At 45.3% G+C, this 144,179-nt stretch overlaps 4 protein-coding genes, 1 long non-coding RNA gene, 1 other non-coding gene and 1 pseudogene across 7 annotated transcripts; 5 read left to right on the top strand and 2 right to left on the bottom strand.

The window, feature by feature from the left end:
• The first annotated feature begins 11,212 nt into the window (after positions 1-11,212).
• On the top strand, positions 11,213-18,392 carry LOC120685114 (disease resistance protein RPP13-like). The gene is made up of 3 exons (XM_039966951.1): positions 11,213-12,298; positions 16,890-17,149; positions 18,242-18,392. The coding sequence occupies exons 1-3, from the start codon at positions 11,213-11,215 to the stop codon at positions 18,390-18,392; spliced, it is 1,497 nt and encodes a 498-aa protein (XP_039822885.1).
• A 6,852-nt stretch (positions 18,393-25,244) lies between these two features.
• LOC120685113 (disease resistance protein PIK6-NP-like) lies at positions 25,245-26,798 on the top strand. Its single transcript, XM_039966950.1, has one exon. The coding sequence runs from the start codon at positions 25,245-25,247 to the stop codon at positions 26,796-26,798; it is 1,554 nt and encodes a 517-aa protein (XP_039822884.1).
• Positions 26,799-76,748: 49,950 nt separating this feature from the next.
• Positions 76,749-78,006, bottom strand: LOC120686473. Its single transcript, XR_005680200.1, has 3 exons — positions 77,523-78,006; positions 77,382-77,447; positions 76,749-77,266 (listed from the first exon to the last, which is right to left on the bottom strand). It is a non-coding gene; the product is annotated as an uncharacterized LOC120686473 (long non-coding RNA).
• A 2,482-nt stretch (positions 78,007-80,488) lies between these two features.
• Positions 80,489-83,464, top strand: LOC120685112 (disease resistance protein Pik-2-like). Its single transcript, XM_039966949.1, has 4 exons — positions 80,489-80,581; positions 80,702-81,304; positions 81,712-81,782; positions 81,892-83,464. The coding sequence occupies exons 1-4, from the start codon at positions 80,489-80,491 to the stop codon at positions 83,462-83,464; spliced, it is 2,340 nt and encodes a 779-aa protein (XP_039822883.1).
• Positions 83,465-101,181: 17,717 nt separating this feature from the next.
• Positions 101,182-101,268, top strand: TRNAY-GUA. Its single transcript is given in 2 exon segments — positions 101,182-101,218; positions 101,233-101,268. It is a non-coding gene; the product is annotated as a tRNA-Tyr (tRNA).
• A 2,342-nt stretch (positions 101,269-103,610) lies between these two features.
• Positions 103,611-115,996, top strand: LOC120686471 (putative 14-3-3-like protein GF14-H). 2 transcript variants are annotated; one of them, XM_039968699.1, is made up of 7 exons: positions 103,611-103,776; positions 106,674-106,974; positions 108,106-108,193; positions 108,286-108,395; positions 108,864-109,006; positions 115,089-115,123; positions 115,568-115,996. In XM_039968699.1, the coding sequence occupies exons 1-7, from the start codon at positions 103,713-103,715 to the stop codon at positions 115,571-115,573; spliced, it is 747 nt and encodes a 248-aa protein (XP_039824633.1). In that variant the 5' UTR covers positions 103,611-103,712; the 3' UTR covers positions 115,574-115,996. The 2 variants fall into 2 exon arrangements, with proteins under 2 accessions (XP_039824633.1, XP_039824634.1); XM_039968700.1 differs by lacking the exon at positions 103,611-103,776 and adding an exon at positions 105,409-105,518.
• Positions 115,997-143,460: 27,464 nt separating this feature from the next.
• The window catches only part of LOC120685111, a 6,835-nt pseudogene continuing 6,116 nt past the window's right edge, over positions 143,461-144,179 (bottom strand).

Raw genomic sequence — 144,179 nt, 5'->3', positions numbered from 1 at the left:
AGAGTATTAAGGATTTTAATTTCTTTTGATTGCTTCTTAATGACTTTTTGGTGCTCTTGGACAAGTTCAAGAAGTTCATCAATTGAAGGAGAGTCGGAGTCATCATCACTTACATCGCTATCCATACCTTTGGCCATAAAGAAAGTGTTGGATGATGATCCCATGCGGGTGGTGAATTTCTTGTTTGATTCATCACTTGAACTTGCACTTGATTCTTCACCACTGCTTACCCATTCACCAAATACGGCATATGATTCATGGTTGGGCTTCTTCTCCTTCTTTTGCTTGTTCTTCTTGAACTTCTTCTCAACCTTCATAAGTTGATGGTGAGGCCCATCTTTGAGGAAGACCATATACCCCATTGATTTGATTTCCTTCAAGCATTTGTTCATCTTCTTTACTTGCTTGTAGAGGTTGGGGTTCATTGGCTTTTTTTCATCATTTGTAGCGCTTCTTGCATCCTCTTCTTCCTCATCATTTGAGCTACCTTTGATGGTCATCTTCTTCAATTTTTTAAGTTGCTTGCATGCAAGTGCGCTATGTGTGGGTGAAGAAGATGCCGCCTTTGTCTTGATGTCATTGCGTAGCTCATGGGCGATCACCTTGTTGAGGACTTGATTTGGTGTCATTGTGGTGAGATCTTTTTCATATAGAATTATTGTCACCAAATCATAGTCCGGCATTCGGAGTGAGTGAAGGATCTTGCGAATGAGTTCCAAATCTTCAATTTGCTTCACACCTAAGGAATTAATCTCATTCACAAGAGTGTTCAAATTGAGTACATAGATTCGGCATTCTCATCATCAAGTTGCTTAAAGCTATTAATCTTATCAATGAGAACATGATATCTTTCGTTGGCTACATCATCCGTGCCCTTATGGTTCTCAATGATACTCTTCCATAGCATTTTAGCATTTTCACAAGAATAAACCCGGTTGAACACATTATCACTAAGAGAAGACAAGATTATGCATTTAGCGGTGACATCATATTGCTTCTCTTGTTGACCATTATTTTTTACACCTTCACTCACAACTCTCCAAACGTTTAATCCCGTTGCTTGGAGATGGGCTTGCATCAAGACCTTCCAACGTTGGAAACCCGTGCCGTCGAACCGTGGAGCGGGTCTAAAAGGATCCATCCATTACCCCTAAGAGCTAACTCACTAGGCGGTAAAGCCTACCGATCTAATGAGCCGGTAAACACAAATTTGCCAATCGAATTGGCTTTCTTTGTGAGAGAAGTGAGTCCCGGCTCTAATACCAATTGAAAGTGATCGGGTGCTCTAGCCTAACAGGGGGAGGGGGTGAATTAGGCACTATTAAAACCTAAATCTATGGCTCCAACTAGTTTGCACAAAAACTTAAACTAATTCAAGCTATCTAGATGTGCAACTACGATTCTCCTTAGTGTGAAACCCTCATCCCAAAACAGTTTTGCAACCTATAGCCAATCCTAGCAAGATACTACACTAAGAAAGTAAAGGCATACAAGTTGCAATATGAAATGCGGAAGCTTAATGAGAGGGATGAGAGGAAGCAAACTCTCGACACGAGGATTTATCCGTGGTTCAGATTGCCACAAAGGCGCCCCTACGTCCACGTTGTTGAAGCACTAACTAAGAGTATCTCTTCCCGGCAATCAACTCTCTCCCGTGAACACAATCACGGTCACCTTGATCCTGATCTTCACTAAGGGAGATTACTCACGAAGGAGGGGTCTCCGTCCTCCGCACAAATTTGTCGACGCCGCTCCACACCAAGCCGGAGGGTCTTTGACGTGCCGGCGAGCCACCAAGGCTCCAAGGATGCCGGCGCACCCAGATACACTTTTGGTTCACTCTAGAACCAGCCACAAGGATCTAAACTTTGCTTGTACACTCACTCAAGAGCTAACCTTGCACTAACACTCACAAAGTTTGTGCTAAGGACTAAGGATTTGATCTTTATGCTCTTGGATGGCTTGGAGATGTTCTTGGGTGTGTGTGGGATGTTCAGCAACTCCAGCAGGCTTCAAATGGCCGGGGTGAGGCGTATATATAGGCCACCAAGTCTTGTAGCCGTTGCTCCAATAGTCAGCAGAAAACAGCATACCATCGGATGAACCGATGCCTCTGCCAAGGGTGGTGTCGGTTCATTCGGTCACTCTCAGACCCGAAGTAGCCGTTAAGCTTCTGACGCACTGTCTGCGACACCACCGGTTTAACCGATGACTATATGTCGGTTAAACCGGTCACTCACAGCAGTTAACTAGCCGTTGGACCTCTTTCTCTTCTGCTGACGTCATTACACCGGTGCTATGCTCCAAAGCACCACCGGTTCAACTGGTGCTGAAGGCTTGGCTCCTGCGTGCTTGACATCGTCTCTGAAACATAGTACATCCAATGCACCGATGCCTAGTTTGACGCCGTCGGTTCAACCGGTGACCTGACTATCTTGACTTAGTCTTCACTTGGTCTCCTTTTGTTGCTCAGACTTGCACCGATGCCAAGGCGTCGGAACTTCCGACAACCAACGGATGCACTGATGTTATGGGCATCGGTTCTTCCGGTGCTCATGTTTTCTGCAGAACTCATACAATTTAGCTTTTCTTTGAGTTCTTTTTTCGTGTATTGCTTTGCATGATCTTTTTACTTCATCTCTGGGATCTAGAAATATTCACTTAACAAAACTATTATTCCCATTAATTGCATTGTTATTCGATCACCAAAATCACCCGAAATGGCATGAATTGTGCCATGTTCGTTACAGGCCTGCAGCGCCTAGCAGGTTAACGCGACAAGCTTGCAGCTGCAAAGGGGCTCCTGCAGAGCAGTCCGCTTGTGCATGCGGGGCGTTGCAGCGCTCTGTAGGCAGCCTGGAGGCGCGCCCGCCTGCATCATAACTTCTGGCGGCCGGTCCTGAAGAAGCTCTTGGCGTCCGCCTTGAACCTGTTGCGGGAGATGCTCTCGCCGCCGGTGCCCGGCCTTTCATCGTCCTCCCTGCCGGCTGTGCCGGCGGATCGTCATCATCTGCCGCCGTCGTCTGGTCCTGGCCTGCACTGTCTGATTCTTGACAGCATAAAGAAGGCACTGGCGGCGACGGCGACGGCGCGATGGTGACGGCGTCGGTGCGCAGCTTTTGCAGCGATTGTTGTGCTCGAGGGGACGACCCACAACCACCATGACTTGGCTGTCTCTACTGTGCAGGTCTCTCTAATTTACTTAGCTGTCTCTGCTGAGTCTGATGACTGATCGATGACCTTTGTTCGTGGCAGGACGCCAGCATGAGCATGACTCCTCCCTCCACTATCTGCTTATTAATTAATTTCTTCGTAGTGAACCCAGGACACATTAGTCGTCGTCCTCGGAGCTAGCCAATGGCGCGTCGACGAACTTTTTTGTTGTGCATTGAAAAACGCCATAGTAATGAGACAATAATGAATTAATAACGACCTTGCTAACAAGTCCGGGATAGGCCCATGTGGTCATCACTAAAATACTATCCCCCACAGCGCACATTCTAACTCTTGCCTGCTGTCTCTCCTCATTTCTAATCTCCTAATTAACCCCTACGTCGTCAGTCTCTACATGTCCGAACCACCGCAAGAAATCCAAGCCAATGTCCAGGCCTCCGATCGACTCAGATCGACTAGCTAATTCTGATAGAGAATTGTTTTTGAGCAAAATGGTCTGATAGAGAGATGGACAAAGAAGCAGGTGCACAAGCACAAGGCGCTCTTTGATATATATATATATATATATATATATATATATATATATATATATATATATATATATATATATATATATATATATATATATATAGCACGTACCCAAAGATAGATATAGTCAGCAAGAACAATATAAACACCCTAAATCTTGTGCAACCAGCAATATGACCTCTCATCTGTGAATTTACATATTAATAATTAACACTCCTCGTATAGGGGTTGTAACGAACATGGCACCATTTATGTCATTTCGAGTGATTTTAGTGATCGTATGACAACGCAATCAATGGGACTAATGGTTTTGTTAAGTAAACATTTCAAGATCCCAGGGATGAAGTAAAAAGGCCATACAAAGTAAAACACGAAGAAAGAACTTAAAGAAACGCTGAATTGGACGAGTTCTACTGAAATCAGTAGCACAGGAAGAACCGATGCCTATAGCATCGGTGCATCCGATGGTTGTCGGAAGATCCGACGCCCTGGCATTTGTGCAGGACTGAGCGCCTCTGGAGATCAAGTGAAGAAAAAAGTGAAGCACTGGTTGAACCGACGACTTCAAGATAGGCATCGGTGCATTCAACGCACCATATTCTAGAGACGATGTCAAGCGAGCAGGAGCGAAGTCTTCAGCACCGGTTGAACCGCTGGTGCGTCAGAGCAAGGCGTCAGAGCAATGACGTCAGCAAGGGCAACGGCTACAAGATGATCAAGAGTCACCGGTTGAACCGACACCATAGCATCAGTTCAACCGATGGGTGCCAACTCAGCTGCAGAAGCGTCAGAGAAGCCAACTGCTAGTTTCAGCTTGTGAGTGACCGGAAGAACCGATGCAGAAGCACCGAAAGTTCCGATGCCCACGCAGAAAAGCTGCTAACGGCTACAAACGGCTAGTTCGACTTGAAGGCATATATATGAACTCCTCCGGCCATTTTGAGTTTGCTGGAGTCCTAAGACATCTCATACACACCCAAGAACAACTCCAAGCCTTACAAGAGCTCATTGATCATATCCTTAAGTTTTAGCACTAGCTTTGTAAAGTGTGAGTGCTAGAATAGCTCTTGAGTGAGTGAACAAGCAAGGTTGAGATCCTTGTGGCTGGTTCTAGAGTGAACCACACTTTGTATTACGGTGCGCCGGCCCCTTGGAGCAATTGGTGGCTCGCTGGCAAGTCAACGACCCTCCGGCTTGGTGTGGAGCGGCATCGACGACATTGTGCGGGGAACGGAGACCCCTCCTTCGTGGGCAATCTCCCTTATTGAAGATCGGAATCAAGGTGATTGTGATTGTGTTCACGGAAAAGACTTGATTGCCGGGAAGCGATACTCTTCGTGAGTGCTTCAACAACGTGGACGTAGGGGCGCCTTTGTGGCAATCCGAACCACGGGATAAATCCTCATGTCGAGAGTTCGCTTTCTCTCATCCCTCTTTTTAAGCTTCCGCATTTTATATTGTAACTTGTGTGCCTTTACATTCTTAGTGTAGTATTTCGCTAGGATTGGCTATAGGTTGTAATACTTTTTTGGGATGAGGGTTTCACACTAAGGTGAACTGTAGTTGCACATCTAGATAGATTGTTTTAGTTTAATTTTGTGCAAACTAGTTGGAGCCATTGGTTAAGGTTTTAATAGTGCCTAATTCACCCCCTCCCCCTCTTAGTCTAGAGCACCCGATCGCTTTCAATTGGTATCAGAGCCGGGACTTACTTCTCTCACAAAGAAAGCCAAGTCCATTGGCAAATTTGTGTTCACCGGCTCATTAGATCGATAGGCTTCACCACCTAGTGAGTTAGCTCTTAGGGGGAAAGGATGGATCCTTTTAGACCCGCTCCACGGTTCGACGGCACGGGCTTCCAACGTTGGAATGTTTTAATGCAAGCCCATCTCCAAGCGACGGGACTAAACGTTTGGCGCCAGGTTGTCTCTTGCCTGCTCATGGATTCAGCAGGCAGTTCAAAAGGTTGACCTATCTGGGAGAGTTGTGAGTGAAGGTGTAAAAAATAATAGTCAACAAGAGAAGCAAAATGATGTCACAGCAAAATATATAATTTTGTCTTCTCTTAGTGATAATGTGTTCAATCGTGTTTATTCTTCTGAAAATGCTAAAAAGCTATGGAAGACTATCATCGAGAACCATGAGATCACGGAGGATGTTGCCAACGAAAGTTATCATGTTCTCATTGATAAGCTTAATAGTTTTAAGCAATTTGATGATGAGAATGCTGAATCTATGTACTCACGATTGAATACTCTTGTGAATGAGGTTAATTCCTTAGGTGTGAAGCAAACTGAAGATTTGGAACTCATTCGCAAAATCCTTCACTCACTCCAAAGGCCGAACTATGATTTGATGATAATAATTCTATATGAGAAAGATCTCAACACAATGACACAAAATCAAGTCCTCAATAAGGTGATCGCCCTTGAGCTACAAAATGACATCAAGGCAAAAGCGCCATCTTCTTCACCAACACATAGTGCACTTGCATGCAAACACCTCGAGAAGTTGAAGAAGATGGCCATCAGAGGTAGCTCAAGTGATGAGGAAGAAGAGAATGCAAGAAGCTCCTCAAATGATGAAAAAGAACCAATGAACCCCAACCTCTACAAGCATGTGAAGAACATGAACAAATGCTTGAAGGAAATCAATTCAATGGGGTATATGGTCTTCCTCAAAGATGGGCCTCACCATCAACTCATGAAGGTTGAGAAGAAGTTCAAGAAGAACAAGCAAAAGAAGGAGAAGAAGCCCAAGCATGAATCATATGCCATATTTGGTGAATGGGTAAACGGTGGTGAAGAATCAAGTACAAGTTCAAGTTCAAGTGATGAATCAAATAAGAAATTCACCACTCGCATGGGATCATCATCCAACACTTGCTTCATGGTCAAAGGTATGGATAGTGATGTAAGTGATGATGATTTCGACTCTCCTTCAATTGATGAACTTCTTGATCTTGTTCATGAGTATCAAAAAGTCATTAAGAAGCAATCAAAAGAAATTAAAAATCTTAATGCTCTCAATGATCTAAATACTTCTCTTGCTACAAATTTTGAAGATTTGATGTGCAAATTCAATTTGCTTAGCAAGGAGCATGAGGAGCTCAAATTAAAATTTGAGAGCATTAATGATACTAATGACTCTTTGGAAATGAAGCAAACTATCCTTTGTGCAATTCCAATCTCTAAGATAGATGCTTCAACTTCTTGCATTGATTTAATTGATGAATCTTGCTCTAACCCTTGCAATTTCTTCATTGATTATTATTCCTATAGGATAATCCTTGACAACAAATATTTACAACATAATATAAATATGGCTAGATAATCAAGTTTATGGAGAATATGGAGATTAGGTTATGTCTCCAAATATGTCGTTGGATTGAAATTTCATGACCATGTTGACTGTGCTCAATAGATAGTTCCATGTAATGGGATCTCCTCATTATCATGTTATGTAGAACATCTTTATTGTGTTCCGTAGTAAACATCTTTGGAGCAACTGATGTCAATAGATCAAGTAGTTAAGTGAGCTTCAAACTTGTCCCCTAGAACTTATTTGCCAATGGATTTCAGATATAAATCAACCAAATATTTGGTATTGTTGCACTTTTAGGGATGTGATTATGACAATCACATTTTTGACAAAACTTGAAAGTTGTCATGTCGCATATTTTTCTAAAAGTGCCTTTGCCTTTGTTAGGACTCATGTTTTATGATGATCCTTAGTTTTCCCTTGAAATTCATTCAAAATTTCATGCCAGCAAAATTTTATTTTGGTACTCTGATCATTATAGTGATTTTCAACTTGGAGAATGTCAAGTATGAGATCAAAATATTTGGTGTAGTTGTAGCAACGGTATTGCTGTTGTAATAACCTATTTGAAAGGGAAAATATAGATAATGTCTTTTTATTATTATTTGTGCATCATCTATAGTGATCACAAAGCTGAAGCTTGCAACAAATTTTTGATACTGCATAATTGGATTCTACGATAGATTTGAACTTTATAAGGCAAAATAGTGACTACTCGTGCTATGCTTCTGGCAAAATGATTGCCCTATGTGTATTTTGAGTGCAACTCAAAATTTATGTGGGTCCTTTTACCAATATCTTGAGATATACATAAAGATGATGTCTCAAGAAATAATGTATTATATTTGGTTGTGTCTGAAATATGGGCTTGTGTATTAGGTTATTGATGTCATCAATAAAACCTTTTGTTGTTAGCATTATTTTGATATTTTTAGTCCAGAGCAGATAGTTGTGACCATCTGCTGTAATTCAGTGAAATCCTTATGGACTAGATTAGCCATTTTTCTATATGAAAGATCATGCATAGAATTAATTACTATGGTAAGTTTAAAATTTATTGTGTGTAAATTTATGCAAAATAATAAATCAAGATGATTCTTGAATCATAATTTAAGATATTTTATTTTAAATAGTGTAACTATTTATATAATATTCCTGCAGGAATAAATAACTTGATAGTCGAAATATACAAATTTAATTGTATAGAATATTTTGGATATATATACACATTATAGGTAATCATCATGAGATGTAGACCTTTAGTAACGGGCAAATAATTTGCTGCCTAAACGCATGGTCTCAGAGCAAATAAATTCTTAAAGAATTTATTGCAGCCAATGTCTAGGTCTCCATTACCTTGTGTTTTTCCAAAATTTCAGATTTATATACCTTAATTTAAATTTTGCATATTACTACATGATGTAGAATGTAAATCAAATGCTATATTTGTAATGATACAAATAAAATAAATTACACATGAAAAGATTGTTCTAAAATATTTGCATAACCAATGTGAGATTTACGGATCACATAATGTACAATTACTGTGGAAATCATAATTTTCACATTATATTGGTGCTTATTTCTTAAACTTGATAGATTAAGTATAACAATTATGCGAATTTAGAATAGTCTTATGAGTAAAATAGAACAATCTAGTGACTTAACTATAACCATATAGTACATAATATATTAGATTATGTAAATATATTAAATCAGGGAGCCTATTTGTGAAATTGCATAAAAAAAGGGTACTCGGCTTTGGTTGGTCTGTTGGCCCGTGGTTCGGCCAAGCTTTCTGGCATGGCCTGTGAGCGTTTGGCCTGGAACTGGAGGGGCGCTGGCCTGCAGGCCGATTGGCGGCCTGTCTCAGCCTGCCTGCGGCTGCCGGGCTGCCTGCCCTGATGCGGCTCGATTAAAATGACAGGGATAGGAGGGGCGCCCTAACTGTCTCCTCCACTCCCAGGAGCCGCCGCTCCCGCCACGTCTGTTTATCGCGCGTGCGAGTAGATGCGCTTGCGTCACAGAGGAGATCCTGTTCATCTTCAACCTCACACCAGCGGAGGGAGCGGCGGCGGCCAGGAAGCTTGGGGAGGGAGGAGGGGGAGGGGGTGGCCGGGGAGGGGTGGTAGGTCGGCGGAGCGGCCGCCGGCGAGGTCGCCGGCGGCTAGGGTCGTGAACGAGGCGGCGGAGCTTTAGGGTTCCGGGTTGCCGGGGCTTCCATGGTCGGCGGCTCTAGAGGAGGAGGCCGGGAGCAGCGGCGGCCCGGCGGAGGGCGAGGCGGCGCGGGAGCGCCACCGGCCGAGCAGGGCTGGACATCCGGTGGGCAGTGGCCAGCGGTGGGGGTGAGGAGAAGGCGGCGGCGGTGGACGGACGGCGCGCTGGCGAGCTTGGTTAGTGTCGGTGATGGTGGAGGGCGGCGGCGGAGGCGCCGGGGGCGGCACCGGAGCTGGGGAATGCGGGGGAGGTGGGGGCGCTCGCGCCTGCAATTGGATTGATTCCAATCGCACACGGCGAGGAATAGACGCCCCCGCCGCTACCAGCCCCCTTTGCGCAAGCCGCCGCCGCCCCTTGAACCGTCGCACCCTTTGGCCCCGGTTGCCGTGCCGCTCGGCGCTGTAGGCCAATGCGCCGGTGCGCCGCCGCCGGACACCGAGGGCCGCCGAGCGCTGCCGCTGCTTTGGTGCGCCGACGCGAAGTGGCACCGCTGCCCTCCTGTCCAATGCGCCACCGATTTGCGTCGCCGCTACCGTGCGCCGCCACCACCGGTCGTTGCCGGCGTGCGCCGCCGCGGACACCGCCTTGCGTCGGAGGGCGCCGTGCCGAGCGCCGCCGTGGGCGGTACTCAGCGCCGCCATGCGCGCCTTCGTTCACGCCTCCCCTTTTCCACGCCTGCACCCGCCCCCGTTCTCACCGGTGTTGCCGGTCGCCGGCCGCCGATGGAAGCGCCGTGGGTGCCATGGCCGGTGGAGGAGGAGGATCGGGCACCTTTGGTGAGGATTTCGTGCAGGAACCGCCGAGGGCGGGTGTTGGATGCCTGCCGCCGCCGAGGGCGGTCTGCACCTCTGGCGATTGAGGTGTGGGCGCCGCCGTCGATGGCGGCCTAGCGAACGTCGGCGAGGATTCGTCATCGTTGAAGAACGGTGGTGTGTTCTTGTCGAAGGTCTCATGGCCTGTGTCCTTGTCTTTGCAAGTGTTCTCGTCGAGTTCTCGGGGAGTCTTGCCTTGCGTGAACTCCGGCAAGTCTCCATGTCCATGTTGAGTTTAGCCTTCTTCTGTTCAGAACTCGACGACTTCTTCCACCGTTGCTTCTTGCGCTCAGTAGAGAGTCTAGAGTGTGTGATAACGTGTTGTGAGTGAAAGTGAAGAGAATGAAATAGAGTGAATGAGTGTCTTCCATTGATGGGGATTTCTGTTTATATACAAGCCAAGAGGCAAGGGTGTCCGAAGGGACATGCCCCTTCGGGTTGTTCCTTTCATGTAATGTAATGTAACTGCTAATGATGTCATTAACTTATTAAGTAATTAACTAATTATAGAATTGATCACTAATCTATTTGCTTCATAACAAAAATATTATACTTTAATCCTATAAGCTATTAGCTGACTTGGCACATTGGAGGAGGGTTACCGGCCAATTTACACCGATATTGTTGCCATTGTTGATTAGGGCGCATCTCGATGCAGGCTCTCGCAGGCACCAATTAACTAATAAGTAACACCAGTGTGCAAATTGCATTGCTACTAGTAGAGGACTAATTCCACCCCATGTGATAGCATGTGACTGGTCTACGCTTCGATCTGCCTCTCGTGTTAGCTGTTCCTCTCTTGGATCATCTGGGGGAGGTCTTAACTACTTTATCATCATATATCCGATCCGCGTCCAGTTGTAATCAGTTTTCTAGGACCTAGCATGTCGGAATCGGAACCCAGCTCCTATATATATTGGGTGAATCATCGTTTATTTATTTTGAACGGTACAGTAGGTACTCTACACATTGTCTTCTTTGTATATTATATTGTTGCAATACCCCGGGTCCCCGAATAACCTCTTTAATTATAAGCTCATCCTTGAATGCTCGGTAGCAGCCACAACTCAAAGCTTTTAGCTAGCAGCACCACTTGCGCTTCCACGGTTCCCCCACACAAGTAAACACACAGGAGAGAGTGGGAGAAACAGAGAGCAAGAATGGCGGACCTTGCCATTGGGATTTCCAGGACGGCTGTTCAGGCCCTGGTGGACAAGGTCAAGTCCGCACTCAAAGAGGAGGCGGAGCTGTGGCAGATCGTGCAGCGTGATATGGTGTTCATCCAGGACGAGTTCGAGATGATGGAGTCATTTCTCAGCACCGCGGATGGCAGGCGCATCAAGAATATTGTGGGGAAGACCTGGGTGAGGCAAGTCTGGGACCTGTCCCACCAAGTCGAGGACTGCGCTGAGTTTGTCCTCCACCTGGACACAAAGCGTTCATGGTGGGCGTTTTCGCTCCGGTTGCTGCCATCCTGCTGCAAATCGGGAATAGCGCAGCCCCTGGACGAGGTGGTCGCCGAGATAAAGCTGCTGAAGGCCCGGGTCGAGGAGGTGAGCCAGAGAAACCTGCGCTACAACCTCATCGGCGACTCTGGCTCTAAACCTGCTGTGCCAATGCAGCAGACGACCGCTGCTGGTACATTTGACATTCCCGACACCTCTAAGAATCATTATGCTAGGGGCTTCTTGGATCTCACCAAGTTGATTGCCACGGAAGGCGAGGACCTTCAAGTGATCTCAGTTTGCGGAACAGGAGGTGATTTTGGGAAATTATCCATCATCAGGAAGGCGTACGATGAATCAAGAACCAAGGGACAATTCAGAAACTATGCCTGGGTGAAGCTGACATATCCTTTCAGTCCCCATGATTTCATCAATGACATGGTTGCTCAGTTCTACACAAACGCCAATCAGAATGAACCAGAAGAATCTGTTGGTCGAGATCTCCTACATCGGACGAACGACTTCCATATATTTGACCTTGCCAGGGAGCTCCTTGATCGTGTTTGCAACTATAGGTACCTCATCGTCCTGGAAGATGTGTCCTCCATGCCAGTATGGGATCGCATAAGGGCGTACCTGCCGGACACCAAGCATGGAAGCCGAATCGTCGTGTCAACCCACCAGCTCGAGATTGCAAGCCTATGCACAGGAAATCCGTACCAAGTATCTGAGCTCGGGCAATTCTCAGAAGATCACTACGTCTTGGTCTTCTTCAAGGACCACAACGCACAACATTCAGAAGTAAGCACCACTTGTTTCCTACGTACCTCTACTATTTTTCTTTTGAAAATTTTACCTCTACTTTATGAACGTATTACTATATATATTACTAATAGAACCTCGCAAAAAAAATATTACTAATAGAAGACACCTTTTAAAGCATCAGCATGATATGTTTGAGACATAGTAAAATAATAAATCCTAAAAATTCTCATAATACATAAAAAATAGAATGTGATCATCATCTATTCAATATATTTTAACAATTATCAACAACTAGCGGTCAAGCCATATATTCGCATGGGCTAGTTTGTGGAATTTCCTATGAACTAGTATATGCTCTGCTACCATGATTGCCTATAACAATTCAGAGATTTGTATGGGACTCAGTCTCCAGGTGGTGAACCTATAGATATCTGAATTTTTAGACAACAATAAAAGTTACCCTTACTACCAAATTAAAACGTTGCATCTACATTGCATTCATTAATTTGACTCCATCTCCTGTCTCCAAACCCATCACCATTTTCTTCAACTGCTTGCTATTGTTCTTTTTTGTTTTGAATTTTATAAGGAATTAATGCATTACATATGTCAACTACCCATGCTGCCCTTATGACACACTATAGAAAAAGAACCTTCCATCCACCATAAAAAATACCGGTGGATGGAAGGCCCCGAAGGTCATTACTGATGGTTGTTAATACCAACTGTATTAGTACCGGTTGATAAAGGGTACTCCATGGGTGAATACAAAAGGAAACAATCTCTCTTCTATGTTAGACCTGTTGTGTAGGTGAGATGGTAAGAAAGCTATACGTGAGGTAAGAGGTCCTCTGTTCAAAGCCGCATATATATATTTTTGAAAAATCATGCACCGCACCATGGATTTTTCATGACGTCTCCTAGATGGCCAGATGGGCCCAACTAGTCTATAGGACTTCAGACTGTTCTAGGTTGGATTCTCATGTCTTAGGCTGCCTCCAAAAGTTACAGTTAACACTATCCCTTATGCCAATATGGCAATGCTCCACATCAATAACAAATGGTATATGAGACGACTCATACAATAGTCACAAAATATGGAGTGACCTGTGCATCATCATCACACAATCTGAGAGTATGTGCGTGAGACTATCTCTTGACCAGGAGATAGCTTTTCTATCTCCTCCTCCTCTCTTCTCCAACTAGATCAAAATATTGTTTTAAAAAAACTAGATCAAAATACGAGGTGGCATTTCTTTGAGGTGGCTGACGTAGAGAAGGCCTTATGCGTCACTTTGCACGGCCCCGACAAGATTATTAGCTGACGTGGAGCTGAGGAAAAAAGACCAATGAGTTGCACATGCTCTTTGGTTTCTACATCGGCTCACTCAGAGTTAGGAGGAGGAAAACTCTAGAGCACAGATTTTCATAGTTTCTCTCTCACCACCTCCTGGGAAGTTGATGATATCTAGCTCATAAAAGTAAGTACTAAGGCCAATCTCAGTGGGAGCGAGCATTAAATTTGTTGATGTGGCAGAAAAGAGACACTACCAGAAAATGGCTCATTCGTCCCCAGTAGTTAGTACCAGTCATTCTTTGGTCCGGTACTAAAGTGGACTCGACGCCACTTTAGTACCGGGTCCAAATTTGAAAGCTCCCAAAACCATTTTAGTACCGGGCCAAGCCACCGACCGGTACTAAATGTCGCATTTTAGTATCAGTCGGTGTTACCTGCCGGTACTAAAATGGCGTGTCCATTTAGTACCGGTCGGTAACACCGAACAGTACTAAAATGCAACATTTAGTACCGGCAGGTGGCTTAGCCCGGTAATAAATGTTCCTCTACGGGTTATTTCAAAAGGAATGCATCTCCCACCCAGTCATAAGTGATGCATAGATGGGATGGTAAGGAAGGGTCGCGCGAGGCCGGAGGTCGTGAGTTCGATTCCCACGAACCGCGCACGCGCATATTACACGCGAAATTCGCGTGACTTGTGACGATGCGCGTGTGCGGGAGCCTCCTAGCTACTCAACACTTTTTTCCTTTAATTTTTGGGCGCAAAACCATTTAGTACTAGTACCGGGCGTTTTGACTAGTACTAAATGATGTGCCATTTAGTACCGGCCAAGCGGTACCGGTCAGCCGCCCGGTACTAAAGGGGGGTTGCTGACCGGTACTAATGTTAGATTTTCTAGCAGTGAGAGAAGGGAGAGTGTCATGCAATGTGAGAGGAGTGTCATTACCATGACACTCCTCTAGCACGGTTACTTAGTTCACAGTCTAGGTAACCATGTGATGACACTTCCCACTTAGACTGGCCTAACCTTGAATCACGTTGTGGGAAGTTCAATCCATAAAATTTAATGAGCCTCCAAAATGGATTTTGATGAGAAATGGTCCCAAAATGGAGAAAGAGACTCTTTATGATCTTTTCATAAAAAATGCATGACAAATCCAAATAAAATGTGTAGGAATCAAAATGATTGCTAGTTACTAACCTTAACACAAGCTGGTTTAGTCATACATAAAAAATGGGGAGCCTCCGTGATGGATTTTGATTGGGAATGGTTCGAAACTAAAGAAAAAGGCTCTCCATGATCAGTTTATCACAAAATGCATGATTTATCAAATATAAGTTGGTATAATCCATATATCAAAATAGAGAGCCTCCACGAGAACTTTGGCAAAAACTTGATGTAACAATGGTGGAGAGGAGTGCGGCCGTCGGGGTGGAGAAGAAAGGTGATGGGGCGAAGAAGAAGGGTAGGGGTTTTCTAGCATTCACATGTCACCTCCGATGGTGAAAGTTCATATCACAGCTTGACTCGTGTTGCGAACTAGCAATGATGCCCGTCCACACAATCACCACCGCAGTGATATGGATTTATTGTAGCTTTGGTTACAATGGCCACTACGGTCACCTACGCTGAAACCCGCGGTGAAAGCCCATCACAGCCGGTTAGGTTGAAACCGGCGGTGATGGGGCATTTGAGAAGGCCTGCTATGTAGTAGTGTTATTTGGTTCCAACAGTCTTAATGTACAAAACTAACTCTAATATACATGCATGATGTGTGTTGCCAGACCACATATACATATATATATATATATATATAGGAAGTGATGGGCATATCAATTTTCATCTATACTATAAAAGTTGAAACAATTGAAAACATTTCTCACTAAGATTAGGCCCACCGTACCCCTCATGGAGGCCCCACTTGTCAGGCCAAAAGGCTTGACGAAAGGGAGGGGGAGATTGATTTCGTCAATGTTTTCCACCAAAATTCTATTACTTTTTACACCAACAATTTTCTATACCTACCTTTTGTACACATATATTACTTTCCTTTAGCATCCACATACTGTCCTTTGCACACACATTAACCCATAATTCACATCATTTTTTCTTTTGGAATGATAATAGTTGACATCATTGTTTATGGAAGGAAAAGAAAGACGTGTGTTAACTCATAATTGACATCATTGTTTATGGAAGGAAAAAAAGATGTATATTATTTTTAGAAGAAAAATAAATGCCATTGTTGTTTGATGGTTTTGGAAGGATATTAATTGACATCATTGTTTTAGGAAGGAAAAAAAAGATGTGTATTGTTTTTAGAAAGAAAATAAATAACGTCATTGCTTGATGGAAGAAAAATTAAATACGTGCCTGTGGCACGTACATCTTCCCTAGTGTCTAACAGTTGGCTGATGCTAAAGTTTCAACTTAAGACTTGTTAAAGTCACATAAAGATGCAATATATAGGGAAAATTGACGGTTGGGGATGGAGAAACTGATATTGTAATTTGTAGCTACAGTATATTACATGCAGATAAACATAAACAATACGCATTGAGTAATTTGTGTTAGAATATGAACAAGTAAGATAAATAAAAAATAATAGAAAAGCCCATTTTATTACCTCACCAATCTACTTAGTCCGCTCAACTCCTGAGCAAAATTTAGGATCAATTTACTCCCCTGAACAATTTTAATTTGTCCAATCTACCCCTTAATGAGATATCTCTTTTTTATTATTTCATCATGTACAAATTGATGTTTTTTCAGATTTTAATTTTTTTGTGTTGATATAGGACATGATGCCTTATATTAAAAAATTACATTATGATTTCTTATTGTCATGTTCATAAGGAAGATACGTAATTGATCTTAGGGATATAATTCTGCATGAAAAGTAATAATGAAAATTTATAATTTATTTTTCTAACGTAGGGCATCGTATTATCAGTCATCTTGTAGAATTTGAAATTAAAATTCCATTTGTATGCGGAGGAAAAACATCTCATTAGGGGGCAGATTGGACTAGCTGAAAAACATCTCTTAGGGGGTAGAAGTAAATTGAGCTAAATTTTATTCAGGAGGTTAAGCGAACAAAGTAGATTTGTGATGGCAGTAAAATGGACTTTTTCCACAACTAAAATTTTTTGGTTAGCTATGCCCCCACATTTATCCATGAGTTTTAACAAATATGTATATCTTTTAAACCTAATAAACTATTCTAGAGCACCGATTGACGGACTAGTTCCAAAATAAATTAGCACATATCTACTGCATGTCCTTCCCTCACTTTTCGTTCTCAATCACACTCTCGTCTTACTTGCAGGGCTTTCTACGTGATGAAGTAAAATACCAGAAGAGGTCATCATTTGTAAGAGAAGTGGCCAATGATTGGAAGAACAACTGTTTCCTTGTTGGGCGCGATAGGGAAGTGCATGAACTTGGTGAAATGATAAGAGACTGCTTTTACAGAAATGAAGCATATGTAGTATCCGTGTGTGGGACCGCTGGTGTTGGGAAATCAAGTATCGTCCAAGCTGTTTACAACCATTTTGTGGCTAATAGGAACCACGGGATGTTTGAAAGGTTCGGTTGGGTCAGTGGATCCCATCCATTGGATCCCATGGACTTCTCACAGCGCTTACTTTTGGATATGGAAGCGGGGGAATCAAGTTATGTAGAAGTCCCAACTAGATATGCCATCGAAGCGTGTACAGATGTTCTATGTAGATATCGGTGCCTTATCGTTATTGATGGATTACAGTTCAAGGAAGACTGGTACTCAATATATCATAATATTTTGAATCTAAGTAATATGTGTGGCATCTGTATTATTGTCATCACAACCGAAGATAGTTTCCTCGAGGGCGCACGGTCTGCAGACAGAGTGTTCCACATTAAACCTCTAGAAGATGATATTGCCTTTGACCTGTTCAGAAAGGTATGTTACTCGTTAAAGAAGTACTAGTAATTTCAGAATAATTAAATACTAGTTAGAAATTTTGCTAATCGAATTTACTTGTCCTTGCTCTCTCTCATTTGTTCATATTAGCCTACCAATAACCCGTGCGACTGCATGGGCAACTAATTTATAGTTATCCACTAGTTAACACACCATCTGTTTTACATATTTTAGTCTATTTAGTGAATTTAGTTTAATATTTTAGATATTTATGGATTTTTTTCTTCTATAAATTTGATCAAACATAGAGAAGTTTAAATTAAAACAAAACTAAAATAACTTATAGTTTGGAATGAAGGTTTTAGTCAATTAGAGTTTTTATTTATACACCATAATACACACAATTCAAATATATTTTAACTCTTTTGCGAGTAAATATACTTTAACTTATATACATCAAAATCATGACTAATGTGCTGGTAAGCCTAGCTCTATCTTAGTCTAGTCATCTTTTTTTGAACGGTATCGGGGGGAGGATCCCCACCTACAATTCATTGAAACTTGTTAGGTTTGTTACAAGCAGTACCTTGGAATTCCAAGGCTGAGAGAATACATGAGAGTACATGAGAGAGGAGCATGAAGGGAGACAGTTTACGAGATGCTACTCGCAAACCAGTCGCGCCAGGCCTGCACTTCCGGTTTCGTTTTCATGTAACGGCAGCTCCAAGCATCAAGATCCTTGAGAACTCTGCGAATAATGTCGGTTGAGGATGAAGGTTGGCAGTCAAATACAAGGCCATTTCGTGCCTTCCAAATGTGCCAGAGGACAAGAAGTATCATGTCGAGTTTGACAGTCACCGAGAGGACACTGGTAACCTGAATCTCCCAGGGTCGTCGGAACGTATCCCCAAGGATGGTGATGTGTAGTCGTTCCCAGGTCTCGATAGCAGCATTGCAGTCAGTGAAGATGTGTTTATCAGTTTCCAGGGTGCCATTGCAGTGGGCGCACCAGGACTCTTCTAGTGGCTTGATATTCCGATGGAAGAGATGAGCATGAGTGTTGAGGCGGCCATGAAAGAGTAGCCACGCGAAGAATTTGATCTTCGTGGGAAGCTTGATCGTCCAAATCTGAGCCATGTCGATTGCCGGGGTAGAATTGCATAGGGCAAAGTATGCACCGCTCGAGGTAAAAGGTTCTCTTTTGCCCGTGTCAAGGAGGCGGACATCCGGCCTGTCAAGGATAGCGACACTGGCAAGACAGTCAGTAAGCATAAGAAGCTCCTCACGCGCAGCACGTGTGAGTCGTGGTTGTAGGAGGGGCCGCAGCCCAGACTGAAGGACCGAGCAAACATCGTTTTCGTGGTGGATGCAATGGAAGAAGAGTGCAGGAATGGTTTCGGCCACAGTGGTGTTAAGCAGCCAGCGGTCGTGCCAAAAGGATGTGCTAGCACCATCACCGAGCAGAACAGTCGTCAGGGAGTGGTACCGCGGCAGTTCTTCCTGGACGAGCCGGGAGAGATAAAAGTCGGCCATTCCAGAGGAGTGCGGCCCAGCATAGGATAGAAACCACGTTTTCCACGGCAGCGAATTGGGCTCATGGAGCTTGTGGACGAATTTCATGAGGAGGCAGTGATTCAAAGTTTCCATGTTACGAACACCCAGTCCACCATCGTCCCGTTTCTGGCAAACACGATCCCAAGCAATGAGGCAACTCACTCCATTGCTTTTTTCCTCCCCGGTCCAGAGAAAAGCGCGTCGTTTAGCATCTAGGAGTTCTCGCACACCTTTCGGGAGAAGGATGGATGACATATAGTAGATAGGTAGACTCCCAAGCACCGCATTCACTAAGACGATGCGCCCTCCAGAACTCAGTAGGCGTGCCTTCCAGCCAGCTAAGTATTTGTCAAAGGAGGAGATGAGTGGCTGAAAATCAAATGGTCAAAGTTTGTGTGGAGACAGAGGGAGGCCGAGGTACGTCTGGGGGAAGGTCGAGAGTTCACAGCCCAAGACAGTGGCCATTGTAGAGGCAGTTGCAGCATCCACATTCATGGGCACAAATGTAGATTTGTGGTAGTTAATGGTAAGACCGGTTGCCATGGAGAAGTCATCAAGGATGTTCTTAAGAGCCTGTAGGGACGCAACGTCTCCTCTAGTGAGAATCAAGGTGTCATCCGCATACTAGAGCACAGGGCACGGGAGCGATGCCTCCAAGGGGTGGGAGAGCTCGCCATCCCTGTAGGCACACTGGAAAAGTTTTTGTAGGATGTCCGCGACAATAATGAACAGGTAAGGGGACAGGGGCTCCCCCTGGCGGAGTCCTCGGCGGCATTTGATCCAGTGGCCAGGCACGCCGTTTAGCAGCACGGCGGTTTTGCCAGTGGTGAGAATACATGAAATCCATCCTCTCTAGCGGCCATCAAAACCACGGGCATGGAGGATGGCGTCCAAGCTTGACCAGTCCACCGAATCGAAAGCTTTCTTGAAATCCAATTTGAGCACAGCAGTAGAAGCATGTCTTTTGTGGCAGCAGCTGAGTAAGTCTGCTGCATAGACAAAATTCTCGGCAATGCTCCTACCATGGATGAAGCCGGTCTGGTCAGCGCCCACAACCCGTTGAATGAAGGGCTTAAACCAATTCACCATCACTTTGGAGAAAAGTTTCATGGGGCAGTTTTGCAGAGAAATCGGACGGAAGCCGTCAGCAGTCCGGACGCCTTCCTTTTTTGGAATGAGAACGAGGAGGGCCCGGTTCAGTCCATCAAGGTCCAAGGTGCCATCAAAAAATTCAGCAAACAGGTGATGAACGTCCGGGCCAATAGATGGCCAAAACTTCCTGTAGGAGGGACCAAAACCATCAGGACCGGGACTGGCGCGGGTGTCCATTGCAAAGAGCGCTTCAGTGATTTCAGAGTTGGAGAAGGGCATGGAGAGGTTGCAGGAAGCAACATCCATATGTGGATAGAGTTCCAGCAGATCAAAACGTCATTCAGTACTATGATCCCTCCCAAGCAGTTCCATGAAGAAGTTGCAGAGAATGGTGCTTTTAGCGTCGTGTACCGTGGTAGGATGGCCATCAAGTTCCAAGCACGCAATGGTGTTAGCTCGCCGCCTGCCGGAAGCAGCAGCGTGGAAAAACGCGAGTTTTCATCCCATTCAAGCGCAACTCGCAAATTAAAACGTTGGCGCCAAAACTCTAGTTTTTTAGCGTGGATGCTCTGCAGTCCTTGAACAGCGAGTTGGCGAAGGGCCGCTTCATTTGCACAGAGTGGACGCGCTTATTCCAGAAGATCAAGGGCATTTATCAGGACCTTTGTATCAAATTCGCGCTGAGTCAGTGGCAATTGGCGACGCACCAGGACCTACACACCCCGCGGCAATGTTTCAGACGCTGCACAAAGGATTTGGCCGTGTGCCCAGAAACAGTTTTCGGCAAGTGCACTCTGAATAATAGAAGGGAACTGTCTGTTCAGCAGCCAAGAGTTCTCGAAGCGGAAACAATTACTCCTAGGGATGCGAGTGCAGGCTGAGACGCTGAGGGGGACGTGGTCAGAAGCAAATCTAGTGAGTGAAGAGAGCGCGGTATTTGGGAAGGAGGCATCCCAGTCCAAATTGATGAAACATCTATCTAGCCTAACAAGGGTTGGACAGTCACGCCGGTTGCTCCAAGTAAAAGCGCGGTCCACAAGAGGGATCTCAATAAGACCGAGAGAATTAATCAGCTCATTGAAACGATCAGCTTCGAGTGCGTAGTAGTTAGCATTGTTTTTGTCCTCAGGGCACCACATGAGATTGAAATCGCCGAGAAGCATCTAGGCGCCAGAAACCATCTCAGCGCCAGAGGCCAGTTCGCTGAGGAAAGCAGCCTTATCTTCACGTAGCGTAGGTGCATAAACGTTAGAGAGCGTGAAGGGCATGTTGTCAGCAAGCAAGGAGAAGCCAGTGGTGAGAGTGTAGGGAAGATCCACAGTGGAGGAGAGGCTGCAAACAGCGGCATCCCAAGCAGTGAGAATGCCACCAGATGCACCCGACGAGCCCCTGGCCACATAACTGGAGAGGCGAGCCGGAAGAAAAGTGTGCCGTTTCTGCGAGTTAAGTGCAGGCAGTTTGGTTTCCTGTAGAGCAGCAATCGAGGGGCGCGTGGAGATCAACTCAGAAAGGACGTCATCGCTGAGACTGGATTTCCCGAGGCCACGGACATTCCACGAGAAGAAAGAGACAGTTTTACTCATGGGGGGCACAGGGAGACACCAGATAACTGAACGAACATAACATTAAGCACGGGACGAACGTGAGGGCGTACAAGTTACACCGGCCGCCTCTAAACCGGGACCCCAACCACGAAACTGAACCGAGATCACAGCACAAACAAGAGGCATACAAGTTACACTGGCCGCCACCAAGCCGGGACCCCAACCATACAGAACGAATCACCGAGCGCTCATGACCTAGCGCCGGGAGGCCGAGCAAAGCATCAGGCCAAGGACTCACACGCTCGCACAACAAAGGAGGAGCAGCATGGTCATGAAGAACTGGATCTTGCCGGGTGGAGGGACAACCCCTAGTAGGGCGTACACAGCACGAGTTATAAGCATCGCAGAGCATCAGGCGACCTCGCCCACCTCCTCGTCGGGCAGGTCAGGGATGCCGCACACACGGGCCAGGCAGCGCAGCTTGCTTGAGGTGATCTTGGGCGGAGCAGGACGCTGTAGATTGCCGGAGCAGGCGAGAGCCTCCTTCATACGTGTAGACGCCCGTGTCAGGTCCAGCTGGGCTGCCTTGACGCGCGTCGCCTTGGAGGTGGCGTCGACGTAGAAGGGATCCTCCTTGGCGGCGAGACGAAGACTGTGCCGACGCGTCTTGGCAGCACTGTCCTGAGCGCGGTTGCGACGCGTGCGATGTCACCTGACACTGACCTCGTGCTCCTCCTCGAGCAGTATGTCCTCCAGGGAGGGGGCGCCCGAGGGGAAATGAAGAGCCTCCTCAATCTCCAGAAGGGGCAGAGACGGAGGAGGCGAAGGCGTGGCCAGGCGGACAGGTGGCGGAGGCGTGGCCGGCCGGACAGGTGTCGGAAGATCGCAGATCACCAGCTGTGGAACACCAGCAAAGAGAGAGTGCGGCCACGCACAGACATTGCACCGGCAACAAGAGTCCAGAGGGGAACGGACGGAAACAGCAGCGGGCCAAGCGCGCGGCACGTACCAGGATGCTGTGGGAAGGCCCCGCGGTGACCAGCGCGGGTGGGACCGGAACGCCCACGCTGAGCGAATGTTCGCCCCAGAGGGTCAAAACGCTCCGCAGTCGCGCGCCCAGGCGTAGCAGCGTCGCCGTCGTCGTCACCCTAGTCGGAGAAGTCGTGCTCGTTGGGGAGCGGGGCGCCATCAAGGTGCGCCCAGAACTTGACGACGCACACCCTGGCGATGCCCGCCAGGCCACCGTCCAAGTTCCGCACCACCAGGAATGGCTTGACAATGCGTTCATTGTCGAGGAGGACCAGCACACGGACAGCTGAGTAATCAGCAATGTCAGTGCTGTTGTCGCAGTCTGGTGGGTGGTCCCCCACCGTCTCCAGACACTCCTTGTCGACACAGCACACCTGACCGTAGACATGGAACGCGCGAGTGATGCGCTCCCGGGTCCAGTGCTCTGGCGGGAAGTTGGTTGCAGCTAGCACCGCAAGCCGACGGTACCGACACACGAACCTGAAGTCGGCCTCCTCATGGCAGACCAGGCGCAGGATACACCCACTCAGCTGGAGCGGGCCGCATCGCAGTGTCTCCTCACGGAAGAACGGGTGCCGGAACACCACCATCATGGACCCATAGGAGGAGGCAGCCAGCCGAACAGGAGGGTCGCCGCCGCGCTGCTCCAGGGCAGTGCGGATGAAGAGCTCTGGGTCAGCGCACTCAGGCTCGACAAAGGCGTAAGCGAGGCGCCGGCAGGGCTCCATGTCCACGGAGGGCATGTGGTCCTCAGCGAAGTCATGTCCGTCGGCGGCATCATCGCCAGCAGGTGGGGCAGGACGAACGGGGAAGAAAGGGGTGGCGGCACGCCGAGCACGGTGGGGGCGGTGGTGGTGAGTGGTGGAGGTGACAGGAGAAGGGGCGACATCTGCAAACCGAACGGAAGGAAAGCGGTGCTGTTCCCTGAGAGCAGAAGGGGAACGGGACTGGGAGAAGGTGGTGGGGGAAGGAGGGACAGCTCCCGGGCCTGAGGACCGACGGTCGACTGTCGGAGAGCGCCAGACTGCCGCGGCCCCAGGCAGGAACGCACCGGGGGGGGGGGCAGGCGCGCGTGGGCGAGGTGGCGACGGGGAGTCGTCGCTGGACGTGAACGCCGCACGCCGAGCGATCCTCGCCCAGAACGCGGATTGCCCCGCCATTGAGCACGCTCCGATGCGGTGGCCGTAGCGGAGGCACTGCCGGCACCGGACCGGGTCCCTGCACGCCTCGACGTGGTGATCAGTGGCAAGGCACCGAAAGCACTGGTTGTGAAAAGAGGGCAAGGAGCGGGCATGGTGAAGCTTGCTGCCATCTGCCGTCTTTATAGGCGCGGCGGCAGAGGAGAGCAAAGCACGGAGGTATGGCCGCGCCGTGCCTGGATGGGACGGGGCCGAGACGACGGCGAGCGGCGTGGGGCCGATAAGACTTCAAATTTTATTTATAAATACCATAAAGACATCTAGGTCAACACCATGGCATGCTGCTCATCACAAGAGCATCAAATTTTGTTTTTTGGAAAGAATGATAGTTTTATTTATAAATAGAGAGATGTGCACATATATATCTATTTTGCCCTAGACTCTCTGATTTAAATAAGGATAAGAGATTAAGAAGAATAGTTAGAGTAGATGTGACTGGTACTATTTTATAGACTTAATGTAAAGATCTAAATTAGGGTGGGTCTAATTTTTTCTATAATAGCGTATGTGGATAGTTATGATAGATGTGGGGGCTATTTTAGGCTAATTCTTCAAAATAGCATATATAGGTGGGTAATTTTTTAGAAACAAAGTAAATCCAACGGCTATTATTATCAATGATGATTACCATATGTTGATTGACGGCTAGATATTTTACTTTTCTTTAGAGAATTTCTAGAATAGTTTCTCTTTAGGGCATCTACTTAGGATCCTAGGTGGCTTCATGTGGAGGCTTCAAAACGACCTCCAATTAGTAATAGTAAGATTCTAATACAATATTTGTACAAGTATTTTATTTGGTGTCCACATAATTTTTTGTACCAATTACTCTATATGCTTTTCCACCCACTATCCACGATCATTTTTTTATTTGGCGATCACACATACACATTAGTTTGGCAATTCATTGCTTCCTACGTAAATGTACATGTACATGATGTTTGCATGGTGCTAGACATCTTGCACTTATACCTTTGAGTTAGGTTTTTTTATATTAAAAATGATAGAAGTAGGTAAATTAGAAGCATATATACAAATACAAATCAAACACACCAAACCAGTTCTCATTTGTTTCGGTCACATGCTAGTAGTCAAGTTACCGATAAGTGATACTTATTTTTGGTCAGCGAGAAAGTTTACTATACTAATTGTTAAGTTTTGAATTATAGGTACTTCCTTTTGAAACCGTTATGAATGAGAACGTTCTCGAGGAAGTAAAAAGTCTGTTGTCCAAGTGCGGAGGCCTTCCCAAACAGATAATCGCTTTAGCCAGCCACTTGGGTCCCTTGCTCCAGCGGCCTAGAGGCATACAAGAACGGGATCGGGCACGTCTGACTGCCAACTTTATGCATGAGTTGGCTATGGCAAAGAGAGATAGCATGCAGAGCATCTTCGCCTTGATGCGTTCCAGCTTCGAGGGTTGTCCTCAACTACTAAGGAGATGCATCTTCTACCTGCGAATTTTCCCAGAAAACAGCTACATTCGGCGAAGGCGTTTGGTACGGCGGTGGATGGCTGAGGGCTACTCCAAGAGCATTGGCAGCCATAGCTTGGAGGACGACGCAGAGAAGCTCTTCGACAAGATTGCTGCACTTGGAATGATCCAGCAGGCACAAAGAATGACTGCCATGGCTGATGTCATGAGAACAGCCCCGTGGCAAGTCAATTATTTGTTCCTGGAGTATATCATCTCGTGGCAAGAGGAAGAAAAAATTTTCCTCCCACTTGAAGTCTCTGTTCTGGAAGGGAGGTGCAGCCTAAGCACGGGACGCATTGGGCAGCACCTATCCATTGGTAACAGCTGGGAGAGAGACGAGTTTGTGTTTGACAGCTTGGATTCCTCACGGCTGCGTTCTCTGACAGTGTATGGAGGGTGGCGATCGTTCTTCATCTCCAACAAGATGAGGGTGCTGAGGGTTCTGGATTTGGAGGGCTCCTCAAATTTAAATGACGGAGACCTTGACCAGATTGGAGAGATGGTCCCTCACCTCAAGTTCTTGTCCCTAAGGAGATGCACGCCAATCTCTCAGCTTCCGGATTCCCTGGGTCTCCTGAAGCAGCTCCAGACTCTCGATATCAGATACAGCTCCATAGTCGTGCTGCCAAAGTGCATTGTGAATCTACGGAAGCTACAGCACCTCAGTGCCGGCACCGTGCGATGGGATTCTATTATTCCAGATGTGAGCCTACCGGCTGCAGGGCAGCTGTCAAGGCTGTCAAGAAGCAGGGCACGCCATTTGGTACCCTGGTTGTCCAAGTTATTCAGAAGCGAGTCTGTTAGCAGCCATAACGGTGGCGTTAAAGTGCCTGGAGGGATTGCAACTCTGAAGGCCTTGCACACGCTGAGTGTTGTCGATGCCAACGCCTCAGGTGGGGGCTCCTTGCTGGGAGATCTCAAGATGCTTTCCCAATTGCGCAAGCTCGGAGTGTCCGGCATCACCGAAGAAAACACCAGGATCTGGGATCTCAGGTTTCCTCCAAATACCATCAAGCTGAGTTTGGAAATGGCTATGGATTGGATACCAAGACATATCATACAGGCTGCCGGGAAGCTACAAAGTTTAGATACTCTTCGCATCAAGGGAATTGGCGGAGAGTTGGAATTTGAGGGCTCGGGAGGATTGGATGAAGGCAGTAGCTCTTTCGCTGGCCCTTTCGGCGAACTGAAGGTCTTGCAGATTGATTTCAGAGGCGACTCATCTCTACGTTTTGAACCAGGATCGATGAGAAAGCTTGAGCAGCTGAAGGTAATTCTCGGCAGAGGTGGGTCTCGATTGCGTGTTGATGGGATAGTGTGCCTGATTTCCCTCAAGCAAGTCTGGGTCAAGGGTCCCCTTGACGTCGAACACCGGGAACAACTGGTGCGCCAACTTGACCTTCACGGCGGCAGACCTGTTTTGAAGCTGGAAGAGTAACCTGGTATACATATACTTTATATATATCCAACTGCGGTGAGATCCCCAACCCCAAGTATGTTTTTCTTTTATTTTTGCTCATATCTTGGTCACTCCTTTTTTTTTGTCCTCGTATTCTACTATTGTGTTCACTGTCTAGTCTTCTAGGCTAACGTAATTATCTGGTTTGTTTCCCACAGGAACTCCCGCATACCGCGCGGTTCAGAACGAAAGCGACTTTGAGCGCCGGGAGGTTTCAAGCAGATTAGGAACATCCTGATGAGTATGCACTTACTGAAGGTTGGTCAAGATGCGTCGTCTGCTCTGCCCGCCGTCTCTTCCGTCTCGTCCCAGGCGTTTGCAAGGCAACACGAGATGCGCTCCAGCTCCATCCCCCGGTTAGCGTAGTGAAGTATGTGAGCTAGCTATATATGTCCAGTAAATGTCTGAACACCGAGCTTTGTTTGCCAAGTGAGCAACACACTGCGTCGTACTATCGTGTAGTTTGGCTATATGCAGTTATGCACAACAGCTGGATATTTCAACTTTTTTTCATTTGGACCCAAGTTTTTTATACAGAAAAGAAGCCTTTGGACCTGCAACATGTAATGTTTAGCTTCATTGGAAGAAACCAAAATCACATAACTGTCCTTTACTCTCCCCATGCTAAAAACAATGCAACTCTCTCTTTCCAAGGAGTCAATAATTTCAAATTTAACCAAATCTATACAAAATAGTATTAATATTTATGTTAGAAAATAAGTATTATTAGATTAATCTCATAATACTTTCATACTAAATTTATTTGGAGACATAAATATTAGTATTTTTATAAATTTGTTCAAACTTGAAGTTATTTAACTTCTCCGAAAATAAGAGTTGCATTCTTTACCGGACGGATGAAGTACTTCTCACAAGTATCGACTCTCAAAGTATATCCTAGCTTCACCGCATACTTTAATTTTCTCTCCCTCACCCTATTTAAGATTCCTATCCTGCTGGATGGATATACTTCACCGCATGCTTTAATTTTTTTTCTCTCCCTCACCGTATACACTGTTTAAGATTCCTATCCTGGAACCATCCTAAGCAATCAGGTTGATTAAAAGTTACTGCTTTTTGCTGCTCTCCCCGCATCTGCGCGAAAAAGCACCCTCCACTTTTTTTTGAAATCGCAACTCAGTGTAGTACGTCCAAAACAAACAAAAACTGTGTTGTTATATTTTCCATATAGGTCCTTGTATTATAATTTAATTCAACACGAAGGAGGGAAAATTCAATATTGCTGTTATTTTTTGCAGATAACACCCATGAGGCACTTTTACGAAAAAAGCCTGCAACTTTAATGAAAAAACCCCGCAACCTCAACTCTACCGGTTCTCTCTCCCTCAATCTCCTCCCCAACGGCCTCTGTTTCCTCCCTTCCCTATCACCGCCCTCTCCAAGCTCTCTGGCTCCCCGCCACCACCGCCACTCCCCTTCTTCCCTCTACGTCTGCCTCCGCCGCGCCGCCCATTCCTGTGGGATCCAAATCCAGCCCTGTTCCTCCAGTGGTGCAATGCGGCCGAGCATGGCGAGCTCCCCTCCACTGTTCGCCATGCTCCACCCAGCCGCCGTCGTGTCATCCTTCTCCTCCGGTGTGGCACCGCAGTCCGCCTCCATCGCCCATGCGGCAAGAAGGTTCCCCTCGTTGTGTCTGGCCCCGCCGGACCTCGCCAGGCCCTGCGCCGTGGCCAACACCGTGGTGGAGGGCTACGCGACTGCTATGTCCGAGGTGGCCACCGATAATGGCATCAAAGGATCATCGTGGCCCAAGAAGGAAGGGTCGAATTGAGACTTTTTCAAAATCTAGTTGGTCCTTAGCCTACTTCTAGTGTTGCCCAAACCTAGAATTTGAAACCTAGTAGCTAGAGCACACTAACAAGATAGAACTAGGTGGGAAATCACACTAACATGTCCATTTGCCTAGAGAAGATCACACTGACAAGTATAGAACTAGGCAAGGAAACACACTAGCAACATCAAGTCCTAGTTCATCAAAAAAGCAAGCAAAGAGCAATAAGGAGAACAACTTGAAGTAAATGCTTGAATTTAAAGAGAGTGGACACGAGACAACCGGATTTTTTCCCTAGTATCGAGGAGTTGACGCTTGAAATGAATTGGGTGCTCGTAGCCTAAGAGGGGGAGAGGGTAAATTAGGCAAACTAAAAACCTTAACCTATGGCTCCAACTAATTTGCACAAAACATGAATTAGATCATGCTATATAGATGAGCAACTATGGTTCAACTAGTGTGAAATCCTCATCCTAAAACAAATTTTGCAACCTATAGCCAATCCTAGTTTGATGCTACTCTAAGAAAGTAAAGACACACAAGTTGCAAAAATGAAATGCGGAAACATAAAGGGGATGAGAGGAAGCAAACTCTCGACACAAAGATTTATCGTGTGGTTCGGTTAGGCACAAAGCGACTCTTACTTCATGTTGTTGAAGCACTCTATCGAGAGTATTGCTTACTAAGTTTCTTCCGGGACTCTTCTCGACTCACCACCAAGGCTTGCCAAATCACCATGGTCATCTTGACCTCGGGTTCCACTAAGTAGCTTCTCCACGAAGGATGGGGGTCTCCACATCCCCAGCACAAAGATGTCGACGCCGCTCCACACTAAGCCGGAGAGTCGTTGACGTTGCCGGTGAGCCACCAAGATTCCAAGGATGACCGGCACACCGAGAACAAGTGTTGATTCACTTTAGAACCACAGCACAAGGCACAACATCGTGCTCACTCACTCACTCAAGAGCTAATCTAGCACTCACTACTACAAAAATTAATTAACAGTAACCTTTTGTTAGGAGCTATGAGACGGGCACAAAAAATAACCGCCTCTATTAATACCTAGCATTAACAGAGGCGGTCATTTCTTATTAACCGAGGCGGTTACAGAACGGCCTCGCAAAATCGATTAACAAAGGTGGTCACATTTAATGTGATCGTCTCTATTAATACCCCTATTTTTAGAGGCGGACACGACCATGAGTACATCACTTGCTGGCACCATGAGCGTAGAGACAACACCACTTGCTGGCACCTTGTCCAGCTGCTAGGTCAATGGCTTCTTCCGTGAGTACATCATGTCACGACCAGTGGAAGAGAAGCTTTTCTTCCCACTGGAAGTATCTGCACTGGAGAAAGGGCAGTGGAGCCTAACCACGGAACACATAGGGCAGCACCTGGCTGTCCGGAGCTGCTGGAGGAGGGACCAGATCGTGTTCGACAGCTTGGACTTGTCACGGGTACGGCCTCTGACAGTGGTCGGAGAAAGGCAAAGTTTCTTCGTCTCGGAGAAGATGAGGGTGCTCCGGGTGCTGAATCTCGAGAACGCGACGCATGTAGAGGAGGAAAACCTCGACCTCGAGAAGATTGTGAAGATTCTTCCTTGCCTCAAGTTTCTTTCCCTAAGAGGTCAGGAGTCAGTCACTCGCCTGCCAGACTAGATTGGTGGCTTGACTTGAGGCATCTCCAGACCCTGGATATCAAAGGCACCCGTGTCGTCGCCCTGCCACCAAGCTTCATCAAGCTACCCAAGCTGCAGCACATCCGTGCCAGTGGTGTCATTGTGCCTCGAGGCATGGGGAAGCTGACGGCCCTGCACACTGTTGGTGTCATCAGTATCAGTGGCAGAGGTGGGAAGGCCATTCTGGAAGAGATCAAGAACCTTACCCAGCTGCGCAAGCTCGGAGTGTGCGGCATCAGCCGAGAGAACATCCGGCACTTGTTTCTGGCCTCACATCTGGAATTTTTGTCACTCCGTATCAAGAACAAGAAGGGCAACCATGCTGTTGACATGGATGGCGTAGAGTTTCCGATGAGCTTGCAGAGCCTTAAGATTTACGGGCATGCAGAACGTCTCCCGCGGTCAATCAAGGATCTTCATCTCGTGAAGCTGAGTTTGGAGTTGGTTACATCAAAGCGAGAGGACATTGAGGTCATTGGAAAGCTTGAGAATTTGCATACTCTACGCCTTCGTGTCCGCAGGATTTAGGATGCTGAGCTCCAGTTTCGTGCTCGGCTTTATGATTCTGGTCAGTCTTCGTCCAGAGTCTTCCTCAACCTCAAGGTGCTCGAAATTGCCTGCGCCAATTGTTTACATGTGGTGTTTGCTGAAGGAGCAATGGGAAATCTTGAGCTGCTGATGGTTTCCTGCGATCAGCCGTCGTTGCAGCTTTCCGGGCTAGAGCACTTGGGTTCGCTCCTGGAAGTCTCCCTGAAGGGCTTCTACGACAGCACACTCAAGGAAGCACTGCAACAGCAGCTTGACAAGAATCCTATCAAACCGGCTTTGAAGCTGGAGCAACCAAGTTCGTCCTGATTGGTACCTTTGCTGAGCTCGACTTGTTGATTTTTTTTTGGAAAAAGGAAACTTTATTAATTTCAAGAGGATACATCAAGATGATTTATCGTCTTGAAATTTTCCCGATCTCTGCCTGAGTGACACACAGCCTAAAAGAGTTTAATAAAGATCTTGACACACTAATGACTGTCGATCCTAAGACTAGACTGCCACCCATGTGCACAGACAAAAAAAGTCCTTGGCCACCTGTGCCAAAAAATGAGACGCCGCTACAAGCATGTCCCGAGAAGTAGGCCGCTAAAGGATAGCCCAGGTACGGAGCCAATGCGTAGTCGAGTAGATAACCTGTTGTCGAAGGAGGTAACCCCGAACTATTATGCAGAGTTGCTGATGGCTGTCCAGATTCCTAGTGGCCACCCGCCTCATGGCTTTGTCCATTGCTAACTCATCTGCTGCGGTAACATTGATTGGTGTCATGCAATCAACCGAAGGTACTTTCTCCGAATTGCCAGACTCCACGTGAACTGCGGGCGTTTTGGGCAAATCAGACCCCTCCCTAGCTGACATCTGACGATTTTCAGAAAGTGCCGAGGGAGCTAAACTTGCAGCAAGTTGCTGCTGAAAGTGCACCCGAGGGCAGCTGGGCTCCCTTTCATCAGCGCGAGCTACGCCTGCAGAAGACTCCGGTCGGGGCCTGGTATGCAACATGCAGGAATCAGCTGCAATTGCCAAGGCGCCTACCTGGCCTGCTACTTTCTCTTGCCGCAACACATGTATTCACAGCCACCCCCACTGGTGTTTTAGGACTTGTTAATCTTCCAGGACAGTGGCGGAGCTAGCCGAAAATTTTAGCTGGGGCAGACTCGCACGATAAGCATAACATAAGTGCCTAGAAAAACATTGAGCCTTTTACCTACGTACCATTACAAAAGTTCTCACCATTTGCCGTCCTGACGTGTGGGCCCCTCCACTGCGCCGCCTCGGTTCGCCGCTGGCCGCCGCGCAGGGCTCGCGCTCCGCAGCCGCGCCTCCTCGATCCGGCACTGGCCACGCCGGCCGGTGCACCTGGCCGCCGCGCGCATGTCACCGCCGGCACGGGTCTCCGCGGCCCTGGCGGCACGAGCCCCTGCCGCCGCGTGCCCCCGCCGGCCTCCGCAGCTCCGCTGCCGGCGCTCGCGCCCACCCGCGCACGCTCCGCCGCGCCACGCGCGACCTTCGCCAGCCTCCGCGGCTCCGCTGCCGACGTCCGGCGACCGGAGGGCAGTGGTTAGGGTTTCGTCAGCCGCCGGTCTGCCGGCGCCGAACGGGACGGGGTCGGAGTCGGGGTGTCGGGGGGCGACGCGAGTCAGCGAGGATTGGGGAAACGGCGTGGCTGTGGTTGGTGTTTTGTTTTCGCGCAAGTCGGCCTGCTGGGCCTCGTGGGCCTATGTTTTTCACTTAAACACCACTGTCCACTCCACCAGCGACGGCCCAAGTCGGGCTTCTTCCTCCTCCGACCTCTTGTTCATCAGAACATCGCCGCCGCTTGCTTCTTCAAGCTCCTGCTCGCCTAAAAACTCCATGGGGATTCGGAATCTGCTCCGGCGGTAGCTGGGGCAGCTGCCCCACCCTGCTGTATGGGTGGCTCCGCCACTGTTCCAGGACTTGGAAAACCTGACCTAGGTATTGTCACAGCAATTGGAGGCCGCTTATCAGTACCTTTTGTGAACACTAACGGTTTTACCGGGGGGCAAGGGCGATTCTTCCCAAGAGGTGTCACCGCAATGTGATGTTGCATAGGTGTTGGTCCTGAACCAGCAATCCCTGACTGAGAAGCAACGGTTTTACCAGGGGGCAAGGGCGATTCTTCCCAAGAGGTGTCACCGCAATGTGATGTTGCATAGGTGTTGGTCCTGAACCAGCAATCCCTGACTGAGAAGCAGGCGCATCAGTTTGATTATTGCCGCCCTTCATCTTCTTGGATGCTGACCCCCTTTCAGTGCTCTCTGTACTGCCATTTCCTACCCCGAAATCATCTTGATCCATGGGGTCTATGTCCTCAATTGGAGCAGTAGCAGGCTCAAAAGAATCATCCTCTAGCGTATAAGTAATAAAATAACCTTCTGTACCAAAGACCAAATCTGTAGTGAGAGGTAGTTGACTCTTATCAAGTATCCCAACTTTCACTCTTATTATCCCTTTCTTCCTGTAGGTGAGCATATCCACATCCCTGTAGTTCCAACAACTGTACCAAGTGCCCAGAAAACCAGATAGTTCCTGTAAGCATGTGGCACCTTGGTGATATGCACCCAGACCTCCTCCAGTGCATACGTGGGAGTGATGTCTTGATTCTGTTGCCAAGCTGAGATAGTAAGAGTGACACCATGATTTTTCAACTGATATCCCATGTCCACCATACTCTGAAGTGCCTCATCATTCGGGAATGCAACTAAGAAAGAATCCTCACCGTGTGGTAAGGCCTGCCACTGCCAATCAGTCCTGGTGATTCTTGCAAGCTCACTCTGGACTATCTCAGTTGTAATTATTGCCCCAGTCACCGTGATCAAACCCGTGGGCGCCGGATCCGGGACTTCTAATTTGTAGTCTGCCTCTGTGATCTGAACAAAAGCTAACTCCTTCTTCCCAGACCCAAAAAAGGCTGAGCATGGTTTAGGCATTTTGAGAATCGGACACTTAGATGATAAGTGAGAATTCTTCTTGTTGCAGACAATGCAATCAAGGTCTGCCTTGCAATCTTCATTCACGTGTCCACTACATTTGCATCTGAAACAAAAGGACCTCTTCTTCTTTAAGGTACCTTGCTCTGTTTGCTGCTGAGAGTTGTGCTGAAGGTTTCGTTCAGCACCATGCTGACTTGACTCCGCACTGTCGCGACCTGTAGGAACCGGAACGAATTTCCGTTGTGGCTGCCATCCACGACCAGGAACTCGACCCCTGGTCATCAACACGACTAAAGTTTTCACCACGGCCGTGGTCATGAAAGTCCCCTCGCCCAGACCCGTCGCCACGCCCGTGGCCATGGGCGTTACCGCGCCCAGCCTGAGGTGCCCGGCCATGGCCATGATCTCCACGGCCCCGATCCTGTTGCGGCGCACGACCACGGCCACGGTCCACGACCCTAGGGTAGGGAGGCATCGAGGCCGCAGTTCGACGCACAACTTCGGCGAAAGACGGCCGCGGAGAGGAAGTTGTCGCTGGGTTAGGTTTTGGCGGCGCAAAGGGGGGTACGGTGTTTGGGTTTTCTGGGATCTCTCTTCCGTCCAAACACCAATAGGCTTGGCTCCAATCCTAGGCCCAGTAGGGAATAGATCCCACCACGAGCGCCCAAACAGCCGAGCCTTCTCGATTAGAACCGCGCGACTTGGGCGACTCGTGATCGTCGTGTCCCCTATGATGCGTTTCTCGGTTTCTTTTGGAAAAAAGGCTTGTAGGGTAACTGGTGATGGTCTACGTTTGGCTAATGGTCCTCTCCAGGGACGCATAGCAAATCCTCTTTTGGAGATTGGCTTGACAGGTGCATGAACTCTTTCACCATCTGCACAAGACTCTAGTACCGCGCTGTCAGAAGGAGCAGCCTTGAGGGGGCAATGGTTTTGAGCCGGCAACCTTCCCTCTGGTAGCTTCTCAAGCTCCCACCATCTCGTTCCTTTTGGAAATCCCACTTCAGTCCAGAAATTCTCGACCAACTGATCATACACGTAATTGCAGTCCACACTGGACGATGGGCAACTTTGCCGTGTAAGCTCAATGGCTCTGATGGCTTGGCCCGCTTCCTCTGACGTGTCACCGGCTCATCAGGCACGGAACGAGAACCAGCAGCAGGAGTCCTCTGAATCACATCTTGATTGGAGATGCACACATCTATGTGCCCAACAACTGAATCTGCCCTTGATGAGGAAACAGGAAGAACAGAAGGAAGACAAACCTCGTTGACAGCTGGGGCAAGGGTGAGGCGTCGCCGGTGATTTGAGTGACGCCGTGGTCCAACTGTCTCCCACAACCCCGGCGAGGTTACCTCCTCCAGAATGCTTGGCTGACTCGCATCCACCTCGACCACCGGTGAAAGGCTCGCCTTGTTCGTCGCCGGCGAAGTCGCTGCGGCCGCCGCCGAGGACCCCAACGCCGGCAGCGCGCATGACACCCCGGCCGGGCACTAATCGCGTCGTTGCCGGACGACTCCGTGTCGCCCGGCGCCGACCCAGAGAAGCACAGACGCCACAGCGCTACAGCGCCATGCCGGACGACGGCCGCACGGGCTCTGGCGCTTCCCAGCACGACGCGTCGCCACGCGCAGCCAGCGCAGGACGCGCAGCCAGCGAGGCGCCGGCCGCCCGTAGTCGGAATCGCAGCTTTCACCGGAGTCGCCGATCGCCACTGGATCGCCGCTCCGGGAAATCCGGAAATCAAAATTCAAAATAGGCAGTCGCCGCCTCTGATTTTTAGATGTCAAAGTGCAGATACTCGACTTGTTGATTGTTCCTCTGTTTTCTCTACTCTGTCTTTTTTGTTCCGGTGTCCTGTTTGGACTCTCTGAGTTCATGACTCCTCAACCTCAACCAAATGGTGACGATCAGAAAATTAAGAAGTAATAATACGGTGATCGAACTCTGAAATGTGTCTTGCTTTTGTTCCCTACAATAAAACAATTTGTTGTACTATATTGTGAATGCCCCAGAGCGTGTTGTATATATGTAGATTTGTCTCGATCCTATGATTGGAGGCAACAAATTCACGCTTTGCAAAGTGAACTCGTTCTGTTTCTTGAGGCTATTGGTCTCCTCTCCTCTATCCTTCCTGGTCGCAGCTTCAATTTAATAACCTGGCCTGGTGATAGCCGTTGACTCTTGAACCAAAGCAAAACAGCCCTGCGGATGCTAGGGCACCAGCAATGCTTAAAGCCCAACTGGTCCTTACGTGTGGGCCCGGCGTCTGTAGTCTTTAGGCCTTATTTCTTTGCCACAATGGTGAGCCATGCATAGACTATAAACGTGGGTCCCACTTGTAAAAAATCAACCGTTCCCATCTCCATGTTGGTGGCGGGAGGAGTGCAGCGATGGCAGGAGAATATTGATATTTTATTCATATGGCCGGTCTTCAGGTATATGGTACCTGAAAGCTATGAATCATTGTAAAGACTACTCCCACAATGATGAGCCAGCCAATATAGGCCTATAATGACCACTTCTGCTCTCCATTGTGGCCACCCTAATCCACACAACTCCCACATAAAAGTGAAAGTGATCCAATCCAATTGAAGGAAATCGCCTTCACGAAAAAAGGGCCTCCATTTCACTCACACCACTCGCATGTCGCAGGCCGCAACGCTAATGGGTCGAATGTGACTATGCGAGGGCGCTTTGAAATATGTATGGGCCGAGCCAAGCGACTAGGGGCGCGGCCCAACTTAGTAGGAGCTCCCCAGCGCATCAGGAGGAGGAGAGGGGGAGCGGCCCACATGAGCAGCAGGAGGGGCCGGAGAGGCTCACTACGACAAGAGAAAAGGAGGAGCGGCCTTACTACAAGAGAAAACCGGGAGCACCTTGTGGAGCGGGGGAGAGTGGGGAGTGGGGCTCAGCACAGCAAGAGGGAAGTGGGAATGGCTAGCGGATCAGGAGCAACGCGCGAGCAGGCCGCTGGGTGTGTGGAGGAAAGCGTGAATTTTCTAGGCTCGAATGATAAGATATTAGCTCTACTTTATGTTTTTATTGACTATGAACAACGAAATGATGGTTATATAATTAAAGAATCAGTTGCATGCATCTGCTACGAAGAATTTTATTCTATCTCCTCTTGCAATGCTCGAATGAACGGAAACAGTAGCAATTTTCTTTAAACAAAATAATGAAAGAAAACGGAAAATCTATCCGTCACTTGAGTGATTCTCTCCACTCTGTCACTCGATTTTTTGGCCGTCCGATTTTGTCCCCGTCGTCATCTCTTCCCTTCGTTTTGTGGTTGCGTCGGCCATGTGGGACCTAGTTGTCAGTCTATTATTTCTCGTCTCTTCTTTTGTTATTCATTTCGTCCCCGCTTTCCCTTTTGCTTCTGCTCTCGCTGCCGAGCGGCGACCCGCTAGGGTTCCGGTGAGTTCCCTGATGTTTTCCATTCCTTCTCTCTATATCTCGTCCTGTATGATGTTTCTATTTCGTGTTGTGTTGTCATTTCACCGGATTGCTTTGTATTTTCTCTGTGATTTTGCTCCCCGGTGATCCCAGTTGTTGGCGTTCCTGTTAGTTTGGTTCGTTCCGTGCGATTCTCCTTCTCTAGATCTCGATTCGGTTGCCCGTTCTCATCTGTTTGCAATTTTTCTCGATGAATTTGACCGTGATCCGTTGTGGCTGCTGCAGTGCCTCCGCTAGCGTTTGCACCTGCGCCGCCTCCGTGGTCCCCTTTCTAGGCAGCTTCCGCATCCTTGCTGTGGCGGATGCATTTTCGGCTGCCTCTCGAGGCTCTCTCTCTCTCTCGCATGGTGTGCCTGATTGGCTTGTCGGCTGCCACTCCGAGCACTCCATCTCTCTCTCTCTCTGTGTGTGTGTCCTGTCTCTCTCCTGTCACAGACTGAGCTTGCTGCTCTCAGTCATCACACAAACTGCTGGCAGGCTAGCTCTTGCTACGCCGGATCTATGCTTGTTCTAGCTTTGCTGAGAGGCTGCATGTGGGTCGGAGTAGATTAATCGGCAGTAGAATTGTTTGCTGATGTAGACTTCATTCCCAGATGGTGTTACGGTGCCGATTGTTTTTTTTATTTTCATCATTTATTTGGTGAGGAATTTTTCCTTGACATTCATTTACAAATACGAAGAAGTGTTAAAAGATGTAAGTTTGGGTTATCTTTTTTGTATCTGTATTACCATGATTGGATTTTATATTTCTTACTGCCGTTTCATCTGTACAGTTCAAGAAGATTGGAATTGAAATTGCACCCGTTTGTTAGCCAGGCCCATTAACACCATCTAATTGCACCCGTTTGGCCCAATTAGTGTTGGTTCAGGATGAAGTAATTAATACAGCTGGTTCCTGTGGTTGTTTTGTTAGCTTTCCCGGCACTTACTCTCACATTACTAAAAATGCTATCAAGGTTTAATTTGTTTCACTGATCTTTCTACTGTATAATTCCCATCTATTCCTATACTAAATATAAATCTGTTTCTTATTGACAGTATAAAAATTAGTAACTGACAGTGCTAGTGATCCTGTCAGTTGTTTTATGACCTGATGTAAATGAGATTATATGCCACTGTCAATGTATGCTCATCTGTAGTAGTATAAAAATTAGTTGATTTTTTAAAATAATTTTGCTGCCCAGTCTGCGATTTCCAGTTTCTATCTGCTTTGGTTGGAGTTGGACGCTTACGTTATGTCCCAGTTCGCATCTCGTCTTGCTTCAATGCTTGATCTGTTTGATGTCCCAATGTCTTTCCGAGCAACAATGAGCAGTTGTGGCTATTATGCTCTGCTATTGTGTTTGCTAATGTGATTATGTCCCAAGCTTTCCTCCAATTTATGGTTGGCTACTCAGCCCATGTTCTGCAGGCAAATATGTCAAGTCATGTTGCATGTCGTTTGTTGATTTCTCCATTTACCTATTCTCTCTGGATTCATTAGAATCCTAATGTTTGAACTATTCCCCAATGAACTGATTGTGTGCGCTTATTTATGGTTCCGGCATAGTTAGGCCCTTGAGGAGCGAAGCAGTGAGGAGGCATTATCATCTATTTTGCTAGGAAGTTCCAGCTTGCTTCTAGTTGAGCCATACATGGACTAGCATCCTGTCTGCTTTTTTCTCTTGAATTAAAAATAGTTGTTTGCTTCTAGGTAATATTATATCATATCATATTATTAGTCGTATCAATAAATATCTTATTTTGTTTATTATTGATAGCATAATATTGTTTCAATGACAGTGCCGGATGGACCGTCATTTGTACTATGTTATCATGTAAATGATAGTGCAATGCCACTTTCATACAATTTAGCTGCTGGTCATTGTTCTTTTCATTTGCATTTTGCATCTTCCGGGTTTAAGTACATCCCCAGCTAATTTGTAGTTTGACAAACCATAGTAAAAATTTGTTAATATGTCCATCTTTATATTTGCCAGGTATTTTCTGTTTCCTTTGCATCTTCCGGGTTTAAGTTCAGACCCAGCTAATTTGTAATTTGACGAACCATAGTAAATATTTGTGGCCTGAGATTTTTTTTGACTAAAATGTTGTTACAGTTGTGCATTTTATTGAAAAAATACTTGGGTTCTAATTTCATGTAATTATTATCATGTTAGTGTGCTTAGGTTGTTTATTTTTTTTAATTTGCTTTTGGCATTTGGGGGGTTACTCACTGCCCCCCTAAACATTTTGAAATTTTGTGATCCATAGAATTTTTTTTGTATATTTTTAATTTGCTTTTGGCATTAAGGGGGTTACTCACTGTCCATCTAAACATTTTAAAATTTTGTAATCCATAGAAGTATTTTGTTTTTTTAATTTGCTTTTGACATTTGGGTGGTTACTCACTATCCCCCTAAACATTTTGAAATTTTGTAATTCATAGAAATATTTTGTATTTGTTGTATATTTTTAATTTGCTTTTGGCATTTGGGGGGTTACTCACTATCCCCCAAAACATTTTGAAATTTTGTAATCCATAGAAATATTTTTTATTTGTTGTATTTGTGGTTTTTCTTGTTTTTGGATCTTGTTATGCTCTTCCACTTAAATTTTGGGCATGCTTGTAATCCATAGATATATTCTTTTGTAATTCATAGAAATATTTTGTATTTTTGTGCAGTTGTGGTTTTTTGTTTTATTTATTTTTCCATTTGTTTAACTCTTTATTTTTTTATTTGTTTGTGGTCGTTGATTTGTGATCTGATGGTTATGTATTTTAGGTGAGCAAGTCCTTTGTTTCACTCGATTTTTTGTTTGACTTCTTTTGGGTGAATAAAGGACTAAATCACCTGAGTGTAGGACTCCCTCAAATCGCTCGAGTAAGCCATAGACAGTCCCTTCCATAATCGTTGGTTGTTCATCTTCATAATGTGACTCAACATAACGAACCTTTGAAGGGGTATCTCGAAGTCGCAGGCACCAAATAAATACTCTATAATGCCAGTGTGCAAATCACTACTAGTAGAGTAGTAACCCTGTTGAACATGTGTCAAATATTTATGTTTGAATTGTATTTAGCAATATAAATGTAGGTTCTAGTCAAAATCTGTAATCCAGGTTTATTCATGAATATGAGAGGAGGGTTGGTATTGTAACTCACAAGCAAGCAACGTTACGAGGGCTACTCAAAGGCAAAATTACGAGATTTTGAAGGTTCATCTTGAACTTCGCCATCCCCGCGCTGACATGCTTCTCCTTTATGTCATCCAATATATATTCTATATATATCCATGGATAAAATTTAGCTTGCCTTTGACATGTTTCTTGTTTGTGTGGTTGTGGCCAGTAGTAACGTTTGGAGCTTCAATTACAAATTTTACATTTCCGGAGAGGTCGTACGGTATGTCCAAAAAAAATTGTGCAAGGAACGATAAGAAAAGAAATAAAACAGAATAGGAATATCTGGATGACCAGAATTGCACTGACCAGGTTGAAATGGGATCCCAAGACAATACTGGAATTGGGCTTTTTGTCTTGTGAATGAGAGTTTGACTCATTCTTGCATCCCGATATGTCATACACTTTCCAATTTCAAAGTCCAGTGCCGCATCATGATGCATGCAAAGATTAGGATTATCAGGCAAGTGGATATCCCTGAGACTTTAACTTTGCATTAATTGGTACCAGATTTTATAGTACGTGGAGGAGTGGTGCTGTTGCTACCAGGGGGGCTTAGGACATAGGTAACATGCACGTTCAAAACCCGTTACATGTAACAAGGCTACGACGTTACGTTCTTCGCCCATTATTACCTAAATTTTTGTGCACCTCACTGCATGATATCACATCAATGGTAATGGGTTGATTTCACATTATTATAGAGGATTATAGAGATTGAAGTACCTAGGTGCTGAACAACGTAACTAACGCGTGCGGGTAATTTGGCAATTCTATCGACCTCAGGCTGATACCTGTTGGAATTTTTGGAGTGGTCAAAAGGCAAGGATAAGTCAGAAACGGGAAGTCTTATCCTGATTCCTTTGCCACACTCCAAATCGCGCCGCGATCGGAGGTGCAACTGATTTTTGGTTGTGGCCACAGGTGGCAAGCGCCATATTAAAAGGGGGCCCGGCTCGGTTTAGGGTTACTCAGAAAAAGACCTACACAAAAGAGAGCCCCCTAACACACCCAATCCCGTGGTGGCGTTAGAGTCGCCTGAAGGCCACCGCCAACCCGCTGTCACCGTCGTCAGGCAGTGCCGGTGGCGACCCGAAGGAGGCCGGTACCCGCCATGGTCTTCTACGACTACGCTGGGTACATCTACGGGAACGACTACTGCTCCTACGTCGCTCTCGTCCCCATCCAAGATGGTCGGAACCTCTGCTGGAATCGCTCCCTATCTAGATCTAAAACTGTTGATGTATTTTGGGTTATGCTTACGTGATTAGGTGTTAGATTCTGTGAGTTTTATAAGATCTAAGGCATGTTTTTCCTACATTTCGTATCTTTCGCCTAAGCACCTACTCCGTGAGCCATAAGAACCATAGATCTATATCATGTTTTAGATCGTGATTGGTTTTATGTTTTAAGTTCTTGGTTTTATTCATGTTTTAGAGTAGATCTATAAGTTGTCAGTACAGTACTCGCATGAATAAAGTAAGATCGGAGAGAGAAAGAGAAATGAATGGAAACACTAATAAGATCCCACCCACCCAAAATCCCTCAAATAAGAAACCCTCGGCATTAGTACAAATACGAAAATGAGTAGCCCCATGGCAGCGCCCAGTTTCCGCTAAGTTGAAATGTACTAACAGGCGTCGCGTGGAGGCAAGCCATGAGTGGTCGCGCGGGGCACAAGGATCCCGCGGCCGCGGAAAACCAAAAAAAAAAAGAACAAAAGGCCGGTGGCATAAGTGGAGCGCCGTCGGCAAACCGTGGGGCGAGCCGCCTCCGTGGCACCACAAGGCGCCGGAGACAGCGCACGGCCGCGGCCCACCAAACAGCACGCAAAGAGGCATCAGTGCCCATGCACCAGCCGCGCCCGCGCCTCCACGTGTGCGGGACTCCGAGGCCCCACGGTGGCAGGGTTTGGGGCGGCAGCTGGCGGCGCTAAGGCCAGCGAAGGTGCACGGTGGCGGGCGGCGATGCACTGGCCGTCGCCCAAGAGGTTGTGTGTGGCATGGCGTGGGGCGGCTCAGGTCTTGCGCCAAAGGCCGGCGGCGGCACTGCTCCGGCCGATCGCGCAGCCAAAGCACACAGCGCTAAGGCCACGATGGCGACGCCATGAGAACACTGGCGGACGGCTGCTATGTGGAGGAAAAAAGTAACTTAGGGTTAGGGTTCAGCTGGAGCCTTGGGGGCTTTATACCCCCGATCTCGGCGGCCAGCCGTCGGATCTGAGCAACGGCTCAGATCGAGCTGGGGGGGTGTGGGAGGGGGGGAGGTAATGGCGGGTGCCTGGGCGGCCCACTCGTTGGCTGCAGGGCCAAGGGTCCGTGCAGGTGGCAGGCAGGGGAGACAGCGGTCGGACCTGTTTGGTGGCCCAGCTGTTGGTTGCCGGGCTGAGAGGCCAATAAAATTTAGACCCGCCCTAAACTTTAGCTTTATTTATTTCTGAGTTCTTTTTTCAATGTATTTTCAATTTGAATTTATACAAGCGTTAAGTAAAATATTTTGGAGGTTATTTATGCTAAAAAAATCATGAGAAAATTATGAGTTATTGCTCTGAGTAAATGAAACCAACGCGAATTTTATTCAGAATTGTTTAGTTTTATTTTGGGTATTTATTTAATTTTTGACCAATATTGTTATTATTTACTTGTTCATAATATGCTTTGTTTAAGTTATTTTGCTTCTGCCCAACGGTGATGCAAAATTTATTCATGAGTTAATAAGTTTATTTGTTTCTGCCCAATGGTGATGAAAATTTAAGTTATTCATGATTTTATTCTAGCCAACGCTGATTAAAATTCATATTATTCTGTTGTTATTACTAGTTAAAGTTTATTTATTTTATTTCATTTAGACACCACTCCCTCGACCATTGTAAGCTATGTTAATGGCATGGAGAAGCTCGGTGGTGACAACTTCGCTAAGTGGAGGGATGTAACCTTATTCTGGTCACGATGGATAAGGACCACTCCATAAGAGTGCCCGCTCCTGTAGCACCTGTTGCTGCACCAGTTGCCGAAGGGGAGGAAGATTCTACCATAGCTAAGCACACTGTTACCTACTTATGGGAAAAGGAGCGTTGGGAGCGCTCAGACAGAGTGGCCCTCACCATCATGGACATGACCATCAGCCCGTCCATCAGGGGAGCCCTTGAGAAGAAGCCCTTGAATTCTAAGGACTTCTTGGAGAAGATTGAGGCGTACTTCATGGGGTCTCCTAAGGCCAATGCCATGACTCTCATGTCTAAGTTAGTGTCCATGAAGTACAATGGGCAGTGCAGTGTAAGAGAGCACATTTTGGGGTATGATTGACCTCAGGGATAAGCTTAAAGACATGGATTGTCCCCTTAATGATGCCACTCTTCTTCTTGAGCCTTTTCAGATAAACTACAATGGAAGTGATAATAAATGAGACATTGCTATGCTCGTTGCTAAGTGCTCTCAGGAGGAGGAGAGGATACGCTCTCAGAACCCTAACTTTGCCAATGTTGTTAGACATAAGGGACATTAGGGCAAAAACAAGAGGGTCGTGCACTCCAAGAGGTCAAAGAAGGGCAACAAACCTTATGAGGCTCCTAAGAAGGATGTGTCATCTTCTTCCAATGGTCCTCTCTGCTACCACTATGGACTCCATGGCCATGAGAGGAAGGAATGCGAAAAGTTTAAGCAGTGGTGCACCAAGAAAGGAAATGTCGCTATAATTTCTATAGTCGATGAGTCCTTTTATGCGTCTTTTCCATTAAGTACTTGGTGGATTGATTCTGGTACGACCATTCATGTTACAAACTCCTCACAAGGATTGTCTGGCGTGCGGACTATAAGAAGGGGGACTCAAAGTCTTAGAGTCGCCAATGGAGTTGAAGCCGAAGTGGAGGCCATCGGGACTCTTCAGTTAGAAATTCATGGAGGCTTCATTCTACATTTATTAGATATCATTTATGTTCCGTCTATTCAGGGAAACTTGATTTCTGTTTCTATGTTAGATCATGATGGATATTCGTGCACGTTTGGGACCAATAGATGTGTAATAAGTTTTAATGGTGATATTGTTTGTTATGCACCTTTACATAATGAGCTTTATTTATTATCCCAAAGTAATATTTCTGTGATGAATGTAAGCGATGTCAATCATAAGCGCAAGAGAGGTAATGAGACTTCATCAAAATTGTGGCATTTTCGTTTAGGTCACATTTCGAAGGGGAGAATGGAGTGTCTCATTAGAGAAGAGATACTCCCTAAATTAGACTTCTCTGACTTAGAACAATGTGTTGATTGTACTAAGGGAAAATTTGCAAAATAAATTAAAAAGGATGGAGCTAAGCGTAGTTCAAGAATATTAGAATTAATTCGCACTAATATCTGCGGTCCATTTAATGTTAAGGCAGTGGATGGTTTTAGTTACTTTATTACATTTACTGATGACTACTCCCGGTATGGATACATTTACCCCATAAGAGAAAAATCCGAAGCACTTAATAAGTTTAAAATTTTCAAAGTGGAAGTAGAAAATCAGCAAGAGTTGAAGATTAAAGTGGTAACTGTAACACCCTAGGTGTCTGCACAGTAGTTGTGTATATTTTATATGCATCTTGTGCTTGAATTTCTTGAAAAAGGATCTTTTTGTAAATATAAAGGTTATATGTGTAATTATGATTTTATGCAAAGTCCTTTCTATAGTTATATTTGAATAGGTTGTGGAATTATAGCTTTTGTGGAGGGTGTTTTTGCAAAATTCAGTGCATTTATTACATGGCAGCAAAGTTTGATTTTAAGTTTAAGTTTAAAGTGAATTTGCATTGAAAAAGATAAAATTCCTTGGAATTCAAAATCCCTCCTATGTTTCCAAAAATAGCTCTTGAATCTTTGATAAATTTTTGCACAACACCAAAGTTGTAGATCTTGAAAAGTTGAACAACTTTCATGTTGGGCACTTTTTCATTTGAGCCCTATTTTAAAAGTTATCTCTGCTTTACAGTTTGTTTCCTGGAAATTTCAGAAATTTCATTTAAGCCCTTTTCCCCTTCCTCCAGCTCCTTTGCTCTGTTCTTGCCGCCGCTGTGTAGAGCGCCGCCCGCCGGCGCCGTGGAGAACCAGCCGGCCACCTCCTGCTTCGCGCTGCTCCTCCTCCCCTGCCTGTTGCCTCGCGCTGGAGCCTCCCCGGCCGTGTCACGCGCCCCGCCAAGCTCAGAACTGTCCCCGCGGCCGCCACCTCGCCGCCGCGGTGGCGAGCTCGCTGCAAAGGCCGCCGCCTTCTCCTCGCGCGCGCACGAGCAACAAAAGAACCCCAGAAACCCATTCCCCTCTTTCTTCCGCTCATTCCTCGCTCCCACGCCCCAGGACGCCGCCGCCGCTCCACCCTGAACGCCGGCAAACTTGACGCCGCCGTGGAGCCGCCTCACCGCAGCTCCACCGCCCGCACTGACCCCCTAGCAAGCTCCGCCGTGATCCCGCGCAGCTCCTCGACCACCTCCCCTAGCCCAACCCTCACCGGAGCGCCGCCTCCGCCTTTCTCCTCCGCCGTTCTATGTAGTTGCTTACATAGAAGGGTTAACCAACTAGAATCTTAAAAGCTAAAACTTGAAAGTAAGGACCTACTCTTTATTGCTTTTCAGCAAAAGGAAAACCAGAGCCTCACAAACCCTGCATAGTCTAGCTAAAGTGGGTTAAGTATACCCGTTGACGGTTAAGTCTTGCTGAGTATTAGAATACTCAACCTTACTGTTGAACCCCTTTTCAGGTATGAGTTTTGAGGAACAGATCGCTAGCTTGACCTATCCCTGCTCTTTACCTCCTGGCTGGTCCGTAGAGTGGGATACGTCTTCAACCGGCAATGACCCTGATGAGTGATACCATGCTTGGGTTAGCCTGGTATTCTTTTGCGATGTGTTGTAGCCGTCGTGTGTTATCTTCCGCTGTTTAAACTCTGAATCTTTACACTTATGGCTTGTATAACTGTTTTCTAAGTTTGGTTTTGTAATAATGGTTTGAACTGGTTTGTAATCACTACTCTGCTTGTCTTGTAAAATTGTGGTTGCAATATCTCTGGACCCGCCTTCGTGCGGGGTATGCTTGTTCGATCCGAGAACCGGTGGTTGTATCGGGACGTTACCCGACAGACCAAGAATTGTTCCGTTTGAAGTGCGTTTGATGCTGGTGTTGCCTTTATGGTGATAGCCTGCGCACTTGAGCCGGAATAATTCAGGTGGTTCTGCCACAGCTGGTATCAGAGCTGCAAGCGTACACCAGAGGTGTTGGAACCTTAAAAATCGATTTCCGTATAAAATAGGAACAACAAAGAATTTCGAAAAACTACGTTGGAATCGTTAAGGGGTGTGCATAGAACGTAAAGTCCTAGGGAATTTACGGGAATTACTAGGTGGTTATTTATGTATGGTTTATGTTATTTGACTTCCAGCACTTTACTTTTTGTCAAACCATACTCACAAGCAACTCTTAATTCTTGTAACGACGCACCTACGTTGAGGTAAGATGGTAAGGATCCTCAGTCAGCTGAGGGAGTCTGACCTTCCCGTCGGTGATGCGAGCCAAACGCTGCCCTCAAGCAGTGGCTTACTTAAGGTGCTCCCATTATACCAACGATTAGTTGACTATATTAGAAGTAAATTGTACTCAGTCAACTGAGGGAGTCTGACCTTCCCGTCGGCGATGCGAACCGAACGCTGCGCTCAAGCAGTGGCCTACTTGAGCTGCTGCCAATATATCGACCTCGGTGGACTATATTGGGAGTAAAGGAACTTGTGAATACGCCACCGAGTAGCGTATGTTAACGTTGGCCATACGGCGGAAATTGTATGGCTGCCGCTTCTATAGTGAGTGGTAATGTATGGGAACGCTTTCATGAGTGCTGGCATGAAAGGTTCAATGGATATATATATATATTCTGTCAATCTTTTGCAGGTACACTAACCGCGATTCGATAAGTTAAGAACGGTTAGAATGTATCGATTAGCTATATAGGGAGAGCCGTATCTATGTTATACCACCGTGCTAACCACGTAAGCCCAACCATAGTTGGCAATTGTTTATCTTGTGAGGATGGTCAGGACGTGCATATATATCCGGTTGATGTTTGATTGGTTCATAATATTTGAAGTTGTTACATGAGCTTTTTAAGGAATTTTTAGTATGAATCCTCATAGATAAGTATTAGTGTGCTTAAACCATAAGTGAGTTAAATTTTGAATTAAGGAGCATGCTTGTTACAATGCTTAGACTTTCTTGGATGAAAAAGATGGTTTTGAGTCATGCCTTCATCCTAAGCCCCATCTTGTTGTATTAAGGATCTTTTCATTCCTTAAAATCTCAAATGATGAACCAGTACCAATTGTGGTTTATTATTTTCTGAGTTTGGAACCATATCATCTTTTGAATTAGAATCACATTTACTTTACCGCAGTCTTCTTAAAGCTTTGTTTGAGAAGTCTTGAGATAATCATATTACTCACATTTGAATCCTTTTTGATTCAGATGGCGGCTTGTCCCCGTATCTTTTGGGATGAGAAGGGAAATGCTCATACCGACTGTCTGTACTGGGAGAGTTTTCCAAGGATTCTTTGGGATTCACTTCGTATCTTCCACTACCCAGATCCACCCCAGTACACGGGACGCCAGTTTTCTGAGGATGTAATTAAGAAGAACAGAGTTACAATGACCATTCCTCAGCACCCCACCTTGGAGTGGCCACCGATTGAGATTGAGGTGATTGGGTACCATCTTGTTGATGCTTTTGAGACAGTAGCTCTCAAAGCTATTACTACTTTTTGTGAGCACCATCCCGAGGAGGTAGCTGCGTATCCTATTGGTTTGTTTCCAGCAGTCAGTGCTGGCAATGCAGAGTGGCTGTTCAGGATCACACACTTCGGGCACTTAATTGGAGATGTAGCGGATGAGACTATTCATGCTGTGACTAGATATATGAATGCTCAGTCTCACTACCAGATACTTCAGCAGCGACACATGGACCAGGTGATAGACTTGGCCCAGAGTTTCCAGCGAGGTCTTCGTTTGAGGGATATTCAGATTCAGGGACTTCAGGATGCCGTTGCTGGGAGCGATCAGGCCATTGCACAGTTTGATCATCAGGCTTTGGAGCATGGTGCTGAGATAGTGCAGCGTGATACAGTGATTGGTTTTCTTCAGGGGCAGGTGAATGAGCTTCAAGCAGATTGGGCTGATGCTTTAGCCCATATTGGTATGCTCTAAGAGCAACTAGATATTCCAGCTGAGCCTGCAGCAGCAGATGAGGACCCCGAGGAGGTTGAGGGAGTTTCTTATTTAGATTCAGAGCACGCACTTGCTGAGCCTAACCCTCAGCCGGATGACTCTTCTTTCGGCAGTGCCTCTTCTGTGGGCAACCTCGACGACTTCTAGGCACCTTAGACTTGTCCTAGATAGTTTGTGTTTTCTCTTGTAGCATATGTACATAGGGAAGAGGTGTTGTAAAATAGCCCTAGGGAGGAGTACCACTTGTTGTATTATATGTGGTAAGGGTGTGTGATGCTAGGTTATAAGAAAAATGCTACTTTGGATGTAATTTAAGTAGCGACTACCAGTTGGGAAAATCATGATCTTCCTACTTACCAAATCTCTTCATTTGTGCATTTTCACGCCATTTGATGAATACTAAAGATGTTGCAAATTTTGTGGCATGTGTGCTCATCAAATTTTAGCTTATTGAATCTGTGAGACTAAATTTTTAGTCCTATCACTTCTATGATCTCTGTTGATTAGCAGCATAGCACATAGCGATGAAGAGTGAATTGCTAGATTATTTTCTTTACCCTTTTGCTCTCAGCATTGAGTATCAATACGATGGAGCATGAAGCTATCTAACAGCTGACCAGTTCTGAGTTTTGTGGGTTGCACAGTTATGTGTTGTGCATATTGTGCTACACCGCATCTAGTTAAATTTTGCTGATTTTGTTTTATCCAATGTATGATCATTGCACGTACCATTGATTTTGGGAGCAAGAAATATGTATCTAATGGATATCTTCCATAATTACAGATGGTTGGTCATACTCGTGGAACGCCTGATGGCTTCGGTATTGAAGCTGGCAGTGGATCTCAGCAGCCACCGCCACCCCCGTCGAATCTGGCCGAGTTAATGGCCACGCAAACAGAATTGCTTCGCCAGCTAGTCCAAGGGCAACAAAATCAGCCACGCCAACAGTATGGAGGACGGGAGGCACAACCAGCGGGTTACCAAGAATTCTTTGGTACCCAACCTCCACTTTTCAGCCGAGCTGATGACCCACTGGACGCCGATGCTTGGCTCCGTACTATCAATTCCTAGTTTGCTCTGCTAACGGTACCTTGTGCTGACACAAACAAGGCCCACTTTGCCGCTCAGCAACTTCGTGGTCCTGCACGTATATGGTGGGATCATTATTGTGCGATGCAGCCTGCTAAGCATATCATATCTTGGGAGGAATTCAGAACTGCCTTCAGATCACATCATATTCCTGAGGGACTAATTGAAAGAAAGTTGAATGAGTTCTTGGTTCTAGATCAAGGAACCCGCACTGTTCTACAATATGCACAGACCTTCAATCACTTGTGCCAGTATGCGGGCCATCATGCTGATACTGATGCCAAGAAACGTGATCGTTTCCGTCGTGGCCTCACTACCAAGCTCAAGGAACGCCTGAACTTGGTTCAGTCCAATACTTATAATGAGCTGGTTAATATGGCCATTACTCAAGAAGACTGTATTGCTGCCCATCGTGCTGAAAAGAAGCGGAAGGCACCAACGGGACCCTCGAGTGCTCAGCCACCGAGATATCGTCTGGTGCAGAATACTCCACCAAGGCCTCCACAGAGAAATGCTCCAATAGGCAGACTTGTTTTTAGGCCACCTCAGTAGCAAGGAGGATTCAGACCTCCAGTGCCTCAGCAACAGCAGCAGCAGCAGCAGTCTGGCCAAAGGCCCAATGCCCCACAATTCAATTGTGGGAATGGCAACAATCGGTGCTATAACTGCGGCAGTACTTCACACTTTACCAAGAATTGTCCGTAGCCCAGAAAGAATTATCCAGGGCAGAACTCTAACCAGAACAACAACAAGGGCAAAAGGCAAATGGTGCAAGTTCGGCAAAGGCGAGTTAACTTCACTACTCTTGCAGAGCTTCCCGAAGGAGCACCAGTCATGACGGGTACTTTCTCTTTTCACAATAAACCCACAGTCATATTATTTGATTCTGGTGCAACTCATAGTTTTATAAGTGCCAAATTTGGAGCAAGAATAGGATTGGACTTTTGTCATACTACGGGATCTTTTATGATAACAACCCCTGGTGGGAAGATAGCTTCCAATCAAATCACTAGATATGTGCCAATTAAGCTGGGTAGCAAATTGATAAACACATATTTGATCTTGTTGAACTTAGAAGGCATGGATGTTATTCTGGGCATAAATTGGATGACTACACATAAAGTACTGTTAGATATCTCTTCCCGAGCTATCGAGATAAATTCACCACATCAAGGAGCCACCATACTCTATCTACCACAACGAGAGTGCTTCAACTCTTGTGCCTATGCCGCAAAAGAAATTAAACTTGAAGATATCCCTATTGTGTGTGAGTATGCGGATGTATTTCCAGATGATTTGCCTGGAATGCCCCCTGATAGAGATATTGAGTTTGTTATTGAGCTTCAACCCGGTACCGCCCCTATTTCTAAGAGGTCGTACCGAATGACTCCAAATGAGTTAGCAGAATTGAAAGTCCAACTCCAAGACCTTCTTGACAAGGGTTTTATACGTCCAAGTTCTTCACCCTGGGGATGTCCAGCCCTGTTTGTGAAGAAGAAGGACAACAATTTGAGGCTATGTGTTGATTATCGACCACTCAATGCGGTCACTATTAAAAACAAGTATCTTCTTCCCCGCATTGATATCCTGTTTGATCAGTTAGCTGGAGCTAAGGTTTTCTCTAAGATTGATCTTTGTTCTGGCTACCATCAAATAAAGATCAAGCCTTGTGATATTCCAAAGACTGCTTTCTCGACCAGATATGGACTCTATGAATATCTGGTTATGTCTTTTGGTCTTACCAATACCTCGGCATATTTTATGTATCTGATGAATTCCGTCTTCATGCCGGAACTGGATAAATTCGTCGTGGTGTTCATTGATGACATTTTGATCTACTCCAAAAATGAAGAAGAGCACGAGCAACATTTGCGTATCGTTCTTCAACGATTACAAGATCATCATCTTTATGCCAAATTCTCCAAGTGTGAATTTTGGCTGGATAGTGTGAAATTCTTAGGCCATACTATCTCCATTGATGGTATATCAGTTGATTCAACTAAAGTACAAGAAGTGATGGATTGGGAATCTCCTACTTCAGTTCATCAAATTCGCAGTTTTCTTGGTTTAGCTGGATACTATCGTCGATTCATCCCTGATTTCTCCAGAATAGCCAAACATATGATGGAGTTATTAAAGAAGGGAGTGAAGTTTGTTTGGAATGATAAATGTGAAGAAGCTTTTCAAATTCTCAAAGCACGATTGACTACTGCTCCAGTATTAGCTACACCGGACAGTACCAAACCTTTTGATGTCTATTGTGATGCGTCTGGTACGGGACTTGGTTGTGTCCTTATGCAAGACAACCGGGTTATTGCTTATGCATCAAGAGCTCTCCGGAATCATGAGAAGAATTATCCAACACATGATCTGGAGTTAGCAACTGTCATTCACGCTCTTAAGCTTTGGAGACATCATCTTATGGGAACTCACTGTAATATTTACACTGACCATAAGAGCCTCAAATATATCTTCACTCAAGCTGATCTCAACATGAGACAGAGACGCTGGCTAGAGTTGATAAAGGATTATGATCTAGAAGTGCACTATCATCCAGGAAAGGCTAATGTGGTTGCGGATGCACTCAGCCGCAAGTCACAATGCCATTGTCTATCTGTGGAGCCATTCAATGAAACACTATGCTAGGAAATGATGAAATTAAACCTAGAAATGGTACCTCAAGGAAGTTTGAACCATATATCTATTGAGCCTACACTTCATGATAGCATCATCATGGCGCAATTACATGATGAGGGTATCAAGATCATCAAGGAAAAATTATCCCAAGGTGAAGCCAAGTACAAATGTTTCCGAGTGGATTATAAAGGAGTTTTATGGTTTGAATCTCGACTTATTGTACCCAAGGATCATCGGCTTAGAAAGCAAATCCTTGATGAAGCACATCTATCGAAGTTTTCGATTCATCCCGGTGGCACCAAGATGTACCAAGATCTTAAACAAAATTTCTGGTGGACTCGAATGAAAAGAGAGATCGCCAGATATGTTTCTAAATGTGATGTTTGTCAAAGAGTTAAGGCTAGTCACTTGAAAGTAGCTGGTACTCTCCAACCTTTACCCATTCCATCTTGGAAATGGGAGGATGTTAGTATGGATTTTATCGTTGGCCTACCCACTACTCCTCAGAAGCATGATTCTATTTGGGTAATCGTTGATAGACTCACCAAGACCGCTCATTTTATTCCAGTGCACACAACTTATTCTGCCAAGATGTATGCAGAGATTTATCTCGATCAGATTGTTCGTTTGCATGGAGTTCCAAAGACGATTATTTCTGATCGTGGGGCTCAGTTTATAGCACGTTTCTGGGAGCAATTGCAAGAATCCCTTGGAACAAAATTGATTCGTAGTTCAGCTTATCATCCACAAACAGATGGGCAAACTGAACGAATCAATCAAATCCTTGAAGACATGTTGAGGGCATGTACTATTCAATATGGCAAGAACTGGGGTAAGTGCCTAGCACTGGCAGAGTTTTCATATAATAATAGTTATCAATTCAGCTTGCAAATAGCACCATTTGAAGCATTATACGGTCGAAGGTGTCGAACTCCTTTGAGTTGGTCACAAGCTGGAGAACGCAAAATTTTTGGGCCAGATTTAGTGTCTGAGGCAGAGGAGAAAGTCGAAGTTATCCAGACTAATCTTAAAGTAGCCCAATCAAGACAGAAAAGTTATGCAGACAAAAGAAGAGATCCTTTACAGTTCGAGGTAGGGGATTTCGTATATTTGCGAGTATCTCCTACTAGAGGTGTTCAACGCTTCGGTATCAAAGGGAAATTAGCACCCCGATACATCGGACCATTTGAAATCATCGAAACTTGTGGACCCGTTGCCTACCGACTTCGTCTTCCTTCTCAGTTGGCCGCCATTCATGATGTCTTCCATGTATCACAACTCCGGAAGTGCACCAGGGTACCTACTGAGATCCTTGAACCACAGGATATCAAGATTGAATCCGATCTATCTTATACGGAGTATCCAATCAAGATTCTTGACACCAAAGAAAGAAGTACGAGAAGGGAGAAAGTTAAAATGTACAAGATCCAGTGGAAGCATCATACCGAAGAAGAAGCCACTTGGGAGACTGAAAATTTTCTCCAAAGAAACTTTCCCGACTTTCTTAGAACAAATCCAGGTACCAAGTCTTTGTCTCCTTTTCTTCCTGTAATCTCGGGACGAGATTCCTTTTAGGGGGGAAGGTTGTAACACCCTAGGTGTCTGCACAATAGTTGTGTATATTTTATATGCATCATGTGCTTGAATTTGTTGAAAAAGGATCTTTTTGTAAATAGAAAGGTTATATGTGTAATTATGATTTTATGCAAGGTCCTTTCTATAGTTATATTTAAATAGGTTGTGGAATTATAGCTTTTGTGGAGGGTGTTTTTGCAAAATTCAGTGCATTTATTACATGGCAGCAAAGTTTGCTTTTAAGTTTAAGTTTAAAGAGAATTTGCATTGAAAAAGACAAAATTCCTTGGAGTTCAAAATCCCTCCTATGTTTCCAAAAATAGCTCTTGAATCTTTGATCAAATAAATTTTTGCACAACACCAAAGTTGTAGATCTTGAAAAGTTGAACAACTTTCATGTTGGGCACTTTTTCATTTGAGCTCTATTTTAAAAGTTATCTCTGCTTTACAGTTTGGTCCCTGGAAATTTCAGAAATTTCGTTTAAGCCCTTTTCCCCTTCCTCCAGCTCCTTTGCTCTGTTCTTGCCGCCGCTGTGCAGAGCGCCGCCCGCCGGCGCCGTGGAGAACCAGCCGGCCACCTCCTGCTTCGCGCTGGCGCCCACGCGTCGCGCTGCTCCTCCTCCCCCGCCTGTTGCCTCGTGCTGGAGCTTCCCCGGCCGTGCCACGCGCCCCGCCGAGCCCAGAACCGTCCGCGCGGCCGCCACCTCGCCGCCGCGGTGGCGAGCTCGCTGCAGAGGCCGCCGCCTTCTCCTCGCGTGCGCACGAGCAATAAAAGAACCCCAGAAACCCATTCCCCTCTTTCTTCCGCTCATTCCTCGCTCCCACGCCCCAGAACGCCGCCGCCGCTCCACCCCGAACGCCGGCAAACTTGACGCCGCCGTGGAGCCGCCTCACCGCAGCTCCACCGCCCGCACTAACCCCCTAGCAAGCTCTGCCGTGATCCCGCGCAGCTCCTCGACCACCTCCCCTAGCCCAACCCTCACCGGAGCGCCGCCTCCGCCGTTCTCCTCCGCCGCCGACCCGCCCTGCTCCGTCGAGCCGCCGCCTCCGAGCCTCTCCCCGCACCCCAAGACCACCCTGTGGTGCGCCTTGAACCCGTGAAGCTCCCACACCCCTCCACCCTCGCCGCCGGTGAGCCCCTCGCCGGGATTCGGCCGGTCAAACCCCGTGCCCCCTCTCTGACCCGGCCGAGGACCTCGGGTTTGAAATTCTAGAAAGCCCAGGGGGTTATTTGAGTAGGCCGTGACTTAGTTGAATAGTACTCTAAGGACTTCTTTGTAATTTCTAGCAGTGAACTTTGAAATTCAGTAGAAATTCGTAGGAAATTTGTGAAATAGCAAATCTTGATGTTTTGGAATCCTTGTGTAAAGCTCTATGCAGTAGAATCATAATATGTTAGGCTTTTGTTGAAAGTTTTTGCTGTACAAGTTAATCTATGTCACTAGGTACATAAAGACTAGATGTTTTATCTTTATCTTAAATGATGATTGAAGCCATGTATTGTAATGAAATTTTTATGGTGATTTACTCATGTGACACTAGTATTGATATAAAAATTTCGTGATCAGTTCTCATGTGTAGCTTTTTCTTTGATTTAATCCTTGTTTAGTGGACTTTATTTATGATAAATAGTTTATGCTAATGATAAATCATGAAATATTTTTGAGTGATCTATTTGAATAGTTTAGCGTGTACGTGAAGTTTGAGACCCAGTTCATGGCTATAACAGGAGCTAAATATAAATCTTGTTAATCTGATGTTTGTTTTGTTTATTTTATCAGAATTAATTATCTGTAGATAAAATCTTGAAAAATTCACAGTAGCTAGTTCGTTTCTGTGTCAACCTCCTGTTAAATTTTGAGCTTCTGCTTTGCTCTAGTTTGACCTGTATAATTCAAGCTGTTCTGGGTGTTGTCTGAATGAATGATTTGTTGTGAATAAATGGCTACATGTTTTGGCATGATTTTTACAAGGTAGCTTAATCTGTTCATTTTCTGTTTAGGGTAATTTTTGCTAAATTTAGTTCTGTTTTTGCTTTGAGTTGTTTATTTATTAGCAAACCATGACTTATTTGTTATAGGAAATCACCCCCACTTGTTTATGAAGTTAGTAAACTTCATTTGTGCTGTTAATCATGATGCCTTGTGTAGTTAGATTTGTTGAGTTACTACTCTATAAACAATTGCCCATGTGTGTTTATAATACTGTTCTTGCATTACATATAAATACGACTGCTTTGTCGGACGGGACGTACGAGCTGATCCCGGATTCCGAAGGAGGTGATCTCGAAGCTCAAGTAAACACTGCTGAACTAACTGAAGCCCCCGGACCAAAGTTCGCAAGCCCCGGACATAACCTATATTTCAAATTATTGTCATTTACTATTATTACTTACTTGTACATTTACAGTTCTTAGGATTTGAATTGAAACCCTAGATGCATGATCCTAGGAACCTATGTACTGAACACTAGACCTGAGTTCGACTACTTGCAAAGCTTATAGGACCGGTAAAAGTCGAGTGATTGCCTGTCACTCGCGAGTTCTATAGGAATTATTTGTTTACCTTTCTGTTATCAATATAAGGACGACGGACGGGGTTGTGTTCGATATCATGACCTTATGTGAGACCCCGTCTGTGTTGATGAACTTGCTAAGGTCGCGGTGTGTGGTAGCGGTGGTTAAGTTTTTGAAAGTACTAGCCACATGCCGTAAATATGGTACACGGCAAGCCTAGTAGCCGATTGGACCGGGGAGTGGATATACCTCCCACTCTCTCATAGGGATAGGTTTTATTTTTATGTTGCGCAATACTACGACTTCAAGGGACAAGGTTTGGCCTTGGAGCCCTGTAGTCGGGGAGAGTGGCACTATCCACAAGCCGGAAAGAAAGGTCAACGGTTGTTTGGGAACGACCCGACGGTGTTCCAAACGTGTGTGTTAGGTTCGCCTGGCCAGGTTAAGAAATTCTATTCGAATCGTCTGCTTCTCACAGTTTGGGACTGCTTGATCCCTTTGCCACACAGAGTAATACGAGCAACAATATTATTTATCAATCTTGATGTTTGCTTAGAAGATCTACCATGTTCGGATAGTAGTTGCTTACATAGAAGGGTTAACCAACTAGAATCTTGAAAGCTAAAACTTGAAAGTAAGGACCTACTCTTTATTGCTTTTCAGCAAAAGGAAAACCAGAGCCTCACAAACCCTGCATAGTCTAGCTAAAGTGGGTTAAGTATACCCATTGACGGTTAAGTCTTGCTGAGTATTAGAATACTCAGCCTTGCTGTTGAACCCCTTTTCAAGTATGAGTTTTGAGGAACAGATCGCTAGCTTGACCTATCCCTGCTCTTTACCTCCTGGCTGGTCCATAGAATGGGATACGTCTTCGACCGGCAATAACCCTGATGAGTGATACCATGCTTGGGCTAGCCTGGTATTCTTTTGCGACGTGTTGTGGCCGTCGTGTGTTATCTTCCGCTGTTTAAACTCTGAAGCTTTACACTTATGGCTTGTATAACTGTTTTCTAAGTTTGGTTTTGTAATAATGGTTTGAACTGGTTTGTAATCACTACTCTGCCTGTGTTGTAAAATTGTGGTTGTAATATCTCTGGACTCGCCTTCGTGCGGGGTATGCTTGTTCGATCCGAGAACCGGTGGTTGTATCGGGACGTTACCCGACAGACTAAGAATTGTTCTGTTTGAAGTGCGTTTGATGCCGGTGTTGCCTTTATGGTGATAGCCTGCGCACTTGAGCCGGGATAATTCAGGTGGTTCTGCCACAGTAACATCAAATAGAGGTGATGAATATTATGGGAGACATGCTATATATGGACAAATCCCCGGCCCCTTTGCCAAATTTCTCCAAGAAAAAGGAATAGTAGCTCAGTACTCAACTCCTAGCGAACCTCAGCAAAATGGTGTAGCTGAGAGAAGAAATCGCAGACTAATGAGTATGGTGTGTAGTATGCTAAGTCATTCTATATTGCCAGTGAGTTTGTGGATGGAAGCGCTAAAGACTGCCACGCATACAACTAATCGCGTTTCTAGTAAGTCAGTCCCTAAGACCCCTTGAGAACTTTGGACAGGCAGGAAACCCAGCATTAATTATTTACATGTCTGGGGATGTGCAGCTGAGGCGAAATTGTTTAATCCATCCCTTGGAAAATTAGATCCTAAGACTGAGAGTTGCTACTTCATTGGATATCCAGATAAATCAAAGGGGTATCGATTTTATTGCCCTGAGAGTACTACTAAGTTTGTTGAGACGAGACATGCAGTATTCTTAGAGGAAAATGGATGCACTGAGGCTAGGCAAATCGATCTTAAGGAGATGCGGACTTATGATACAACACCGATAACTCAGGATCATTATGTGCCTATGTTTCGAACCACAGCACCGTCTCAGGTGGCTGCTGCTCCAAAAGAAATTGTGGAGCAAGCACCTGCCACAAGTGAGCATGAGAACGTGCCTATGACTAATGAGCATCAAAATGAAAGTGTGGAAGAACCTGTTGAGGAAGTACAGGGTTGGCATAGCAACCCTTGCCGACCTAATCTACGATCATCTAAGTGGGCATCACTAAAGACCTCTTCTTAACTAGTGAAAATAAATTTTCTCTCAGGTTGTGGAGGATTTCCTGGTATGATTCGACATTCCATGAGGTTGAAAACAAATTAGAAAAAGAGAAATCCCCAAGCAGCATTTCCTAATGAAAAAACACCCGACGCTTAAGTAACACTCAAAATTGTCTCAATTAAACTAAAAAATCCCGTCTATTTGAGGTAAATTTAAAGAAGCCTAACCCAGGGTCATATAGGCAAAAGGCACTTGGGAATCTTGGAGAGGTGACGCTTAGCAGGATCCACTTTCCGTTCGTTGGATTATGCATGTTTCCAGGTCGCTTACGTTGCTTTGGATCGACATTGCTGCTCTTATCCTATTCATCTGGAATACAAGATCTCAGCTAGTACGCTAGCTCATGGCATTCCAAAATGTTGCCTCCAAATGCAGTTTACGCGTTCAAATAATATATTAGTTTCACCAATCAAACTCAAGATCTCTTAGATGTCATCTTTAATAATAACCAGACGTATCTACGCGGAAGTTTACAGTGAATTCAAAATTTATGCTCCCTTCATCGCTTTCCCACCTCATCGAAAGGGAAAAGCTTTGGCCCCTTGTGGAGACGACCGTGGAGGAAGTTGTACGTTGCTGTAAGTCTTTGCAAAGTAATGGAACGGAGCATCCCGACTTTTGGGGTGCTGCAAGTTGCTAAGACCAAGCCCAATAGGATTTAAGGGACGGCAAATAATCACAATAGAAAAAGGGCAAAGAAGCCTAGCAGTGCACAAACTAGGCTACACAAAATATAGTACTACCTTCGTCCCGCAAAGATTAGGATTCTGGGTTTGGGCACGGGAATTAAGGAAGAATGGAAAAGTAGAGAGTGAACAGGAAGCGAGGACGACTGGAAGGGGAGAGAGATAGAGATAGAGGTGTATGGGAAAGCGAGAATGACACTCTTTATGGGACAAATTTCAAAACTCAATGGCAATCTTTGCGGGATGGAGGTAGTAGGTAACAAGCCTGCACAATCTTCCACGGCAAGTTGAAATGGACACGAGGTGTACTCCCTCCGATTCCAAATTAGTTATCGCTTTGAGGTTGTCCTAAGTCAAATGTTTCAAACTTTGACTGTAAAATATTTTTTATGTATTGAATTTGGATATGTGAAAATAGAATGATTAGATTTATTTCGAAATATGGTTTCATAAAAGTATACTTTAGCTATACTGCCAAACGAAGCCTACGTGTAGATTTGAAAGTTCGGATCGTGATTAGCCTAAGAGGAAGAGGGGGTGAATTAGGCAAACTTAAAACCTTAACCTAGGCTTAGTTTTAGTTAGCACAAAACATAAACTAAAATATGCTATCTATCAGTGCAACTAGGTTCCTCTAGTGTCAAACTCCTATCCCAAAATAAGGTTTCCAACTTATAGCCAATCCTAGCAAGAAACTACACAAAGGAAGTAAAGGCATACAAGTTACAAGTATGAAATGTGGTAGCTTTGTGGGACCGAAGCCGGCGACCAGAGGGGGGGTGAATGGGAGCCGATCAAAATTTCTTCCGAAATTTAAACCGTCGGCCTATATCCCGAAAATCACACAAACCCTCAAGCGTTCTGGCCAAAGTTTGGAATAGTTATTGAAAAGCTAAACCAACACAAAAGGCCTCGAACGAGCGAGTGAAAACCCAAAGCAATTTGGAAGCGATTCGGGAAAACAGCTGATCTGAACAGCCAGGACCGGTCTGACCGATGCACTGGACCGATCTGACCGGTTGGGGCTGTGCAAAAGAGAACAGACTGGTCTGACCGGTCTTGCCTACCGGTCTGACCGGTAGCACCTAGAAAACCCCCGAAAACTTAGATTCAAACGGTGAATCTCGATCAAAACGACCACGGAAATCGATGAAACTTGGGGAATTGCTTCGCCCCTACCCCGTGAACATATCCCCAAAAGATCTCGGCCTAAGGATCAACGAAACTTGAGAATTATGGGGGAGATCAAAAGGGATTGGGGTTTTCTCAAGAACTCAAGAAATCGAATTCGAACTAGCCAGTGATTCCAGAGGGTTTAAGACAGAGTTAGAAGCACGGGAATAATAGCAAAGAACTCATAACCTCCTCGCAATCAAGTGCACCAAAAACGAAATCGAAATTTCATCAAACAAGGCACAAAATGAGGAGATGGATTGATTCCAACCGCCCGGAGGGCACGAGGAGATTAGGGCCTCCTTTCCCAATCAAATCCACAAGAGTTCTCACACAAACAACATTCAAATCTACCCTAAAGAGATGAACGGGGAGAGAGAGACGCAGGGGAGGCGGCCTGGGGAACAGAACAATTCACGGACGCAATACAAAAGCCGCCCTTTACCTAACACAAGTGAAGGGGTATTTATACCCACGGGACCGGTCAGACCGGTACGCTGGACCGGTCAGACCGGTTGGTTAGACCGGTCAGACCGGTGCCAGAGACCGGTCAGACCGGTTGGCCTACAGCACCCCCTGTACACGATCTCATCCGACGGTCGAGGTTCTTTCTTCGAAACGAAGTATTCTCCGCGATGCCGCCGTCTTGATAAAGATCTAGTCCGCGGTTTTGGAGGGTCCGCGGTTTTGGAGGGTCCGCGAAACCCGGGTAGGTGGCCGGTTTTGAGAAAACCGCCAAAACCTCACGCGCGGGAAAATTCCCGCCTCCACGCCGTGGCACTAGACGCCGTTCCCGCCTCGGCCTTCTGACGGCCCTAGAAGCCGCCCGACGCCCGTCACCTCCTCGCCCGCAGCGAGGCCCTAGACGCCGTCGACGCCCGTCGCCTCCGTCAGTCCCGAGACCGACGCCCGTGCCTCCACGACTCGGCGTCTTCAACCGCCATCCGCCTCCTTGGTTTTGTGGCGCAAACCAAGAAACCCGCCTTCCGTCGCCGCTTGCGCCTTCGATCCAGGAGTGGACACCACAGCTGCCGCCCGGTCCGAGCTCCGGTCCCGGCTGCCCTTCACCGTCGTCCACCGCACGGTCCATCGGCCACAGCACCTCCACGGCAGCTCCCCGTCGACACTCGACGCCCGTGTACCTGCAATCCAAAGACCAAGCGCACGATCACACCGCACGGTTGACAATTCACTCATCACAAGCATGATAGAGTACTCTCGTTCCTCAAGCTTAAAGAGTAGGGATGAGAGGAAGCAAACTCTTGACATAAGAATTTATCTCGTGGTTCGGAAGCCGCTCCTCAATCCACGTTGTTGAAGCACTCACGAAGAGTATTGCTTCCCGGCAACCAAGTCTCTTCCGGGACTCTTGACTCGCCACAAAGGCTCACGCTAAGTCACCGGTCACTTTGATCCCGAAATCCACAAAGGGGCTTCTCCACCAAGGAATTGAAGGAGGTGCGGCCAGGTGGCTGCGTGCGTGGTTGACAGGGCAAGCTAGCGTGCAGTATCGATATATTGAGATGAGCACGTACAGTCGTGTGATCACACTGGTCCCACGTACACAGTGGCGGAATTGGGGTTTTTTTTGGGTGGGGGGAGGGGGGGACCAATGTATAGTATATAATTTGTTGATAAAATTAGATCAATTTTTTATACAAAATTAACGCAAAATTAAAAGAAAGACTGATTTTTCTTTGGCAGAATAGACTATTTCGCCCCGAACTTTTACTCGAGGGTCAACTTCATCTCTAAATTTTCAAAATGACTATTTTAGTCCTCAACTTTTTAATGCCGCTCAAATTAGTCATTCGTTCTACATGTCTTGCCGTGTTAGCATGACATGCTAGCATCCAAGTTTTCTTATTTTTTAGCAGCAATATATATTGGTTCACACATACTTAAAAGGTAACACAACAAAGTGTCTACATGATTTTTTCACAAAAAAGAAACTTTTGTACGTGTATAATAAATATATTCGGATCAACTCCATTCCTAAAAAACTGGGCATTATTTTAGTTTCGTCAAGGTGCAACTTTTATAATGATCAAATTTATAGAAATGTTAATTTTTTTATGAACCATAGCTGACTAGATGTGACAAGACGTGCTAATATGGCATGCCATGTTGGACGAAGGATTAAAATTGAGCCAGATGGAGAAGTTTGAGGACTGAAATGGTCGTTTTGAAAGTTTAGGCACGAAGCTAAGCTTCACGTGAAAATTTGAGGATGAAATTGACTATTCCACATGTTTGTCCGGTCCCCCTTGAATTTTCTCTCGAGTTCCGCGGATTTCTCAGACGCGGTGGCATGGTGGGAAGAGTGGCAGCTGCGCATCCTCGTCCTTACCAGCCTATTCATCCAGCTCTTCCTCTTCTTCGCTGCCCACTTGCGTAAGCGTTGTATCCCATCTTGGTTCACATTCTTGATATGGCTGGCCTTCCTCGGCAGCGTCGCGGTGGTCATCTACGCCCTAGCCACCCTCTTCAACCGCTACAGGGCGCATCGTGACAGCATAGCCCTACAGATTTTGTAGGTTTTCGAATGACGAACAACTTTCGTGTTCAAAGTTTTTTGCGTCGCCACACGAAAATGGGAGAAAAATTTGAATTTCAAAGTGTATTGGACATTTTCAAATATACTCAAGTTTCAAATTTTAAACTAGACCAAATATCGTGAGGCAAAGGGAACATCATGTATATGATATTGTGGCGGCTCGTCTGATATGATCATTGTGTGCGTATAGGAGTTGACATGTCTTGCTAGAGGCCACTGTCTCCTATTGGGCCGAGTAATAGTACTTGGGCCATGTCTATTCGCATATGAGCCCGTAGGGTCACACACTTAAGGGAAAGAAGTCTGATAAGGATGAGTTCCGAATTAGACTGGGCTGAGGTGCACTAATGGGCCTTTTCGGCCCAAAAGGGGGCGCCCAAGGCAGCCCACCTAATGGGCTATATAAACAGAGGAGGGGGTGCCTGAGAACCCTAGCTGTTTTTATTGTTCACGTGAACAATAGCCGCGGGTGAATAGTGCCACCCCTCCTGTGCGCCAAGCCCGAGGTCGTTTTCGCGGATCTAGCAATCCGGATCGCGACGCTTCTTCCCGTACGTGTGGATACCTTGGAGGTGCCGCATCTGCTGCACAAGGACGAGCCGCACGAGAGGAGGTTCTCGCAACTGCACTGTTGGCTTCCATCTGCACTACACCGACGTGCTACAGAAGTTCCGCAACTGCGCGTCTAGTGGTAATCCCGTGATCTATAACTGCAGTAATCCTGGTTTATGCAGTAGAAAAAATTTGTTTTTGCTACCCCATATTCCTACACTCTCGACGTCTGGGCCAACACGCGTCGCCTCGCCATTCCATTCCACCACCGCTTAAGCCGTCGTCAAAGCCAAACCATGTTTCTCCTCTCCGTTTCGCCTCTTCCAAAGCCCGAGCTCCCCTAATCCCCGTTGCTCAGAGCGCCGCCAGCGCCATTGTCGCCGGTCCTACTCTGTGGAGGTCCCCTCTTCGGCCCTCCGCTGCCGCAACCCTGCATCCAGGAAGCTCTCCCTCCTCCCACTTATCCTCAATGGCCCGTTCCCGCTCGCCTTCGCCCACTTGAGCACCTCCCGCCACCGCCATGGTCGCCGTCGCAGGTAGCTCGCCATCAAGCTCGTCGTTCCGCCCTCTCCCCGCCCGAAACAACCACGAGAATCGCCTCCCCACCTCCTCAAGAAGCTTCCCAGCTCCTCGCCGGCGCCCACCCGCCGCCGGAGCCTCGCCGGCGCCGCCCGCCGCTGCCGCCCGAAGCAGAGCTTCGTGGCCGGCCCGCCTCTGTCCACCCCAGCCCCAACCGCAAGCACCCAGAGGTCCACCTCGGTCTCCTCTCCCTTCTCCCCCACGGGGCCCTCGCCGCCGGCGAGCCCTGCTACCAGAATCCGGCCTAGAACCGCCGCCCCTACTCTGTTCTCTGGCCAGGGACATGATTGCGAGTCCCAATTCTTTCTAGGGGCCCTCTGTAAAATCCAGGGGCCTAAACATAATATTAGATTTGTTTTCATATTTTACAGTGAGTTTGTAAATTCAATTAAAAATTGTAGAAAAATCCTAAAATAGCACATAAAGACTTTTTGGAATCCTTATCAAAATATCTACCCTTTGGAACCATCATATGACATGTTTTAATTAGAAATTTTTGCTGCAAAAATAGTTTTATGTTTAATAGTGCATAAAGACTAGTTGTTCTTACCTTTTTGATAACTAATGTTTGGAGCCATGTCATGGTATGAAACTTTTATGGTAGAGTTTTCCTATGAATCTAGTGTTAGTGTAAAAATTTCATGGTCATTTCTCATGTTTAACTTTAGTTTTAATTAAATCATGATTTATGCCTGGGTTAAATAGATTTATTTCTTAAAGTTGTTATGATGTGTTTCATGAGCTGCAAATTTTAGAAATCCTCTATACCAGTGTCTATTCACTGTAGAAAAAGTTTGAGAATTTTAGTTATGCCTAACTAGACCAAATGATTTTTGTTAAGGAGAACTACATTAAATCAAGGAAAATAGTTTCTATACCTGGAAAAACCTGATATTTTTACCCTAAGGCCCTGTTTAGTTCCCACCCCGTAAACGCAAAAACGCAAAATTTTGCGAAAGAATCTTGCTAATTTGAAGTACTAAATGAAGTCTATTTACAAAACTTTTTGCATGGATGGGCTGTAAATCGCGAGACGAATCTAATGAGCCTACTTAATCCATGATTTGCAACAGTGATGCTATAGTAACCATCCACTAATTATTAATTAATCATGGATTAGTTAGCATCATTAGATTCGTCTCGCGATTTACAACTCATCTGTGCAAAAAGTTTTATAAATAGACTTCATTTAGTACTTCAAATTGGTAAGATTCTTTTGCAAAAAAATTTGCAAAAAGAACTAAACACGGCCTAAGTCTATCATGGTCACCCAAGCACTGTGTAAAATTTTAAGGCCCAGAAGATAAGTGTAGCTATGGGTTTTTATTAGATCCTGTTCTAGGTTAGGAATACATTCTATATTTGGTTCTTGATGTTCTAATGAATATTTGTGGATGAAACTTGTCAATTGCACTTAAGTTACTAACATGACAGTATGGTAAAAGTTTGAGACTCATCACCACTCTCTAGCTATGGTTTTGATTTTAATCCATGTTAATAGCACAAATTCATGATAAATAGCTCTAGTACTTGGAGAATTTTAAAACTTATACAAGTTAGCTGGATGTGCTCATCCCTGTGAGATGCTTGAGTGATGATTGAACTAAATAGCTCTAGGTGATTATGTTAGTGTGTTGTACCTTATGAATGTTTTGCGTGTTGCACTCCTATGCATTCATACATATGCATTGTTGTATTTCATTTAGGTACGATAGATGAACCACGTGAAGGATGTGACGTTGGAGCCGAGCCAGAAGACGGTGAATGGTGGACACATCTAGAAGATGGACGGATGGATCCCGATGTGCACGACCGAAGGAAGATGCTTGCTGAGCGACAATCCTCTAACTAACACTGACCTAGTGTTAATCACAAGCAAGTCCCGGAGCATGTCCTATCTATTTTAAATTTATACAACTTATTATTATTCCTATCTACTTGCGTATTTAATTTTAAAGGAGTTGCTTGGAACTTTAGTTGCATGATCCTAGGTACCTATGCTTGAACACTAGTATGTGTAGGTCGCTAGTTGGCTAGGCTAATGGTTCGGTAGAAGTCGAGTGATTTTCTGTCACTCGCGAGAATTATAGGAGTTGAATGTCTACTACATACTGCAACTATAAAGCTCACGGGCGGGGCTGTGGTACTTGTGATGCCCCGTCTGTTTAGTGAAAGTTGATAAGGCCGTAGTGTGTGGTAGTGGTGGTTAAGCTTTTAAACATACTAATCACATGCCGAGAAATATGGTAATCGGTAAGCTTAAGTACGTCATCGGCCCGGCGAGTGGACTTCTCACTCACCCTCTTTGAACATTGTTCTCATGCGGCCACATGCGGGTGAAAGAAGGCTCATGCCGGGTGTGGATTCTTGTAGTCGAGGGGGTGGCCCTGATCCACAACCCGGAAAGAAAGGGGAAAAGTCGTGTGGGTGACTTGGTTCTCATACGTGTGTGTTAGGTCTGCCTGGCCAGGTTAACAAATTCGATTCGAATCGTCCGCTTCTCACGGTTTGGGACTGCTTAACCCTTTTGCCACATAGAGTAAAAAGTGGAATATGATGATGATGAATATGGTTAAATGAGGAAAGATAATTGTTTTCCCACCATGTATGCTATTGGATAGATGCTCACTTATAATGGTTAATTGAACTAGAACCTGGAAGCTAAAATATGAAATTAAGGATAAACTCTTTACTACTTTTCGGCAAAACAAACCCCTCAAGCCAAAAGCCTTGCATGTCTAGATAATGGGTTAAGTATACCCTTAGTCGGGTAAGCCTTGCTGAGTATTAGTATACTCAGCTTTGCTTATGGCTTTGTTTTTCAGGTGGTACATCTGAGGATGGATAATGTCATGTACGGGCTTCATCATGACGTCTGGTTTCGTCGCTAGACTATCGTTTATTTTTTTTCGCCACACCTGAAATCTGATGTACTTTTATAAATTCAAATTCGGTTTGTAGTAATAGTTCAGTTTCAGAATCTGTGCTATAAAATTTGCGGGATGTTGTATTCTCTGAACTGCTTTGTCGATCCTGTTTCAAGTGGTTTAATCAGAATTTTACCTGACAGCACTGTCGGATTACTCCGTTTGAAGTGCGTGATAACCGGTATTGACTTTATGGAAATAGTTAGCGCACTTGAGCTGGATTAATTTGGGCGGTATTGCCACACTAATAATTAACATTAACTTAAAATTGGCTTTAAATATATAGGATCTAAATTTTAGCTTATGCAAGAGAGGGGTGACTGAGCCTGGTGGTCGTCGTGACAGTGAGCAATGAGACGGGACGCGAGAGTGGATCCGAGAACCTTGGCTTTTGGAGTGGCCAATGGGTGTGTGACTGTGTGTGTACATGTGTATTTGCGCACTGAGACAGTGGTAGAGCCGTAGAGGTAACACACAGTCACAGCGTGATCACACAGTGACCTTAACTTTGGTGTTTGGCCTTGTGGCAGATTGGGTGACAACGACTTGAACACCGCGAGCATCTTCATTAAACTTTGGGCCGAGCAACGATGGATGATGACAGACACGGCGATCGAGTGCACTTGTCCCATTCATTTCAAAGAAAATACAGTTCGGTGGGGCCCGCAGTACGGCTCGGCGGGCATGGTTCTTGTGGTTGATAGAACGGGCGACATGGTAAGTAAAAAGAAAATACAGTTCGGTGGAGCCCGCAGTACTGCTCGGCGGGCATGGCTCTTGTGGCTGATAGAACGGGCGACATGGTAAGCAAGTCAAGGTCGCCGCCACAAAGGCTACCAGCGCAGCGGCGTCTGTTTCAACCTTAACACAGTTAGACTTTGTTTAGATGCAAAATTTAAAATTCTAAAACTATCGCATCGAATGTGTCGCATCGAATGTGTATGGCACATATATGAAGTATTAAATCTAAACGAAATAAAAAAAACTAATTACATACTTTGCTTATAAATTACGAGACGAATCTAATAAGGCTAATTAGACCATGATTAGACACTAAATTGCTATAGTAATTGCTACAGTAAATATGTGTTAATGATAGATTAATTAATTTTAATAAATTCATCTCGTAATTTACAGACGAGTTCTGTAATTAGTTTTGTGATTAGTCTATATTTAATATTTCAAATTTGAAAAATTTTCTTTTCAAAAATTTTATACAGTGCATCTAACACAATGCCTTATTTAATAGCTCGATGCACGGCTCCAACCCTGATGGAACTGACAGGATGGCTGGTAGTCTCGGTAAGGCGCTGCGGCCACATTCATTGCCACCCATCTTTTGTCAAGGCAACCATATGTGAGCACGGATAGAGATAGGAATACAGATATCCAAAATATTTGATAGTCATATCCGTTCAAATATGTCACACCCGGTTTCAAAAACAATACCAGATGTATATCATTTATGCGCCAGAATCAAGTTTTATACACACGGAAGATGTCATCAGTGAATATATCAAAAATAATATTCAACAACGTAAAGAAAAGAGAAATAAATATTTTATTACATACTTCGATAGATAGATACGAAGGTCTTAAACGTTTCACTAATAACCTAAACGAAATCTTCAACAATGCTTCTTCAACTCTCACAGAAACTTTGACTGGTGAACACTCCTAGAACTCCTCAAAGTCACTGAAGTACTCCACTTCATTATTCTCTTCTGAACAGCAATTAGGTAAGAGTGAGTACACTTATGGTTGATACTCAGCAAGTGGGGGAAGATGCAAGGCCATCAAGGAAAAGCTAAGGTTTATAGAAGTTAGCATTTTAGTTGGTCAAATATTATTACCATGCACCTAATTACTAGGTATAAGTTTATACCAACCCATTTAAGCATAAGATCATAAATGATCCAACATTATAAAATCAAGAACCACAATTTAATTATTCTTCAAGTTCAATTATTATGTGAGAGTCCAAACTGCTTATGACCGTAAGCACGACTGATATATCAGTTTTACACTCTGCAGAGGTTGTACACTTTCCCCTCCCCACAATTCGTGTTCCCTATGACGCCAAGGTTTGCAAGGCCCTTAAACACTTCCTTTGGTGAGTGGCGAGGTGTTCACTACGAAGCCTTTACAAAGACACGCAGAAAACCAACGGCATGCTAGAGTTTCAGTAGTGGAGTAGACCATAACCCTCCCTAATGGTCAGCACCTTTGCAAAGGCTACTACCCCAAGAGGACCGGGCTATACCCCTTCACCGACCCCATCCTTGCCCTTTCGGTAAGGCCTTTAGTCAACTACTCTCTTAATTAATCGACTAAGATCAGAGCCACGTGACATTGTGGTTGTATGGTTTTTTGGGTGGTTCTCCATGTTCCAATTAAACAACATGATCTTATAATTAAAACAAGTATAACAACATAAGTAAAGTCATGTTTAATATTCCAAAGATTATATCATAACCAACCCAAGATAAAGCATCTAAGCCATTCTACCCAACAAAAGATTATAATGGGTGTTCCAAGGCTTGGGTAAGAAGACTAGGTAAATCCTTAGTAGCTATCCCATCAAGTTTTTTTTAACAAAGCTATCCCATCAAGTTTATACAATATAACAAAAAAGTAAAGTGAATTAACATGATATTAATGGGATAAAACAGAATATGCAGAGGGGGAAGGCCATTTGCCTTCCTCCCCAAATTGTTGTTGTTCTTCCTCGATCACTTGATCTTGATCACCCTCGAATGGCACGTCATCTACACGTTCACACAAGCAAAAACATGCATAAAATAAGAAACAGTACAAAAACAGTGTAAACAGAAATGAATAAGATGAAAAAGATGTAGAGCACGATGCAAGGATCAAGTGAGCATGAGAATTGCTGAAATTAGAGTTAAAATATGAAAGATATGGCCAAAACAAAGTTCCAGAGGCTTATTTGCGATAAATTTAAACTTACAGGGACTAGATCTGAAGAAACCAGGGGCTAAAACCTAATTAAACATAAAAGCAGAGGGGCTAGACTGTAAAAAAGGTCCAGGGACCTTGGATATCCAAAATATTTGATAGTCGTATCCGTTCAAACATATCTATATCCGTATTTAAATTTAAATAGTATTATAGTGAATACACATGAATTCATTTTTATTAATTTTTTTATCTGATTCCTTATCTATAGTTGATACTATCTCTATCCGTATTCATTGAAACTATTTAAAAGCCATCTCCATTTTCTATATTAATATTATTATTTTTATAATAAAAGTATACGAAGATTAAGCTTACTTTTAAGTATTCTTTATTTTTATGGGTGAAATTACTTTTATAATTTTTATTTATATACTTTTAAACATTTCCAGGCGCATAGTTGCCAGAGCCAATCTAATCAAGGTGTAGGAGGGGTACAGTGGAATTTGTATAGTTTTTCTTTGGGGAAGGCTTTTATTCTTCTTAGTTAAATCCTGTACACCAGGAGGCCCACCTTTATTTTTTAGGAGGCAAACATTCTCCCATGAAATTTTGAATTGACCTCCTTTGCATTTGTATTCACCGGCCCACCTTGATTTGGGGAATTTGTATAGTTTTTTTGATGAGAGAATCTATAGTTCATTTAAAAAGAAGCATATAGTGCCCATTGCATAAACCAAGTGAGAAGAAAAAAAGCAGATTAGAATTTCTGCAGATCGATAAGAAGTTCATCTATGGCATCAACCACTACTACAGAACATGGCACATTTGTCCCGGCCGGCGTTGGGCCCGGGACCAATGCAGCCTTTTGTCCTGGTCCAATGGCTAGGGGCCAGGGCGGGGGGGAGGGGGGAGGAGGGGCCTTTTGTCACAATTGGAAGCACCAATCGGGACCAAAGGCTCCTTATTTGTTCCGGTTAGTGGCTCCAACCAGTACCAATGTGACACCCGGTCCAATTTGGATGTGGTCCAGTAGTGTCCCATGAGCGCTGCATGCATATATATAGTACCACCTTGCTAGTTATGCAAGGATAGGGCTAACTTATAAGTCTTTATCCAAATCATGTTTACTATTGTCCAAATTTTGTCTGGGACTGGTTGTTGGTTTGATGCTCTGGATGCAAGCAGCACCTGTTAACTCCTACCCCAAAACAAGCCAACAGGTTAGACATAAAAGACTGAAATTGCAGAATAATCAATCATGGGCTAAACTATTTTTAGGACTAAGAGCAGAGGTTAGATGTGCACTACCTAGTTCAAACTATCACCATAGATATCATGACCACTTGGTAAAGCCCAACAAGGATATTTGTATTCATAAAATGGCATCAAAGGACTACACTAAAATCTTGATTTATATCAAATTTATCTCGAGAAACATACCATGGTGCATGCAACGGCAAGGTATATGACAAAGTCTATGAAGTAGTCTCCAATATCGTTAATGCAGTTCAATTCCTAGGAGTTCCAGATTTTACACTGGAAGCTCTTTCTTGTCAAACTGGATCCGTTTCTTGATATGGCAGGTTTCTGTACGTTTATCTAGTTATCTAGCCTTCTGGAAGAACTTGAGTTTTGTTCAATTATACTATCTGTATGCTTGTGGCAAACTTGTTTGACACTGCTAGGCATAGATGATCCATAAATAAGAAACATCACTGATGTATAAGAATGATTTTCCTGCTGATTATGATTGCCAAACTGTTCCTAAGGGCGGCAAATTTGTTGGCCATGACAGTATAAGTGGATACTTTATAAGAATAGAATGACATATGTTGATTTTTTTGGTCGTATCTTTAGGGGCTACGTTTTTTTATTTTTAACATTTCGTTGAATATGTTTTTTTAGTGACGACATAAGTTGATAGGTACTTTGGATGAAAATTGGTTGGGTGGGGGGGGGGGGTTATACAGTAGCCTTTATATTATTCATTTATAGTAGCAGTGGTGGGTAATTTACATACAGATATAAGGTTTATTTTGGACTAATTTCAAAACGGTTGGTATGGTTAATTTTTTTTAGAAAATATAATTTAGTGATTATTTATTGTCAACGATGATTGGAGTATATGGACTTGATTGCAGGATTTATATGATTTTTATGTGATATTTGTTTATGTTTTTCCAAGTGCGTTCGATGATGAGGATTAACGTGATGAGTCCAAAATAAGTTTCCATTCGGTAAAGGCAAGATGGATTTAGTGAGAACTATTTTAGGACACTCACTTTATTTATGCAATTCTTTATGCAAATAAATACTGCATAATGCAAATGGCCGGCCCTGAGGCAGGGCCGGCGGTGCGACCGCACCAGGCCTCCAAAAATTGCTATGCTAATATGCTCATTAAGTTTCAAGTGCCAACAAATCTAGTGCGTGCAGCTACATAGTCTTGGACGTGCAGTTACATAGCCCAATTCATTAATGACAATGAGTTTTTCAATATTACTCCCTCCATTCAGTTACGATAACTATATTTTCACATGTCACAATGGCCAAGGATACTAAGTATGCTTATCAATCCATTAATCACGTTAACCATCCTCTTCTCGTTTCTGCAATTTCTTTTTGGCGAGACTCCTCGTTTCCTCTGATTATTAACTGCCGCGGTCCATGTCAAAAACTAACAGATCCAATTTTTCTCCTTCCCGAGGCACGCATGTTGGCGCCTTAGTTACTACAGGGATACCGAACGGGCTACTTGCGGACTCTCGAGGCAAAGACTTAATATAGTGATCCATTTTGAACTTTTCAATATTGAAAATATAGCTATCTTAACTGAATGGAGGGAGTATCTAGTATTTTATGGTTAATGGGGACCTCCATTTTTTTCGCACCGGGCCACCAAACAGTCAGGGCCGGCCATGTTGGTCTCATGTGTTCCCATGTGACAATCGGTCTCTACTGGATTACGATATTAGTAGTGTCAGTGTATTATAAGTTTATAACTATGCATCCAAGAGGCTCCAACTGCTACACGATTGATTGGCTATAGCAAGATTTCTTTTTGAGCTATAGAAACATTGGCGAGATTAAGTTACGTTCATGAAGTCTACATCTTTAATAAGTTTGTTATCACAGTATATACGAGTATTGTTTATATTGCAGTAATACTTCAACTTGGTACCTTGGACGTACATCCCATCTGGCCCTTTATAATTCCATTTCCAGATGGAAGACCGATATCAACGCCCTGGAAATCCCACTGAGGCTCAGAATTGTGCATCGGTCTTCCATCAGTCTTTCCACCACAACAAGCAAACAGAAAAGAGAAACCGGAAGAGCAATAATGGAGGTCATCGGGATTTCCAGGGCGTTGATTGAGGCTCTGGTGGAAAAGGCCAAGTCCGCTATGAAGGAGGAGGCAGAGCAATGGCAGACCCTGGAGCGAGAGATTGTTTTCATCATGGATGAGTTCGAGATGATGAAGTCCTTCCTCAACACCGCCGATGGGGAGCGCATGAAGAACCAGGTGGCAAGGACCTGGGTGGGTGTCGCACCCTGAAATTTGTCGAATTTCAGGATGTGATTAGAAAGAAAATTAAAGCAACAATTTTCTCATAATTTTAAAATCTTTTCCAACATTTATTTTCTTGACATGAAATTTAGTATAAGAATATATATTGGTTGTTTTTCTTCTTAATTAAATAAGGTTGTTCTTCTTGTGTTGCATTCACGATGTTTTTGCATTGTTTTATTGCTTGTTGTTCAATTTGAATTCGAATTTCCTGAATTTGAATTTGAATTGAATTGTTTGAATCAGTTTCAAAAATGCAAAGCCATTTCTTTTTCCTCTCCTTGTTTTCAGCCCGGCCCATCTCTCTCTCCCTCTTCCTTTTCCTTTTTCCTCGCGGCCCAAAACTCCCGGCCGGCCCAGCTCCTCACGCCGGCCCAACCCGCCACCCCTCTCCCTCCCCTCCTCTCTCTCACCGACGCGTCGGGCCCACATGTTGGCGCCTTCTCATACATTCCGTCGTCGCCTTCCTTTCCTGGCGCCGCGCGCCTTCCCCGTTGTGGATGCCCCCGAGCCCCGCCTCCTTCCTTTCCTCGCCGCCTTGATGGCTGTAACAGCCACGCAACACCCGCACGCGCCTCCTCCTCTCTCACACGAAAATGCCGCGGCAATCACTGCCGTAATTGCCGGCCGCCGAGCTCGCCGCCCCCCCTCTCACTCGCGGCACACCAACCACCTTCCCCTTTAAAACCCGCATCCAAGCCTCTGCTCTCCCCTTCCGCTCCCGCACTCCCTCACTCTCTCGCTCGCACGCCGCACACCGAGCTCCGCCGCACGCTGAGCTCCGCCGCACGGTGACCCGCCACTCCGCCGTGTTTCTTCGCCGCCCGATCGTCGCTGAAGCTAGGTGAGGTGGTGAGGATGCCCCCGGCCCCTTTTCCCTTCTTTTCCCCGCTTTCCCTTGGATGCAATACCTCGCCGGAGTTCCTCCTCCGCCCCTCGCCGCCCAGAGCCCTCTCCGGCCACCGCACCACCATCCCAACCCCACCATCGAGTTCCCCATGTTCTCCTCTCCCTTCCCGACCTCTCCCCGTGCCGAACCGAGCCCGGAGCACCGATTTTGGTGAGCTCCGGTGGTGTCTCCGCCGTTCGCCGGCGCCAGCGCCGCCCCCGAGCCGTTCCCGAGCCGCCCGCCTCCGCCAGCCGCTCGCTTGTGCCTGGAGCCGCGAGCCGACCCGCAGTCGAGCCACCAGACGCACGTCGAGCCGATCCCACCCTCTGCAGCCGTTGGATCAAGATCCAATGGAGTAGATCCGCCAGACCCGAGCCGGATCTGAGCCGCCCACCATCTTTTTGCAAAAGAGCCCCTGGTTTTCTTTGAAATAAATCCGCGATCCTGAGTAGTTCAAAAATAATTAGGTTTAAGCCCTTTCTTTTCTGTATAGAACCCTAACCTTACCACTATTAGAACCCGCCATCCAGAAGTGCTGTTTTTGGGTGCTAGCCCCTGCATTTAGGGTTTAATTAGGTTTTAGCCCCTGGTTTCTTTGTATCTAGTCCCTGGAACCGTGTTTTAGCCTTATCTTCACTGTTTTAGCTCCGTTTAAGCTCGTTCTTGTTGCGTTAGTCTTGTTTTAGCGTAAGCTATCATTTAGTAGTGCTGTTGTGCCATAGTTCCTTTTTTATTATTAAATTTAGATTTAATTTGATTAATATCCTCTCATCTAGCTTTTCCAATTAAAAGCTAATTAGATGTTTATCTCGGTTTTTCATAATTGATGTTAATATGTTTAAATACCAACTTAAATGTGTTTTTTTAAATTAATTTGTTTAGTTTACCACACATAAAACTATGTGTTTAGATGCTTTCACAAGTTTCTTTCTAATTAATTATTTAATTAGTGTAATTTATACATAGACAACTATAAATAAAATTTGCTAAGTTCTACTTCGCCTTTATAAATAAAAATATAATATGAGTTAATTATAATCTAGGATATTTCTATGAAATGTCTTTCACATTTGTTTTCTAATTAAACTAAATAAAACTTATAGTTCTTTTGTTTTCTTTTATATCACAAATCTTTCGATAGCTGTTTCTTTTCAACCGTAGCTCCATTTTTCGCCTTTCTTGCACTCTCGTAATCGTAGCAGCAAGCCCTTTAGTGTGCTCTTTTAAAGCTTTTCTTTTGTTTTGGTGTACTGTTCTTAGCCGTACTTGTTGTTTGCTTTGTATGTTTGCTCGGTGATTGCTTCGAATAGAAGGATCACTGTTCGAAGCTTGAAGATCAAGTTTTCCAAGTGAGCAAAGGACGATGAGCAGTAGTTAATAGTAGCTTTCATTGGAGAAAGGCAAGTGGCCCTAACCATCCTTCTACCTATACTTTATTACAAGAATACTATTAATTAATTGGAACATGGAGAACCACCCAGGAAAACAGTACAACCACAAGAACCATATGGCTCTGGTCATGGCTAATTAATTAGAGACTCTAGTTTGAAGCGGTCTTACCGAAAAGGCAAGAGGGGTGGTGGTTGATGGGGTATAACCCGGTCCTCTTGGGAAGTGGGCTTTGCTAAGATACTATGCCCATTAGGGAGGCTTATGCTCTGCTACTGCTCTGGAAATCTTAGCGGACTACTTCTTATTGGAGAATATTTGTAAAGGCCTTGTAGCGTCCCTATGCAACCACACCTCTGAAGCGTGGTATTGTGCCTAGCTAGCACAACATGGTTGGGTCCAAAGTTCTTAACTTTTACACCGCTTGTGGTGAAAGTGTACAACCTCTACAGAGTGTTTAAAACTGATATATTAGCCGTGCTCACGGTCAAGAGCGGCCTGGACCCTCACATGATTAATTTAACTTGAAGATGGACTTAAATCACATTCTAGTTATTTCTTGTGGCCTTACTGAGTACCAACCATAAGTGTACTCACCCTTGCTTACTGCTGCTCAGAAGAAGAAGGTGTGAAGTCTGCTGAAGGTGTTGCTGAGTTCTAGGCATACGCAGCCCCCAGTCGATTGCTCGTGAAGCTTGGAGCCTCCGTTTCCAGAATAAGCTGTTTTACTCTGATAATCTTTTAACTGTTGTAAGTCTCTTTTGTGATACTATTACTGATTATTCACTGATGAAGCCACTATATGTATGAAACTTGATCATGGCGTACATATAGTTATGTATTCGGTTTTGTTCTTAAAACCGGGTGTGACAGTGAGGCAAGTCCGCGACCTGTCCTATGATACTGAAGACAGCATTGAGTTTGTCCTTCACCTGGACACAAACCGGTCATTGTGGCCTCGCTTACAGCAATCCATACAGAGCTCCTTCTTACAGCCTCCCTGGAAGGCACGAATACTGCCCCTGGACCAAGCGGTCGCTGATATGAAGCTGCTCAAGGACCGAGCTGAAGATATGAGCCAGAGGAACTTGAGCTACAACCTCATCGACAAATCTAAAGAGGAGATGATGCAGAATTCTACTGCCAGCAGCCAAAGCACAACGGACATCTTCATCAAGCCAAGAGATACCTTTGATAAACATAGCGGCCATTTGGACCTCACCAGGTTGATAACCACAGAGGACAAGGGCCTTCAAGTAGTATCCGTTTGTGGTACAGGAGCCAATCTTGCGATAGTATCCATCATGAAGAAGGTGTATGATGATCCAAACATCCAGCGAAAGTTTCATTGCCGTACCTGGGTGAAGATGATGCATCCTTTCAATCCCCATGAGTTCATCTGGAGCTTGTTGGCTGGGTTCTGCACAAACGTCTTTCCCCAAGAACAAGGAGCAGACATAGGAGTCAATATACTGCCGTCGTCCATTTAGACTACCCAAGATAGTACCCTTACAGATTTCATGGAGAGATTAAAGAATAAGACATACCTCATCATCCTAGAAGACCTTTCCAGCGCCGTAGAGTGGAATGCTATAAGGACATATCTGCCAGACCTGAAGAATCGGAGCCGGATAATTATATCAACGCAGCAGCTTGAGATTGCAAGCTTGTGCACTGGGCAGCCATACCATGTATCGTTGCTCTAGAAGTTCTCGGAAGATCACTCGATCTACGCCTTCTTCACGGATCAGGTTAGCTCAGAAAATTAAATCCACAAATAAATATTAGCTACTTCGTGAAAAGTTTTGTTACAAGTGAGTTGTGCAGGGCTTTTATCCGTGTTATATTATTTTATAATGATATCCCACTTTCAGTAATAAAAATTGTTTTCGGTTTACCTCTTCACAAAAGTCATTGTTAACATTCAAAGCACTAATTTATCTTTTCTTTTGGGTCTGTCTTGTCACCTTACTGCTCTACTAAATGAGCTCATTTATGGCGTCTTCATCTCACATGACTCACAGTAACTTTAATTGATTGTTCAAGGGTCGTCTATGATTGAAACGTAAGAATGAATATTTCCAATACAACAAAACTGATTTCTAGGATAGGTGGTCCAAAGGGTAAGTCGCTCCTACAAGAGGAGCAGGACTACTATAGCATCTGACCCACCTCTGGAAATGTATTTTTAGGGGCGAGTGACATTAGCATTTTTAGGGGCTGGTGCATCACCCGTCCCCTAGAAATGTATTTTTATATAATCTTGGTTGAGGTCAAACCTTATATTAAAATTGTAGAGGTTGACGAGATCTAAAACTTTATAGTTGATAAGTTTTTCATTTAAGATCATTTAATGGATCAAAAAATTATTATAAGTTCTCTAATTTTAGAATCTAGACGTTTTCATTGTTTCAAACAACCTCAGGTGCATGTAGAATAGCTCCATATCAAAGTTATAGAGGTAAGATCTAAAGTTTTATAGTTTATACATTATTTATTTTAGACCTTTTAGAATCATATGATCATTTAATTGTTTTGCCCTACACATGGCTCTAACTATATAATATCTCATACAACTCAAGTCATACTTTGACGTTTCCACAGTCTCAATTTTTATAAATACTAAAATATACTTGGCATATTTTTCTGTATCTATAGTTCGCAATAACCATAGTGTAGAAGTTTAATTTTTTATTTAATTTTCTATATTTTAATATTTAAATAATTTTTCAAAATGAAATGGAAAAGTATTTTCAGGGGCGGGTGATGTCGTCACAAGCACCTAAAAACGGATTGCTAGGGGCGAGTTATGATGTGACCCACTCCTAAAAGTCAATTTTAGAGGTAATACAAAAGAATAGCGTATCCCATAGAGTCACAAGTGACTATGTAGTATGGTGGAAGGAGGGTACATGTGAGGCTTGAGGATAAGCAGTTCGAACCCGGTTGATGCAACTGTGTATATTTTGTCAAAAAAATTGTAGCTCTGTAGTAGAGGGGCTTTTTGTGGTGGCTGGATGGCTGGGATATTTTTTTCTTTTTTATTGTATTGTTTTCATTTTTTTTGTAATTTTTTTATTTTTAAAATCTATATGTAGGGACGGGTCATTGCGTGACCCGTTCCCTAGAAATGCATTTCTAGAGACAGATTATGGCGTGACGTGTCCCTAGAAATTAATTTGTAGGGGCAGGCATATTACCCGCTCCTACAAATAACTATTTGTAGCTACGAAAAGCATGAGTGGATACCACACCCGCCTCTACAAATGATGTTTTACCCGCCTCTAAAAATTATTTATGTAGTAGTGTTCATACACTCATTTGATTCTTGTGTTGAGGTCAAGGATGACTTACACATAGTCTAGATAGGAGGGAGTATGATTTTACCATTCATTACCAAGCTTGATTGCATGGTATCGAGATAGCTACGCAATACATTTTCATTAAGTTTAATTCATAATTAAATTTGTATGCTCTCCTTTAATCTACCTAGGGGAAAGAAACTATATTAGTTGATTATTCAGCATAGTATTGATAGGATGGTTATTACGAGATGTGTGGGCCAGATTTTTAGAGAGAAGTTTTTGAATTTTCAAAGTTCATTCCTTGATATTTTAATAGTCTTCTATATTCGTTCAGCCTCGGCTCATCATTTTCAATTTCCCGATCCCATTCACTCTCCGCTTAAATTGTTCTAAAGGCCGGCACCGTGACGATGCATGGGCAGTGGCAGCTAGTTGGGATTCACAAGCAAATAGTGGCCGGATCACCACATGTACAGGGAGGCGACTGGCGAAAGCTTGGTCATCGGGATTGCAGTTTTTTTTCCGTTTATTTTTGGCAAAAACAAAGAAATTCATGAAACTTTGGTGAAATTTTGACAAAATGTTAATCTAATGTGGGTCTAGAATAGCACGGTTGAAAAGCACAGGAACCAAGCTACGCTGAAGTGGTTTGTATTATTTTCCAATAAATTTTGAGCCCAGCTTATCTTTTTTTTTCTTCCAACGGGGCAGAGCCCTAATTTCATTACTTAAAACTTAAAAGCAACGAAATCCACAGAGGAGCCCAGCATATCTGAAGAAGCGATCCATGCTTGACCAGTGGGATCCCACGTCTGGCGGCCGAATTGGCTAGTTGATCCACACAACAGCAATGATTGGTGGTGGGGGATCTGCGAGTACAGTATCCCAGAACGGGCGTTGAGGACAGCATGCCATTCAATGTCAGGTGGTGAGAGCACAGCAATGATCCTGGCAAGAGAGGCGGGCCTTTTGGCAAAAGTTTAATATTTTGAAATTGTTCTATATATAGAGTAAGAGAAAGTTTTCTAAATCTGTTTTGTCGAAAAGTTTGCTAAAAGATATTTTCAGAAGACTTTTCTCCGAGAGACTTCATAAAAAAAATTCCTGCAAATATTTCTTTAATAGTTTCTGGAAACAGAAAAGTTGGCGGGGACCGTTTGCGGGTTTCGTAGAACAAGTATTACAGTAGCCTATAAGCAGACTGAATGCAGAGGTGGAGGAGAGAGATAAGAAGTGGACTGTAAGCTTACAGTCAGATTCGACACAAGAATCAAGAAATTTTGTAAAATAGACAAGTGGACCATGTATTAATGGTGGAGAGCTAAACCACTACACAAGTAGGCTGAGAGATGAGCTGCAAAGATTCTTGCAGCCAGCAGCGGGCTAAATCATTAGCCTTGCTCGTATACCAACTACCAAGAAAAGCTGATCCGGAGGCGTGTGTAAATTAGTGGGCTTCTGTCATGTGTGATGTTTATTGCATCTTGCACATATACATACGTTCGCCCAAGCAACTCATATATGCTAGTTTTATCATCCTGCCGCTTCTTGTTTATTTGCAGGTGAGGAGGGCGATCACGAAGTTGCAGTTGCAGGGAACAGCCCCTCGTCCCCTTAGTGAAGAAGATTTCAGCCCTCTCATTGCACATGATTCTGAAGCGAAGAAACTTGCTGATCAGGTAAAATTGGCACTCAGCGCCGAGGCGCACCGTGTCGTCTCAGTGTGTGGGATTGCTGGTGTTGGCAAATCATTTCTTGTCAAAACCCTCTTTAACGACCGTGCTAGTCCTGCATGGAGGTTCACAAACGCTTGGGTCAGTGCACCCCATCCATTCGATATCGTGGACTTGTGTAAGGGTATTTACCAGTTCACAGCCGATGGAGACATTTACCACTACCCACCATCAGAAGGCGAAGATATAGTCCTGGCATGGTGGGATCTTCTGGAACGGGAAGAACTGCAGTGGCTCCTGGTTATTGACGACTTACAGTCCAAAGAAGATTGGGACCTGATAAAAGCAAACTTGATATCAAAAGCTTCTAAAAGTTGTATCATCGTTATTACCAGGGAAGAAAGTGTTGCCAGACATTGTGCAACGTCAGATGATGCAGTTTGCATCCTCAAAGGGCTAGAAGCTAAAACGGCCCTTCGTCTCTTCGAGGAGGTTTGTCCTTAACCCGTGCTATGCCCACACTAGACACATATGTCTTAATGACCAAATTATTGAACTCGTAGTTTATTTTCCTTTGGACTTTCCCATATTAAGATTGTATATTTTATAAACTGAAACCACGACAAATTAAACAAAATAATCAACCGAGACAGTTCCGACCACCACCATATAACCTAGCTAGATCAGTCTTTCTACACCATGCCCTGCCTCCTATCAAAAAACACTATACATCATTTTTGCTATGGATCAGTTTTTGCTATGTATCGTAACAAAAGCTATATATCTGGAAAAGCCAAAACGGCCTATAATTAGGAATAGCGGTGTATGAAGTAGTTTTATCTAATGATACTTAGGTAGTCCTTTTGCATAATGTACTTCTAATATTTTCCACTCAACAGGTAATTAAAGGCGCAGGAACATCTAATCCAGATCACAACATGATGGATGAAGCGGGATTTATCATAAACAAGTGCGGAAGACTTCCTAAATTAATAGTTGCTTTAGGCAACTACTTCAACAAAGCACCAAACATCATACAGGAGATGCGCCTGAATGCTAACTTTATGTATGAGTTGAAGACCAGCAAAGGGCTTGACAGCTTTAGGGACGTATTCACTACAATGCATTCAAGCTTTCAAGCTTGTCCTCAAGAAATGCATCTTCTATCTGTCACTTTTTACTCAAAGCAGCATAATTCGGCGGAGCCGTTTGGTGAGGCGGTGGATCGCGGAGGGCTATTGTGAGGGTCTTGACAGCAACAGCAAGGTTGAATTCACGGAGAAGCTCTTAGGCAACCTTGGCGCCCTTGGTATGATAGATAAGCCCGCACAGACATCTTCCGGGGCCGGTCACATGAGCGGGACTTCTTTCCAAGTCAACTCTTTGTTCCTCGACTACATCATCTCACAGGAAACAAAAGAGAACATTTTCCTTCCACTTGAAATCACTGTACTGCAGGGAGAAAGCAGTCTGAATGTACAACGTGCAGGACAGCACTTGGCCATTGGGAGCAGCTGGAAGAGAGACAAGTTTGTGCTCGACAGCTTGAACTTCTCACGGCTACGGTCTTTGACAGTTTCTAGAGAGTGGAGGCCTTTCTTCATATCTCACAGAATGAGAGTGCTTCGTGTGCTCGATCTGGAGGACACAAACGTGAAGAATGATGACGTTGAACAGATCGTGGCGCATCTACTTCGCCTCAAGTTCCTCTCCATTAGAAGATGCGCAAAGGTTTCTTGTCTCCCAGATTCCTTGGGTGGCCTGAAACAGCTCCAGACTCTGGATATCAGACACACCTATGTTGCCAAGCTTCCAGTTAGCATCAGCAAGCTGCGGATGCTGCAGTATGTTCGTGCTGGTACCAGTGTAGCGCTCATGGATGAGGAGCCATCAACAACAAAGTGGGGTAGGTATGGACATGTTGCTGCTTGTGATGGCGTTAAGGTGCCCACAAAGACTGCAGCACTCATATCCTTACACACGCTTGGTGTTATCAACATCAGCGCCACGAGTGATATGGACATTCAGCAGTTATTCAAGAACCTTACTCAACTTCGCAAGCTTGGGGTGTCTGGCATCAACAGGAGAAACATCAAGGGGTTCTTTTCTGCTATTGAGGGGCACGTCCACTTGGAATCACTGTCACTGCAGCTCCACATGGAGAAGGATTTGGAATGGTTGCATAAAATTACCACTCCAAGGAATCTACAGCGCCTTAAGATGAAGGTACATGTAGAGAAGTTCGAACACTGGAGCTGCCTACGGGTCCTTGGGCAGATAAGAAGGCTGCAGACTCTACGCCTTCATTTCAAAACAGACCAAGATGTTGAGCTCCAGTTTTGTGACCAAATGGATGGTGTGGCATGGTCTACACCCATCCAATTCTGTGAACTCAAGGTCCTCGAGATTGCTTGCAGCTCCAACTTGCATGTGAAGTTTGCTGATAGGGAGATGAAAGAGCTAGAACTGCTGCAGGTTCGCTGTTTCGATGGGTCGTCATTGAACTTTTCTGGGCTAGAACGCACGACTGCACTCAAGGATGTCAGTCTCAAGGGATCCTTTGACGACACAGTCAAGGAAGAATTGCGGCAAACAGTTGCCCAGCATCCGAATAGACCTACTTTGAAGCTGGTGGAACCACGTTCATCCTGATGGGTGCTTCGAAAGCTCAAGATTTTACTGTACCCGTCGTTATCATCCCTGGTGTTTGCGGAGCAACTCACAGCCAGTGGTGTTCATCGTTTCCTTCTATTTTTTCCTTACTGCTAATGTATATCTAGTTTTGTCAGCAAAAAGGTGTGAACAATAAATACTGTGATGCATTTTTAGAGGGGAGAATGGCCTTTAGTCTTGCATTTGCACGGGATATCCGGCCACTCAACTATTCATTATTATTAGAGTTTTATTTATTGGAGCTCACAACAAGGAATACAGCATAAGGGAATTGACTTTATAATGAACTAGGCTACCGTGCATTTGCACGACTAGTATCGAAAATTTAAAAATTTGCATGTAATTGTATTCTTACTTAAAGATTATACTATTTTTTTTATCATACATCACCCTGTTTATTATCGTAAATTATGTCTTATTGTTGGTTAAACTAATTCAAATATGATCTACCATATAATAACAATTTGATTTGTTGAGCTTTAATAATATTAGGCATATAATTATTCTTATTTTTGATTTATTTTGATTGATTGTTGTTTTTATTAATAGTATATGTTTGTAACTGATACATAGCTAAATGATATTTTATATTTAATTTTTCATAATGGCTTTGGTGGGTGATATTTAATTAGGCACAATGGTATTTTAGGCTAATTTTTATCATAATGACAGTAGTAGGTAATTTTTATTTCTCTATTTTTCTCTGATTAATGTGGGAATTTCTTGACCCTGAGAGCGAACATGGAGACTCTGTTTGTTGGCCAAATAATAAGATAATAGATTTCTTGAATGCCGGTAGAAATTATAGTGATTCCTTGAGTGCCATTGAAATTCCTCGCTTCATTTACCGTCAATATTTCAAATTTTCCATCATTATGCTGATAAGCTGGTATGTTAAAAGACAATTATGCCCCTCAATGCAATGAAGTGAATCTTGGACCCTCTCTTGAATGTCATTCCTTGGCTTAACGTTGAGCAACGCATGCATTCTTTTTAATCTGAGCCTCCAAAAACTATACATTTGGTTTGAACAATAAATCTGCTAATGTTAATGATAATAATAGAAAACAATTCCTTGCAGACAGGCGCACGCAAACCCAGTCCGGTGCAGTCCCGCCCGCCATGGAATCGATGCATTTTCTTGGCTGTTCGGCTGAACCGCCGGGAAATGGTGTATTTTCTTGGCTGTTTGGCTGAACCGCTAAGGAAACTGTGCATTTTCTTGGCTGGTGAGTTGAACCACCAAAGAAACATTGTATTTCTTAGGCTTTTTCCATAAGCCTCCATGCAAATTTCACATTTTTTATGAATTATCCAAATCAACAAGCAAATTGCAATCATTAATTATATTAGAGTTGCCACTGAGCTGTTCTTATGTTAGCTGTGCACCTTACCACAGCATACATCCAATCGTGATAACATTCATAATAGAATGTTTTCAATTGTTTATTCTCGCAATGCAAAGAACATGTGTGGTTCATCTTTCTCTTTTTAATCCGCAATTAAAATTTAGAACTAGTATATATTTCTCTATCATAAGAACTCCAATTCGTTGATTTTTCCTAAATTTTTCTAAAGTAATGATCTTGTATTTAGTTGTGTTTGTTTGTATGTTAATTGCTATTACTTGGATCCTTTACATGTCTTATTTTTCCCCCCAATAGAGAATAGGAAAGTATGTTTGGCATAACAATTGGCAATGTTACTTCAGATTTCGTAATATTCTGGTGAACATAAGGTTATATCCAAAATTTAGGCGCATACGAGTTCAAAAATATTATGAGATATCAAAATCTTACAGTTTGATTTGAGTTATAAGAAATTATGTGAGAGAGGTCCTTTTGTGAACAATATATGGGCTACTTTATTAAAAATATTCAAAAATTTTATGTCAATATAATCTTACGCACCAAAAATAAGTTGCATGTCAATTTGTAGATTTTTGTGACCCAATATAGATATTATTGTAATTATTATGTGGTAATTTGGAGATAGAAGTTTGAATTTCCCCTTGAAGACAATTGAAATTTCATCTATTTCTAAATGTATGGGCTAGAATGGAACATATGAGCCTAAATATAATTTTTGTGTAATTTTATATTTTATTAGATGCACCCTAGTTCAATTTGGAGTTAATTTCGATGGCCATAAGAAATTTATTTAACATCTAGAAAATAGTAAATCAGTTTAATTTTTTTTCAAATTTCTATTTACATATAATCAGTACAATTTCGAAATGAAGTTCTAGCACCCAAGGCAATTCCAGTTTGGGGCAGAGTAACCAACTCTAGATAACATTTGATCTAGGGAATATTATCGGTACAATTTCGAAATGAAGTTCTAGCACCCAAAGCAATTCCAGTTTGGGGCAGAGTAACCAACTCTAGATAACACCTGATCGAGGGAATATTATCGGTACAATTTTGAAATGAAGTTCTAGCACCCTAACTGCAGGTCAATGGTACAATTTTGAAATGAAGTTCTAGCACCCTAACTGCAGGTCCGTGTTGACGCCGGATGCTAATGGACACTGTTTGAGGAAGCTCTTGTCTGGCATGATGCTGGTGTTGACATTGGTGGCACTTCTTGATGCCACTACGTTTCTAGAGGCGATGTCAATATCTCCTCACACCCATGCGCTAGGCGAAGATTTATGCGAAAGATTCAACAAGCAATAGATAATCCCGACATCAAGTTTCTAAGCAAACGAGAGATGTGATGGATTGATGCCGTGTGAATACATTGCAAGGTTGAAGGTGGAACGAAGAAGAAGATTTATGCTAGAATGATGAGTGATTGCCGGTGTTTCGATCACCGGCTAGTAATTTGCACCGTGCTTCTCGGTGGCTCGATGGCCCTACACGTCCAGTATGGGTGGTGCTCTTCGTGTTCCTTGCATTTGAATGTTGGGTGCTTACAACAGGGCGCTTGTAAGTGAGGTGAGTGTGTCTGTGAGTGTCCGAATGTGTGTGTCCTCTTGTGTGAGAGGAAGCCCAGTTCCCCTTATACTTCTGGTGGGCTGGGCTACAATGCGAGAAAGGGGTGGTGTCTCCTTCCCAAGCTCGTCATCCCGGGGGAGGAGATCGGTGTCAATACACATGTCCTGTCCGGGGTCCTCGGTTGATCGTGCTCCGCCGCGTCCTATCGCGAGATCTTGTGTCCCCAATCCACGGCGCCATCAGTCTTAGCCTCGGCCTCGTCCACCTCCACTATGGTAGGGGATGGCACCATCATGCTTCGCCCCCCCCCCCCCCCCCCCCCCCCCCCCCAGCCTGGTGCGCGGGGGAGGGTCTCTTGCTTGGTCGGCATGCTAGGCCTCCCTCGCGGGGCTTGAGAGGTCAGGCGCCTTGTTCTCCCCTTGTCGCTTGGTCCAAGGTGGGGCCTGCTAGCGTGGCACTCCCTTTACTCTACGCCTGGTTGCGGAGGGTGACTTGGTACGGGCTGTCCTGTCAACCCTGCAGAGGAAGTGCGGCCAGCGTGAGCACCGGTCGTGGCGTCATGATGGCCCAGCTGACCAGGGACATTCCTTCTGTCCTTGCGTCCCTATCCTGGATGTCGGGCGAGGCGTGCGCACGGACGTCTTGTTGGGGTTAGTCCAGTTAATGCCGCCTGCACCTTCCCCAGGTCACCTCGGGGCTGATTCCGCATTCCAAGGTCGGCTCAGGCCTCCGTTACCCCTCGCGACACCATGGGTCAGGAAGGAGCCACGTGGCCCGAGCTCGGATGGCTGTTGGGCCGCCGGAGCTTCCTCTGCCGGTAGGTCGGCCGTGGCTTCACATTTTCCTGATCGGCCAGGCTGTCCGATCGGGGCAGGCTAATCCCATGATTAGGCACCTAAGGACCGTGCTTTAGGGTACCCGTGTTATTCAACCCCGTCAGTGATTGATAATGTTGCGTGAATTTGATGTATCTCTTGGCTTGTAATTTGCAGGCATAGGATGCGACATAGGGGTCGATGGCACATGGTGAAAGGCGAGCTCTAGCTTAGATGCGATAGACCATGCGGTGATGATGGGCAAGCAAGAGACTTGGTGCCGATACATCATGCGATGGTGAAGGACAAGTGGAGGCTTGGCGCCGAGGGACCCCGAGGAGTCCGTGCGGAGTAATGTGCGATCCACATTGTGCATGATCTGAGCAAGAGTACACATGAAGGGCGAGATGGTGATGAAGACGGCATCAGACAAGTCATGGAGAAAGGCAATGGCAAGCTCGAGTAGGCTGCCCGTGTGGTGGGAGTGCGAAAGACTTGAAGGCGTCAAAGCTTAGCGGAGGCTACACATGCATCGACGTCGGTTAGTCACGTCTTGTGGGTCATGCAAGAGAGTTTAACCGGTTTGGCTTCAAAATTAGGGGCGCGTCCGGTGCAGTAGGATGGCTGTGATGGAGGGCATGTGGTGTCATCGTGAAGTTTGCGTCGAGGCGAAGCAAGATCGTGAAGGTGGCGTGTCCGTGCGGTGGTCCGGTAAAAACTTGAATGGTTTTATCCCTAAGGGGTATTTGGGCTGTGTGCTTCATATAAGGGTGTTTTGATCTTTTAGCCGCGCCTATATATATGTGTATGGGTGCTGGACAGCTATCTCTTTTTTTTTAGGTTCTTTCATTTGTTTTGTGAGAGAGATTTTTAGAGTTTGAGGGAGGGAGAGAGGAGTGGCTCTTTGATTTGAACTTTTTACCATTCTATTTTTGATTAGATCTAGAAGTGGCTTGTAACCGGACCTCATGAAGTAATCCAAGGATCACTACTATAAAAACTACACCTTGTCCTGGTTCTCAACCCTATGTAGTCCCGATTGTAGCAACCGGGACTATGAATCAGGGACTAATTAAAGATCCCAGGCTTTAGTCCCGGTTGCTACTAAAGGGTCTGTGACGCTAAAGAAATTTTGTGCCCCATTGGAATTGAACCCGAGACCTCTTACCTCGTGCACAGCTTCCTTGTCACCCCACCTACACAACACATATGACTAAATATAGACCTTTGGTCCCGGTTTGTGGCTCCAACCGAGACTAAAGAGCACTTTCATTCTCTAGCTGTTGGAACCGGTACAAATGTCCATATTAGTCCGGGCCCAATACCGGCTAAGACAAATGTAGAGGATCAAAGACCCTTTCTGTAGTAGTGGATCAATCCCGTATTCATCTTGTTATCCCAAGCGGATCCATGATGCTCAGGCATCCATGCCGTTGAAATATTGGGAGGAAGCCTTTCTGTCAGCTACCTATATCATTAACCGAATTCCCAGTAAAATTATTCATTATGAGACTCCTCTTGAATGCCTATTCAAACAAAAACCTGACTATTCAGCTTTTAGGGTGTTCGGCTGTGCTTGTTGGCCGAATTTGCGCCCCTACAACACACATAAGCTCCAATTCTGATCAAAACAATGTGTTTTCTTGGGGTATAGCAATTGCATAAAGGCTTCAAGTGTCTTGATCCCTCATCCGGCCATGTCTATATCTCAAGAGATGTGACTTTTGATGAAACTGTTTTTCCCTTTGCTCAAATGCATCCAAATGCAGGCGCTCGACTTTGAGCAGAAATATCTCTTCTTGATCCTGGCCTTGTCTATTCTATAGCATCTGATCCAGGGGGAGAACAACTAGATGACCATATGCTTAATTTTCCTAATCCTAATGCATCTGATAGTTCTAATGAAGATGTTGCAGGAAATAACACAGGCGCAGGGGTGCATGGAGATAATCTGGGTGTGCCGCATGCATTGGAATCACAACCAAATCAGGTGCAGACAAACATGGATGGCACGCCAGGTTCTTCTCCAGCACGATCGGCTCCGGCAAGCGCATCTGTTAACAACTCTGAAAGCCAACTCAGTGCTGCTACGTCGCATGTGCCCATGGGAGTTTCTGATAGCTCTCCTGCACATGTGTCTGCAGAAGGGTCCTCCTTGAATCTTCAGCCAGCAGCTGCGCCAACCATGACTGTAGAAGAACAAGCAGGATCCTCTGTCGTTGGTCCGGAACCTGTGAGGCCAAAAACACGGCCGCAAAGCGGGATTAGCAAGAAAAAGGTATATACTGATGGCACTATTAGATATGGTTGGTTTTCATCTTCTGGTGAACCTCAGAGTCTTGAGGAGGCCCTAGGCAGTAAACATTAGAAGGAGGCAATGGATGCAGAATATGGCGCACTTATGAGGATAAGACATGGCATTTAGTTCCACCTCAGAAGGGCATCAACATCATTGACTGTAAATGGGTTTATAAAGTCAAGAGAAAAGCCGATGGAAGCCTGGATAGGTATAAAGCCCATTTACTAGCAAAAGTCTTTAAGCAAAGGTATGGAATTGACTATGAGGATACCTTTAGCCTTGTAGTTAAAGCTGCTACTATTAGAGTTGTTTTGTCTCTTGCTATTTCTAAAAGATGGAGCTTACGACAATTGGATGAACAAAATGCCCTCCTTCATGGGGTTCTTGAAGAAGATGTATATATGAGACAGCCGCCTGGGTATGAAAACTCTTCTATACCTACATATATTTGCAAGCTAGACAAAGCTTTGTATGGGCTCAAACAGGCACCGAGAGCGTGGTACTCAAGGCTGAGTACAAAGTTGCAGGAGTTGGGCTTCAAGGCATCAAAAGTAGATACTTCATTATTCTTTTATCAAAGGGCAATGTCACAATATTTATGCTTGTTTATGTCGATGACATAATAGTTGTCAGTTCTACACCAGAAGCAACTACGGCCCTGCTGCAAGATCTTAACAAAAAATTTGCTCTAAATGATTTAGGGGATCTCCACTATTTTCTTGGAATAGAAGTGAATCGTGTACAAGATGGCATAATTTTATCACAAGGAAAATATGCTGTTGATGTGTTAAAACGAGTTGGGATGAGTGAATGTAAGGCAGTTACAACGCCCTTGCCAGTTTCAGAGAAACTCTCCATGAAGGAGATCCACTCGGACCAGCTGATTCTACACAGCATAGAAGTGTTGTCGGTACCCTCCAATATCTCAATAGATTCAATCGTTGTTTCACTGCGTGGAGATTAGCGGGCGGCTCGTCACCGTGGAGGGCCAATGTCTAGCAATTGTTAGATTTAGTCCTACATCAGAAATTGATGGTGAGGGAGCACAATATATAAGGGGCAGTCCTCACCCATCAAACTAGTCTTTTGAGTTAAGTCCCGAGACCTTGGTTGGTTAGACTCCAGTGGGTATAGTGGGCCAGGCTGGTTTCCGCTGCGCACCCTAACAAGTGGTCTCAGAGTTGAAGGTTACGAAATCTGGAATATCTCCAGGGTCATATGGTGACAGGGGAGCCCGCGAACGTCTTCGGAAGGTCTCACGGGTTGTGTGTGGCTGGAGAGTTGGACTTGGGGCATATAGAACATCATTCGGGTTGCTTGTGATGGAAGAGTTGGGTCTGATGTGTGACGGGGGTGATTGTTAGATTTAGTCTCACATCAGAAATTGATGGTAGGGGAGCATAATATATATAAGGGGGCAGTTCTCACCCATAGTTTTTTTGGGTTGAGTTAGGTCCGAGACCTTGGTTGGTTGGGCTCCGGTGGGCTAAGTCCTGGTAGAGCGCCGGCTCATCGGTATAGTGGGTCGAGCCAGTTTCCCTAGCGCACTCCAGTTTACCGCAGGGGATTCTGTGGCTTAATATAGGGGAGGGGCAACCAGTGCGACCGCCGGGGGGCCATGGAGCCAGGGGTCCAAGACCATATAGGTAGGACATATAATTTTCTAATTGTTATAATAACCATCACAAACCAGCTGGTGAGGCCATGAGTGGGTGGTAATGGATCATGGCTTTAGTGCTGTCTTCACGATATATTTAGATCCTTATATATTTTTATCTCAAAATTGAATAAGATAAGAGACTAGCTCTTTTAGGACCCGATCTTAGATTATCTATGTTAAAATTTGAGGCTCTTTACCACCCCAAGCCATGACGTACAGTGTAGGGAAGTCATCAAGTTTGTAGCCTAACCATTTGTGGAGCGCAGGCACGTTCTTTTTTTATGAAATTAAGGCAGGAGCACTGCCACATCATATAAGAAGAAGGTGCCTCATATTAAGGGAAATGAGGCCAAACCGTACAATGCTCAGTTAATTAAGGAAAACCGAGCGAAAACCCAACACGACGCCACACCACCACACCCTAGGAAAGGAACCAACAAGAATCTACCAAAGCAAACGCCGTCATGTAATGATGTTCCACGCCAAAACTGATGCAGCCCGCTGCAAGCTTGAGTAGAGACCCATAGCTCCTCCACCATAGCGCCGTCAACCTCGAGCCACACGCCCATAGTCGTCGATCACCCGGCCACCACTGCTAAGCAAAGCCAAATCTTGACCCTCAAGACACCTCAGCACCTCAAACTCGTGGGGGCCTCGCCACATCCACCTCCTCACAACACAGAAGCAACCACCTTGAAGCGACGCACCGCCGCTGGATACTGCTTCGCCAAGATTCGCTAAGCCGCCGTAGCTCAAAGATAACCTTGCCGCCACCGGGATCACCACCGCACCACAAGCGCCGACCCACAGCCAACCAGCAACCATGAGCCCTCAGCACCTCCCAACACAGCCACGGACGAATCACCACCACCCCCAGACCACTTCCACCCAATGCCGTCTTCCCCCACCAATGGAAACACACCGCCACAAGGCAAGACCCGATCTCGAAATGAAGCCTTCAAGAAGGATCCGACGTTCAAAGATGACGCCGACGCTCGTCCACAAGTGGACAGGGTTTTCACCCAGAAACCTTTCATGCAACAAGTGGAACGGCTCCGCCTGGCGCCCCCAACAGGGAGAACGACGCCCGAGGGTGCCGTCACTATAGCTTTCGCCCGGAGCGCACCCTAGCCTGCAGCGCAAAACGGTCCGCCCAGTGGTAACGAACCGGCGGCCGAATCCAGCGACCTGGCGAGGCACCGCTGGAGGAGCGCCGGCATGCCCCGAAGCACCACCATGGTGCCACGGAGCACCACTTGGCCACCCCGGCCCCACCACCATGGCGGAGCCGAACCATCCGCCGGAGACCCGCCGTACGCCACGCCGCCGCCGCAGCACAGCCGGAGCACAGCCGAAACACGAAGACTCGGCGTCCCTGCCCCCGCACCACCAACCACCGCCGCCGCCGCACGTTGCCGTAGCCAGCAGATCCAGGCTCGGGGAAGCTAGATCGGCCCACCGGGGCAGCGGATCTAGCGCCCCAGACCATTCACCGACAGGAACCGGCGGCACCGCCGCGCCACCAGTTCCCGCCGCCACCGCCGCCGGAGGAAGCAGCCGCCGCACGCCAACCCCTTCCACCTCCTAGGCTCCTCGTCCGCGGCCCCGCCGTGTTGCCGCTGCGCCCCACCGCGACGCCGCCGCCATGGCTGCCGAGCACCTCGCCGCGTAGGACACCCGCACCCACCCCCAGTGAAAGCCTCGCTGCCGCCTTCCTCAGGAGCACGCACGAGCTTCCGGCGGCTCGTCTCCGGCGGCAGCGAGGTGGAGGAGGGAGGGGAGGGGGGACGGGGCGGTGCGGCGCTAGGGTTTCGCCCTAGCCGCCGCGCGGGGGGCGACCCAGGCGAAGCGTTTTTCTCTCGCAGGCACGTTCTGAAGTTTCATTTTTGTTTCTTGCCACCACCACGACCTTGGCAGCCCACTCGCTCATGCTATTATGGGTTTTAGCTGAGGAGAGGATACACCGACACCAATCTAATTCGCTCCTCAATTAGCGAACGGCAAGGCTAAGTATGGCGGACAACAGACACACGATCACAGTAAGCATTATATTTTTGTTTTTTGTTACACTATTGTTATATTTTGAGCTATACATGTATTGCAAAGTAATTTTTATTATTCATAATGTATACTGTAATTTTGATACTAAAAATTAGTTCCACGGGCCCCTATGTTTGATAAATTTCAAATATAAAGAACTTTTAGTCTAAAGGGTCCAAAGTATCATGTTAGCCCTAGGGCCCTGAAAAAGATAGAGCCAGCTGTGTCCAGATTGGGATGTTTTTGTTGGAGTAATGGGCTTGGCCCATTACTTCTAAAGCATTAAAAGAATTTAAAACCCACTATTAATGCTAGGGAATCAATGCTTAATTCCGTACCGGGAATTGAGGAGGATCTCAACCGACTTAAAAGGTGGACTTCGTGTACACCACTTGTGAAGCCGGTAAGAGGAGGACGGTGAACCACACGCGCGCGCGCGCTCGCTCGCCTCGCCAAGCCGGGCCGGGCCGGGCCGTGGCCGTGGCCGAGACGAGGCATGGCGCAGCGCGGCGCGGCGCGGCCGGCCGGACGAGCGGTGCGCGTGCGCATGCGCGTGCGCGGCCGGATGTGACGTGCAGGTGCCGGTGCGGTGCGGTGCGGTGCGACGTGATGTGCTGAGATGAGAAGGATGTTTTGCAGTAAAGAGTATTAAAACAGAGAGTTAATGTCGTCACTAATGACCGGACATTGAAGGCTCTTTACGATGTCCAGGTTCGTTGAACATGAGGCACATTAACTGCCGCTCATCAAAGCCATTCATGATGTCCAGGTTCGTTGAACCTGAGGCATATCGTGCCTATATAAACCAGCACCCTCTCCTCTCATCCTCACTCATCTCAAGCACTCATCCAGGTACTCCTCTTCAGGAGACCTCTCCCTTCTCCCTCAGCTACTTTCTGCCTTCCCCACCGCTAGCACTGCGCGCACAGGTCTAGCGAGAGCAGGGCCTCCGGAACCTCTGCTCGCTGAAGGTCCTGCACGGGACGCGGGCAATTAGGTTTTTGGGAAGCGTCTTGACGCGACTGCTCGCTCCCTGAACGACTCCTTCGTCTACTTCTCGGCGTAACCGCTCGTGCGAACGACTACTTCGTCTACTTCCCGGCGTAACCGTTCGTGGGACTGCACTGCGAACATCTTCCTGCATCGACATAGTTCGGCTACTTCGAGCAAGATCAGTCGAATAGCATGTCTATTCCAGCTGGTAACAGCGCAACCGGTGCCTCCGGCACTGGTCCCGCCTTGGGGTACTTACTAAACCTACTCTGGTTTAATTCTTTGTTCATGCTTATTAGTGAGAATAACATGAACACATGCACATATTTTGTACACACATTATCACTCATCTATATCATGAAATTGATATTAATATTTGGAATTAAAATATACCGAAAATTGCCTAGATATCTAACAATCCAAAAACCTAATTGTGTTAATAGGCTTTCGGTATCTAGCTTTGCTGCATCAATCAAACCACCACCTTTTGATGGTTCAAATTACAAACGTTGGCAAGAGCGGCTTATACTGTGGTTAACACTATCGAGAGTGATCTATGTGAAAGAGGGTAAGCCTGAACAATTCTCTCCAGAGGAAGGGAGTGCGTTCGATGAGGCTGATATTCTCTTTCGAGGCTTGATCATTAGTGTTCTCGGTGATAACCTGGTGGATTCTTATATCCGGCTGCCAACTGGCAAAGCATTGTGGGATGCTCTTGAGGCTCAATATGGAGTATCTGACGCCGGGAGTGAGTTGTATATCATGGAGCAGTTCCTTGAGTACAGGATGGTCGAAGACCGTTCTGTAGTGGAACAGGCTCATGAAATACATACTCTGGCAAAAGATCTCAAAAATTGCAGCAAAGAGTCCCCATGTGTGTTACCCAATAAGTTTGTGGCCGGAGGTATAATCTCTAAGCTGCCACCTTCTTGGAGGGACTTTGCTACTTCTCTAAAACACAAGAGACAGGAGTTCACAATAGATGGACTCATAGGGACTCTTGATGTTGAGGAGAAGGCAAGAGCAAAGGACATACGTGGGAAAGGAGTTGTTGGTGCTTCAAGTGCCAATCTTGTTCAGAAGAACAACTCCCACAAGAACAAGAAAAAGCCACCGCAGAACCAATCAAAGACTAAGAAGACAACCACTTTTAAGAAGAAGAAGAAGAAGACGGGAGCTTGCTATGTGTGCGCTAGTACGGATCACTTTGCTGCAAAGTGTCCGAACCGCAAAGGCAACGACTCCGCCAACATGGTTATTAGCAAGCCTGGAGGAACTTCGGGGTACGGTAATTTATTACCTACTGTTCTTTCAGTCTTTGGTTCACCCGAGTGGTGGGTTGACACTGGTGCTAATATTCATGTGTTGTGCTGATGCTTCTTTGTTCTCTTCTTACCAGACCGGCGGGACTTCCTCCTTGCTGATGGGGAACGGATCACATGTGCGTGTTCTTGGTGTTGGTACGGTAAATCTGAAGTTTACTTCGGGGAAGACCGTGTAGCTGAAGAACGTGCAGCATGTCCCCACCATCAAGAAGAATTTAGTCAGCGGCTCTCTACTGTGTAGAGATGGTTTCAAATTAGTCTTTGAGTCCAATAAATGTATCTTGTCTAAGTTTGGTACTTTTGTTGGAAAAGGTTATGAAAGCGGAGGCTTGTTCCGTCTTTCTTTGTCAGATGTTTGTAATGAAATTGCATACAATGTTATTAACATTGATGAAACAAATGTTTGGCATTCGAGGCTTTGTCACGTTAATTTTGGTTGTATGATGCGCTTAGCTAATTTGAGCTTAATTCCAAAGTTCACTTTTGTCAAAAATTCTAAGTGTCATGTATGTGTTGAATCAAAACAAACTCGTAAGCCTCATAAGACCGCGGAGGCAAGGAGCTTGGCACCCTTAGAATTAATTCATTCCGATTTGCGCGAAATGAATGGAGTGTTGACAAAAGGTGGTAAAAAATATTTCATGACTTTGATTGATGATAGTACTAGATTTTGTTACATCTATTTGTTGAAGTCAAAAGATGAAGCTTTACACTACTTTAAAATCTATAAAGCTGAAGTAGAAAACCAACTTGAGAGAAAGATCAAAAGAGTTAGGTCAGATCGTGGTGGTGAGTATTTCTCAAATTTATTTGCTTTATTCTGCGAGGAACATGGTATTATTCATGAAAGGACGCCTCCCTATTCACCTCAGTCAAATGGGGTTGCCGAAAGAAAGAACCGCACTCTAACGGATTTGGTTAACGCCATGTTAGATACAGCGGAACTTTCCAAGGAATGGTGGGGTGAGGCTATATTGACTGCATGTCATGTCCTAAACCGTGTTCCTACAAAGAATAAAGAGATAACTCCATTCGAGGAATGGGAGAAGAAAAGGCCAACACTGTCATACTTACGTACATGGGGTTGTTTGGCAAAAGTGAGTGTGCCAATAACCAAGAAACGTAAGCTTGGACCTAAAACTGTGGATTATATCTTTCTAGGTTATGCTATTCACAGCGTTGGATATAGATTTTTAATAGTGAAATCTGGAGTACCTGACATGCATGTTGGTACTATAATGGAGTCCAGAGATGCTACAGTTTTTGAAAACATTTTTCCCATGAGAGATGAAACAAGTTTATCTAGGCAAGAGTTCATCGAGGATGATGGCTCTGCTGAGCCGATAGAACACAATGAACATACACTTGTAGAAAATCCTGAGGAGGATAACAATGATGCTCCGAGAAAGAGCAAAAGACAAAGGACTGTAAAGTCTTTTGGTGATGATTTCATTGTATACCTCATAGATGATACACCCAGAACCATTGAAGAGGCATATTCATCTCCTGATGCTGACTATTGGAAGGAAGCAGTAAGGAGTGAGATGGATTCTATTATGTCTAATGGAACTTGGGAGGTCGTTGAACGTCCTTATGGATGTAAACCGGTTGGATGCAAGTGGGTGTTCAAGAAAAAGCTTAGGCCAGATGGTACTATTGAAAAGTACAAGGCTAGGCTTGTGGCCAAGGGTTATACCCAAAAAGAAGGAGAAGATTTCTTTGACACTTATTCACCAGTTGCCCGATTGACCACAATTCGAGTGTTACTTTCCCTGGCAGCCTCTTATGGTCTTCTCGTTCATCAGATGGACGTTAAGACGGCTTTCCTCAATGGAGAGTTAGAAGAGGAGATCTATATGGATCAGCCGGATGGGTTTGTATCAAAGGGCCAAGAAGGAATGGTTTGTAAGTTGTTAAAATCTTTATATGGTCTCAAGCAAGCGCCTAAGCAGTGGCATGAAAAGTTTGATAGAACTTTGACCTCTGCCGGCTTTGTTGTGAACGAAGCTGACAGATGTGTGTACTATCGCTATGGTGGGGCTGAAGGAGTGATTTTGTGCTTGTATGTGGATGACATACTGATCTTTGGCACTAGCCTTAATGTGATTAAGGAAGTCAAAGAGTTTTTATCTCAAAATTTTGAGATGAAGGATCTGGGAGAAGCTGATGTTATCCTTAATATAAAACTGGTAAAAGAGATCAATGGTGGGGTGATTCTTACACAGTCTCACTATGTGGAGAAGGTGTTAAGTCGCTTTGGTTATAGCGACTATAAACCTGTCTCAACACCATATGATGCCAGTTTAATTCTTAGAAAGAAAAAAGGGATAATGCGAGATCTGCTGAGATATTCTCAGATCATTGGTTCATTAATGTATTTAGCGAGCGCTACAAGACCTGACATCTCGTTTGCTGTAAGCAAACTGAGCCGGTTTGTTTCAAACCCGGGAGATGATCATTGGAAGGCTCTTGAAAGAGTAATGCGCTATCTGAAGGGGACAATGAACTATGTAATTCACTACACCGGGTACCCAAGGGTACTAGAAGGGTATAGTGACTCAAATTGGATTTCTGATGATGATGAGATAAAGGCCACAAGTGGATATGTGTTTACACTTGGTGGTGGAGCTGTTTCCTGGAAGTCTTGCAAGCAGACCATCTTAACGAGGTCAACTATGGAAGCAGAACTCACAGCATTAGATACCGCCACTGTTGAGGCTGAGTGGCTTCGTGAGCTCCTTATGGACTTGCCGATAGTTGAAAAACCGTTACCGGCAATCCTAATGAACTGTGACAATCAAACGGTAATTGTCAAGGTGAATAGTTCAAAGGATAACATGAAGTCATCTAGACATGTGAAAAGGCGGTTGAAATCTGTCAGAAAATTGAGAAACTCCGGAGTTATAGCCCTGGACTATGTTCAGACGGCTAAAAATCTGGCAGATCAGTTTACAAAGGGTCTTTCACGAAATGTGATAGACAATGCATCTATGGAATTGGGCTTGAGACCCACGTGAGTCATTCTATAGTGGAAACCTATCCTATGTGACCGGAGATCCCGTGAATTAGGATGGTGAAACAAACTAAAGTCTGACTGTGAGAAGAGAATCTTTTTGAAAAGGGCTCATTCCGTGTATAAGGTGCATTTCTCTTCTAATCTGTATGGCAGGTTGGTCTATACCTTAATGTGTGCCAGGTGGTTTCTTTTAAACAAATGAGTTGTTTTCTTGAAACAAAGATGTTGTCCTACAGAACATCTGAAAGGAACACACCTATATGAGTTTGACCACTGGTCATGGTCTATGAGAATTGGGTATTCTCTAGAAACTCATGAAGGGCCTGGAGTATGACTTATAAGCTCCAAACCGCGGGGATGCTTTTGCAGCCTAGTACCAGTGTAGGGCTCTGGTCAAACTTGTTTGCACAAAACTGGCAATTCAAGGCATAGTCCATTGCACAGTTGTGAATAAGTGTAGCCTTTGTCCTAGATGGAAGTTCAACTTAACAGTCTCTGTCGAATACTGGTATATCAATGAGGGAATGAGGGTATTTCTAGTGTGGCTTGAATTTCTTGGTGGGGATGGTTGGAGTAATGGGCTTGGCCCATTACTTCTAAAGCATTAAAAGAATTTAAAGCCCACTATTAATGCTAGGGAATCAATGCTTAATTCCGTACCGGGAATTGAGGAGGATCTCAACCGACATAAAAGGTGGACTTCGTGTACACCACTTGTGAAGCCGGTAAGAGGAGGACGGTGAACCACACGCGCGCGCGCGCTCGCTCGCCTCGCCGGGCCGGGCCGGGCCATGGCCGTGGCCGAGACGAGGCAAGGCGAGGCGAGGCGCGGCGCGGCGCGGCCGGCCGGCCGGACGTGACGTGCAGGTGCCGGTGCGGTGCGACGTGATGTGCTGAGATGAGAAGGATGTTTTGCAGTAAAGAGTATTAAAACAGAGAGTTAATGTCGTCACTAATGACCGGACATTGAAGGCTCTTTACGATGTCCAGGTTCGTTGAACATGAGGCACATTAACTGCCGCTCATCAAAGCCATTCATGATGTCCAGGTTCGTTGAACCTGAGGCATATCGTGCCTATATAAACCAGCACCCTCTCCTCTCATCCTCACTCATCTCAAGCACTCATCCATGTACTCCTCTTCAGGAGACCTCTCCCTTCTCCCTCAGCTACTTTCTGCCTTCCCCACCGCTAGCACTGCGCGCACAGGTCTAGCGAGAGCAGGGCCTCCGGAACCTCTGCTCGCTAAAGGTCCTGCACGGGACGCGGGCAATTAGGTTTTTGGGAAGCGTCTTGACGCGACTGCTCGCTCCCTGAACGACTCCTTCGTCTACTTCTCGGCGTAACCGCTCGTGCGAACGACTACTTCGTCTACTTCCCGGCGTAACCGTTCTTGGGACTGCACTGCGAACATCTTCCTGCATCGACATAGTTCGGCTACTTCGAGCAAGACCAGTCGAATAGCATGTCTATTCCAGCTGGTAACGGCGCAACCGGTGCCTCCGTCACTGGTCCCGCCTTGGGGTACTTACTAAACCTACTCTGGTTTAATTCTTTGTTCATGCTTATTAGTGAGAATAACATGAACACATGCACATATTTTGTACACACATTATCACTCATCTATATCATGAAATTGATATTAATATTTGAAATTAAAATATACCGAAAATTGCCAAGATATCTAACAGTTTTTCTCCATTTGAGTGGCTTAATTAGTTAGTTCCTCTACTTTCATAGTTTGGGTCAGGTACTCAAGTAGCACCTCACCATTTAGAAAGCGGTCTTGTGCAGATTCCAAGACGAAGTAGTGGACTTAGGTGATTTCCTGTTGGTGGTGTCCATATCCTTCTCCATTTGCATGAAAATGGAAGGATTGAAGGTGTCCATGCTGCCGCCAGTGAAGATAGATGTCCTGAGGGATCCTACCACTTGTACGCATTCTAGTCCTCTGCATACGCGTTGCATATGCAAATGCCTTTGGCTAAGTGCTTGCTGTCCGTTTCCAAAACACTCACTCGTTTCATGTAATCTGCATGCAACCGCTCCGGTGTCTCTCTTATTTCCACCTTGCAAAAGCAGTGCTGCATTGTATATCTGCCTAAGGTTACCGACAAACTGATCGATCGAGCTGAAACTCTGGCTGATCGAAGATTCGGTCCTGTTTCTGGGAAGAGGTAAGTGTCTGGGTGTGAGTGTCTGATGACTGACGAGCTGCGCATTCTGAAACAGTTTCGAAGGACAATCAATGGGGGCCTCCAGCCTACAAGCACGACTGATCCTCCTGCTGCGTCTGCTTCTCTGAATTTTCCTGTCGTGACACTCTGCTTTCCGAGCTCGAGCGGCCTCTGGCTTTCGCTGAACTTCACAGGTTGCCGCCGGCCACTTCTTCGGCCCGTGTCAGCCAGCAGCACTGAGGAGCTAGGGAGCATCCTGCTTGCGGCCCGTCGTGATTTGGTCCATCTATGTTGGGCCACTTTTGCTGCCAACAGCCCAGGCTGGGCCGCACTCGAGTTCTATTTTCTATCTCACGGCCTGCCGGATACATAACGCAGACGCGTGGGCCGTCAGAAATGGGTAACTTGGGAAACGACGAACGACGTTCTCAAACCGACCTTAGCTCAGTTGGTAGAGCGGAGGACTGTAGTGCTTTGCAGATGAATCCTTAGGTCGCTGGTTCGAATCCGGCAGGTCGGATCTTTTATTTTGCTTTTTCTTCTTTTTGTTTTTGACGTCCGCTGCAACGAGCAAAAAAATGTGACTACGTTCACGTGGCAAATTTGCACCAACATCCTTTCTTTCCTTTTTAGGTGGCTGGTAAAAAAGATGTTACTTCTAGACGAGTGACGACAAGGAAAAAAGGATGCAGGCAGCAGGGGCTTGGATGCATCTCACTGGTCGCTGCGCGGCGCCATGATCAAAGACGGCCTACCACCACCACCACCACCACCCACCGTGTGTGTCCGGGGGAGCGCGCTCGCGGCCGGCCGCGCCGCCTGCTTGGGGTCCGCACGGCCTCGGTGTCCGCGCCGGCACGCCCACGCGCAGGCACAGCTCATCCCATCAGGCATCGGCGCGGCGGCCGTGCATGCCCCGCCCGTGGCCGCGCAGCATGCGCCTGCCGTTCGCGGCGCCCAAGGGGCAAGCCGGCCCGGCCGGCCGGCGAGGCAACGGAGGCAGGCGACGACGCGGCGTCGCGCACGGTGCACGCACGCACGCAGGTACGTACGGGATGCATGCGTGACAAGTCACTCACCGTCTCCGCGCCCATGCCGCGCCGCCGCCGCCGGCATCCGCGCGGACGGTGCCGTGCAGCCCCCTTGCACGATCCGTGCACGCGCGCGCCGGTGGGCGGCGGGCCACGTGGGTGGCGGCGGGGCGGCGCCGGTGGCGACGTGGCCTGGGGCCCGCGCCGTCCGGCCGGGTGACGTGTGCTGTGTGCGCAGTCCCAGCCAGAAGCTTCTCGGGCTCCGCTAAACACCCAACGGTGGGCCCAATTACCGGGGAGGTGGCGTCATCTTTTGCGCAAGCCGGGTGAAAGAACAAACCGCGTTCCAAACGGCACACAAGGCACAAGGGTCAGTTTCAAAAACCCAATATCTATGTTGCCCGGATACGGATACGGATACCGGTACACAATACGGAGATACTCCGATACGCCATTTTTCTAAAAACAAAGATACGGGGATACGCCAATATATATAAAGATCGCGTATCCGGGAGTATCCGTGGAGTACGGGTATTCGATACGGTATCCGATACCGGTACGTGAGTTTTGCGAAGTATCCGCGTATCATAGCCCAATATGTATGAAGATCGCATTTTACTTTCACGTCTCCAAAATGACTGTTGGTTAATCTCAGCTTGCTTTTGGTTCAATTTGAAAACCGCGTTCCAAACGGTACTAAAAGTTTGAAGATGAATTCCACCCGTACCATTTTCAAAAGTTGATTTTAAATGTTCAGTGAAGATATTCAGATGACCACAATTAAAATGTGCTTACTCTACACGGTTGCAAAAACAACGTTTATTCAGTACGAGTACTTTTGTGTTTATAGCTGGCTGGGTTGTCTCCATTTGAGACTGCCCACGTATGCTCCCCACAAGGCATAGATGTGTTTTTGTAGATGCACAAAGCCCATCCTCTCAGTACTGAACCTAGGTAGGTGTCTACTGAACTTGCAAGCTGTAAGCTTGCGATTGCCGTACGTCCCTTGGTCCAAACTCTTTCCCGAGGCCACCATCAGCTCACCGTCACCTAACACGTGCACTAAGTCTTCCGTAAACAATGCTCCCATGATCGACTAAACAAACGATTTGGGATTAAAAAATCCTAATCTCCTGGACACCTAAGCAAAACTACATGATGGATGGAATAAGAAATTGGGATGTGACTAAAGGTGGCCATGCTATCTTTTGTCATCAAAAGTGGTAGGTGTCTGTCAAGGAGAAAAAAAAAAGCAGATCAGAGAAGTGAGCTTCAAAAACAGAAACGAAAAGCCAGGGAGAAGAGAAGAGAGGATAACATTAGTTAACTTGAGGAGCTGTCCGGGATAACCAAAACCAATTTTATACTCCAGTTCCATTCGCCAGTCTGTTGATTCTTTTATGCTGACAGGGGAAAAAAGAAGAAGAAGGCACTCCAAACTTCTCTATGAGCAACTGCAATTGTAGAAGTAAAATTAGTAAAAGTCAAACACATTTCTATCTCTGTTTAATTTGGTGCTATCAACCTAGCACTCCCAAACAACCAAATCACCTCCTGATGAAATGAAAAGTTTGCTAAAGGTGTGAGTGTGATCTTTTCCCTTCATCAAAGTAGTAAATGAGAGAAAAAAAAACAAGTTTAGTTATGGCTGTGGATGGGAGCTTCCTGGGACCAAAGGGAAATGCCCAACTGTCAGCACAAGGGCCACAACAAAAATCGCTATCAGCACATTCACATTAGACCAAAATCATTGCTGCTGCTGCTGCTAATCAGAAGGCACCACATATATGGGGACACCATCAGCAAGAACTGAGCCATCCGGTCCCAAAAGTAGAAAAAGGCAAGGGGAGCGCACCTTCCGTTTTAGGAAGGTGAAGAGAGGAACTGGGGAGTTGGGAGAGGGGAAGCCGGGAAGGGATCGGCGGGGGAGGAGATGGAGGAGCGGGAGAAGGTCGTGTGCCTGGCCAAGCTCGCCGAGCAGGCGGAGCGATACGACGGTAAGGGATCCCATCCACCGGTTCCTCCTTGCTTGCTTGAATGATGCTTGTCTGCAGTGGCGTCGTTCATGGTGCCCTGCATTACGGGGAAATCCGTGCTCTGTTCTTTGTCGGGAAGGAATCGGGCGTCGTTGGCCTTCGATCCGGCGCGTTTGCATCAGTCTTGGCTTACTTGCTTCAAGGCTGAACAATCTTCCTAGCTGCTTTGGGGGGTTTCTTCCTAGCTGGAGCAAAAATCCTCTGAATGTGTAGTGGTTCAATCGGTGGATCCCTACTGTGATGATTCCGGGATAATTTCAGGAACGTTTCCTTGATTTTGGGGGGACCGGTTTGATCGTTTCCAGCACTGCAGGGCACGACATGTTCCGCTTCGATAGAAATATATCATTTTGATGGCAGTTTTGAGAGTAATCTTGCGGTTGCTGAGTGTTTCTGACAGCTTTCTAGTGCTTCTAGTTCTGTCGATTTGTGGCCGCTGAAGGGAATAATGAGGTTATATGTTTCTGATGTTTTGTGGGGGCCAATTCAATGAGTTGACTGTCAGGAGCCCTTGAGTTGCTTTTCTACTGCTTTTGATGTTGCTAAGAGGAAATGAATGATCTTGGTACCATGGATGGTGCCTGGAAATTCTTTTTATAAAAACATTGTCGTAGATATCCATTCTATTTATAACCTAGTGCACATGACAGCTATTAGACTCTACAAGGGTGGAATAAGTGAAACTGTGGAACCCACCAGCTATGCTCACATTTGGGGTTTTAGTTTAGTGCAATTTATATAGTCATATCCTTTTTTTTCTGTTTAGAGTGGTTTAATCTAGCAGCCTAGCAACCCCATATGGTGGAATGGCATAATTCCAGACTGCTTTTTATTGTTTCTACCCATCTCCTGGTACCCAATATTCTTGGCAAGTTGGCCACGATTTGATGCTCATCACTTATGACCTATGTCTTTAGATTGCAAATTATTTCATTTTGTCGTGTAAGGATTGTTTAACTTGGGCGGTTGGGCCCTGTCAGCCAATGTCTTGACCTTATTTCAAAAAGCCAATGTCTTGACCTGAGCACTATGACGTCAATTTTGACATTTAAAAAACATATGATTACTTCCATAGTTCTTCTGGTTCCATTAATCTTGGAGATGGGCTATGAAGTTCTTCTAGCCTAAGCTTTGACATTCTCTCTGAAATGTGGACACACCATGATTCTGAGTCTTTTGTTTCCACTTTCCAGTACACCCTCCCTCCTAGGAACTAGTTTAGCGTTCTTTTTTATTATTATGGAACATTAGGATCATCCCCTACTTATTATATTTGTCTTTCTTTGGCAAAAATAAGAGAGACCTTTTGGAAGTAAATAAAAATCACGACTTAAAAGTATGGTTTTGCACAAGTTCAGTGATAGTTCCTATTATTGAAGCAAGTAGTGACATGAGAAACAAAAATCACTATCAGTTTATTCAGTAGACCAAAATCAGTTCTGCTGCTGCTAATCAGAAGGCACCACAGATATGGGGAGATCATCAGCAAGCATCTGGTCCCGAAAGTAGAAAACGGAAAGGGAGGAGGCCACCTTCCATTTTAGGAAGGTGAAGTGGGGGAACTGAAGAGGTGGGACTTGGGACTTGGGAGAGGAAAAGCCAGGAAGCCTAGTATGGGAAGGGGGAAGGGGATCGGTGGAGGAGGAGGGGAAATAAGGTTGTGCGCCTGGCCAAGCTCGCTGAGCAGGCTGAGCGATACGACTGTGAGGGATCTCCCCTGTTCTCATTTGTGCCTTGCTTGAGTGTCGTCATTCCTGGTCCCCTGCATTTTGGGGGATCCATTGTCTGTTCTTTGGTGGAGTTTGGGGGGAGAAATCGGGTGTTTTCTCCATCGATTCTACATGTTTGGATTAGTCTTTGCTCACTAGTTGCATGTGTGAACAGTAATCTGCTCGCAATTGCAGTGAATTTGTTTCTCCTGTCCTGGAGTGGAAAGCTCTGAATGTGTACAGTTTGACCAGTCAGATCGTTCACTATGATGTTCCGGGCTAGTTTCAGCTACTCCTTGTTTTTGGGGGTGATTTTGATTGTTTCCAGCAGTTCCCGACTGCCCGTATGAATGTCCTTGTATCCTGAAAAAGATGATTTTTGTTATTACCATTTTGGGGCCAGTCTTATGACTGCTGAGTGGTTCTGAGTGATTTTGATTGTTTCCGGCACTGTTGATTTGTTCTTGCAAAAGGAAGAATGGTAGCTTGGCCGATCAGAGTAAATTGTATGTCTGATGTTTTCTAGTGGCCAATTCTGTATGGTGGGTGCCCTTGTATTTCTTCTTTATTCATTGGTATGTTCATCGGTTGGAAAAGAAGGATCTTGGAATAAAAATACTCATATATCTCTATCTAATCTATTCATTAACACATTATTAGTATTTGACTCTGCAAGTGTGGAATAAGTGGCACTATGGAACCTACCATCCACTCCTTCTAGTTGTTTAATGTGAAAAGAAGTTCAGCAATTTATAAAGTCATGTCCTTTTTTCTGTCTAGCTTTAGTGTGGTTTGAGCTAGCAGCCAAGCATCCTAGTATTAGCATAATTCTAGACTCCTTTAAATTGTTTTTGCCCATCTCTTATATCTTTGGACTTCAATCTAGACCTTCCAGCATGTAGCTTTAATGTAAATAGTAAATCAGTGACTTAACCGATATAATATCTAACTTTTCAAATTTTCAAATTGCAAAGAGAATGAATATTTTGACATGAGGAATTAAAATCTCTTTATAATGGAACCTGTTCTGTCCCAAAACTAACCCTTCAGGTTAGGTTATGATTGCAGTATTTAGGGTGCACTATATATTTAATTGCGCTTGTTTGGCTGAAGTTAGTCTGATATCCTAACTCAATTCATGATCGGCAGATATGGTGGAATTTGTGAAGCAGCTTGCTAGGATGGATGTGGATATGAGTGCTGAAGAAAGGCATTTATTCTCAGTAGGTTTCAAGAACACTATTGGGACAAAGAGGGCATCGTGGAGAATCATTTGTTCACTTGAGCAAAAGTTGACAAGTGGTGATCAGGCAGGTGTGATGATAGATGCCTACAAAAAGAAAGTAGAAGATGAACTAAGGAAGGTTTGCAATGAAGTATTGTCAATCATCGCTATTCATTGCCTTCCCTTGGCCAATTCTGGTGAAAATGTCGTCTTCTTTTATAAGATGTACGTACAGATTCTTTGATTCAGTACTCTGTTTCATTTGTCGTATATTTTTCTGACTGTTTCCTGATTATTACGCCCAGAGTTAATTTCTATCAATATCTCATTAACTTTCCAGGTAAATTTGATATCACAATCTTTTGCCAAAACAGTATACAATTTTGAGCTCAAATCTATTTGAAGTGCTCATTTTCTTCAAAAGATTTAATGGTAAATCCTTTCCTAAGCTTTGATGAATTAACTTGATAGGAGGTCCAGAAAAAGGGTTGGAACACTGTCTTGTTATGGCTTGTTAACTTGTGGGTCATTTTTCCATGGCTGACATGTTCCACTTCTAGTTTTGTTTTAAAAGGTAGCGGTATTATGAAAAGTAAAGAAAACAGCACATTTTTTAAAGTGATGAGATGATGCACATGACCACATCGCTCATGATATGCGTTTTTATTAACAGTTCATTTTTCGTTTAGAGGAGCACAGAGCTACTTCTCAAATAATACAACACTTAGTTGGATAACTTTTTTTTCTGATAAAATAAACAAGATGCTCGTTCTTTCCTAGTGCAATTAAAATACGGGTGTTGGATAAGTTACTTCAGTTTAATCAATGCAAAGGCACAAAGCTTGAAGTACTGTAGTTATTACATTTTTATGAGGTATGATGTTCTTCCATAAGAAAGAAAAAGGAATAAGTTTTAAAGAGTAGAAAAAGATCTTGGTGTCCAACTTCTCAGTGAGTCTGGGTCTATTATTTAACGCATTGTCCTGCCTTTTAGTCTCTTTACTTTGAACTTCTCTATATCTGAGGCTAGCCTGCTATGTAGTCTTACAAAATTGGCTCCATTATACAAGTAGTATGGTGAAACTTCTTTGAACGCCCTTCTTTATTTATTGCAAATATGTACAATGATTAGTTTGGTTTCTCATTATCTCGTTCAACATTGTTTCAAATACAGCAATATTAGAGAATTGGATGGCGCTTCATCAGCCCCTTGTGCATCTGATACTGTAGTATGATACTAGGAATTTTACATGGTCTATATGTGGCCCTGACGATCCATTTGGAAAATGCTCCAATGATACTCTGTTGTCCTACATAATCTTTCCTTACCTGGATATGACTCCTAAACTGTTGCAGGAAAGGCGACTACTATCGTTACTTGGCTGAATTTAGCACTGGAACTGAAAAGAAGGCTGCTGCTGATCAGTCACTTATGGCGTACCAGGTTCAGAATCTTCCAAGGATTTTACATGGGCTCTAATGAATCTTTCAGAAAAGGCTTTCTCTTTCTGTCGAAATAACAAACATTTGCTGCAGCACGCCGTGGTTGTCGCCTCCAGTGAGCTCTCACCTGCTCACCAAATCAGGCTTGGCCTTGCCCTCAAATTTTCGGTGTTCTTTTATGAGATAATGAACTCGCATGAGAGGTCACTCATCCTTGATGACTCCTTCCTCTCTTTTGATTGATGTTTCAAATTTTATGATAGATATTCCTATCCTACGCTTCTTGTTTTGAAATCAAATGAACTGTTCACCTCTAGTTGATGCTTTATAAGTTAGTTAAATTTGATTATGTTTCCCCCACAAGGTATCGTGAGACATTTAGCCATTCACATAATTAAACCCCACAAATGCAATGTTTAGTGAGATACTTTGACAGTCTGAACCCACTCGATGCTAGTTGGGCACAGGGTATTAGGGTAGATTTGTTGATTCTGCCCTTTCTATACAATGACGTTGGAGATATACTGTTTTTGTCCCCTAGATGCTTCATGTTGGGCACTTGGTAGACTTGTTGTCATAATGTCATTCCAGTATGCTGCTTGATGGGCCACCAGTTTATAAACAGCATCAACTTTAGTCACTGAATTTCATGTTTTTATCTCTTTTTTCAGAGCTTGCCAAGTGGCTAAACAAGCATTTGATGAGGCTCTTACTGAGATTAATTCTGCTGGTGAGGGGGTTTACAAGGATAGCACGATTATGATGCAGCTTCTGAAGGATAATTTAGCATTGTGGACATCAGAACTTACTGGAGGTAAATCCATTTTTGGAAAAGAAAATACTTTCTGACCATTAAGCAATGGCCATGTTGATCTTTCTGATCAAGGAGTTGCAAAACTGTTCGATGAGGGAGCAAAAACATAAAAAACAATTAATAATCAGTTCATAATAACTTGGATGTCGAGTTTAACTAGGCATCGTATGCTATGCAAACCAGCTTCGTGTGCAAACTATAGAAACTCCAATTAGGACCACAGGATCCTAATCTGATGGTGAGTTATTTTAGCACCTCAATCCTCCCACCACAGGAGCTCAGTATCACATGAAGGAGGGAATTGGTGGTGTAATGGCCAGGGGTTCCCCCAGCCGGTAGCTGACAACAGAGGGGGAAGATCGTTGGCTTCCCTGCTCTGAGCTTGTTGAGTTTTGGAGGTGGAAGAGGAAAGTCCTTGTGTATTGATTGATCAAGAGATTACATGGTTTGGATATATATATATATATATATATATATATATATATATATATATATATATATATATATATCCCGTACAAGCAATCCTTTCCCAACTAACCATATCTCTCCTATCCGACTCAGACTCCCACTCTAACAAACTAACTTAATCTCTAACAAACCGAATCAAACCAGCTAACCCAAACCGACTCGATGTAATCTAAAACCGACTAAGATCTTTAACAACTAACCAGCCACCTTTTTTGCGCGCCTGACGTAGTGCTTGCCCCACATAACATCACTCCCCCCCTCGAGCAACAGCTTGTCCTCAAGCTGGAAAGAAGGATAATGCTCCTGAAATTGTGCAAGATCTTCCCAAGAGGCTGACGATGGTGGAAGACCCTCCCATTGGATCAATAGCTGACAGACGCCTCTGTACAAACGAGCCTTCACTGCTTTGGCCGGAATAGCAACGATTGCACCATTGTGGGTTGGCGGCAAGGGAGGAGGAACTGGAGGAGGCTGACCAATGTATTTCTTCAGAAGTCCAACATGAAAGGCGTTATGCAAACGCGAACCAGGAGGCAAAGCTAGACGAAATGCCACCTCATTTATCTGTTCAGTAATCTGATAGGGCCCAAAATAACGCTGACGGAGCTTGCCACGGACAGCGTCTGACAAAGAACCATGGGGCCGGTGATGAAGACGTAACCAGACCCAATCGCCAACCTCAAATCGCAGAGAACCATGTGCACGGTCATATGTAGCTTTGGTGACTGCTTGGGCTTGTTCCAACCGAACTCGGATATCCTCAATGAATGCATCACGCTCAGCCATTGTCTGAGCTACTGCAGTGACTCTAATCTCCCCAGGATCATATGAACGCATAGTCGGCGGATCACGGCCATAAACCACCTTGAACGGAGTCTCCTTGAGCGAAGTATGAAAGGCCGTGTTGTAGACATATTCAGCCCAAGGAAGCCAACGGAGCCACTGCCTTGGTCGATCACCCGTCATGCAACGTAAGTACATACCGATAGCATTGTTGATTGCCTCCGTCTGCCCATCTATTTGGGGATGGAAAGCTGAGCTCATGAGAAGTTTGGAGCCGGACGCCGCAAAAAGTGCTTTCCAGAACGCCGAGGTGAACACTGGATCCCGGTCTGAGACGATGGACGCCGGATTGCCGTGGAGGCACACGACCTCACTGAAGAACACACGAGCCACTGATTCCGCCGTATATGGATGCCCTAGCGGTATGAAATGAGCATATTTAGAGAACCGATCCACCACTATCAGAATGACTGATTTCCCTCCCAACTTTGGGCAAGGCTTCAACAAAATCCATGCTCACATCTTGCCAAACTGTTGTAGGGACTGGCAAAGGCTGGAGAAGGCCAGCCGGTTGAAGATGCTCCACCTTGTTCCTCAGACAGACTGCACAAGCACGAACATAGGCCTGCACCGCAGCACTGGCATGTTCCACATGAAAGTCTCGGCGAAGGCGGTGAAGTGTACGTTGAGCGCCCTCATAGCAGTCGTCATGTACCGCGGCCAGGATTGCTTGGAGCAACGGAAACTCGGCTGGAACGAACAGCTTGTTGCTGAAGGTGACCAAACCATCAACCACACGCCAGCTTTCCCCCATCTCGCCATTATCGATCTGCTCACGTAATTTGCTCAGGCCTGCGTCCCTGGTTGCTGCTTCTTTGAATTCTGAAAGGAGGGTGAACGATGGCGAGGAAACGGCATGTAGGGTGGCGACATCCACGTCGCGGCGCGAGAGCGCGTCTGCCACGACATTGGTTCGCTCCGGCTTGTACTCAACTGTGAAATCAAATCCCAAAAGCTTGCTTACCCAATGGTGCTGCGGAATTGTCGCAAGTCGTTGATCCAATATGAACTTCAGTGGTTGATGATCCGTGCGGACGACGAACGGCCGGCCCTAGAGGTACGGGCGCCAATGTCGTACAGCTTGCGCGAGACCAATCAACTCACGCTCGTAGGCAGCGAGGCCGCGGTGGCGCGGAGGAAGCGCACGGCTGAAGAACGCGATGGCCTTGCTGTCCTGGTGGAGCACGGCGCCAATGCCCGAGCCGGACGCGTTGCACTCAACCACAAAAGGCTCGGTGAAGTCTGGGAGGGCCAAGACCGGCGCGGTTGTGAGAGCACGCTGTAGAGCCTTGAACGCGTCGTCTGCTGCCGGCGACTAGTGGAAGGCCTCTTTCTTTAGTAACGCCGTGAGGGAAGCTGCTATGGCGCCGAACTCCTTGATGAACCGGCGGTAGTACCCGACCAAGCCGAGAAACCCTCGAAGAGCACGAACCGAGGTCGGTGTTGGCCACTCCATAATGGCCTGGACCTTGCTGACATCCATGGCAACCCCCTGACCGGAGACAACGTGACCCAAATAGGCCACCGTGGGTTTAGCAAAGGAGCATTTGGAGCGTTTCAGAAAAAGCTTGTGCTCCCGGAGGACGGTCAGTACTGCTCGGATGTGTCCCAAGTGTTCTACCCAAGACGCACTGTAGATTATGATGTCGTCGAAGAAAACAAGCACGAATTGGCGAAGGAACGGGCGCAGCACGTCGTTCATCAAAGCTTGAAACGTTGCCGGTGCGTTGGTGAGCCCGAAGGGCATGACAAGGAACTCGTACAAGTTGTCATGAGTTCTGAATGCGGTCTTGGCGATGTCAGCTGGATTCATCCGGACTTGATGGTACCCCGAACGGAGGTCGAGTTTAGTGAAGAAGCGAGCACCGAATAGCTCATCCAAGAGTTCTTCGACAACCGGGATTGGAAACTTGTCCTTGACGGTGCGGTCATTGAGAGCTTGGTAATCCACGCACAAGCGCCAAGTGTCGTCTGCTTTTCTAACCAAGAGAAACGGTGCAGAGAATGGTGACGAGCTGCGGCGGATCAGACCTTGTTCCTCCATGGCGCGGCATTGGCGTTCAAGCTCATCTTTTTGCAGCTGAGGGTACCGGTATGGACGAACGGCCACAGGGGCGGTGCCTGGCAGAAGGTGGATGGCGTGGTCGCGAGCTCTCTGCGGTGGCAACCCCGTCGGCGTGGCGAACACATTGGCGAAGTCTTCCAGCAGGAGGTCGAGCAGCTCGCGCCCCTGCAGCGCGTGGAGGTGGGCTCCAATCCGCCCAGGAACCCCACGCCAACGAACACGTCGGTTGGAATGCCACAGAGACATGGTTTGGCGGCCGAAATCCCAGAGGATTGGGCCCAGCGTGGTCAACCAATCTGTTCCCAGCACCATGTCGTATCCTCCCAGTGGCAGCACGTAGACATCCTCACGGAACGGCTCGGCGTCGATGGAGAACGCGACGTCGTGGAAGACGCCCGGGCAGCGGACGCGGTCGCCGTTGGCGACCGTGACGGCCAGATCAGTGCACGGGATGAAGCACAGGCCGGTGTGGCGCGCTGCTGACTCGGACACAAAGTTGTGGGTGGATCCGGAGTCAAGGAGGGCAGTCACTGAGATTTGCCCCAGCTGGACGCGTACTTGCATGGTGTCGTGGGTGCAGACCCCGGCGATGGCGTGCAGGGAGATATGCGGCTGTTGGTCGTCGTCTTGCTCAGCTGCATCAGCGTCCTCGTCGTTGCTAGCGACTTCCATGACGAAGAGGCGAGCACAGATGCGGTTGTGGCCGCGGACGTACTTCTCGTCACAGTTGAAGCATTAGCCGTTGCGGCGTTGCTCTTCAAGCTCCGATGGCGAGAGGTGGCGCACCATGCGGCCAGCGACCGTCACCGTGCCGGGGGTGGGCGTCGTGGTGGGAGGCGTCGGTAGCGTCGTGGACGAAGCTGTCGTAGCCGCTGTGGTCGGCAGGGACGGACTTGGAAGGAGGCCATGCGAGGGCGTGGTTCCGGAGCGGCCGGAACGCGGTGGCGGGACCGTGATCTATTCGCGGCGCTCATATGCGTGGGCGAGACTCATGGCAACCTCCAGGGATTGGGGTCCTTGCAGCTGGACGTCGATGCTGAGGGGCTCGCCTAGCCCGGCAATGAAGAGTTGCACTTGTTGTGATTCCAGGAGGGGACCTGCGTGGGTGAGGAGCGTGAGGAACCGGTCCTGGTAATCAGCCACCGATCCGGAACGGCGACATGCCGCCAGCTCTCCCAGTGGATTGGATCTGATCGGTGGACCAAATCGCATGTCCAAGAGCGTGGAAAAACGCTGCCAAGATGGGACGCCTTCATCTCGCTCCAGGCACATGTACCATTGTTGTGCCGATCCTTGTAGATGCAACACCGCCAACCAAACTTGCTCCTCCTCTAGGGTGTGCTGACCACGAAAGTAGTGTTCACAGCGATTGAGGAAGGGCAATGGGTTGCCTGTGCCGTCGAAGGTCGGGAACTCCAGTTTGTGGAAGCGCGTATGGCCGAGAGGGCTGTCCTTGCGCTGGTGGAGGAGTTCCGGTCCTTGCGCTTGCAACGTCAGCTTGTTCTGGGCTTGCTCGATGCGGCCGAGTCGATCTTCCAATGAAGACAGGACGTCGAGCTTCTTGACGAGAGCTGCCATGAGCTCCCGATGTTCCTTCTCTGCTTCCGCCAAGGACTCGGCAGAAGACTTGCTTTTGTTGTCATCACCCATGGCGTCGGATCCCTGGTCGTCTGATACCAATGTAATGGCTAGGGGTTCCCCCAGCCTGTAGCTGACAATAGAGGGGGAAGATCGTTGGCTTCCCTGCTCTGCGCTTGTTGAGTTTTGGAGGTGGAAGAGGAAAGTACTTGTGTATTGATTGATCAAGAGATTACATGGTTTGGAGATATATATATATATCCCGTACAAGCAATTCTTTCCCAACTAACCAAATCTCTCCTATCCGACTCAGACTCCAACTCTAACAAACTAACTTAATCTCTAACAAACCGAATCAAACTAGCTAACCCAAAGCGACTCGATGTAATCTAAAACCGACTAAGATCTTTAACAACTAACCAGCCACCTTTTTTGCGTGCCTGACGTAGTGCTTGCCCCACATAACAGGTGGGACTTAGTGTTACATGGACACGGGTGCGGGTGTCGGTATCCGACTCGGGTGCGGGTGTCCGATTCGTTAGAATTTTCGGGGACACGGCAAATAACACTTGGAATTCGACACGGGTGTCGGAATCCGACGCGGGTGCGGGGTATCCGACTCGGCAAAAAAATTAAGACACGGGTGTCCGGGTAACACATTGAAGTGCTAAAATACCCCACCATCAGATTAGGATCCTGTGGTCCTGATTGGAGTTTCCATAGTTTGCACATGAAGCTGGTTTGCATAGCATACATTGCCGTTTAACTGTACCTTGATTAGCTGTAAATTCTAATCGAGTTGAGCAGAGTACTAACAATGCTTTTCCTTGGACATTCTGTTGCGCCAAACCTTACATCTAGTAATGCCTATTGACACATGAATATGATAAAACCTAAACAAAGTATCAAAGATCCTAAATACCGGTTCAGTTTGATGGCCAAATACTCATTCCTAGAAAATGGATTCCTCCTGAAATGGTGATGTAGATCATGTATCTTACCACTTTACTAGTCTATCAGACTTAGGGTTTAGGGATTAGGACCTATAACTAGTATTTGATACTAATAAACTATTGACATTATTATGGAACTAAGTCTCAACGAAAATGTGGTCCTCCATTTTGACAGGCGAAGCATCGAAGGATGATGACATCGACATGGAGGTAAGGTGCCTCTGCTTATGGCCTTAATTTGTGTCGTTTTCTTTGAAAAACTCCATGCCCTTGAGACATTGTAATGTACTTGAAAGAATTAGGTGGTCTAGTGCACAAAATGCTAATACATGTATATAAGCCTATATAAATGATTTCCATTATAATGCATAAGATTGTGTTAACAGAGTGAAGTGAACTACAAAATTTGTACTCCTACTCTGTTGGTGTACTTCAAACTCAGAGCATGTACATGTTTTAAATAATTCGTCAGTTCATTTGCATGTTATCTGAATAAGTGCAAATCCTTGTTCAGATCTGGACCAACATATATTTTTTTCCTTGGCAAGCTAAAGTTGAAGTCTGTATGATGTCACTGTGCTGATGCTGACATGCTAATAAACGCTATACTGGCTATGGCAATGTGCTGATTAACATCTTTGGTGGTTTTGGCAGGGTTGATTGAGATGCTCGCGGAATTACTAAGCAGCAATGCTAGCGAACCCGTGTCCTTAGTTTTCCTGCATCAGAAGAAGAGCCTTATGTATCTTTTCTCCTGCAGTTTCTCTTCCTCTCTTTTGGCCATCGTTTGGTCTTGGAGTCAGTTATCCTACTAAGTGTTTCAGTGTATGGACTATGAACCGGTGACCATCCACCCAGCTTTGGTGATACTTTTGGGAGCTTGGACTGGTGATCACCCAGCTCTGATGTCCTCTTGCCTTTTTCGGTGCTTGAGAGGCGTCTTTGTACACTTTCGATGAACTCTCTCTTATCCAATGCATTAAGGTCAAGGACCGTCCCTGTCATTATTAATCGTATTCTGTGACTGAAGCAGTCTCTGTAATGTTGACATTGAGCACATGAAAAATAAGGTGAGCTGATTCATTACAGAGGAAAAAAAACACTTCCACAAAATTGGGTACTGTCCAAAAGTTCGTACGTGTTAGATATATATAGCTGCATATACTTTTCTGCATATACTTTTCTCATATTTTCCCTCTAGTTGGAGGGGTTACCTGCATATTGTACACATGTACATCTTGCCCTTTGGGCTATGGAATAGATTGAGTTGGCTATTCTATCATGGTAACAGAGCCTAGGTTTAGGGTTAGGCACCATCCCGCCGTCGCCGGTGTGCCTCTGGCGAGCCGCCGGTAAGCCGCCACCGCCGGCCGGCGAAGCCATCTCCATTCCCTCCCTTGTTGCTCCCGCACGGGCGCTCGCGCCTCTGCGCCCTTGCTCTCGCGGCCGACCATCGCTGCCCACGCGGCCTCCCGTCGCCGCCGGCGCAGCTCCCGCGGCCTCCGCCGGCGCACCCTCAACTGGCCCGCCCGAGCGGGTGCTCTGTTTCGGGGCAGACTGCTCTGCTTCGCAGCCCGCTCTGCGCTGTGTGTTTCCTCTGCCCCGTGCGCCTCCTCTGTTGAGCAGAGGCTCTCCTCAGCTTTGGTTTCCAAAAAAAACACAAAAACAGAGCGAGTTGACTGCTTCCACGGCGTCCCTTGGAAGACCGGGCGCCATTCCTGTTCCTCGCTGCCCTGTCATCTTCAATGGCACAAATTGGGGCGAGTTCGCCTTCCACATGGAGATACACATGGGCGGGTAGTAGTTGTGGGTCTATCTTACGGGTGAGCGGTCTTGTCCGCGCACCCCAACTCTTCCCACCCCACCCACCTATGCACCTGATGCAGATGAAGCGGTCAAGAAGCCTCTCCTTGAGGCCTTTGAGTCTCAAATGGAGGTTTACCAGTCAGCTCTTGATCTTCAGGTGAGCTGGCTGCGTGCGGAGGCCTGTGCCAAGGCTATCCTTCTCGCAAGCAAGGAGGTTGACATCTCTCTATGGTCTCTCCACCTCTCAGTCGATGTGGGCTCACCTTCGCCGCAGTTACGCGATTCGTAACAAGGCGTTGTATCTCGTGGTGGTAGAGGAAGCCCAGTCACTCATTCAGCACGACTCTACTGTGGAGGAGTTTCACCATCAGATACGTAGTCTGGCATCGTCTGGACATCTTGGGTGTGGAGTACTGCCCTAGTGGCACTTTGTCGGTGCTGTGATCATCATCGGGGCCAGCAGGACACTCTACGCCTTCACGAGTTCTCCCACCTTCGTCCTGAGTTCGAGGTTGTCAGGTTGTTGGATCAAGAACACAGACTAGAGGGGGGTGAATAGGCGGTTTAAAACTAAAATCACAAACACTAGAGAAATTTAATTAGAAACACAAGATAGCTCTATGTCATGCTACAACTATCTTTAGTTTGGTTTTGCAACCTAGGGTGACAAGATACAAATCAAACTCTAGTAAAGTAAATAGCTCAAAGTAAATGCAATAATCAAAGTGAGCAAGACAAGTAACCGAGATTGACACAAAAACTTTTTTTGTGGTGTCGATAATTTGCCGGTCACCCCTAATCCACGTTGAGGTGGATTCCAAGAATCAACCGCTCCTCTATCAAGAAACATCTTGATCTTGGGCCTGCTTGAATCAAAGAACCACTCCAATCCTCGATTCCACTAGAGTTGCTCTTCACCACTCTAGTGTGGTGAGCACAAGACCTCTCACAACCGATTTCGGGGCTCTTCAACAATCTCCTATGAGGTGCTCCACGAAATCCACTTCTCCAAGCCATCTAGAGAGCGGCAACTCCCAAGAGTAACAAGTCGATGACGCTTGCTTGAGGTTTCCCTAGTGCCACAAAGCTCAAACTCTTGATGCAATGCACTATGATGCTCTCACAGTCTCAAAGATGCAATATCTAAGCAAGGAAGTGTGAGAGAGGGGAAGCTCAGCTCTAATGTATCAAGTATGCAGTCGAAATGGCCAAGAGAACCCCCACAAGGCCGGCCAATGGGTATATATAGAGATCCCCTCAAAAGCTAGCCGTTGCACTCTTTTTTTATAATCGCGGACCGTCCGCGGTTCAAAAACCAGACTGTCCGCCATTGTAAACCAGTGAGTCAGAGTGCAATGATTGTGTGCCAGAACTAGCCGTTACAGCCCTGGCGGACCGTCCGCGCCCTAGGGGCGGACCGTCCGCGGTTATGGGTTCCAACCCACTAGAGACAGAAAACGTCTCTGCATGTTTTTCAAACTGATCGGCTGACCGTCCGCGCCCCAGTGGCGGACCGTCCGCCGTTCACACATCAAAACCACCAGAGACACAAACATCTCTGGTCACTTTTCTCAAATAGCCGGTAGACCATCCGTACCCTAGGGGCGGACCGTCCGCGGTTATAACTTTCAGCCCAAATAGTCAGAAACATGTCTCTAGACACAAATGAGTTAGAAGGGCGGACCGTCTGCTCGCCTGGGCCGGACCGTTCGCCCTACATCCATCAGGGCCACCAGAGACAAAAACATGTTTCTGGTCGTTTTTCAATTGTATGGCGCACCGTCCGCCCACCTGGGACGGACTGTCCGCACTTGGGCAGTCAGCACTCAAAATTTGATCCCTTTTTCAAACTTTTCAAAAATGAAGTTAGCAAATTGATTTGCAGCAACAAATTGAGCAAAGGTTGCATAGTATGTTCTCTTTCCAATTGTCCACCATATTCTTTCTTCTTCTATGCTATTCTCTAAGGTGGCATAAAATTGATAAATGTCTGTCTCATTCCAATCACATCTATGCTGTAGAAAATTTGCTAGCCCCATATGCTCAAATTTATCAACTAGCTCAGTCATGACTGGATGTGATCTCATATAAGCTAGGTCTATGGTTTGATGTTTGTACACTATTTTCTTAACCATATGACCAAAAAATGCATCTTGCTGTACCTTAGTTCTGAAGTAGAGGATGTTGGTGTCACGTGGTTCGTTGAACTGATTCACAAACCTTGCATTGGAATAAGCATCAGCCGTTCACTGTCTGCTAGGAAGATCTAGCCCCATAAGATCAGTGACATCATCCTCATCACCCTCAATATCCTCATTTGAAGAGTCGTCCCCAACACCAGCAACTAATGAGGCTGCAGCCATATCACTAGGAGCAGGAGCATAGTCCTCATCATCTGAATCATCTCCATCTCTTTGCCTTTTTAAAGCAACATCCTTTTTGATCATGGAAGTAGTGGCCTTGAGAATCTTTCGGAGTGTCCTGAGATCAATAATCAATCATTCAAGTGTAAGAACCCAGGCACAATGAATTATCTCAACTCAGCATAAATCTGCAAAAATTCACACTGGCGGACTGTCCGCACCCTGAACGTGGACTGTCCGTAGTTCACTGAAAAACCCAGCAGACCATCTGCGAGTCCTGGGCCGACCGTCTGCGACTGGCTGCACATGAACAGTAACAGGAATCGCCCTTGATCTAGATTCATCCAACAAGATCCCCCAAGTGGTTTTATGAATCCATGACCCAAAAACAGATCAGAGCACCCAAACCCTAGCCTCTTTCATGATAAATCCAAGAACATGTGACTGAGATTCAATGAAATCACGCCAAAGAACCTTGACCTTGATGTCTCCCCCACGTGCTTGAGAGAGAAAGAGAGAGGGAGAGCTTTTGAGGGTATGGCGTCGGTTCGGTGGAAGAGGAAAGTGACATAGGCATATAAGTCCACGGGTGGCTTGGTCCCACATATTTCCCGCAAGCGCAGACCATCCGCGGTCCCATGGCGGACCGCCCGCCCGCAAAATTTTTGACTTAACTCCTCAACTAAACTACCTCTGGTAAGATCTTTCTCAACATAGGCGGACCGTCCGCTTGACTCACGCGGACAGTCCGCTAGTGCCCTGCTGGCACAACTGGCGAACCATCCGCGGACTAATGGCGGTCTGTCCGCTGTACATTTTTACGGCTGAAACAGTCTCTGTTGAAAAATTCTTTTGACCTGCGGACCGTCCGCCCATTACCCGCGGACTGTCCGCGACCATTTTTCCAGACTGACCAGATTTCAATGTACTTTCTCCAATATGAACTTCAAATGGGGATCATTGCTCATATAAAATTTCAAAAATCTCAAAACTGGCATGAATATCATCCAAAGACTCATGTGAGTGTGTAAGAACGAGAAATCAAAAATAAATCGACTAAAATCAAGAAAACTTATAAATGGCCCAAAAATGCCTCAAAAATTTAGAAATTTGAAACAAAGAATGCACATAAGAACCAAATGCCATATGTACTAGTTTTCAAGCCACATTTGAGAAGTCAATGATATTAAGCTCATTTCTCAACTTGCAAAACCGAGATTCATCCAAAGGCTTGGTAAATATATCCGCTAATTGATCATTCGTGCCAATTCTATCAATCTTGATATCACCATTGTTCACATGATCTCTAAAAAAATGATGACTGATATCAATATGCTTGGTTTTTGAATGTTGCACCGGATTAGTTGCAATTTTCACAGCACTTTTATTATCACACAATAAGAGAATCTCATCAAATTTTACACCAAAGTTAAGAAGAGTTTGCTTCATCCATAATAATTGTGCACAACAACTTCTGGCCAAAATATATTCCGCTTCGGCGGTTGAAAGAGCCACGAAATTTTGCTTCTTTGAATTCCAAGATACAAGAAATCTTTCAAGGAATTGACAACCACCGGAAGTGCTTTTCCTATCAACCTTGCACCCGGCATAATCCGAATATGAAAATCCAACTAGATCAAAATGAGCACCCTTGGGATACTATAAGCTAATATTTGGAGTAAATTTCAAGTGTCTTAAGATGCGTTTGACGGCAGTTAAATGACATTCTCTAGGTGCAGCTTGAAATCGCACACAAATGCAAACACTAAACATGATATCGGGCCTAGATGCGGTCAAATAAAACAAACTAACAATCATACAACGATAGAGTTTTTGATCAACCGGGTTACCTCCCCCATCTAGGTCGAGATGCCCATTGGTAGCCATAAGAATCTTGATTGGTTTTGCATCTTTCATACCAAATTTTTTCAAGATATCATTCACATATTTAGATTGACACACAAAGGTGCCTTTCTTGAGTTGCTTGATTTGAAGTCCAAGAAAGAAACTCAATTCACCAATCATGGACATCTCAAATTCCCTAGACATCATTTAACCAAATTTCTCACAAAAGCTTGGGTTAGTTGAACCAAAAATAATATCATCAACATAAATTTGGCAAACAAACAAGTCCCTACCAATTGTTTTGATGAACAAAGTAGTGTCAACCTTACTAATTTTGAAGCCCTTAGAAATAAGAAAAATCTCTCAATCTTTCATACCAAGCCCGAGGAGCTTGCTTAAGACTATAAAGAGCTTTAGAGCTTGTATACATGATTTGGCTTCTTAGAATCTTCAAAAGCGGGAGGTTGTTGAACATATACACGTTCACTAATCTTGCCATTCAAGAAAGCACTTTTCACATCCATTTGGTAAAGCATTATATTGTGAGAGTATGCATAAGCTAATAAAATTCTAATAGCTTCAAATCTAGCAACGAGAGCAAAAGTTTTACCAAAATCCAAACCTTCGACTTGAGGGGAGTCTTGAGCTACCGATCTTGCCTTGTTTCTCACAACAATTCCATCTTTATTTTGCTTGTTTCGAAAGACCCACTTAGTGCCAATAACATTATAATTCTTGGGTTTCTCTAGTAGACCCCAAACTTGATTTCGGGTGAAATTATTCAATTCTTCATGCACAACATTCACCCAATCCGGATCTCTCAAAGCTTCATCTACACGGTTAGGTTCAAGAAAAGATTCAAAAGAATAGTGTTCGCAAAATGAAGCAATACGAGATCGAGTTTGAACACCCTTACTAATATCACCCATGATTTGATCCACGGGGTGATCTTTTGAAAAGGATCGGGTGCTCTAGCCTAAGAGGGGGAGGGGGTGAATTAGGCACTCTAAAAAACTTAGACCTATGGCTCCAACTAGTTTGCACGAAACTTAAACTAAAACAAGCTATCTAGATGTGCAACTATGGTTGTTCTAGTGTGAAACCCCTATCCAAAAAGAGTTTAGCAACCTATAGCATTTCCTATCAAGAAACTACTCTATGAAAGTAAAGGCATACAAATTGCTAGTATGAAATGCGGAAGCTTAATGAGTGGGATAGGAGATAGCAAACTCTTGATGCGGGTGTTTATCCCGTGGTTCGGTTAGCCACAAAGGCACACCTACATCCACGTTGTTGTTGCACTCACTAAGAGTATTGCTACTCGGCCACCAAGTCTCTTCCGTGAACACAATCACGGTCACCTTGGCCCCTGGTTCCACTAAGGAGCTTCTCCACAAAGGATGGGGGTCTCCACGTCCCCCGCACAAAGTGTCGTCGCCGCTCCACACCAAATCGGAGGGTCGATGATGTTGCCGGCGAGCTTCATAGCTCCAAGGGGCAGGCGCACCAAGCTCTTCTTTTGGTTCACTAAAGAACCACAGCACAAAGGCTCAAAGCCTTGCAATCTCACTCACTACGAGCTAATCTAGCAATCACATTTTACAAGGCTAGTGCTAAAGGCTAAGGATATGATCAATGGTCTGTTGTATGGCTTGGAGATGATCTTGGGTGTGTATGTGACTTCTAGCAACTCCAGCAAACATCAAATGGCCGGGGGATGCCATATATATAGGCCTCCAAGTCATGGAGCCGTTGCTCCAATGGTCAGCAAAAATCTGCGTACCATCGGATGAACTGATGCCTCTGCATAGGGTAGCGTCGGTTCATCCGGTCACTCTAAGACCCGAAGTAGCCGTTGGCTTCTCTGACACAGTTGCAGCAGTTCCAGGGACCATCGGTTGAACCGATGCTTGTGGTGTCGGTTCAACCGGTCACGCACAGCAACTGAACTAGCCGTTGGGCCTCCCTCTTCTGCTGACGACAATGCACCGATGCTATGCTCCGGCGCCTTGCCGGTTCAACCGGTGCTGAAGACTTCGCTCCTGCGCGCTTGACATCGTCTCTGGAACATGGTACGTTGAATGCACCGATGCCTATCTTGAAGCCGTCGGTTCAACCGGTGCTTCACTTGATCTTCACATGATCTCCAGAGGCGCACAGACTTGTGCCAATAGCCAGGCCGTCAGTTCATCTGACAACCATCGGATGCACCGATGCCTATAGCATCGGTTCTTCCGGTGCTAGTGATTTCAGTAGAACTCGTCCAATTCAGCGTTTCTTTGAGTTCTTTCTTCGTGTTTTGCTTTGCATGGCCTTTTTATTTCATCCCTGGGATCTAGAAATGTTCACTTAACAATACCATTAGTCCCATTGATTGCGTTTCATTCGATCACCAAAATCACTCGAAATGACATAAATGGTGCCATGTTCGTTACAATCTCCCCCTTTTTGGTGATTGATGACAACACAATCAAAGCAAGCATAATATTTGAAAAAATTGACAAATTTAATCGCTTGATATCAATTGAAACCAATTGAAACCACTTACACTTGCTTGGATGCTTACCACCATCCAATGATGGCTTGGCCTCCCCCTAAAATCATGATTTCCCCCTTTGTTACTCCCCCTATCTTGCTACTTCTTCCTCATGACTTGATTCAACTTAGGTATTTCTCCCCGTTTGGGATGTGCTTCTTCTTCTTGAGAAAATACCTTGCTTTTATCCACATTTCTCCCCCTTTGGAATCAAATCACCTAAAAGTTCTTGCTCCTAAAAAGGTCTTGCAAAACAATATAGCTCAAGAGAAGATTAGTAGCCTAGGGAGTTAGTTCCATGACTCATGATCCAATTGTATGATATCAATGAAGATACCAATTGAAAATTTACTATGGTGGATCACAAAATCACGAAACTAGCATGACATGAGCTAAGCTCTCCATAAGTATGTGCACAAAGAGATAATGTGAAAATCAAGTGCACAACTAGATGTTAAAACTAGAAAGCTTAGATCATATCATACACGGAGGTAGCTCTAAAATAAATAGGATACGACAATGATATCAATTGAAAGAATTTAGAACCTTGCATACCTCCGGGGGGCCTTTGTTTACCTTGCATGTACCAAATTGAAAGTGACTTGCAACCAATTGAAAGTCTTTGAAAGAAGAGCACTTGGTACACCAAGGTTAAGCAAATGTATGAGCACATTGTCTATGAACTTAGATATGAGTCATTTAAGTTCAATAGAGCATGGCTCAATATGCATGAGAGCACAATTTAAATAATCACTCTTATAGAGTTGTTTGTTCACATTGATCATGAGAAACATTCTCTTAGAGTGTTAACTCTATCGTGAGACTACAAAAGATAAACTTGGAAACATGTTAGTCTCAAAATCACAACCCATAGGATGAACTCCCCCTAAAAGTGTGCATTTAGTGTTTGAATCACCAAGCAAATGTATGCACATTGATTTTGACACAAATGGGAAGTTTACCCTATAGCTTGTGCTCATGGTACACATATGAAATACATACCTCATGAAGTCCATGTACCATGAAGGGTAATCTTGTGTAGCTTTCTACACACTTATCAAACCATGTAGGTTGCTCATGGGTTAGAGTCATGACACAAGCAACCCACCATATATAACACTAGGTGATGCAATGCAAACAACCTAGCAAGAGCAATGGAGCTATATGATGCTTGAATTGAAATCTAGCTACCATTACCTTATGGGGGACTTGGGCAACAAATGTCCAAGTTGTGAGCTTAACTTGTTTTGTCTTGAACCTTCACTTCAACTTGTAAGCTAAGCCTCCAAATCCCCCGAAGCCATTCTTGGGCTTCAAGTTTCCTTTAGAACCCACACCATTTGAGGCCCCTTCATGTTGGTTATGACATTCTTGGGCATCCAAATGGAGTGATTCCAACTCCTTTCTTACTTCCCAATCTTGTGAGCAACCACCTTGCCATTGGTTTTCTTCTTGATCACATAGGAGGTGCTATTGCTTTTGTTCCTCCGGTTGGGCTTGGTGTAGATGAGAGAACTCTTGATTGTAAGCTTCTTCTTGTTCTTCTCATCTAAAAGCTTCTTCCTTGGTTGAGGGCACTTGTTGGACTTGTGGCCTTCTTTGTGGCACTTTGAGTAAGTCACGGTGGACCCCTTCTTAAGCTTCTTCACTATGTCTTCACGGTTATCTTGAGAAGGTTGGATATTGCTCTCTATGCCTTTGCCCTTCAATCTATACAAGTCCTTCATGAGCCTTTCCAATTCTTGCTTGAGCTCATCATTCTCCTTGGCAATGAGATCATCACATGATTCTACAACAACATTCTCATTGCATTTCTCATCACAAGGGTTAGAGCAAGATTCATCAATTAAATCAATGCAAGAAGTTGAAGCATCTACGCTAGAAATAGGAATTGCACAAGGGATAGTTTGCTTCTTTTCCAAAGAGTCATTAGTATCATTAATGCTCTCAAATTTTAATTTGAGCTCTTCATGCTCCTTGCTAAGTAATTTGAATTTGCACATCAAATCTTCAAAATTTGTAGCAAGAGAAGCATTTAGATCTTTGAGAGCACTAAGATTTTTTATTTCTTTTGATTGCTTCTTAATGACTTTTTAGTGCTCATGAATAAGGTCAAGAAGTTCATCAATTGAAGGAGAATCGGAGTCATCATCACTTAAATTGCTATCCATACCTTTGGCCATAAGGCAAGTGTTTGATGATGATCCGATGCGGGTGGTGAATTTCTTGTTTGATTCATCACTTGAACTAGCACTTGATTCTTCACCACCGCTAACCCATTCACCAAATATGGCAAATGATTCATGCTTGGGCTTCTTCTCCTTCTTTTGCTTGTTCCTTTTGAACTTCTTCTCAACCTTCATAAGTTGATGGTGCGGCCCATCTTTGAGGAAGATCACATACCCCATGGAGTTGATTTCCTTCAAGTATTTGTTCATCTTCTTTACTTGCTTGTAAAGGTAGCGGTTCATTTGCTCTTGATCATCATTTGAGGAGCTTTGGCATGCCTCCTCTTCTTCCTCTTCACTTGAGCTACCTTTGATGGCCATCTTCTTCAACTTTTTGACTTGCTTGCATGCAAGTGCACTATGTGTTGGTGAAGAAGGTGGCGCTCTTGGCTTGATATCATGACGTAGCTCATGGGCGATCACCTTGTTGAGGACTAGATTTGGTGTCATTGTGTTGATATCTTTCTCATATAGAATTGTGGTCACCAAATCATAGTCCGGCCTTCGGAGTGAGTGAAGGATCTTGCGAATGAGTTCCAAATCTTCAATTTTCTTCACATCTAAAGAGTTAATCTCATTCACAAGAATATTCAACCGTGAGTACATATTTTCGGCATTTTCATGATCAAGTTGCTTGAAGCTATTAAGTTTATCAATGAGAACATGATATCTTTCATTTGCAACATCTTTTGTGCCTTCATGGTTCTCACTAATAGTTTTCCATAAAACTTTAGCATTTTCGCAAGCAAACACACGGTTGAACACATTTTCACCAAGAAAGTTTAAAATAGCACACTTGGCTATAGCATCATATTGCTTCTCTTGTTGACTATTGCTCTTAGTTCCTTCACTTGTTACTCTCCAAACATTTAGGCCCTTATCTTGGAGGTGTGATTGCATCAAAATCTTCCATCATTGGAAGCCCGTGCCATTGAAACGTGGAGGAGGTCCTAGAGAATCCATCCCTTCCCCTAAAAGAGCTAACTCACTAGGCGGTGAAGCATAACCGATCAAGTGAGCCGGTAAACACAAATTTGCCAATGGAATTGGCTTTCTTTGTGAGAGAAGTGAGTCCCGGCTCTGATACCACTTGAAAAGGATCGGGTGCTCTAGCCTAAGAGGGGGAGGGGGTGAATTAGGTACTCTAAAAAACTTAGACCTATGGCTCCAACTAGTTTGCACAAAACTTAAACTAAAACAAGCTATCTAGATGTGCAACTATGGTTGTTCTAGTGTGAAACCCCTATCCAAAAAGAGTTTAGCAACCTATAGCCTTTCCTATCAAGAAACTACTCGATGAAAGTAAAGGCATACAAATTGCTAGTATGAAATGCGGAAACTTAATGAGTGGGATAGGAGATAGCAAACTCTTGACGCGGGTGTTTATCCCGTGGTTCGGTTAGCCACAAAGGCACACCTACATCCACGTTGTTGTAGCACTCACTAAGAGTATTGCTACTCGGCCACCAAGTCTCTTCCGTGAACACAATCACGATCACCTTGGCCCCGGGTTCCACTAAGGAGCTTCTCCACAAAGGATGGGGTCTCCACGTCCCCCGCACAAAGTGTCGTCGCCGCTCCACACCAAGTCGGAGGGTCGATGATGTTGCCGGCGAGCTTCACAGCTCCAAGGGGCCGGTGCACCAAGCTCTTCTTTTGGTTCACTAAAGAACCACAGCACAAAGGCTCGAAGCCTTGCAATCTCACTCACTAAGAGCTAATCCTTTACACAACACTCTCAAATTGTGCTAAGGGCTAAGGATATGATCTTGATGCTCTTGTATGGCTTGGAGTTGATCTTGGGTGTGTATGTGACTTCTAGCAACTCCAGCAAACATCAAATGGCCGGGGAATGCCATATATATAGGCCTCCAAGTCGTGGAGCCGTTGTTCCAACAGTCAGCAAAAATCTACGTACCATCGGATGAACCGATGCCTCTGCATGGGGTAGCGTCGGTTCATCTGGTCACTCTCAGACCTGAAGTAGCTGTTGGCTTCTCTGACACAATTGCAGCAGTTCCAGGGACCATCGATTGAACCGATGCTTGTGGTGTCGGTTCAACCGGTCACGCACAGCAACTGGACTAGCCGTTGGGCCTCCCTCTTCTGCTGACGACAATGCACCAATGCTATGCTCCGATGCCTTGCTGGTTCAACCGGTGCTGAAGACTTGGCTCCTGCGTGCTTGACATCGTCTCTGGAACATGGTACGTTGAATGCACCGATGCCTATCTTGAAGCCGTCGGTTCAACCGGTGCTTCACTTGATCTTCACATGATCTCCAGAGGCACATAGACTTGTGCCAATTGCCAGGCCGTCGGTTCATCCGACAACCATCGGATGCATCGATGCCTATAGCATTGGTTCTTCCGGTGCTACTGATTTTAGTAGAACTCGTCCAATTTAGCGTTTTTTTGAGTTCTTTCTTCGTGTTTTGCTTTGCATGGCCTTTTTATTTCATCCCTGGGATCTAGAAATGTTCACTTAACAATACCATTAGTCCCATTGATTGCGTTGTCATTCGATCACCAAAATCACTCGAAATGGCATAAATGGTGCCATGTTCGTTACATCTTTTACAAGAACATGATGAATTCTTTGAGGAGCAATGGGCTCTTGAGTTGATGCAGAAGGTGAAGTAGTTGAGCCTACTTGATCTTGTACTTGAGAATCATCATTGCTTGAATCTTGTACAATTGGTTGGGCTTGATCATTTGAAATAGAAGTTGAAGGATTTACTCTAATAAAAATAGGAGGACCATCTTCATCTTCATCTTCTTCTCTTAGTATAACATCACCAATTGACATATTCTTGATTGTATTTCTCAAGCCATCACTTCTCACATCATCAAAATTTTCTTGTTCATCATGAGACCCATTGGTTTCATCAAACTCCACATCATATGCTTCTTCAACAATGCCATGAGTTTTGTTGTAGACCCGATAATCCTTGCTACAAGATGAATACCCAAGAAGAAAACATTCATCACTTTTTCTTTGGAACTTTGATAACCGAGTTCCCTTCTTGAGAATATAGCATTTGCAACCAAATACTCAAAAATATGAGATATTTGGCTTCCTTCCAATAAGCAATATAATTCATATGGGGTCTTGTTGTGAAATCTATGATAATATAGCCTATTAGAAGCATGACAAGCCATGTTGATTGCTTCGGCCCAAAAACTATCCGAAACATTGTATTCGGAGAGCATTGATCTTGCCATATCAATCAAAGTCCTATTTTTCCTTTCAACAAGACCATTTTGTTCCGGAGTGTATATGGTTGAGAACTCATGCTTGATTCCCTTTTCATCACACAATTCCTCAACTCTTGTGTTTCTAAGCTCACTTCCATTATCACTTCTCACTTTCTTCACCTTGAGTTCAAATTCATTCTCGGCCCTTGTTATGAATTTCTTGAACATATCATATGTATCGGCCTTGTCTAGAAGAAAGAAAACCCATGTATATCCTGAATAATCATCCATTACCACAAGACAATAGCAATTCCCTCCAATGCTTCTATATGTTGTAGGACCAAATAAATCCATATGCAACAATTCTAATGGTCTCTCGGTTAACATAACACTCTTGGAGGGATGAGAATTTGCAACTTGCTTTCCAGCTTGACATGCACTACATAACTTATCTTTTCAAATTTCACATTATTCAAGCCAACCACTAAATAATGCTTCAAGAGTCTGTTGAGTTGTTTCATGCCAACATGACCAAGTCTTCTATGCCATAACCAACCCAAAGATAATTTAGAGAACAAACAAGTAGACAAATTTGCCTCTCTAGTAGCAAAATCCACAAGATAAACATCCTCATGTCTAAATCCTATGAAGATATGATCATTTCAATCCAAACTAGTCACTACAACATCATCCTTAGTGAAACTACACTTATAATCAAAATCACAAAGTTGAGTGACCAACAAAAGATTGAACTTGAGAGAATCAACCAGCAATACTTTTGAAAGAGAATGATCAATTGAGATAGCAATTGTACCAAGTCCTTTGACCTTGCCTCGGCTATTGTCACCAAAGATGATATCAGTATAGCCAACCACATTATCATCAAGAGAGGAAAACATCTTTGAATTTCTGGTCATATGTTGCATGCATCCACTATCAAGCACCCAATGTCTTCCTCCGGCCTTGTAATTCACCTACAAAAGAGAAGTAACTCTTTTAGGTACCCAAATTTTCTTGGGTCCTTGGATGTTAGTGACCAAGATTTTAGGCACCAAAATGACATTCTTTTTAGCACCATATATAGGTAACCCAACATATTTAACACAAACACTACCCTTAGAATTCTTCATAAGAATATAACTAGAATCAAAGGATATAGGTTTTTTGTTTGAGCAATTCTTCTCAACATGGCCCATATTCTTGCATTTCTCACAATATAGCCGTCCATCTCTCTTCACAAATGTGGTCTTGGTAGCGTAGAAGGCCTTCTTGCCTTTCTTTGGAATATATTCAAGACCTTGCCTATTCAAGGTGAACTTTTGGCTTGACCAACAATGATTGAAGTTTGCTCTACTATCATAGCTCTTGCTTAAATCATTGGTCAAACAAGTCACTTCCTTCTTCAACTTTTCATTCTCCAAGACAAGTGACTCATCACAAGGAGGCATGTCACTTGTGCTACATGAGGAGTTAGTGGAGCTAGATACACAACATGATTTGCAAGTTTCACTACTAGCCCCCATGCTTAACTTAACCTTGTTCTTGTGATCAAGCAAGGTGTTGTGAGCTTCCTCGAGCTTCTCATGAGTTTCCTTAAGATTATCATGAGAGGTCTTTAGCTCCTCATAGGAAGCTTGGAGTGAACCATATTTCAACTCCAAGTCCTTCAACTTTGCCTTTTTCTTGATCACAAGTTCACCGGCATCGTTGAGCATGTCTACAAGATCATCATATGAAAATTCTTCAAGTTCATCATCTTGTAATACCTTTACACCACCTTTTACCATAAAATAATGTGGTATAGAGAAGAGAGATGGAGCCTCCTTGATGGCGATCCCGGCAACTCCCTTGGATGGCTTGTCATCATCATCATCATCTTCATCGGAGTTTGCATCGGAATCCCACTTAACAAAGTAGGCTTGACCATTTCTCTTCTTCTTGATGATTTTCTTCTTCTTCCTCTCATCATTTTTCTTGTCTTTCTTGTTCTTGTCATTCTTCTTGTTTGGGCAATTTATGATGATATGGCCCAATTCACCACATTGAAAACATGTCTTGGCATCAAAAGGATTTTTCCTTTATGATTGTTCTCTTTTGCCAAAGTTCTTCTCGCTCATCATTCTATTGAACCTTTTGACAAAGAGAGCCATCTCTTCTCTGATTTTTCTTCTTGGCAACCACTTTCTTCTTCAATTTTGCTATCTTGAGCCTTGAAAGCCACACTCTTCTTCTTCTCATCAATTGTTCCACAATGAACTTCATCTTGAGATTTCTTGAACATGTCATGAGTAAGCACTTCTCCCAATATTTGTCTAGGAGTAGCGGTTGATGAGGACATGACCAATATGCATATGACCAAGGCCCAAGCGAAGATAGAGTTCAAAGCCCAATCCACATTGAAGTCCGATTTATTCGCGAGTCCGGTTCGGACTGCAGGAGCAGGCCTCACGAAAACGGACGCCCAGGCCACATACGGGCTTCGTTTTGGGCGTTCTATATATCGTTGGAAAGCTAAGGAGATAAGCTTTCCAACCCAACTGATCCCATATCAAAATACGCTCGGAGTCGACGGGAATCGTCGAAACAACATGACGACCAGAATCTGCCTGGATGCAGCGACGCCAGTTTTTGGGCCCGAAGGCCTTGTACTCCCTAGGGTTGCCCGGCCACCCCCTTGGCCGCCCCCCTAGCCTCTCTCTTCTATATACACAGCAGCCGCCATTAGGTTACTCGGGTTTTGCTTAGATTCATTCTGTCAAGAACAGTTGTCGCCGTTCATCGGTTTGTGAAACCCCAACTTGAGATTAATCTTTCATCTGCAGAGTCACTTCAATTGAGCTGCGTTCTTTCGAGTTCTTGCTTGTGTTCTTCGTTGCGCTTGCAGGGATTAGCCTTCTTGGCGAGGTCAACCGGGTTGTGACACGGTTGATAACCAGAGGAGTTGTGGTGCTAAGATTGCTGGATTCGGGTCTTAGGATCTGAAGCCGGATCGGTGTGTCTCGCTCCGCCTACAACGAGAGTTATCCAGAACCTGACGGAAGATCGGGAACCCACGTCCCCATTATTTGCTCTGATACCAAATAATGGGGACGTGGGTTCCCGATCTTCCGTCAGGTTCTGGATAACTCTCGTTGTAGGCGGAGCGAGACACACCGATCCGGCTTCAGATCCTAAGACCCGAATCCAGCAATCTTAGCACCACAACTCCTCTGGTTATCAACCGTGTCACAACCCGGTTGACCTCGCCAAGAAGGCTAATCCCTGCAAGCGCAACGAAGAACACAAGCAAGAACTCGAAAGAACGCAGCTCAATTGAAGTGACTCTGCAGATGAAAGATTAATCTCAAGTTGGGGTTTCACAAACCGATGAACGGCGACAACTGTTCTTGACAGAATGAATCTAAGCAAAACCCGAGTAACCTAATGGCGGCTGCTGTGTATATAGAAGAGAGAGGCTAGGGGGGGCGGCCAAGGGGGTGGCCGGGCAACCCTAGGGAGTACAAGGCCTTCGGGCCCAAAAACTGGCGTCGCTGCATCCAGGCAGATTCTGGTCGTCATGTTGTTTCGACGATTCCCGTCGACTCCGAGCGTATTTTGATATGGGATCAGTTGGGTTGGAAAGCTTATCTCCTTAGCTTTCCAACGATATATAGAACGCCCAAAACGAAGCCCGTATGTGGCCTGGGCGTCCGTTTTCGTGAGGCCTGCTCCTGCAGTCCGAACCGGACTCGCGAATAAATCGGACTTCAATGTGGATTGGGCTTTGAACTCTATCTTCGCTTGGGCCTTGGTCATATGCATATTGGTCATGTCCTCATCAGCGGTCTTCACATTTGACCTCATAAGCAAAGTCACAATGGTGTCATATCTCTCCAGAAGATTTCTAAGGAACTTGTGAGAGAAATCCGCATCCGACGCCTCAAATCCAAGACCCTTGAGCTCATTAACAATGTCATTTAGCCGGTTGAACATCTCGACCACACTCTCATCCTTCTTCATGGCAAGCACATACAACTTGGCTTCTTTGACACTTGATGTGCCCTCATGGATTTCCATTAGCTTCTTCCATATCTCAGTGGCATTGGTGAGATTCTTAACTCTATTGAACTCACTCACATCAAGAGCACTAAAGAGCACATTCACCGCTTGATCATTTAGCACTTCATTTTCCTCATCTTGAGCGGTCAAATTCTTTTCATCTAGGATGACATAACCATCATTTACAATCCTCCACAATTTTCTACTCATGCCCTTGAGATGAACCGACATCCTAGTTTTCCAATAACCATAATTGTTTCCATCAAAAAAAGGTGGCTTCCCAATATAAATACCATTTTCACTAGTCATTGCTCTACTCCAAGATGGTTAAATCCTCAATTAAGATGTACTTACCTCTGATGCCACTTGTTGGATCAAGAACACCGAATAGAGGGGGGGTGAATAGGCAGTTTAAAACTAAAATCACAAACACTAGAGAAATTTAAGTAGTAACACAAGAGAGCCCTATGTCATGCTACAACTATCTCTAGTTTGGGTTTGCAACCTAGGGTGACAGGATACAAATCAAGCTCTTGTAAAGTAAATAGCTTAAAGTAATTGCAATAATCAAAGTGAGCAAGAGAAGTAACCGAGCTTGACACAAGAACTTTTTACTGTGGTGTCGATGACTTGCCGGTCACTCCTAATCCACATTGAGATGGATTCCAAGAATCAACCGCTCCTCTATCAAAAAACCTCTTGATTTTGAGCCGGCTTGAATCAAACAACCGCTCCAAACCTCGATTCCACTACAATTGCTCTTCACCACTCCGGTGAGGCGAGCACAAGACCTCTCACAACTGATTTCGGGGCTCTTCAACAATCTCCTTGGAGGTGCTCCACGAAATCCACTTCTCCGTCTAGGGAGCGGCAACTCCCAAGAGTAACAAGTCGACGACGCTTGCTTGAAGTTTCCCTAGTGCCACAAAGCTAGAACTCTTGATGCAATGCACTAGGATGCTCTCACACTCTCAAAGATGCAATCTCTAAGCAAGGAAGTGTGAGAGAGGGGAAACTCAGCTCCAATGTATCAAGTATGCAGTCCAAATGGCCAAAAGAACCCCCACAAGGCCGGCCAATGGGTATATGTAACACCCAGGGTGTTTAAGATTTCCTAATGGTCATTAAGTTAATGAGCAAGAAATTTGGAGTCAAATAAAGTATTATGAGTCAAATTGCTAATTTGGATGAAATTTGACCAAAAGTCAAATCTGGAGCTCTGAATTTGGAAAAGTTCAAACGGAATACGAGATGTTCAGTTTGAAGCATTTGAAACTTAGTGGCATCAAGTTTGGAAGCAATCCTAGCTTATAAGCCTCTCAATTAAATTAGGGAAGTTGATGATCTGAAGAAATGGATGTCTGAAACAGTTTCAGTTAGCTCTCTTTGCAGGTTGTTTGTAAAGATTTTGTATATAACCTTTCACCACAAAGCTGCAAAATGGAATGAACTATCTTTAGAAAACTTTAAATAGCAGTTCTTGTATTAATTGAAGGAAGTTTACATATTTAAATCTGAGCTCAAAGATTGCTAGTTGGGCTGTTGCTGAATTGGAATGTTAGCTGAGAATGGTTATCGGAAGGCTGAAAAACAGGCTGAAATCAGGATGTTCAGATCAGTTTTAGGACAACTTAGGGGCAAAATTGAAAGGTGTGTATGAAACAGAAGTTTTAGAGAAATATGAAATCTACAACTTTGCTTTTGGGATATTTTGAAGTACAGTGGAAAATTTTGCAGAAAAGAGCACTACAAAGCTCAGGTCCTGAAAAGTCTAGTCTGCAATTCTGAACAAAACAGCCTGAACCTGTCATGTTCAGAACCATTTTTCACCATGCTAGAGGCCGAATTTGAGGTGCCTGAAAGGAAAGTTGTAGCCAAATGTCAGGTATACAACTTTTATATTGGGCGATTTTGGAGTTTATGATCGGAATTATAAGAAACTTTGGTTCAAATCAGCAGGTTTGTGACAGTTAGACTGAAAACAGCCTAAACATGATCGATGCAGTGCAATTTTTTTATCAACATGGAGATTGAATTTGAACTTCTTCCTGAAAGACAAATTGTAGGAAAACATAAGGGCTACAAATTTTATTTTGGACGATTTCAATGTTTGGTAATGGAATTTGTAGAAATAGAGACTCAAAGTCTGGAGTTTTCACTGAATAACAACCGATTCAGACTTAGCAACAGAGAGAAGGGCAGAGCAGAGCTGTGCCACGCAGCTGCTTGCCGCTGATGAAAGGCGGTAAATTTTTAACCCATCCACGCGTCAAGTATGCAGGGAATCCACGAGCTAGCAGGCAGCCATGACGTGGTGAAGGAATCACGGTGAAAATTTCAAAGATATACCACCTGGGATGGTCATCGTCATCCTCCCGCCATTTATTTCCCTCTTGAACGGAGTTCGTCTCGTCGTCGTCTCACCGCCGTTGAGCCATACCAGTTCAATTCGTCGCACACCCTACCTCTCAGGATCACTGTCAATCCGTTTGAACCCTTCCCGAGCCAAATCCTTCACCTCGGGTCGTCGTCGTGCTAGAGACAAGGGGGTCGCCGGTGAGCATGGTCCTCCCGACCTTGGGTCTCCGTTCTGGGTGGTCTGAAGCAATATGAGAGGTTGTATATGGGGTAGGGGTCGTTTGTTGGCCCGTTCCGTGGCCGGGGTGGCCGGAACGCGAGCTGCCGCCATGGCCGAGCCGCGGCCATGGGGCGTCGCCGTTTGGAGCTCTGCTCCGTTGGGGTTGGGCTTAGGTAGGACCATGGGGTTGTAGGAGAGCCCGTGGAGCTGCTGGTTGGCCGGTCCTCGTCGTGGTTTGGCACAGCGCCGGAGCAGCACCTCGCCGGGGTTCTGCTGTTGTGGCAGGCTGCCGTTCAGCAAGGGGAAAAAGGCGAAGAGGGCAGCAGGAAGCGTTTGGTGGAGTAGGGCCGCCTGTAGGGATGCAGATCTGGCCACCGGCCAGCCTTGGTCGCCGGAGAGGCAGGGGCGCTGCTGCCCCTGTTCCTCTGCTAGGTGTGTGTGCGACAGGGAGACACAGAAAGAAGAAAGAGGGGAGAAGCAAGGAGTGGACCCAACAGCCAGCGTGAGAGGAAGAGAGAGGGGTGGATGTGTGAGAGGATAAAAAGTCCAGGGGGTTTCTTGAAAAATTGTTAGATTTTATTAGAAATTATATTTAAATTCTGTTTTCTTCCGAAATTCTTTATAATTTGTAGAAATGTCCAAATTTAGTAAACCCAACTTTTCTAGGATTGTTTTATTTTCTTTTATGCATTAAAAGTTTTAAAACCCTTTTTTTAACAAAAGAAAATGCTTAGGATAGGTTAGTAATTAACAAAATTGTGGGTTAAGCTTTTGTGGGTAGAATAGTGTCGACTTACAACGTTATCTTGAGATAAGTTGTACAGTCTTCTTTTATCAAAAGTTTTGCATTCTAACACTGACCTGCATCCTACCGTAGAACCTGAAGCACCTGAAGTGGAGTTTGTGGAATTATCTGAAGATCCTCAGGAGACCGAGAAAATTCTTGAGCTTGTTCCTGTTGTTGAAGCGATTCCTTAAGATACTAACTTAGCAGGGACCCAAGGCAAGCCCCGGTGCATTTATACCTATGCTTTTACAATTATCATGCAACCATCAAAACTGGTTTATTTCCTGATTGTGCATTAGATCTAGGAGTTGATTGCAACCCAGTTCTCATATGCATAATCCATCCTTGTTCAATAGGACATCTTTGCCACCTTCTCAAACTTAATTAGTAATGTCCTATGCTTAGCAATGCTTAGTTATTACTTTGTAGTAACCTTGTTGCTTAGTTACCTAAGGTTAATCTGGTTCTCACTTTAATCAAGGAAATGTCTTGTTTTTAAAGTTGTGGGCAGAAGCTAGTGTGTAGTTCTGTCCATTGGAATTATTTTGTCAAGGACCGTTGGTTGTCTTAACCTTTGATCAAGTGATACTACCTGGTTGCTTACTGCCATTGGGAACCAGCAAGCCCAGTAGATTAGTTGGCTCTTGGATTGGAAATGATTTATACCCGTGCTTGACGAGCGGGAGAAAGGCAAGGGCATAGCCTGAAACTCACATTGGAGATCAGGCAAGACGTGGGGTCCCATGTGGGGGTGCGCCTCTGGGTTCGGGTAACTTTGTTTCCGGTCCTTGGGTACGACTGATTGAAAGGTTGTTACGTACAGCCTCGAAACTGTACATAACTGGTGATTAGGTAGCTCCTGCAGGATGTAAATCGGTCTGGATCGCCGCAATTCTCGGTTTTGAATGCACTTGATCAACGCTTGAGCATCTTAGTTAAGAAAGATAATTCTGATGTTTTTCCTTGGAATTTATACTACTGGATTCTTAGTGCTTCTTGTTATGAAAAATATTGTTTTACCACCTCGATGTTAAGTAATTATTAAATTGCAGTTAAAATCACAAAACAAGGACTCACTATTAGTAAGCTTTTTGCAAAATTGTCGAGTCATCTAGTCCACTAAAGGCCCTCATACTCCTGGAAATTTTATTTTGCATTGGTTTGACGGGTCAGTCTTGCTGAGTACCCTCGTACTCAGGGTTTTATTTTTTGTGGTTTTTTTTTCAGAAGAGCAACAGCCGCCTGCTGAAGAGGATTAACTGAAGAACTAAGTATTTGAAGGTCTCCAAATACTTAGTGTGAGCCATAGATGTTATGTTTAATTACCGCTTACTGGCTTGTTTGTTTTAAACTCTTAGAATGGTGTAACCTGCACTTAAGTTTGTTTCAAAAGTACTCATTTGTAATAATTCGTACCTTTTAGTATTTATGTAAAATGCATGAGTTGTTGATGCTCTCCCTTCGTGGAAGCGATCCTGATGTATGGTTGAGATTCAAGTTGTATGTGGATGATTCGGGTCGTCCCGAGGACACTCGACGGATTACCAGATTTAAGCTGTTTTAAGTGCGTTTACAAGAAATGACTACTATGGCAACAATTTAGTGCACTTAAGCCAGTTTTAGTCGGGCGGTTCCGCCACAATATATATAGATATCCCCTCAAAAACTAGCCGTTACACTTTTTTTTGCGTAATAGCGGACCGTCCGCGGTTCAAAAAACAGACTGTCCGCCGTAGTAAACCAGTGAGTCAGAGTGCAATGATTGTGTGTCAGAACTAGCCGTTACAGCCCTGGCAGACCATCCACGCCCTAGGGGCGGACCGTCCGCGGTTATGGGTTCCAATCCACCAGAGACAGAAAATGTCTCTGCACGTTTTTCAAACTAACCGGCGGACCGTCCGCACCAGTGGCGGACCGTCCGCCGTTCACACATCAAAACCACCAGAGACACAACCATCTCTGGTCACTTTTCTCAAAAAGCCTGTGGACCATCCGCACCCTAGGGGCGGACCGTCCGCGGTTATAACTTTCAGCCCAAACAGTTAGAAACATGTCTCTGGACACAAATGAGTTAGAGGGGCAGACCGTCCACCCGCCTGGGCCGGATCGTCCGCCCTACATCCATCAGCCCCAACAGAGACAAAACATGTCTCTGGTCATTTTTCAATTGTATGGCGGACCGTCCGCCCACCTGGGCCGGACTATCCGCACTTGGGCAGTCAGCACTCAAAATTTGATCCCATTTTCAAACTTCTCAAAAACGAAGTTAGCCCTCATGCATGCATCTAGACATTTTGAGAAAAATGGCACTAGAGACCCGTCAAGCACGAGTGCAAAGACCCCTCTTGATAGTACGGCTATCTATCCAACAAATCCGGTCATTTTTCATCCACTAAATGCCTTATGACTGGCAAAACAAAAAACCCTATATTATACCTTTGCCTTGAGCCCATGTTTAGCAAATTATTTCCAAAACGTCGCATGATCAAAATAAAATCCCATTCATCCGTGGACCAACCTATGCTCATCATCTCAAATGAAATTGTTAGTCCACAAACCATTGTCATTAATTACCAAAACTCGAATAGGGGCCTAGATGCTTTTTCAGGTCCCAGCTCCTGACCCGTCGACCTCGCCTGACTCTCGATGAGGTGATGCCGGAGCTACGTGCTGAGGAGACTCGTCTTCGAGTGGGGGGCATGAGTGGGACTCCGCAGCCCTCTATTTTGGCTGTTCGAGCTCCCCTTTTGTCCACTGCTCCTTCACAGTCACCACCGCCACCGTCCACCGAGCCTCAGTGTGGCTACTGTGGCAAGTATCGCCACACTGGGGATGTGTGTCGGAAGAAGCAACACGAGAAGAAGTCTCGCCGTGGGGAGTCCAGTGCTGCTCGCCCAGTCGCTACCTTGGAGCAGGAGGTTCTCACGTTGTTCTGCCGCCTCAATGCTGTTGCTTCCTCACCCTCTGGCACTACTGCTCGAGCTTCGGGTACTCCGCCACCACCACCACCTTCCTCAGGTATATCCTCCAAGTGGTTCCTTGATTCTTGTGTATCCTTCCATATGACTCCGGATTCTAGTTAGTTGTCATCCCTTATTGTTGATCCACGTCCTATTGTTCAGACAGCTGATGGCACTTTTCTTCCTGTTGTTGGTCGTGGTGTTCCTCTCTACATCTTCCTTTCATGTTCCCAATGTCTCTCATGTCCCTCAGCTCACTATGTAATTAATGTCTGCTGGTCAAATCACTAATCATGGTTGTCGTATCATTCTTGAGTCTGACTCTTGCTGTGTTCAGGATCTTCATACGGGGCTTCTGGTGGGGACTGGGCCTAGGCGTCATGACTCTCAGTGCCTATGGAAGCTTGACTGGTTGTGTCTTCCTTCGCACACTCTAGCTAGTCAGTCATCCAATTCTACTTCCGCTTCAGCTGCTTCCACTACACCTACTTTTACTCAGTGGCATCATCGTCTCGGCCATCTCTTCAGCTCACGACTGTCCACCCTTGTTGGTAGTGGTGTTTTAGGTCCTGTTTTTGGTGACGCTGCTCTTCATTGTACGAGTTGCAAGCTTGGCAAATAGCTGCAACTCCCCTATCCCTGTAGTGATTCTATGTCGCAGCGTCCATTTGATCTCATTCACTCTAATGTATGGGGGCGTGCACCATTTGTTTCAAAAGGAGGTCACTCTTATTATGTCATATTTATTGATGATTATTCGAGGTTTACTTGGATCTATCTTATGTCTTCTCGTGGTCAGTTTCTGTCTATCTACCAGCAGTTTGCTACTATGATCCGCACTCAATTTGATTCACCCATTCGTGCTTTTCGTGCAAGTTGTGCTGGGGAGTACATCTATGATGTGCATCGTCGCTTTCTTGCTGATCAGGGTACCCTTGCTCAGTTCTTTTGCCCAGGTGCTCATGCTCAAAATGGTGTGGCTGAGCGTAAGCATCGCCACATTCTTGAGACCTCTCATGCTCTATTACTCTCTTCGCAGCTTCCACCTCACTTATGGGCTGAGGCTGTCTCCACAGCTGCTTTTTTTATCAACAGGCATCCCTCCACCGTTCTTCTGGGGTGTACTCCCTACGAGCGCCTTTTTGGTCATCCTCTTCGATACAGTCACCTTCATTGTTTTGGATGTGTCTGCTATGTTCTTCTTCCTCCTCGTGAGCGCACCAAGCTAACTGCTCAGTCAGTTGAGTGTGTTTTCCTTGGGTATAGTACCGAGCATAAGGGTTATCGCTGTTATGATCCTAATGCTCATCGGATGAGGATCTCTTGAGATGTCACCTTTGATGACTCCCGTCCTTACTACCCTCGCTCCTCCTCTGTTTCTCCCTCTCCTGATGTTGAGTCTATCTCTTTCTTGACTCTTCCGGACATGCATCTTTCGCTGCCTCACTCACTCCCTTCCTCACCTATCTCCACTTCACGTTCTTCCTCGCCTTCACCTACCTCCACTCAACCTTATGCTCCCCCTACTTACATTCCACCCTTCGCTTCTCCTACCTCCACTCCACCTTCCGCTCCCCCTGTTGTTCCTCCACCTGCATTGGAGGAGCCACATCACGAACTACCTTCTCGTGTCTTCACTCATGTTTACAGTCGTCGCCCACGACCTCCTCCTCCCTCTCCACCAGCTTCCTCTCCCTCGCTTCTTGGACCTCCTCCTGAGTCGTCCTCTCGATATGCTCTTTGTGACCGTAGTACTATACATCCTTCGGATCGCTATGGCTTCACTACTACTGCGCTTGTTGAGCTAGCCACTTACCGAGAGGCTGTTGTCGACCCCGACTGGCAGCACGCCATGTCTGAGGAGATTGCTGCCTTGGAGTGCACTGGTACATGGGACCTTGTCTTTTTGCCACCTCAGGTGACTCCTATTACTTGCAAGTGGGTCTATAAGATCAAGACTCGCTCCGACGGCTCCCTTGAGTGCTACAAGGCTCGTCTTGTAGCTCGTGGTTTTCAGCAGGAGCATGGTCGTGATTATGATGAGACTTTTGCTCCCGTTGCTCACATGACCGCAGTTCAGACTCTTCTCGCTGTTGCTTCCGTTCAACAGTGGTCCATCTCCCTGGTTGATGTCAAGAATGCATTTCTCAATGGTGAGCTACGTGAGGAGGTTTACATGCAGGCACCTCCAGGATACTCTGTTCCTGATGGCATGGTTTGCCATCTGTGTTGCTCTTTGTACGGCCTCAAGCAGGCTCCTCGGGCCTGATTTGAGTGCTTCTCCTCTATTGTCACTGATGCTGGTTTTAAGCGTAGCGATCCTAACCCTGCCACTACTCGAATACCCCACCCTATAGCTACGCTATATTTAGAGTTAGACATGCTTTATTTTGTATCTATAGCCATGTAGGCACACTTTCATAAAGCGTGTTAGAAGCGTCTTCGTATGCACCGTGTCAGGCTTCATAGAGATGAATTTATTAAGCGTGTCAATGTAAGAAAAGACGTTTCATAGACATGCTAGATGTATGTGTACACACAATGATACATTTTAATAGAGACATATGTAAATTGTGTCTATTGGTGTTATTACACAGTATAATAACGCTTAACTACATGTTAAGAAATGTAGACACGATCATGTAGAAGGCTAGCAAGAAGAAAAAAAAATGAAATAGAATGTAAAAATAAACAGTTGGGGTTGGGAATCGAACTAGTAACCCCTAGTTTCCAAACCAAACATCCAAACCACTGCGGCGTACTGATGGTGCTCCCCTCGATGATCCCACTCGCTATCGTCACCTTGTTGGGAGCCTTGTTTACCTTGTGATTACTCGTCTTGATATTTCCCATGTTGTTCATATTCTGAGTCAGTTTGTTTCTGCTCCCACACAGCTCCATTATATTTGCTAACCTTCTTCGTGTTCTCCGCTACCTCCGTGGTATCATCTCCCGTCGCTTGTTCTTTCCTCGCTCCAGCTCCCTTCAGCTTCAGGCGTATTCTAATGCGACCTGGGCTAGTGATCACTCTGATTGTCACTCTCTTTCAGCTTATTGTGTTTTCCTTGGGTCCTCCTTGATTGCCTGGAAAACCAAGAAGTAGACTGCAGTTTCTCGTTTGAGTGCTGTGGCTGAGTTGCGGGCTATGGCGGCTGTGACAGCAGAGGTCACCTGGCTCCGGTGGCTCCTTGAGGATTTCGGTGTGATGTCTTCTGCACCGACTCCTCTTTCCTTTGATAGTACTGGCGCACTCAGTATTGCTCAAGATCCTGTGAAGCATGAGCTCACCAAGCACATCGGTGTTGATGCTTCTTACATGAGATCGCAGGTGCATGATTAGATTGTGGCTCTTCATTATGTGCTTTCCGAGTTTCAGTTGGCGGACTTCTTCACCAAGGCATAGACTGGGGCTCAACACAGCTATTTTCTCTCCAAACTCAGTGTTGTGGATCCCCCATGAGTTGAGGAGGGGTGTTAGATATATATAGCTGTGTATACTTTTCTCATATTTTCCCTCTAGTTGGAGGGTTCCCTGCATATTGTACACATGTGCATCTTGCCCTTTGGGCTGTGGAATAGATTGAGTTGGCTATTCTATCAGTACGATCTTACTATGCTGATATTGACATGCTTGACACAACAAACAATAGTGCCTGCGCCGATTGACTCCAGCTTGGTGTACCGTGTACCTAACAATGTCTTAGCGTGATGCTGCGGGGCCAACAAATAGCCCATACATCTCTGCAATGGTGGTAGTGATGAACTTTTGAGTTTTGAACAAAATGCACTGGAACCATCTGGAATCTGCAATTTTGGGGATCAATATGATAGTACGGGGGTTGTGTGCAGAAGATGATACGAGATCCTGTCCTTGTGAGCAAAGAATAATGAATTGGACACAACATAGGCACACAGCACAATCCACTTCTACTGGAGATATATATGCATCACTTAGGCTGTTTTTTTTCCTTTGAAGAATCGATGTAGGAACACTTAATCTGACAGACTGAGAGGAAAAGCATACTTGCATAAAAATGTAATATATTACAGTGCTCAATAAGCCGGTTACTGATCACAACTGATACAACAGGGAGAGAAGACAATGCATCTATTCCTACTTGATTCACAAGACTCAAACATATATAGCATGGGGAGAGAGGGAAAAGAGCAGCACCAGCCTTTGTATTTCCCTGCAAATTAAACGACTAGGAGCATGACCGCCATCACGAGCTTGATAGCAGCCATGGGATCCACGAGCCTGGTTCCTCCAGCCTCAGCACTGCTCTGCTGATGCCTTCTTCCGGACGCTTGGCAAGCTCGCTCTCCAAGTGCTGCTTGAGGCCGTCGTCATAGGGACTGCTAAGCCAGACTTCCTCCAGATCTTCTGAATTATGTAGGCCAGAGAACCGCAGTGATGACTTACCCCAGCAGCGAATCCTCAGCACCTTAAGAAAAAAATTATCGTGAAACGTTATTGTAGCCTGTACCCTGGAGTTGCAAGAAATCTCGAGGAGGCCCAAGAAAATGTTTTTTTCGTCGTCTCGTCTACCGAAATGGAGCTCATCGCCTTGGAACTCTGACAAAAAAAGACGTAGATGATCTAGCTCTGGCAGACTGTCAGCGAGATCATCTATACCCTCTTGTGGTAACATAGTCATCTGCAAACTCAATTTTCTGAGATTCTTAAGCTGTTTGGTCCATTTTGGCAACTTGCGCCCCAGCCCGTACAACTTAAGGCTCAGTAGGTTCACTAGAGGTTCAAAGGAGACGTCGTCGTCTAACCAGCCAGCTTCATCGTCCTCCTCATCGACCTGCACCCTCAGTGACAATGATTCCAGATGGGCAAGACCTGAGATCACTGAATAAAACTTGAGGATGTTGCTCCGGTTGATGCCGGACACTCCGAGCTTGTGCAACTGTGTAAGCTT

The sequence above is a fragment of the Panicum virgatum genome, chromosome 8N (genome assembly GCF_016808335.1).
Source record: "Panicum virgatum strain AP13 chromosome 8N, P.virgatum_v5, whole genome shotgun sequence".
Lineage (NCBI taxonomy): Eukaryota > Viridiplantae > Streptophyta > Magnoliopsida > Poales > Poaceae > Panicum > Panicum virgatum.
This window is presented reverse-complemented; position numbering and strand designations above follow the sequence as displayed.

What these genes read in the sequence shown, in the direction of transcription:
- LOC120685114 (XM_039966951.1), top strand. Translation starts at nt 11,213, where the DNA reads ATGGCGGACCTTGCCATTGGGATTTCCAGGACGGCTGTTCAGGCCCTG. An exon ending in ACAACGCACAACATTCAGAA is followed by an intron (nt 12,299 to 16,889) that starts GTAAGCACCACT and finishes TCTTACTTGCAG; the next exon opens with GGCTTTCTACGTGATGAAGT. An exon ending in AACCACGGGATGTTTGAAAG is followed by an intron (nt 17,150 to 18,241) that starts GTTCGGTTGGGT and finishes TTGAGGATGAAG; the next exon opens with GTTGGCAGTCAAATACAAGG.
- LOC120685113 (XM_039966950.1), top strand. Translation starts at nt 25,245, where the DNA reads ATGGCAAAGAGAGATAGCATGCAGAGCATCTTCGCCTTGATGCGTTCC.
- LOC120685112 (XM_039966949.1), top strand. Translation starts at nt 80,489, where the DNA reads ATGAGCTGCAAAGATTCTTGCAGCCAGCAGCGGGCTAAATCATTAGCC. An exon ending in AAGCTGATCCGGAGGCGTGT is followed by an intron (nt 80,582 to 80,701) that starts GTAAATTAGTGG and finishes GTTTATTTGCAG; the next exon opens with GTGAGGAGGGCGATCACGAA. An exon ending in GCGGGATTTATCATAAACAA is followed by an intron (nt 81,783 to 81,891) that starts GTGCGGAAGACT and finishes TATGAGTTGAAG; the next exon opens with ACCAGCAAAGGGCTTGACAG.
- LOC120686471 (XM_039968699.1), top strand. Translation starts at nt 103,713, where the DNA reads ATGGAGGAGCGGGAGAAGGTCGTGTGCCTGGCCAAGCTCGCCGAGCAG. An exon ending in GCAGGCGGAGCGATACGACG is followed by an intron (nt 103,777 to 106,673) that starts GTAAGGGATCCC and finishes CATGATCGGCAG; the next exon opens with ATATGGTGGAATTTGTGAAG. An exon ending in GACATCAGAACTTACTGGAG is followed by an intron (nt 109,007 to 115,088) that starts GTAAATCCATTT and finishes CCATTTTGACAG; the next exon opens with GCGAAGCATCGAAGGATGAT.